The sequence below is a fragment of the Ruditapes philippinarum genome, unplaced genomic scaffold, assembly GCF_026571515.1.
Source record: "Ruditapes philippinarum isolate M1 unplaced genomic scaffold, ASM2657151v2 ctg2532_1_1_1_1, whole genome shotgun sequence".
NCBI classification, from domain to species: Eukaryota; Metazoa; Mollusca; class Bivalvia; order Venerida; family Veneridae; genus Ruditapes; species Ruditapes philippinarum.
In genome coordinates, this window is record NW_026863644.1 from 1 (window position 1) to 112,693 (window position 112,693).

A 112,693-nucleotide genomic window follows, 5' to 3' on the forward strand; every position below is an offset into this window, starting at 1 on the left:
AAAAATTGCAAAATGTTTGGTAATCCAACGTGTTTGTTGGCCAAGATTGAAATGGGAGGACAGTTGCATTGCATGTTGTTTTTTTTTTCATTTATCGGGCAACCGTTATAATTGTCTTACTGTATAATTATATCTATATACATGTACTTACAATACTTAGAAACATTAATAGAAATGATAGGAAGTGTCAACTATGCCAGTGTAATGATATTGTAGATGAATTTCATTTTGCATTAATTTCTTCAGCTTACATTAAGGACACAAGGTATTCCAAGATATTATTATTATCGCCCATGTATGTTAAAGCAGCACGCCTCAAGATTCATGTTGATTTTCAAGAAAATTTTGGAAATGCATTAAAAAGTAAAATATTGTGAAGTGGACAAATAAAGTAATTTATATATTGCGATCGGCGCTAACAATCTACGAAATTTACCAAAAAGTGGTCATCATATGCAAAAACGGACATCACTGCGTTAATAACGCAGTAGAAATATGATGATAAAATACTAAAAATCAGTCTTAAACAGCACGTACATTCTTAATATAACTTTGATCTTGAATTTTTTACCTTTCTTAAAATTTTAATACATTTATGTCAATATTTATTTTCTTGAAATATTTTGGCTCATCTGGAGGAGTGCAGCTTTAAAATTAACTGAATTTTCAAGCGTAAATATTTTTTTTTTAAATTAGCCAATTATTGTAAAAAAGCATTTGTTTTTCTAAAGAAGTCATTAAATCTTTAAAAGGGACATAAAAACTGACTGATGAAATAGAGTTTATTTGGATACAAAGCGGCCTTAATAGAGCAATAATCTTAGTATCAAGTTTTCGAAAAGAAAATTAAAGAAAGAAAAAAAACCAACAAAATAACAACAATTTACCTCTCTCTCGAAAAAACCTTATACCTCCAACCATAATCTTTATTTAACAAAAGGTATTGCTTTTCAGAGGTTGCAATCCATTTCATTATTACGAAAACATGTTTGTCTTATGTTAAATATAGTTCATATGATATTCTTTGATTAACATATTAACAGATTGCTAATCTAACATGCTGGTTCCTGGCACTGGCGCTCTGCTGTGTATGTGTGTACACCCCGTACTCCAAGGGAGACTCGCACGTCTTCACACCACGAGAATCCGCGGCCTTCTTTGCTCTACATAGAACCGGTTGGGCGGTCGCCGTGTGCTGGATTGTATTCGCATGTTCTACTGGACATGGAGGTACTCTTATAACCTTGAACAACCTATATATGTTTAAAGGCCCATTATGCCCCAGAAATGCTATCATTTTTATTTCAGAAAAACTTTTAAGTTTTTGGTATCGTGTCACAGTTTTGCAAAAAAATATTCATTTGCCATATAGATGAACTATCTTTGTTTCTTTTGTTTTCTTTGCATTTGATATAATTATAGTGAATCAGTATTTTTTGTATCGAAGTCAAAATACTTCTTATTTACTTATTGCTACCTTTATGACACATTACTGCATATTCAGAGCTAATTTCTTTAGCTGCCAAACATCTAGCATACTCTAAATCCATTATTTAAGCATTATCAAACACATGTTTGACATTTCTAAAGAATTACGGGAATCGAATCCGGGTCGGCCGATTCACAGTCCAACGCTCTACTTATTGAGCTAACCGGATGGAATTTGGTTAACCCAGGCCTCGACACTAACTTTTTTAGCAGGTGGTTAGCAGGACCACTAGATTTGAAATTAAGGTGGTCCTTCCAGGAGTCAGGTGGTCAATTATTATTATATCATTTAACTGAAAATTTAGAAAAATATATGTTTAAAATTGATGACAAAGATGTATCATTAACCTTAAGAAAACAGATATTTTAGATATATATTTTTATCTAATCAGAAATAAAGGAGAGCAAGTTAGTAGGTTTTTTATCATAAAGTTATTTGGTTTTTTATATGTCATTCAAAAATACACAACAGGGCTCTTATTTATGTTCTTTAATTATGATAATTACATGTATCTTTTATAGATTAACATTTTTAATAAAACTAATAAATTATCTTAAAAACAAGGAAATAGCTAGAGGATAAAAATAATAAAACTAATGTTATATATAACTATAGTTAAGCTTATTTTTCTCACAGATGTATAATACCTAATTTTTACCTCCCTGTTGCTTGTTGGTTGATGTTTATTTTTAACATGAGTATTTTTAACCTTTTAAAGTAATTTTAACTCTAGAGGAAATGGATCTCTATCGTTAAACAGTTAAAATAAAGATAATAAGTAGGAAAGAATTACTAGATGTATTTTTCCAGTTCCTTTTGTTTGCTGCCATTATTTAAGTATATGAACTTTTAAGTTTATCTTATATCCATACAATATCATAATTACCATCGTCGGATGCCCACGGTTAATTAACATGTAATACAACGTAAATGTTACTTGTTCCACCGTAGGTATCCGACGATACATAATCATTAGCATCATTTGAATGAATTTTGTACCTTAATTGATATCACAAAGTCTAAACTCTTTTAACTTGCATAAACCAAATTTTTAGCGACTTAAAATGAAAGTTATAGATGACTTAAGAACTTCTTTGACTAATCAGATAATTAATGAACCATATACATGTACATCGGACAAATGATTTTAAAGAAAATGTTTACAACATGTTTTTGACCAAATCACCATTCTCCCAAATGAGTCTGCACCAACCAGAAAATTCAAGTGGTCCGACGGACCAGCGGCTTTTAAAATTAGGTGGTCCTTGCCAAAATCAGGTGGTCTCGGACCAACGGACCACCGCTAATGTCGAGGCCTGGTTAACCTATACAGAAAATTTGCTTATTTATACAAAAACAGGTTGGGTAAATGAAGTGCTGTCGTGGAAAGCGTTTGTTCCACTCGGAAGATTGACTTACAGCGCCTATCTCATCCACCCACTAGTTATGATTGTATTCTATATGAGCAGGAACACACCTACATACTTCTCTATCTATGAAGTGGTCAGTATTATTATATTGCTTGTACTGTTTTTGTTGTTGTTGTTTTTATGACACTTTATTTCTATTTTTTTAACATTTTTGTTTTTATTGTAAATATAATTTATTTAAGGAACAAGATACAATTTTAATTTGAAATTTTTTACACTCATGTGTTTCATTCTTGAAAAATAATTTTATCATCATTATCATCATCATCATCGTCGTCGTCATTTATTATTTATATATGTATTTTATTATTATTATTATTATTATTATTATTATTAATTATCATTATTTTTATTATTATGATTATTATCATCATCATCATCATCATCATCATTATTATTATTATTATTATATATAATGATGATGATGATGATGATGATGATGATGATGATGATAATAATAATTATTATTATATCATTATAGAGAGGTTTAATACTCTAAGTCTTTATTTCGGCTTTTCAACGATTACAACACATACAAAATGAAATATATATACACTAACAAACGATTTAACATAAAATTATGATACATGATCATGACAAATGTGCATTTATATATCGTTCAACAGACACATATAATAATAAAGTTAAATAGTTTCACATATAAACTTCTATAATGATTATATTAACATTATATCAGAAATTATCTTATAGCAATAAGTATTTAAATGAAACAACATGAAAAATCATAATATGAGCCGCGTCATGACAAAACCAACATAGTGCGTTTGCGACCAGCATGGATCCAGACCAGCCTGCGCATCCGCGCAGTCTGATCAGGATCCATGCTGTTCGCTATCAGTTTTCTCTACTTGTAATAGAGTTTGGTAACGAACAGCATGGATCCTGATCAGACTGCGCGGATGCGCAGGCTGGTCTGGATCCATGCTGGTCGCAAACCCACTATGTTGGTTTTGTCGTAACGCGGCTCATTTAAGGTTAAGATGCCTCAGTATTTGACCTTGTATCACACATCTTACGGAAACGAAAATTAGGCTATGTAAATTAGGCAATACATAGTACATTAACTATTTTGAACAATTTTTAACTTTACATTTAAATGCCACTATAAAAATTTGTTGAAATCTGCACAAAATCCACAAAATTCACGTTAAAATATTGACAAATTGTAGTTTAAATTCTTGTGAAAATGTTCAGAGTACATAGTTGTGACATTTTAAATAAAATGCACGAAATTCACGTGGAAATTTCTATAGTTTGCAGTTTTTGACATTTTACTAAAAATGCACGAATATCACGTACAATTCATCCTGTCAAAGTCTATGTACATACATGTATATTTCGTCCATAATTAATGTGAGATAAAACATATAGCGTTATATTGGTTATATATCATGGTTATATATTATTTGTCTTCTATTGCAGATATATCTGTTTTTGGGACATTTGTGTTTATCTTATGGGATAGGATTCGTCGTGTCTCTGGTGTTCGAATCCCCGATGATGGGCCTTGAAAAGACCATTTTCAAACGAGGACGAAAATAAAATATCTACCATTGCATTACATATAGACTAAGGAACAGATTGAAACATCTGGAAAAAGGTTATCCCTCGGAAGCATCAAAAACAGCAAAATTACATGACAATCGCAGTCTAGGTTTTATTGATTCTGTACATTGGAGGGGGAAATTAAAAGTGCAAAAATCCCTCACGCCCCCTAGCACCGGCTTGAGCGGTGCACAATTTTGAACAAGCAAGTCAAACCTAAACTACTTTCATCAAAAAGTCGGTACTTTTTGTTGTTTTTGTTTTTGACCTTTTTTTACAAAAATAAGACACGTGATAAAGATTATCAAATACAAAAGCCGTTGTTTTTTGTCTTTTTTGTTGTTTTGTTTTTACAGCATTCCACAATTAACATTTTTGAGATTTATTTTTATTTTTACCACATATCTTTGTTAAGCATCTGGAAAAGTAAACTGTTGCGTGAGGGTGTACGTGTGTATGCGTTGTTTATTTAATTGCATAGAGAAGTTTTGTTTTGCTATTTTATGGAAAATATTACCCTTCTGTCTATGTAAAACATTTTATATAACCAAAAAGGAAATAAAAGCCTCTTTGTCTACATTTTTTCTCTTCATTTCTTTTGTTTTCTTTAAAAATATTTTCTTTAGAAATGAAATTAACTACATAATGTTTAACAACATTTTACAATTTGTCCTTGAAGGCAACAAACAAACAAATTTCGCTGACGTTAACTAATTATTTTTTCTTCAAGGCCCATTATACCTCAGCAATATTATAAATTGAGCCGCGTCATGACAAAACCAACATAATGGGTTTGCGACCAGCATGGATCCAGACCAGCCTGCGCATCCGCGCAGTCTGATCAGGGTCCATGCTGTTCGCTTACCAACCCTATTTTAAGTAGAGTAACTGATAGCGAACAGCATGGATCCTGATCAGACTGCGCGGATGCGCAGGCTGGTCTGGATCCATGCTGGTCGCAAACCCATTATGTTGGTTTTGTCGTGACGCGGCTCATTTTATTTCTCAAAAACTGTTTATTTTTTAATATCTTGTTACTTTTTCCAAAGAGATACTCATTTGCTGTATACATGAACTATTTTTGCATCTTTAATGAATATAAGTATTTTGTATGGAAGTCAAAATACTACTTTGTTTACATTTTGCTATCTTTGCACACATAACTGCATGTTCAGGTTGTAAAATAACATGCACTTAAACCATTATTTAAACATTATTAAGCACATGTTTGACATTTCTAAAGAATTAAACAAATATGGATTTCTGACGCATAATGTGCCTTTAAAATGGAGGATATATCTATGAATAAACACACATAAAGTTTACATTTATCTATTGCAATATTTTATAAAGCTTCAAAACAAATGTATGTAAGTGGCAAAAATAAGAAAACGTCAAAGATTAGAATATAAAAACAGACAACATGACAAATACAGCTGTAAGTCGCTGACTGTGAAACATATGGAAAGGCAACCTGGTCATAGCGGAACTTGCTTTGAAAAAGATAAGGGATATTTCGATAAAGAAATGATGTTTACAAAATTATCCATTATGCAAGTGTATGCTACATTATGCACATGTAAAATGTTATATTATAGCAATAAATGTACTACATGTGATATTTGTAACTAGGCATTTTTAAGACAAATTTAATTGTTCTTTAATTGTTCTTCCATACACAGAGTGGATCTTCATATATAAGGAGGCAGTTTCACGAGCGACATTATAAGTGACGTATAGCTGTTACATCGAAGATCTTCCTCCCCCTACTAATCAGTTGGCATGTAATTTGAAGGTGCAATTTGCATCAACATTTGAATATACATTGTCAATGTGTCTGAAAATATAAAATATAATCAATACATATACAAGATAATAAAAACGGTAAGGAGAGAAGGACCATCGTAATAATCATCGTAAACTTTAACGTCAGCTTTACAAAATAAGAAATATCATGATAGAGCGAAGTTATGATGTTTATATTCTTGTAACAAAATAAAACACTCTTTTATGTCTCTACAATGTCATTTTAATGTATCAGAGTACAAGTCGAGGAAGGTTATCTGCACGACTCATTTGGAGAATTTCGGTCAATTTATGTCTATGATTTGGAAGACAATACAGGATTCGAGAATAATCTAAAATGACAAGAGGGCCAAAATGCCCCTATATCGCTCACCTGAACCATCGAACTCATCCGAACAATTACCTAGACAAGCATTCTGACCAAGTTTCATGACAGTTGAGTCAAAAATGTGACCACTGGAGTGTTAACAAGGTTTTTCAATATTTTGGCGGTATGACCTTGTTTTTGACCCGACGTGACCCATATTCAAACTTGACCTAGAAATCATCAATACAAACTTTCAGGATATTTGGATCAAAACAGTAGCCACTAGTGTTAACAATATTTTTCTATTTTAGCTCCTGTGACCTAGTTTTTCATCCGAGATGACCCATGTTCTAATTTATCCGAGCAATTACCTAGACAAGCACCCTGACCAAGTTTGATGACATTTGAGTCAAAATGTGACATCTCGTGTGCTTAATCAAGGTTTTTCTATATTTGGGCAGTGTGACCTAGTTTTGACCCCAGTTGACCCATATGCAAATTTGATCTAGAAATCATCAAAATAATCTTTCAGACAAATTTCCAGGATATGTGGATCAAAACAGTAGCCACTACAGTGTTAACAAGGTTTTCCTATTTTTGGCTCCTGTGACCTAGTTTTTTCATCCGAGATGACCCATGTTCAAACCTATCCGAGCAATTACCTAGACAAGCATCCTTGCCAAGTTTGATGACAATTGAGTCAAAAATGTGACCACTACAGTGTTAAAAAGGTTGTTTTCATATTTAGGCGTTGTGACCTAGTTTTTGACCCCAGGTGAACCCTATTCGAACTTGACCTAAATATAATCAAAACAAACTGTCAGACCAAAACAGTTGCCACTAGAGTGTTCACATGATTTTTCTATTTTTAGCTCCTGTGATCTAGTATTTCATCCAAGATGACCCATGTTCGAACTCATCTGAGCAATTTCCTACAAGTTTATGATAATTGAGTAAAACATGTGACCACCAGAATGTTAACAAGGTTTTTCCATATTTGGGCGGTGTGACCTAGTTTCTAACCCCAGGTGACCCATATTACAATTTTACCTAGAAATCATCAAAACAAACTTTCAGACCAATTTCCAGGATATTTCAATCAAAACAGTAGCCACTATAGTGTTAACAAGATTTTTCTATTTTTAGCTCCTGTGACCTAGATTTTCATCCAAGATGACCCATGTTCGAACTCATGTTCGAACTCATCCAAGCAATCACCTAGGCAAGCATCCTGACCGAGTTTGATGACAATTGAGTAAAAAATGTGACCACTAGAGTGTTAATAAGGTTTTTCTATTTTTAGCTCCTGTGAGCTAGTTTTTCATCCGAGATGATCCCTGTTTGAACTCATTTGAGCACTTACCTAGACAAGCATGATTGAGTCAAAAAAGTAACCACTAGAGTGTTAACAAGTTTTTTTCTATTTTTTCCAATGACGTAATGACCAATGTCCGAAGTCATCCGAGCTATTACCTAGACAAGCATCTTGACAAAGTTTGATGATGATTGAGGTAAAACTGTGACCGCTAGAGTGTTAACGAACAAGTGTTGACGGACGACGGACATTCAACGATCCTAAAAGCTCAGCTGAGCTAACAAGTGAATCTAACAATGTATGAGGGTTGTACAAAAATACAACGGCTTTTCTTGTTACTTCAATATTTCTAATGTACGAGTACATACGCGAAAATATGCAATTTGGTGGTTATGTACTTTATTGTACATGAACTGCGTTGCCATAAAACACATTCTTGCAACCCGATTGGACAGCGGTAATTCGGATAAGCAAAGGGATTCTCATATATGCAAACCTTTGGTTTACTGAAGGAGAATGCCGTCTTTGTTTGTAAAGACTGAGGTCAAACATACTAAACACTTACCAATTTTGATGAGCTTAAAATAAACCAGAGGAAAATAGAAAATCAGTCCACCAACGACGAATATTGCAGCATATAAAAACTGGATCTGTGGATCTTCAACAATAGGTGCTATAACTAGGTATATCGCACATAGCAGGAACAAGATCGGGATTACAATAGGTAGCTGAAATATATATCAATATATACGGTCATATTTAAAATTTAAATACTAAAATACATCGCAAATTTTCCATTTCATTTTTTATTCAATTGTATTCTTTGGACATAAAAATATTCCATCATCAGGAACCGGAAGCATTGTCTAATCAAAGCACTGAATGTACTGATGGGGAGGCTATGACAGAATGTTTCAGACTTATAGTTTCTTTTCTTTTTGCTTAAAATGTGCTGTTATTTCAATTATTACCAAAATAAGAAGATTGCACATTGCGCCATTTATCCTTACTGTTGTGTTCAACCATTCATATATATGGTTAATATAGTTGACTATTCATTTTGTTAATATTCCAGAACATTACATTGAGGTCTACATTCGGACCGTTAATCATGCAAATTTTGAAAAACCTAAACCACTGTCAATAATAAATGACATACCAGCAAGTATGACGACTGTTCATTATAAGATAACAATACATTTTACAACTGACGGTTCCTTATCAAAATAATATAGGACTGTTCATCATAAATACTTTATGTCATTTTAATATTATTGAATGATAATAACAACTGCAAGTTATGCAACATTTTTATTGAACATAAAAATTATAAATATTTACATGTACAATAATTGAGATCAATAAGATACTGTCTTGTGATGAGTATTAATATTTATGCTCTACGGACAGAAAGTTTGTCTTCTCCGAAGCAAATTTCGAATAAAATCACGTTTCAGAAAATTATTCCCATTTCATTACTCGTCGCTGACTTTGAGGGCTTCGATAATATTAAAGCTAAATATTTCTTGAAAAAATACATATTTGCAAAGCTTATTCAAAATTGCATCAAACCTAAGTGAAAATTGATAAGGAAGTTATATCTTCTTTTTTTACCGCCAACACTCAACCAACTTATGGTAGTTAATAAATAGATTCTACATGTATTTTTAAACCTCACTAGCTTGAAATATATACTGCGGAAAATCTGTTGTTAAGAGGATGTGCGGTTATTACGTACGGTTTTCCCTGTCGACCATTTCCCGCAAATAGATGAGAACATCGAAGCGTCAGTGCTATGAAATGGTGTTATAAATAGCGTGTTTTGGAAGTTTTTGTTGAAACTTCTCCAAATCCCTCCAGAGGCGTGCACGTCGCGGAGAAGGCACACGGTAGGTCAAGGTCAAGTCATCTCAAGTACAAGAGGTGATTGGTTGGCCTGTCGTGATTTACTTTGGAGGTTTGGCGCTAATGAATGCCGTTTTTGTTGTCGTCAGGCAGGAAGTTGATGCCTTGACGGTATTGTTGTCTCCTTTACCACCAACGAACGAAGAATGGGCTACCAGGAAGATTCTGCTTGAAAAAGACGTCCCCGATGCTATAATCTCGGACATATGTTTATTCCGGCGCCGAGTATAAATAAACTTAAAACACACACACTTTTGTTGAAAACAAAACAAAAAAACAACAACACATTTTCTGTAGTAATTTTTCAAGTGTTGTAAAATGAAAACGAAATTCCTCTTATGCCGCCGATTATTTTTAGAACACAAACATATAAGTTCTTTTGATTTGATTTATTCAAATAAACATTAATCACTTCAGCGCGCGTAAATATCGTTTTCAAATTAAAGTTTCGTAAGATATGTTGTTGAATTCCCGATGCTAGACTGTAAGTCATTCGTATATATAATTATGCGTTTTTTGTTGTTTTTTTTTTAAAGCTTCTTATTCTTTAATATTTTTTATGTATCTCATAATCTGTATTGAAAATTTGAATTTTATTACACATGGACTATCAAATTATGATGCGTTGCCCTAGAATTGAATAAACTTTCTAATTACACAATATACGGGTCACGGGATCATTCATTTGATTGAAGACTGATCTTTGCGTCTTTCTATGAAATAATTATTTCCTTGTTAAAACATATTTGACCACATATTTCTGTCATTTAACTGATCACTTTACTTCCAATTTTTACTTACAGTTATATAATATAGCGGTTTATGAGCGTTTTCCGCGTACAGCCTCCTAGGGTGTACTAATAAGTTAGTTTTCCTTAGTTTTCACGCAAGCATGATCCATGTCTCTGATGTAAGCGACAGTTTACCATTATTTGTCTTTAAAAAAATATTAAGGACTATTAATGGTTTATAACAACAAAAGAACATGCATGATATTGAGACTACGGTGTTGCAACGTTCTAGTTAATGACCCGTCATAAACAGTTGGTCGCTGCGTAGTAATTGGAAAATTGTTATCAAAAATAATAAAGAATATTTGCCACCTAATTGAAGCATTTACTTATAAATTTTCATTTATGCTTTTTGTTAAAAAAATATTGATAAAGTTATTATATAGAAGGGTTTTCATACCAGAACTATTTATTACCAACGTACGTATGCCTAAACCTGATTACCGCGGCAGTATGACGTCACGGAGTAATGATTTTGAAAAAATAACAAACAAAAATCAAGAATTTTTCAGAGAATTATTATCTTTACAAATTGCAGATATGAAATTAAAGAATGAAAATATTTTCATATTGTAAATGTCTGTGATGAGTGATGAGTCAGCTTAGAAAAAATCAAGGTACTATTTTTTGACCTGATTACCGCGGCAGTAAGATTTGACGGATGGTTATTAACTTTGGGGAGGCATAGCCTCCCCAAAAACGGAACAACCAAGTCAGTTCCGTATAAAAATGACGTCATTTTAAACTTACATGGTCGGGGTTTGAAGAATGGTTAGTCGAGCATTGATGTAACAGTCTGACAGTAAGTAACTTGATAATATGATTCTTGAATAATAAATTGAATTATTTCTTCTTATTATTTTGTAAAATATTTTTATATGTTGCGATATACGAAAACCGGCAGCGGAAGTAATCTCCTCTTGACAGAAATAGCTTTAGTGATCTCCCTTATTTTGTCTTGTTAGAATAGAAATAACATCGGTCTAAGCGGTGTTTATCGTCTATTTAACATCGGTTTGGATTTTTGATGCGTAGTACAGCTTTTGAAGACCACGTGACCACGAAGGAGTCGGAAGGACGTAGGTCTGAGTGGTTCATTTATTTTTTGCATCATTGTGTTAAATAGCCGATAAACACCGCTGAGACCCATATTATTAATTGAAAATAGATTGTACAAACTGCAGTTCAACATAAAATAATTATAAAGACTTACATAGGAGTTATAAACTCCTTATTAGGCTTCTTTACCTCCTACGTAGGATAATCTTTTTTATAGAACATATTTAATTGGCACCCGGACGCTTCCGTAAGTCGATCACGTAATAATTAAGAGTTTGGAGCGAAGAGCGCATGTAGCCCCCCCTCCCCCCCCCCCCGCGCCTTATCAGGATGACGTGACATTGATGAAATTTTAAGCGGGAATTTTGTCAACGTTTAGAACTTCATAATTATAATTAATCAACTTCCGTTTTTAGTTCTTAATTGTTAAAATTTTGCCTAATAAACACTTACTAGATATACATGTCATACTAGATCAAAGCATTTTCAGTAAACTCCTTGACAAGGTGGATATTCAAAAACGAACCTTGTGACGTTCTTTTTATATACGAGTATGTATATAAATTAAGCAATAATTGTTTAATTTTGGATCGCATAGAACAGAAAAAATACAGATGCAATATTTAGCATTATCTATCTTACTCTGATTACACGTTTTTCGTGTCGTTTGGTGTACCTCATCACCAGAAGTGCTGCCACGGTGAGGCCGTAAAATAACCACGCCGTAAAACTGAAGAAATCCACAAGCGTTCCAATATTACTAATACCAATCATGACTAACGCAATACAACACTGAAAATAATGTAGGATTATCATAATAAAGTTCTGTATTTGTAAAGCCTCATGCTAAATTTACATATATGTATGTACATATTTAGGCAACTCTAGGTCAGGTTTCCTGAATGTTGAATTATTTGCTTACAATGATTTAAAACAAAGATTTTCCGTTATGTTGTTGTAGAAAGAGATGATATTTGGATACACAACAAACGGCTACAATTCTGGGCAGCAGTATTTTACCACCTCTTACTCAAAAAGCTAACAGGAGCTTCTATGTACCTATGAATAAAGGGCGTAGGGATATGTTATCTATTCGTTGTAAAAATTGGTACATAAAGTTAGGATGACAATATGAAGAAAGTACAAGTTTTTGGACATGTAATCGAGGGAGTAGTAGTTCGACTTTGGACCAATGCATACTTAGATTATAACAAAGCAATTATTGCTCACCGTAAATATAACAGATGGCATCGGTGTCAAATATTTAACATGAACATATGACAATAATTCTGGCAGATGCCCCTCTCTTCCAGCAACGTAAACAACTCTGAAACAGCCAATCATATTTGAGATAACATCGGCATTTTGTTGTTTTCGCGCATGCGTGTAATAGGTAAACCGGGCTGTGAGCATTTTTGTCTGCTTTACTCAATTACTTACATGGTTTGAGTGTAAATGATATAATCTGTTTTATCATACTTTTATATATAATTTAATGGAAACCTCCAAAAAGATCTTTCGCCATTGTGTTCTGACCAAATACCACCATGATCCGGTATAATACATGAATTGTAAAATAACGCATGCGTGTCCAGGTGATAGTGGATATTTCAACGCCCTGAACAGGCTGGGCCATGTGGTAATATACCAATTTCCAGTATGACAATATCCACTTATACCCGAAATCTATGACTTGTGTTACTTTTACATCAAGAAATACAGTACATTTAATATTTGGTAAATATTTAGTAAACGACCGAAGGCAATTGCGTATGCTGATTTTTAAAAATAAACATGAAACTTGGTTAACATTCAAGCTGTGACTTTATCATGAATAAATCAATACGAGCACAAAATTATTTTCCAAGTTCAGCTTTATGATTGTAAACAAAATAGCTTATTAACGCGTTATGTATTTCCGAAAAATCAAAATACCTTCCTCCGCTAAAGACTGTTCCATTGGCAGACCCGTATGTAGAAAATAAAACGGCAATCGGCAATATAACAGATGCACTTTGCAGAACTCTATCACCCCATGTCTGAAATAAATACAGTTTCATATATACAATTCACTAATTGAAATATCATTCTTAACATACAACGCAACGATTGATTTCCTCCATGTCTCTAATTAAGTGTTTAGAAATACCTTCATTTCAGTTCAATGATTGCCTGATAAGCATGAAATTTTGAGTATACTCGTGTAATTGTTTAATTTCACCATTTTGAAAGAAAAAAAAATGGTAGGAAAGTTTTTGCAGAAAAAATAATAAGGTCAAGGTCAGTAAAGTATTCATCAGACGATAGTTACCACGGCAACGGCACTAGAGTCCAATAGTTCAGCAGCCGACATTGCTGTCAAATAGGAGATGTTGGTGAAGATGTAAACCACTGTTACCAAGGCAACGCCTAAAATGTTTGCTCGAGGGAGATTTCTATACACAAAAAAATGAAAGAATACAGTAAATAAGACAACATTTTTTAGCTCTTTTGTTAAGTGGTTAACTGTTATATTATTGTACATATATCAATGGAGGCGGTTCAATTGCCTGTCAACTTTTGTACAAGTTGCTAAATGTCTTAAATAGACTTATCCATCTTTCAGTCTGTACAAGGCCATTCATCACTAAGGAAACTTTCTTCAGAATACATACTGAATAAATAGCATACAATGCAGACCATGGGTCTTGGTCAGCATAAGATGTAGATTATGTTGTTGTTGTAGCCGTCAGCAGACTAGGAGTTGAATGACTTCCGGTCACGGCGGTCAGCACACGAGCTTTAAAGATTCCTTAAAGGGATCAGACGGTCGGCTTGCTCTAAATTAAATATCAAATTACTTACTTTAATATAACAATGAAATTAAAAGATGATTTTTTTGGGGAGCATCAATGCAAAACAAAATCTGAATATTTCATTGGCAAAGTAAATAAAATAAAATATTTTAAGTAAATAAAATTAAAGGTTTTAGTCTATGTATCGACTTACATTTCTGGTTTTTCGATTTCTTCTGTAACGTAGTTAAGGTTATTCCTGCAAAAATAAACATTACTACACGTTAAAGAATAAAATCAACATCCCTTAATTGTGCTTATTCACAATTAGTATAAACATAATTGAGCTTAATGTTCATTCCTTGTTAAAATCCTTAGTTGACTGGGCTCCTGTTGAAACATCGTTATAACAAAACACCTTTTGATAAAATGTCATCGTTATCTCCGAATTGTAGAAATTGTACTCCCACAAATTACGTAATTTATTCAAATGATAGAGATCGTTAAGTGATCTCTCCATGATTATGAAACAAAGCAATTGTATTTCCCGATTCTAGGTCTGATCTTCTCAACCAGGACTTAACAAATTAATTATATCGAACCGGAAAATTTTATTGCTAAGGAATGTTATTGAACTTACCAGCCGTCATATGCCCAAAGTGCCTGGTAAAATGCTAGAGCAATGATAGAAGGCGACTTTGTAGTGCCTGTAAAGCTGTCATCAAACTGGGTTGTGTGACCTGTTAAATTATAAGAGTTATCGCATGATTTAGAATTTTATCTTTGTTCTTACTAACCCATTATATATTCAGTACACTTTGATTTATAAACAGTGCAGTTTATTCATTGATTCATATAAGAAACAAGAAGCGCCGCAATGCGATGAAAGCAGGTTTTCAACGACTAAGTTTTGATGTGACAGCAATCAATAGGTCAAAGTGAACTGAAGTTATTGAGTAGAAGATGAAAATTCTATTGAAAGCAAATGACATTGACCTTGCTCCCAAATATCTAAGTTGCAATCAAAAGCTGCCACACAGCAAGTTTGGTGAAGCAAACTCAAGTTATAACGTGAAAACTGAATTTCTTGTTTAAGCAGCAGTGACCTTGCTCACAGACACCTTGTTAGCAATCCCAAATTGCCTCTTGATATAAGCTACCAAATTACTAAATTAGGTGTCAATAGGTCTAAACAAACTCAAGTTATTATGCGGGGACTCATTTCTATTTTTAGCAACATTGACCTTGATCACAGACATCTGGGTAGCAATCCGAAGTTGCGTCCTGATATAAGCTACCCGCAAACCAAACTTGCTGTCAATAGGTCACAACTAATTTAAGTTATTGAGCAAAAACTGAATTTCGATTTTTAGCAATTAAGTGGCATTGACCTTAATCATAGTCACCTGGCTAGTTATCCCCAGAAGCCCCTTGATATAAGCTATCCATACACCAAGTTTGGTGTCAATAGGCCGAAGTAAACTCAAGTTATTGAGCTGAAACTGAATATTTATTTTTAGTCACAGTGACTTGACCTTGATCACAAACACCTGTGTAGCGATCCAAAGCTGTTTCTTAATATGAGCTGCCCATTGACACCAAGTTTGGTGTCAATGGGCCAAAGCAAACTCAAGTTATCGTGCAGAAACTGAATATCTATTTTAGTAACAGTGACCTTGACCTTGATCACATACACTTGGGTAGCAATCCCAAGCTGCCACGTGAAATAAGCTACTTACATACCAAGTTTGGTGTCAGTAAGCCAAAGTAAACTCAACTTATTGAGCGGAAACTGAATTTCTATATTTTGTAACAGTGACCTTGACCTTGATCACAAATACCTGGGTAGCAGTCTTAATCTGCCTCTTGATATAAACTATCCCTACACCAAGTTTTTTGTCAATAGGCCAAAGCAAACTAAAGTTATTGAGCTGAAACTGAATTTCTATTTTTAGTAACAGTGACATTGACCTTTATCACAGACACCTGGGTAGCAATCCCAAGCTGCCTCTTCATTTAAACTATCCATTCACCAAGTTTGTTGTCAATAGGCCAAAGCAAACTCAAGTTATTGAGGGGAAACTGAATTTCTATTTTTGGTTACAGTCAACTTGACCTAGATCACAGACGCCTTGGTAGCAATCCAAAGCTGCCTCTTGATATAAGCTACCCATACAACAAGTCGGTGTCGATAGGCCAAAGCCAACTCAAGTTATTGAGCGGGAACTATATTTCTATTTTTAGTAACAGTGACCTTGACCTTTATTACAGACACCTGGGTAGCAATCCAAATCCCAACTTCGGCGTTACAATATCCAGTTTTCGTTGAAAACCTGGTAAAAATGCACCTGTTTTATATCAGTGAAGTTTGTACAAAGGTTTGGAATTGGGCGGGGTGTTACACGTCTGTAGTTGCATAAAAAATATTAAAAAACAATGACTACAATGTTACGACATTTACGGCTGAGAACGAACTGATAATGTTAACTTCCGGCAGCAACTCGATGTAAAATAGTTCTATACACTTTTTGTGATTTTTCACGTTGAACAGAACAAAACAGAAAAACAATTTATTAACTCTAGTTACATGTAGCAACACTATGTAGTATATGACTTCTTAATGTTCTTTGTAACGTCATCAAAAGCTTATCAAGTGTTAAATACTTACAGTTTTGTATCGGTTAATTGTTGTTTTTTTCTATTTGAACATCGATATAACAACACTTCATCTTGGTGTTTTAAATATAGTTTATTAGTGTTTAGATCTTTATTGTGTTGATATCATTGTGCGTTATATAAATCATAAATAAGCAATATAAATTTTATTCTATTTACAAAAAGACTACAAGTACGAATAAGCCTAGTATATAGTATGCAAGTCTATGATAAATCAAATAATTTAATTTCTAAGGCATGATTGCAACAAACAAAACATACTATTTCATCTGAGACCAGTTAAGATATGGTTTTATCTTTGATTGATTGCTAAAGACATCAAATAATTTCACCTTGAGCAAGTCTGACAATGCCTCCGACCATGATGATTCCGAGGGCGATAAGTTTTGCCGCCGTGAACACGATTTGAACTTTGGCCGCCACCTTCACGCTCAAACTATTGACTATCATCAACGTCACTGTGATATATAAATAGAAATAATCCGACCAATCAAACGTTTCTAATTATATGAATCATTGTTTTTTTAAATAAATATAGTCACCAATCAAATATGTTTAAAGATTCGATTATGTTTGTGTGTGTGTGTTTTTTTGTTGTTGTTGTTGTTGTTTTGTTTTTTTAACTGGGATTTCTTTTTCAGGAACGATATATGTGCTTGTTATAAGAAAACAACATTTTCTAGTAAATTTCAACATTTTAATATATTATTGATTATGTGAGTAGATGTTAATATTTTGTAAAATAGTGGTGAAAATTACTAATTTCGAAATCAGAAACCACGATATATGGGTTAAGAGTACAAATACAATGCATATTTCAGAAAATGATAATACGTGAATATAAATGTCATTAATCGTAGCTATACGAATGTGGCTTTTATGATGACAATCACATCTTTTCGAGACAACAACCGGTGATGATGTAGAGTATATTTATTTGTTTGTGTGTTAGATGAAATTGTATTTCATCGAGTGAGCTTTAAAAACACTATTCTCACAAGTCGCGTTCCCACGAGAGAGAATACAATTTTTTTTCAGTTCACGAGATGAAATAAAATAGCATCTTACACAACAAACAAACACATTTTCTTTTTTTACTTTATGCATAAAAACAAGTTTAAATGAAATTTCCTATATTAATATAAAAGTCTGTTTTCCCCACTGGTAGCCTCAATTTAAGTCGAATTTATCATAAAAACAAGATGTCTTGAGTTGAAAAATAACAATCAACGTTAAATGGTGATGATATTATTTATTATATTAAAAAACATATGAATGATCGCTAGTTTCAATAACAAAAACAGAAGGAAAAGTCCCACCATCTAACCTTCTTTTCCGATATTTAAGGCGGATTTATATTAGACCAGGCTAGTGTAATTTAAGCGGTCGCCATTTTAAAAGTTGTGTATTTCAAGGCGGGTGGGGGTGGATAATTGTGTTTAATTCAGAGGAATATCATTTGGTTTTGTTAGTCATACATCTTTTTATAAAAATGAAAACTTATTTGAGGATTGTTACTGACAATAAATAATTGTTGACAGATGTGTAAACATTCAAAAAGCGGCTAGGAACTTGAAGAACATGGCATTTTTGAAAGGCTGTCTTACGAACGCTTGGTTATTTACTAATTCTTCGGTCTGGTGACTGGCATTGCTTTTCATATTACATTAGGCAATAATTCCTCATATGATACTTTAATAGGCCCATAAGTAATCAAGAGCAGTTTTCATGAGGAAGGAAGTTATTTTTCAGACTGTAAAAATTTAACAACAAAAAGGTGAGACGATATTAGTGGTTATTTGAATAAATTGAAGTAAGGTTATTTCTTTTCATTACTTTTGAAATTTAAGTTATTTATCAATTTCATCTTTGCTTTTCTCTAAACAGCCCTGACAATGTCAGAATTGTAAGCAAAAATAACATAAAGGTACCACATGGGGAAAATCTTTAAAAAATGAGTCTTGTCTTTGAAATTTATGAAATTATATTTTGATAATTTTCTCTGTGAAATTATCAAATATAAATTTTACGGATAAATTAGTAATCCGCACAAAAGCATGAAATAAATACAGTATCTAACTTTTTTTTCGAAAGTAGCGTAAGAATGACGTCAGCACTGAATTTTCGAGCGAGCTATGTGCAAAAGAACCTACCTATTGCGGCAGCTGCTACAATTTTCATCGGGATTGGAGGTGTGCCACAATTTGGAAAGAAAGTCGTCACGTATTCAGCAAAAGTCAGACAAATGATGGCTATTGATGAAGGTCGAATTACAATGACAGAGTTCCAGGCGTACAGGAACGCCGGTATTGGCCCAAATGCTTCCATCAGGTAGGCATACTCCCCGCCTGATTTTCTTATAAGCGTGCCAAGTTCAGAATAACAAAGGGACCCTGTTTGAAAAAAAGGTTCTCATTTCAAGTAAGAAGTACAGCTGTTCCACATATAGAATTCAATAATGTTTGTCGTGTTTTTATTTTAAATATTGACTGAAAATATTTCAATCGTTCAACACCTCTTTTATATCTTGTTGGTGTTGTTGTTTTGTTGAACGCCACAATTTATTCAAAACATTTGCCCTCATAAAACCATAAATCAGCTATACATTAAGATAAGACTTGAATGACTTGTTTGCTTTTTCTCTAACATGTTCATGCACAGATAAACATTGTGAAAATCATTAATATTTTTGTTGTTTATGCTTTAAAACCTTACCTAATAATGCCAAAACGCCACTTCCGGCCCAAACGACCAATGATAGGCCAACAGACCCGGTCATGTCGAGAACACCTTTTGGTGATATGAAAATACCGGAGCCTTAAAAAATAACAACAGGTAAAATAAGCTTAATGAATTCAAAAACAGGATAGTTCTGGCTGCCTTTAAAAATAATAGATTTGACAGGTTGTACAACTGTGGCTGGTTGTACATGGTGATAACAGCAACGTCAACAGGGAACCAGACTAGATTTTGGCTGGTTGTACCAGAAAAGCTAATGATTCTAGCAGCTAAAACCTGAAAGCAAGATAGTTTTGGTCGGCTGTTTGTACCCTTAAACATGAAAATTCTGGCAACGTTAATCAGTAAACCGGATATTTTTGGCTTGTACCCAAAACATAATATTTCTATCAGCAGTAACCTGAAAACATGATATAATATTACAGAAGTTAACTTTAAACACTTGATAGTATTACTAACTAAACTACAAAACATGATAAGATGGTTTTAGCTGACTAAACATAATCAATTTCTAGCTGACTAATATACTAATGAACCTGCCGTGGTAAAAAATGATTTTTAACTAGCCGACCATAGAAAATATCGCCAGAATCCATGGATACCTATTCCGCTCACTACATGCACGGATTTATATTGTAATATAAATCCGTGCTACATGTGAACGCGTAACGAGTACACCTAAGCTACCAAGGCTGCCTAGAAACATGATAGGTTTAGCTAATAATAATTTGGGACAAGTTCTGTCTATATCCCTGTAGTATTTGTATTGTTTTATAGATAGTGCTTTACCTATAATAGTTCCAACTATTAAAGAAATCCCGCCAATCAATCCGACCTCCTTCTTCAACTTGACTTCCTCGATGACAACCGATCCGTATTCGGAGCCTGTGTCCGTCTTCCGCTGACGTGCGCCATTTTGTAACGCCTCGTATGGCTTCTCTTCTGAAATAAGAAAATAATCCCTATTTAACGATTTGGGTCGGTATAGGGATTTGAGTGTGACCACAGACGCTTGGGTTCAGATGCCCCTACGTTTTTAAATATTAGAATATATTTTATAGTGTGTTTACAGGGCGTACTACGTTAGGGAAAGGATCTGATCCCAATCGTCTGTGAGTGTGATATCATTCTGAAAGTTTGGCTTATTTGGAAAAGTTGGTCAATATGACGGAGGACCATGGGTTTGAGCATTACTATAAAAACGACCTAAATAGTTAATAAAAAAGAGGTCTGAGATGTAAGATAAGTGTTATCATATGAGTTTCGGTTCAAATGTCTTGTAACTTACCAAAGCTTTAGTCATATGAGGAAACATGGACGTTACCCGAGTCGGCTTCAAACAAAAGATCCATTATTGTATAAGAGGCAGAGACCAAAAAACACTGCCTACATTTTATATATCAATAACGAATAAATAAAATGTTAGAATTTAATATGGGAAAGCTTTTCAGCCAGCTTACGGAAGATATGAAATTCATTGAAAGTTGGTGATTCAATGTAATTAATCTATTTTGACCTACATAGCGTAAGGTTAGTTGGATAATTTAAAGGACTGTTTGAACGTAAAATATTTGCGTTGTATGCTTACTTTATGCTAACAACTGCTTTAAGAATGTTATAAATAAATGTGTCCGCATTGACTAAAAGCTACATCATGTTCAATTTAAATATGTCAACCATTAAGATAAGAGCCGTTTACTTGCCCCGGATTTGAAATGTTTTCTTTCTTCTCGTTTTCTGTTTTGAGTTGTAACATTTGATAAGCATAGCTAAATGAAAAAAAGTACCCATAACTTGTGAATTTCTTCTCAGATATATGAGTTTATTAATTCATAAAAACCCGCATTAATTTTAGATTCCTGGTTTCATTAGCGGGAACCCGGCCGCCCACCCGTCTGCTCATGTATAAAATCATAAACAGAAGGGCACCTCAGGCACTTTTTCTTGCAATTAAGTTTGAAAACCCCTATATGACCTGAACAATCTTCAAGTCATCTAGAATAATTTTTAACTAAGAGATAATCATAGGAGCTCATCAGCGAAAAAATACCTTTGCCTTTATTGGCATTTATACATTTGATGTAAGCAATACATTTAAATCTCGTCTGTAACCGTCTCAAATTCGTACCGTTAAAATTACCTATTTTTACGATTGTCCTTGGCTCAAGGACTGTTAAAAATCGTTGATTTATGCAAAATCAATGCAATCTGAGAGCACATGTTTACAATTCACCGTAAATCACTTAAAACAATGATTTTTTTGAAGTGATAAGTTATATTATATTAGGGTGTAAATAAATCTATATCAGTTTTACGACCTATAATAGATTTACAATTCGTTTTAAATGACTTAAAGGAACATACTCCCACTTCTTAAACGTGTTGTTTTGTTGGAGATTTTGACTGCAATTTATTAGTACATTTGTTCACGTTTTAAGCTAGATTATATGCATCCGATTGTGCCTGCGTTTTATCCGTTGTTGACGATTACTGTGTACATTTATCCCAATCGGGACCTGCTTTTATATTTCATGTGTCGTTTCGGGCATACAATATTTCTTTAAAGCAGCAAATTCATGTTAATTTTCAAGAAAATTTTGGAACTATTATTAAAAAGTAAAATATTGTGAGGTGAACAAAAAAAGTAGTTTATATATTGCAATCGGCGCTTACAATCCACGAAAATTACCAAAAAGTGGTCAACATATGCAAAAACAGACATCACTGCGTTAGAAACGCAGTAGAAATATGGAAATCAGTCTTAAACCGCACATAACATGTAAAGTGTAACTTAATTGGATCTTGAATGTTTTTACCTTACTTAAAATGTTGGTACATCTTTCTCAATATTGATTTTCTTGAACTATTTGGCTTATTTGGAGGCTTGCAGCTTTTACACTTACAGCAAACGATTTCATAATTCTATTTTGATATTTTAACTGGAATTGAATCATCGCAAGGGAAGTAACTTTACCATAGCCAGCTACTTTCTGCAAAAGATGACGCGTTTCATTTCATATTAATTCTATCATTTCTAGGAAATAACATACACATTTTTCATTGCCAAAACTTTTTCAGTACTATTTCTCCTACATAAGAAACCATAAACTGAACTAGCACTGTGAGCAAGTACCTTTAAAGGATTTATAATTCAAAGGTTTAATGGCATTTTTGTCAGTTTTATTACCGATATTTAACTTATATCTATCATACTTCAAGCCACGTGAATCATATACTTCATGTTCATAAATAAATATAACATTCGATTATGTTTTATTGCAAATCTGGGACGAAATAAGTTCATCAGTAAATTTCTGAAGAAAAAAGATGCAGAAAACTATTCTTTTGCGTCCACTTTCATTTAAAAACAATAAAAATATGTTTTAAATAATGGTTCACGTCATAAGAGAAGTGCATACGAGAAGTGCCTTTTTGAAAATCCTAACTCTTTGGCCCTTTACGTCAATCTTCGAATAGATCGATCGGAACGCTTCGACGAAAGTTTATCTTATCCGAAGATTGGCGGAACGGGGCGAAAAGATGTATACCTTAAAAGGGGATTGTGTTTCCACAGTTTTCAATGGGACTTGATACATTTCATGGAGGGTTTTTTTGTGGACTTTTTGCTCTATTGCATAAACCTATAGCGTTATAGCATGATATAATTTTAATCAAAACCTCAAGTGGAATTTTTCAACCGAACATATTGCCTTATTTCATCAACGGGTTCCGCTGGGTACGTTTATGTAGGACAAAGTGTGACCATGCATAATTAAGGAGGATGATCTTGAAAACTAATTATATATTTAACTTAGGCAAATGTATTTTAAGTAACACACTTTAACTATACATTTGAATGTATGTATCCGTGTGTTTGTAATATGCAATATGCAATTTGTAGAAAATGTTGATGGTATATGATATAGCTAAACCTGGTATATATGCTGACAATGTACATGTTATAGAAAGAGCATCGAAACAAGAGGCGTAGTGCCCGAATATGAATCAGATTGCCGAGTGTTTTGATGTTCTTTCTCTTTTGTATCATAGGCAATAAAAAAAATAAAACACGTTCCCTGTTATCACAATATGAAACTCCAGAGTAACCAATGGACGAGCATCTAAATATGATATTTCTGTCGCTATCCCTTTCTCTGTCGGTACAGTAAATAAACCCCAGCACAAATGAGCCAATCAATAGGCATGCTCTGGAGTGCGGGGAACTAATGCATGCAAACCATAAAATGCACGGTGCAAGTATATGTATACGATTTAACTCTGACACATTTTCAACAGAAATGTCCCAAAACTATGATACAATATATGTTTATTTCTATTCCGTGTGACGGTTCAAAACGTACATTATTCATATCAATTTAGTAAAAAATTGAAGCCAGTGCATTAGTCAGGTACGATCAAAAATATCTGTTACAATTGTCACTGAAGTTTATATAACAGTCAGAGATATTACAGTACATGTATGTCACCGATTTGATAGTGTACTATTTTGTTAGAGCACTGGTCCTCTCGTTTTGATTTGCATATTTTATTGGTAATGCATTGTAATGCTATAGAAGTAACAATATGATGATGATGATGATGGTGATGATGATAGGATTTTATTGTTTTGCTTTTTTCGTTTATAAAGTAATAGTTAAAAAAGTAGAATAAAATAAAGTAAAAAAAAAGTAATATAAAGTAAAGTAAAACAAAAAGTAAAATAAAGTAAAGTTGTAAAAAAACTAAAGTTTAAAAAAAAAATAGTCAAGTTAATATTTCATCATAGTGACGTGTGTAAGAGAGTAGGCAAAAACATAGCATTCAACTGCACTACAAGTAATAAAAAGAGCATCGAAACACAAGGTTATCTGATTTGTACGAGGAGGCGTCCCCGAGTATCAATCAGATTGCCGAGTGTTTTGATCATAAAAACACGTTCCCTGTTGTCTCAATATGAAACCCCAGAAAAAAGTAACCAATGAACGAGCATCTGAATATGAAATTGCTGTCTCTTTCCCTTTCTCTGCAGTCACAGTAACTAAACCCCAGCAAAAATGAGCCAATCTATGGGCATATTCTGGAGTGCGGGTAACTTATACCTGCACTCCAATTAACGCACTCTGCATGTATATGTATACGATTTAACCCTGACACGTTTTCAACAGAAATGTCCCCAAACTATGATACAAAAGAGAAAGAACATCAAAACACTCGGCAATCTGATTAATTCCCGGGGGCTACGCCCCCTCGTACAAATCAGATAACCTCGTGTTTCGATGCTCTTTCTATTACTTAAACTGGATTTATGCATCTGTGAAGTTTTTGTCCGTTTCTATAAAAACATCAATATGTGTATTCTTCAGGACTTCATTTCTGGATGGAAGACTGTTCTCCTCGCCGACATACAGAACTTTATAAACTTGCGCACAAGATGAATTTCAGGCCTCATTTGACATTGATAGAGTTGATATTTAAAAGAGAGGACAGTATACCTCAATATGTTTGTGATTAATATGCTTTAACGTGCAGACGAACATTTTCAAATATGCAAACAACCTGCATAAATTCATTCTGTTTTCATTGAGATTTCAAATAAACGATATTTCATATCAGTAGTTACTAAATGAAATAAACTTTAGATAAATATATTATCTAATTAACTTGTCCATCTTTCAAATGAACTCTTATTTATTATTTGAAGTTTCAACTCAATTTTGCATCCGTAAAAATGTTTCAACAAAGCACTTTACATTCTATAGGATCTTAGGTGCGACAGAATTTTTTAATGACCTAAAAAAATGAGGAGAAAAATAAAATGTAATTAAAAAATACTTCACCGTTTTGATCCATCTTTTATCCACTTTTAGACAACAAAATTATGTGTCGATGGTTTAATTAAATCCTTTTTCACGGTATTATATCTGTCTATAAACCGGAAGTGTGAAGATAATATGAAGGTCTCTCATTTATTCAAAATGTAAATATAAACAAAATACACTGTTGATAAAACCGGCCTCTGACCGCTCTATAGTCTAGGACATCTTCATCGAGTCTTTATGTAGATGGCGTTGTTTAAATAGATAAAACGCATCGCGTTGATTAAACACAACAAAAAAAACCGAAATAATCCGATTCAAGAAATGGAAGAAGTAAGTCCGCCTGCGTTTCCAGCAGACGACACAAGGGTACATCGGACTTATGTACCGTAAATGAATATATTTACTCTTAATCTTTATCTGATAAAGGCAAGTGTTAATCAGATACTGTGACCTAATTATGTGATAATCTGTAAATGATTTAAGTGTCGTAAATTGTGTTTACTGAGATTATTTGCAAGGATCTGTTTGGAGCAAAACAGTCTTTGCCAAGAAATCTTGCAAACCCTTTCTGCAAGGAAATGACGCGGCGTTTAAAAATCCTTGCATAAATGCCTTTCAAACACCTTTATTTCAGTAACAACTTTTGCAAAAAAAGTACTTGAAAATAAAACCGGATACAAACAGAAAGTCATCTATCAAATCATGGACAAAATTCTGGTAAAGATATTCTTCGAAAGAGAAAGAGAAATAGAAATCATGGCAAAGAAAAAATTGTAAGGACAGTTTTGTAAAAGCATAATGCCGTTGAAAACATGGCAAAGACATTCATGTACAGATATTCTTGTTAAGAGATAATATTGCAGAAACCCCAGCAAATAAATTCTTGTAAGGACATTCTTGCAAAGACATGAAAGAGATAACACTGCAGAAACCACTGCAAAGAAATTCTGGTACAGATATGACAAAAAATTCTGGACATAAAATCACGGCTGTACATATCGTACGCAAATTTTACACACAAAATAAACAAGATGGAAAATATTAAACAAAGAAAACATGGCAAAAGCACACGGCATGTGAATCCAATCCTGGTTCAGACATTCTTTCAATAAAGGTCTGGGAAACAAAACGTGGCAAATGTTTCAGACATTGCTATTCAATGAGAACAGATGAAATATTGGCAAAACATCTAGAAAAGATGGTAAACAATCCATTGCAAAGAAATTCTATAATAGCATCAAATTTTATACCGTCTTATACAAATTAAATACAATATCATTTAAATTTTTGCTTCTCTTTGTTTGATTTACTAGATGAATTGTAACGATTTTAAGTTTTTAGATTTTATTCCAATAACTGTTAATTTTATTTTTTATAATATTCGGTTCAATGCTATAGCCCAATTCGCTGTTGTAAATAGTTGTCGTTCATGTCTACGAAAGTTACTTCCCGTGGCACCAAATTCAAATTTATTTAGAAGCGCCATAAAAACCCTTCAACTTCGAAAGTTTTTTTACACTGATTGTTTTGGTCATAAAAAACTGTTTACAAGATATACGAGGGGAAGTCAGAAAATATACGGACTTTTGACTTGTTCTCGAAAACCATTCAACATTTTAAAAAAAATCTTTCTACTCTTTTTCAAAATATTCTCCACCTACGTCTACGCACTTTTGCCATCTTCGTGGGAGCTTTTGTATTCCTGCTGTGAACCATGACGTAGACCTATGTTTTAAGTACTGTGTAACAGCAGATATCAAAGCCGCCCTGGTCTTATATTTCTTTACAGCAAGCATTTTTTTCAGTTCTGGAAACAAATAAAAGTCACAGGGGGCGAGGTCTGGGCTATAAGGAGGGTGAGACAACAATTGCAATTTGTAAGAGTTGATAACCTCCACTGTAGCTGCGGCGGTATGGGAGGGGGCGTTATCGTGAAGAAGGATGACATTTTTCTGTGCTAAACTGGAACGAATTTGCTTCAGCTTTTCTCTGAGATTTTTTAGAATTACTTCAGAATAGTACTTGGCGGTGACAGTTTGACCTTTTGGCATGGAATGAGTAAGTATCATTCCTCGTGAATCTCAAAAGGCAACAAGCATGACTTTGCCAGCCGAAGGAGACAGCTTAAACTTTTTAGGAGGTGGGGAACCAGCTCGTTTCCACTGCTTTGACTGATGTCTCAGGTTGGGAATAATGAACCCACATCTCATCTCCAGTGATAATGCGGTTCAAAAACTTATCTCTTTCACGATTAAAACGACTTAAATGTTCTTTTGCATTGGTTACTCTGGTTGCCTTTTGATCTGCGGACAGCTGTCTAGGCACCCACCTGGCACTTACCTTGCTCATGCCTAGGTGTTCGTGTAAAATCTTGTGTGCCGATGCCTTACCGATGCTGGCTACCACCTCCAAAGTTACTCGACGATTTTTGTTGACAAAAGCTTTAACATTTGCTACCATTGTTGGGGTCACCGCCTCAGCTGGCCGCCCAGTCCTAGGCCTGTCACAAACACTTGTTCTGCCTTCACGAAACTGAGAAGCCCAGTTGTAGAAGGTGAACGTGATACACATTTATCAGAATCTTTTTTAAGCCTCTGAAAAATGTGGCATGGCTTTTCACCTTCTGCAACCAGAAACTTTATTACAGTGCGTTGTTCCTCTAACAAAGAGTCCATGATAGATGAAACACCTATCATATATTACAGGGCAAAATACTGTGTATACACAACTATCATTGAAAATAAACTGACCACGTTATTGGCAAATGAATGTAGTTTTCACCAATATATAATGTGTGTATATAGCTGCACGTGGACAGAGAGAAACATGAAAAGTCCGGATATCTTCTGACCGTCCCTCGTATTTGACATGTCTGAAATTGCATATGAATTCGTTCCGTTCATTCAAACTCGGATAACAGGTGTGTGTTAAGATCTTTTGTGTAATTGAGTAGAATTTCAATGTCCTAATGTAAACACGCGAACAAACGTTTTAAGCCGTTTTCAGTATAAGTCTATAGGAGTATGTTTTAACAACAATGTATTCGTTAATTTGGAATAAGATCTTTGAAAATAAAAGGAAACAGAATTTAGAGACAAGTTATTTGATCATCCATGTAAAAATAATTAAAATATTATTAGGTTCTGATCCGTCTTACGATTCTGGTATAAAACAACAACAACAACAAACACAACAGCAACTATTTTACCATGCATGTGAATTTTTAACCAAAAGCTAAATTAAAGGTAGCGGAAAACTATCTGAACTATTCAACAACACATATTTAAGTTCAAGTGGCTAACAATAAAGTTAATTGAACAATGTTAAAGGTTTGTTCCCCTGCCTGGCCTCTTCAAATTGTATTAACCTATGGACAGTAAATTTCACAACATCACACTATTACTTAGAACATAAACTTTTAATAGCCCACGATTTCACATCCATACACAATAAGATCAATCAACATAAAAAGGCCAATTTTTTAACACAAAAGAACTAATGTTCCCTGCAGTCATTAAAAGCCAGTCTATCAAAACAACACCCGGGCTGTTCTGTCATTTGATTGGTCTCTTGAAACTTTGCCGGTAACAATGAGATCACTGTCTAGGTCAGGGTATATCCGGGTTAAACGTGACAAAAATTCCTATACATCTAAGGTTTATTTATTTACATACTGTCGTAGATAAGTCGAGAGGTTTAGATAAATCTTCCATTAAGACATTACACCTTTTCGCATAAGAACAACCGCTATCTATAATTAAACGATTGATCATCACGTTTTGATTGGATGTGTTATAAGATTAGGAACTTCATGACTTGCCTGTGGTTAAGTCACCGCGATAATGTGGTTTGATAAATAAGAAACCACTTGCAATTATATTTCTAATAAGGTGAAAATCTACCTATTACACCCTTCTCTACTTAATGGTGGCTGATTTGTGCCATTCGTTTTTTCGCCCTGCGACCTCGTCAAGCGGAAAGTCGCGAGAATTAACAAGTTAAAATGGCGGGGTCGTGTGGCGAAAACACGAAATTCCACAAATCAGCCACCATACCCGTCTTTTTTCTTCACTGTGCAGCAATTAATTCAAACATGATTTCGTCTTGCGAGTATGGGGAGATTTACGTATTTGTAAAGCTTGCTTAAAATAATCTTTGAATAAACAAGGACAACTTACTGTCTGTTTTATACATATTTACATAATATACTGGTTCTTTACCGAGGCGGTGTGCAAGTGGTTTCGTAAGAGAAACCTATTGTACAAAGTCTGTATTAATTCTATGTCTATTGTGTTGAAATGTTTGCAGACTGAAGACATGTTATATTATGAAGAGCTACTTTCAAAGGGTTCTCTTAAACATACAGTAATAACATGTTTTGAAATACATTAATTAGCGTACATTTTGTACCCAGTAAGCTTACCACCAGCATGCCGTATCATGCAATATTTCAGGCTTGAGCAGGCAAGAAAAATTTGTCATGCTCATCTACATTTCCCCGCAAGAGAGAGACATCAGATGTCAAATTATCCAATATTTCTCGCACGGGTTACTAGCAAGATAACTGACGGACGCCAGTTTTTTCCTGCAAGCCCATCACGAGCAAATCTGCGGAGATGCCAAGTTATCCAATATTTCTGGCACGGGTTTCCAGGTGGATAGCCGAGAACTGTATTTTGCCGTTAGCCTGTGACAATTTAACGAGCAGAAAAGTGCATCCAGTGACAATTATTGCAGTATTTCTAGCAAGAGTATCTTAGAAGATGGAAAGTTGTACCTACATTTTCTTGTCAGCCACACGTTAAGTTGTGAACTTGAATGTAAAACCTTGTAAACGAGGAAATTTGCAAATGGATTATATATATTTCAGTAAAAAAACGTGCTTGAGTTACGGGTCTTGGACAGTAACACGAAGATCCAGCCCAATATCTGCATATATGGGTCCCATATACTACTGCTAATGAATTGCATTGAAAAATGTAAAAAATGACAAATGTTACGCTAAGGAATAAAGGATACCTTTCCATCTTTTCAATAAATGCTAGTAGTCAAGTAATAGGTGGATAAACTAGTAATTATACTCAAAACCGAACACAATTATTCAGTTTTAAACAAAATTAATTGAAATCCACTTTTAAAAAAATATTATTATAATGTTTACAAGAAGGTAAAAGTAATTTTAAAAAGGCATTTTCGTTTTTGCTGAATAAGCAAATGTATACAAGAAATTCGTTCAAAGGTATATTTGGCCAATCAAAATAATTTATGATAAGTTGTGTGTATGTTTGTAGAAGTGTCATAAAGCTGGTTTTTAAAATGCAAGTTTAAAGTAATGTCGACAGACAATGCTCGCAAATTATGTAAATATTGATAACATATATATTTTACCGGAGCTCCACTGAGGTCAAAAAATCAACAACAAAAACAAAAGCAGACAATTTTCAAATTTTACATACTAAATCAACAGGGACACTTAAAACGGAAAAATATGGAGAAAAAAAGATATTAAAGAAATATGTACTCAAATAAATTGAAAATCGATATTAAATGCGATTCTTTATCTAATTTGAGTTATTAAAGCGATGAAATCATGTCTATTTAGTTTGTTTTGCAAAATAAAATGATTTCACGGGGGTGAGCACACACATGATTTGGTAAAGGCCTACATTATACGGTGAACACTAATCGGTCATTTTTCAACCAGGTCAAAATTTAATGTTACACAGGATATGTTCTGTAAAAAATCTCAATGGAGTCCCTTTATAATGTATGATAGCTTAAAGTAAACCTTAGACGTTTATACTGCATTTGAATGAATCATTTAGGTGTAAAAAAACAAATTCATATAATTATAGTTTTAGGGGAATGTGAACGTTTGCGTTAATTGTTGACTATGCATGGTCATAGATATCCGAGACAATGTTACAAAATGTTTGAGCCCTTAGACGAAGTTGCTGGAATTTGTTGAGCATCTAAAGTAAAATCACTACTTTTTACTTATGGTTTTAGTTAAGAATTAATGGAAATACAGACATGTTTATATTCGTATATCTTAGTGCACTTATACTGATGTTTATTGTGGGCTGGATAGCCTACCTTTAATTACTTATAAGATAAAGTTGAGTTGAGTTGAGTTGAGATTTGAACGAAACGTAAATTCATAAACTCTTAATCAAATAATAAAAATAGCAAAGTTGAAGCATGACAGTGATAACAACATTTGATAAAAATATTTATTTAACCAGGACAATTTGCTGACATGAATTAAGTGTGTGAAATAAGATAGTAGATTTTGAGGAGGCGTATAACAAATATTCGTCGTTTTTCAACAACGAACGATTATAAATTAGTCCAAACTTTAACATCTAATAAAAATGACATGCACAAATCATGAGATTGTCATGCGTGCATTTGCATGTTTATATTCAATATCAATCCATTACCCTCCTAACTTTACGTAATGGACGTGTCCTGTGCTTAATTTGGATCTATCCATATAGAGTTTAAGGGGAATTTTACTTCTTATTCTAGAATTAAGCAGATAAGTAAATATAAAGAGGGTGGTAATGTTGTGCAGGTGGCATTTCCCTTAATTTCCATTTGTTGTTATTGTTGTTGTTGGGTTTTAAGATCACGAAAGCCTAGGGCAAATTTTAGAGCAATATTTAAGACATTTTAGGGTACATATTGCTAAAATTTGAATGTTTTAACTATGGTCTCGAAAGCTAATGATATGGGCTTACCTTTGCATATTTGACACAAAAGTAACTCACAAATAATGCTCTAGTTTATTCATAGCAAAGGTGTCTACCAGTGTTCCACAGTCATCAGGTGTTGTTGAAATAAACATCCAGGCACAACCAAAATCAACCTGAAAGGTCAACTGGCAGCCTTAAAGTTTAATAACTGCCTACTGGCTGAAATACTACATTAAAAATAATTAGAATGAAAACATTTTCAAAGTTATGAGTATGTTTTTAATAAAAATATAAAAAACAGGAATAAGTGAAAAAATAAGGCGATTTTAGGAATTTTAGCCAAACTGAAAAAAAATTAGGATTTTTCAGGAATTTTAGGGACGCTTGACAGTGACAGTCTGCGAAGCCTTTATTCATGCTTCTTAGTAGAACCACTGACTACGAACACTGGCTGTAACTTTCAATATTAAACCAAAGGGAGGTAATTCAGAAAATCAACTTTTTACTTATACAATGTATGAGCCGGTATCGAGATATTATTTTGTTTTAGAATCTTATGATTATTTACGCTCCAAGCATACTTTAAATATTTAATGTGGCCAAATTAAAGATACATAATTAGATCAGTATGCGCATGTACTTTCCCAAAAAATTGTGCGCCATGGCTTTTTATTATATAGACAATGGTCACCCTTCTATGTAATATCAGTTTGTAAAATCGGTCAGTCTTGCAGTGGAAACATATATTGAGACTAGCACATGTACATTTGTCTTTCCAGATCTTTAAAGTCTTTTTCGTATGCATGTGCTATTTTAGTATAATCCAATCACTTAAAGAACAACATAAATTCCTCTCAATGACTAACCGACTAAAAATATCTAAACTACATGTACTATACTTCAAATGTCTTGGTGTCAATTTTAAGAGTGTTGTAAATTGTTTGAGTGGATTTGTTACAAGAGGCAGACGAGTTAAATCTTGCATGTGATCCTAATTTACAAATTCCACAAGAGTAAATTTTAATTTCTAGACAAAGTTACTCTCAAAATGACACTTTTTACGAGCATTGTATACCTCCTCGATGTTTTAACTACAACTTCAACTGTTATTATATAACTTAAGTAACGTCATTATGATATCAAATTTCGCTACCCCTGCGTGTGTAAAAAAAAAACACCAGTAAGTGCACATTTTCGTGCAATATCATTTTTCTTTCTTTTTGGGCATCGGTAAATTTTGTTAAAGTACACAATCATGCAGTTCCAGTTGTTCTGTGTGTCAAAAAATGCAATTTACAGAACACTAGCACACTATTATCTTGGTGACAAGGGGGGGCAATTTAGTAATAAATTAGAGCATATGGGCATGCTATACTTATTTTCTAGCGGAGTGTTAAAAACGGCCATTTAGCGCACATTTACGTGCTTTCTTTCTGTGACAGAAAATACACCGGCATATTGAAACTAGTTTTCACTCCGTGTCAAAAGTGACCATTGAAGGCACAGTGGCATGCTCTACCAATTTTCTCTCAAGGTCAATAAAGTCGATTTAATGCAAATTGGTATGTTATACCGGTTTTCCTTCTGAATTTTGATCACAGTGGCATGTTAACTGATGCTGTACTAATTTTCTCACTTCCTCATAATATCTCTTCATGCAATACAAGCTGTATTTCAGAAAAAAATACACACAGGTATAAATTACCTACTGTAAAAACAAATATTTTTGTGAGGACAATATTTCGAGAATCAACCTTTCGAACTGATTCGCGCATTTAACATTTTAAAAATTTTTATTCATACTTCTTGTAATTTCAAAATAAACTAGACCAATCACTGAACGTGATTAATACCCCCACCAGCAACTTTGACTTTTTGAAAAATAAGTAGTCTGAAGAAAAATTTGAACACAAACTATCAACTGTGTACAAAGAAATATTTCAATTAATTGTAATCCTAACTGGGGTCTCCCAATAAGCTTGCTTTTCACAAAGTTTGATTACAATATCTCATTCCTAACTTTAGTTATTGTCCGGAAACCATTTTTCTATTTTTAGTAACACTGTAATGGTGACCTTGACCCTAAGGGGTCCAAATGCAATACCAACTCAGGTCTTCATATAAGCTTCCTATACACCAAATTCGATTACAATATCTCTTTCCTAACTCTAGTTATTGTCCGGAAACCATTCTTCTATTTTAAGTTACAGTGACCTTGACCCCAGGGGGTCCAAATGCAATATCAACCCAGGTCTTCATATAAGCTTGCTATACACCAAGTTTGATAACAATATCTCATTCCTAACTCCAGTTATTGTCCAGAAACCATTTTTCTATTTTTAGTAATGGTGACCTTGACCTAGATCCAAGGGGGTCCAAATGCAATACCAACCCATGTCTTCATATAAGCTTGCTATACACCAAGTTTGATTACAATATCTCATTCCTAACTCAAGTTATTGTCCGGAAACCATTTTTCTATTTTTAGTAACAGTGACCTTGACCCCAGGGGGGCCCAAATGCAATACCAACCCAGGTCTACATATAAGCCTGCTATAAGCCAAGTTTGATAACAATATCTCATTCCTAACTCAAGTTATTGTCCGGAAACCATTTTTCTATTTTTAGTAACGGTGACCTTGACCCAAGGGGGTCCAAATGCAATACCAACCCAGGTCTTCATATAAGCTTGCTATACACCAAGTTTGATAACAGTATCTCATTCCTAACTAAAGTAATTGTCCGGAAACCATTTTTCTATTTTTAGTAACGGTGACCTTGACCTTGACCCCAGGGGGCACAAATGCAATACCAGCCCAGGTCTTTATATAAGCTTGCTATACACCAAGTTTGATTACAATATCTCATTCCTAACTCAAGTTATTGTCCGGAAACCATTTTTCTATTTTTAGTAACAGTGACCTTGACCTTGACCCCAGGGGGTCCAAATGCAATACCAACCAGTGTTTTCACATAAGGTTGCTATATACCAAGTTTGATTACAATACCTCATTCCAAACTCTAGTTATTGTTCGGAAACCATGATGTGGATGGACCGATGGAACGACTGACCGACAAGCTGACTCCTATATACCCCCCCTAAACTTCGTTTGTGGGGGTATAATAAACATTTTTTAAGGTAGCAAAACTTGGTGGTGATTTTTTTTTTCATTTTACAGCATTTCTATAACATAATTTCATAGAATAACCACCCTGGTGTAATCTTCACTTTAAATTCAAACAATTAATTAGGAAGCAAACAATTACAACAAATACAAAATTTAATGACAGTTTATTTCCTCATTGAAGTTAATATGTAATTATTCAATTTCAGTGTATCTTTTTTTCTTCTCAAAATAACACTTATAAAACATGAAAAAGACTGTATACTCATGTACAAAAATATTTCTTATACAATGTATATATCAGTAAAGGAATGTAACTTAGTTAAAAGAAACAATTCAACAGTTGAACAACAACAACAGCAACGATATACATGTACATTTTAAGATTAAAGCTTAATTTAACAAATTGAATATGAATGTAAAGTCTAATTGCATAGATTTCAAATAAACAAAAGTATAATATTCATAATATTACACCAAACAGTGTAACTGTAAGTATTAGTTACAATTGACCTATTCACCACTAACCAGCACGTGTGGTTGTGTTGGTATTCACTCCGAATCACGGCAGTAAGCCACGTTGAATTAACAGAGCACAGGTCAGCCACCGCATCGTTCCTGGGCAGGCTGTCAAGCAGTTTACCAGTACTAGCTGCCTTCACCAGCACGCCACACAGGCTCCTACATTTAAATAGTCTCTCACACAAAGAAGTCCCCAATCCCCTTAACCTGTATAATTTGTGCAATGGACTTGCCCAGCTTTGAATTTGGAACAGTCCATTCAAAGTTTAAGGGATTTCAATATTAAAATACATAAACTATATAGACTATATTTGGCCAATGAAAAATACATTTATTCATTGGCTAACAGGTAGTAATCTAAGGGATATATAATACATATATCCCTGGTTTACTCGTATTGAACATTTTATTGTGTCAATTATTTAAGTAACAAACCAATAAATGTGAAAATAAATGAAGATTCAGTATAAAAGGTCAAATGACATCAAAGGGAACAATCTAATTTAACTGCATCAATTCAAAATAAGAGTTATAAACAATTGCCTAATAATTTGAGGTGGACTTTCAGCAGGGGTTTGCAGTATCCTGCAATAACACAACATATTATCATGACCAAATGTAAATTCAATATTTCTAGCACTATAAAATGTACATTATACATGTGAATAGGACCATATTGTAGTTATTGTAGTTATTTTATACGATACAGTATGTTTGTTAAACTGATTTTAATTGGTCAATTTTTAAATTTCTATAATGCCGTAAATTCATGAGTGGTTTATATCTTAATAAAGTGTGTAATTCATCAAAATCAAAGGAAGTAATTTTACAGTTATTACAAATTTATAGATTATATGCCCCTGTATAAATGGTCAGCTAATGTTATATAAACTTTCATCCATTTATACTGGGTCATATAACCATTCAATATCTTTATGACTAACAATATTGCCATTGTACAGCATGAATATAAAGCTAATTGTATTATAACCTTCACAACAAGCAATGCTGTAATAATAAAGACAATTAACAGGAAAGTTAAAGCAAATTCAATAATGACCTTTGACTGACCTATATACAGTATACATGTACATGCTATATGACCTATATACAGAGTATTCCTCTCAGTAAAAATATAAATTCAAACAAAATCTTGAGATTCTTTAACAAATTGCTAATTATTGATTACTAGTATATGTCCCTGTATAAATGGTCAGCTAAGGTTATATAACCTTTCAGCCATTTATATTGGGTCATATAACCATTCAACATCTTAAAGAGGACATTGAACATGCAGATATAATCATTTATATGGAAATACAATTTCTCACATAAAAGCAATAAAAAGAATAAATGGTGTTCAAATGAACATGTACATATCACATCTATATGGATTTCTGTAAGAGAAATAAAACAATTTCTAATTTTTAGTACACCTCTTGCATAGTAATTATTTATTGAGCTTATGCAGAAATCACCCCAAAAATCCTTGTAAATAAATTGTAAATAGCACAAAACAACAATTATACACTCTGAGAACATATACAAACTTATGTCAAGGCTAATTTGTGACCCCTGACCTTTAAGTAAAGACCTTGACTTTTAATATCTACAATGTCATTTAAAATTTTACCAATGAGTTGGCTATACAAAAATGGCTGGACTCATAAATGAAAACACACAATGTATGGAGAAATGGTTTTACAAACACTTGGTGCATAAATTAGTAATCAATCATAAAAATACATGTACACAACCTATGAATACATAAACATGCTGTTGTAGAAACATTTGATGTACATCCCACACACACAATAAATTGACATACAAACTAATGAATGCATACACAAATGGATGCAAACATATAACTATTTATATATTCATTAATAAACTAAAAAAAGAGGGCCATGATGGCCCTAAAGTCGCTCACCTGTACATAGGCCCCCGGAGCGGGGCCAGTTTAAACCCCAGGGCTTTTATTTGAACAAACTTGGTTGACACCCATTAGAGGATGTTTCATGCTAAACATCTAAGGTCTAGCTTGTTGGGTTTTTTAAAAGAAGCTTTTTTCAAGTTTTTTTCTTTACACATATAGTTAAAAACAATGACACACCTGGGGCAGGGCCAGTTTTGACCCCAGGGTTTTATTGAACAATCTTTGTAGACACTCACTAGAAAGATGCTTCGTGCTTAATATCTAAACTCTAGCTATTTGAGTTTTTTCAAAGAAGATTTTTGTAAGTTTTTGTCATACACATATAAGGAAAATTAATGACCCCCGGGCGGGGTCAATTTTGACCCCAGGCTTTTATTTGAACAAACTTGGAAGACACTCACTTAGAAGATGTTTCATGCCTTAGTATCTAAACTCTAGCTATTTGCTTTTTTTTTTTTTTCAAAAAAGATCTTTAAAGTGTTTGTTATAAACATATAAGGAAAATGAATGACCCCTGGGGCGGGGCCAATTTTGACCCCAGGGCTCTTACTTGAATGAACTTGGTAGACATCCATTAGAACATGTTTCATGATAAATATCTTAGCTCTAGCTCTTTGGATTCTTTAAAAGAAGATTTTTTAAGTTTTTACTATATGCATCTAGGGAAAATCAATGACCCCCTGGGGCGGGGCCAATTTTGACCCCAGGGCTTTTATTTGAACAAACTTGGTAGACACCCATTAGAAGATGTTTCATGCTAAATATCTTAGCTCTAGCTCTTTGGATTCTTTAAAAGAAGATTTTTTAAGTTTATACTATATGCATCTAGGGAAAATCAATGACACCCTGGGGCGGGGCCAATTTTGACCCCAGGGCTTTTATTTGAGCAAACTTGGTAGACACTCACTAGAAAATGTTTCATGCCAAATATCTAAGCTCTAGCTCTTTGGGTTTTTTAGAAGAAGATATTTAAAGTTTTTTTCTTTTGGTTGCCATGGCAACCAGAGTTCTGCATGGAATGGAATTCTTTGAACAACTTTGTTAAGGCTTCACACAAGGAACATATAGATGATACCATAGACCAAATATCAAAGCTCTAGGCCATTTACTTTTAGACCAGAAGATTTTTCAAGTTTTCACTATATGTATATAATGAAAATCAATGACCTCCGAGGGCCGGGCCAATTTTGACCCGAGGGCCATTATTTGAACAATCTTGGTAGAGGTCTACCACACAATGTTTCATGCCAAATATCTTACCTGTAGCCTTTGCCAATTCAGAGAAGAAGATTTCTTTATGTTTTACTATATACATATTAGAAAAACCTATGACCCCCCGGGGTGGGGCCAATTTTGACACTAGGGACAAAATTTGTACAACTTTGGTATTGGACCTTCAGATGATACCATAGACCAAATATCAAAGCTCTAGGCCATTTACTTTCAGACCAGAAGATTTTTCAAGTTTTCACTATATGTATGTAATGAAAATCAATGACCCCCAGGGCGGGGCCAATTTTGACCCTAGGGCCATTATTTGAACAATCTTGATTGAGGTCTACTACACAATGTTACATGCCAAATATCTAATCTGTAGCCTCTGCCAAATCAGAGAAGAAGATTTTTTTAGATTTTACTATATACATATAAGGAAAAACCTATGACCCCCCGGGGCGGGGCCAATTTTGACACTATGGACAAAATTTGAACAACTTTGGTAGAGGACCCATAGATGATACCATATACCAAAAATCAAAGCTCTGGCCCATGTACTTTCAGACAAGAAGATTTTTTAATTTTGTGTTTTTTGAAATCCTTTTCTGGCCCTATGACCTACATATGCAACAGACCGGAACCATTTGAACAACTTTGAAAGGGGACCACCCAAGGATCATTTCTGTAAAGTTTGGTTGATGTGCAGTCATTGGTTTCAGAGGAGGTGTTGTTAATGTTCAAAAGTTGACGACGCATGACGACGCACGACGGACACAGGGCCATCACAATAGCTCACCCTGAGCATTGCTCAGGTGAGCTAAAAACAAATAAATGAATAAACAAACTATCTGTTTAAACTAACAAGTGCATAAATAAATAAAAGGTCACACTTCAAAATTAATTGCACATTAAAATAGATGCACACATAGCAGAATGCACAAGTTAAACATTGTACATATTGCTGGCTCATACAGAACTTGCAGCAAGCAACACCAACTTATAATTTTAAACAAAATACAATAAAATAATATTTACTATACAAAAATAAACATCAGAGAAATTTCACAACCATGTTTCAAATTCAGATCAAGTATTATTTTCAAATCACAGTCATGTTGTACAATATCATAAAAATAATGTATGTCTAGGACTTTCACACAGCTGCAGATGAATTTGCTTGGCTCTGATCATATATCAGATACCCAAATAATGCAAAATCTATCACAACTGAGTAAATGTACAAGATCTAGGTACATTTACAATGACCCTTTTATTCTAAAACCCACCACATGTTTTAAAGTATACATGCATATATATTTAACTACATTGTTTTCAACAAAGTCATATCATATTATAATTGTATATTTAACACTGGTATTCTTTTCTTCCCTATCTTGATTGGACTTTTAAGTCACACCAATACAGTGAGTGCCGTATGACAATTTTCCCGCTTTTTCTGGCTGTGACAGGAAAAGAGCAGACGACCAGTAGTGCAATAATTCAGGCATAAACTGGCACATGAGTAGATCCAATGACCTTAATTTGATAAATTATCTAATCAGCTTCCCATGTGAAAAAAAATCCTTTTTTGGGTTTTTTAAAAACCCGATGTGGTTTTTTTCATTTCTTGGTCATATTTTTTATAAATAAAAGACTATATGCAAAGAGAAATTGCAGGGAAACAATAAAATTAAAAAATCAGCACAAAAATTTATTCAAAACAAGAAAACTTTAAACGATTTTAATGATGACTTAAAATTTATAAAACAAAGAAAGGGACATTTGGTGTACACTAAAAATTTGAATATCACTTTGCGTAAATTTGCCTTTTGGGTTCCATACTGTACACTTCTCTCAGGATTCTTGGAGAGTTCTTAGGCAGTCAAATGCCCCAAAATATTTGGAATTGAATGGTTTTTCCAAAAACCCTGAAAATATTAAACAAAAATATAAAAAAAGTTGCGGCATGGCGGTGGTAAACATGCCTGAAATTAATATTGTTAGTTGAAGGGGTTAAAACCTTCGGGCAAGTCAAAAGAAACTTTCCTCTGTCGGAACTTGGTTTGCAGGAAGATTAAAGGGGTTGAAAAATTTTCGGGTGTGTTAAAAGTTTTTTTTTTTTCCCCTACAAAATCAAAAAAAAATTAAATTTTTTTTTTAAAATTTTACCACTAATATTGGCCCCCCTTTTTATTTTTTAAAGCCAGCTTTTAACATTGTTTTAAATTTGTTAAAAATTGAGAAAAAAGGGAAAACAAAAAAAGGGTGTTTTTGGGTTTTTTTCAATTTGTTGTTTTCTTAAAAAGGAAATTTTTTATTATTTTTTGGGGGGAAAAATAATTTTAAAAAAAGGAAAACTTTCAAATTTTTCCAAAATTTTTGGGGGAATTTTGGGGAATAAAAAACTGACTTTGAATTTTGGGGGAAAATTTTTCCAAAAAGGGGTAAAAACCCCATTGGAATAGACTCAGGGCCCCCTTTAGTTTTTCTCACAATCATACAGGGATAAACAGAGACTGCAATTTTAAGCCTCAGCCACAAGAGGCTTATCATTTTTGTAATAATTATCACTATTCTTCTTCTTATAATTACATGTATTATAATTATATATTCATAAAAATTATTGTTATTACCATCACTATTTCAATTATTATTCTGATAAATATTCTTATCATCATCATCATCATCACCATCATCATCACCATCATCATCATTAACAACTTTAATTACAAAATTAAAGTTTGTCATCATTAATGATGAATATCATCATCATTTTTCATAACCATCATCATCATCACTGCCATCATCATCATCATCAGTATTTTTTTTATTCAATACTCAAATTATAAGGTACAAGAAATTAATACCTGAGCCATTCCTATGAAGAACAGCTGGTCAGAGTTGTACTGCATGCCAGGTAAATTTAGAGAGTCAGCTTCACGTGACTTCCCTAACCATGATCTGTAGGCTAGATACGCCATCTTCATACCTCCATTATCAGCTATGTTCTCTCCTAGAGTTGTCTCACCATTTAACTACAAATATAGTCAAATATTAGCCCCTTAACACTTAAAAACATCTATCCTTCAAACAACATCAAAACATCAATAAAGTGTTTTCCTTGACCCAGGAATCATAGTTTGCGATCTATTTGGATCACAGTCATATTTCCTTATGTGGCATCAGTATTATAATGTTAAAGGGAGCCAACTTTTATCTGACTCACATAATTTTTATTTTTAAAGCTTTCATCACAATCCTTTCCTCACTAAATATCTTCAATAGACTTGTCCATCTTTCAAACCCGGACAAAAAAATTTATCGGGGTTTTTTTAAAAGTACCAAAAACCCAAGGTGCAGACCCTTGACAACATACGGATGTTCGGGGTCTTTGCTGCATTTGTTTCATTTTATATGGTTGCCCCCCAAAAGGCCAAAGGTTAATAAATATGTTTAAAGCTGCATTCCTCGAGATGAGCCAAAATATTTCAAGATAAACAAACTTAAGAAAAAAGTACTTTGATTCTAAGAAAAGTAACAACCCAGTTACACAAAGCCATCGGTGATTGATCGGTAGTTTTTTTAGCCAAATTATGGAGTGAACCGATGACAACGTAATTAACACCGATATCACCTATTGGTCACCTGTTTTCCACCTATCAACTGCTATTGGGGAAAGATAAGTTTCATTGGTGAAAAATTACCGATTGGGATTTTTAAACATGTTTAAAATTCTCGATCGGTGAAAATATTTTACAAATAACCGACAGCAACCTATATCAAGAGATATGCAAGCTCTTAATCATCGATATCGCCAATCGGACAAAGATAACCAAATATGAATCACCGGCCATATCTGACGGAAAGTGTTTAACCACTGATAACCACTTGTCAAACACCAATTAATCAGCGTTACGCCCGATTTTGCTCCGATTTACAAACAATAAAAGCCGATAGTATTTCAGCATTTTTATCACCGATCTAACCCCGTTTGAGTTTGCTTTCTGTCACCGATAGTCGTTTACAAAGAAAACCAGAAATAAAATCACGCATGACAACCGATCGTAACAGCGAGTAAATTTAAAATTAAATGACCAATAGGAGACCGACCGTCTGTGTAACTGGCCCCTAAAATGGTGTAAGATTTAAGCAATTACTTAGATTTTATGTGTGATTAATGACTGATTTTGTGGTATTTTCACCATATTTCTACTGTGTGACTACCACAGTGAGGGCTATTTTTGCATTATGTTGACTTCTTTTTGGTAATTTATTTGGATTGAAAGTGCTATCTGTAATGTGTAAATTACTTTCTTTGTTCACTTCATAATATTTTACTTTAAATACATTTATTTTTTTAATTTTCATGAACTTTAGCATAAATCTGGAGGCATGCTGCTTTAAAATAAACCATTAGAGCATAGTAATAGACTCACTCCAGAATTATGAATATTCGGGTTTTCCCAGCTAATCCTTAGGTACGAACGAACTTTTACAGTTACAGCTTTGAAAATAAGCGAAAATTGTTGGCTAATCTATTGTGACGGGTAGTGCACCATGAAGCTTTAAAGGTAAAAAGTTTGTACCTACAGATTAGCTGGGAAAAACCCACATTTGCCAAGTTCCGTATAACATCTATTGAGAACTTACATTTGTTCCATTTACTGTGTAGTCATGGTAAAAATCTACAAAACATTTTGTAAGTGTGTTAAAATTGTCTGTTGAAGATTTTGTCCACCAGTTTACCATGTTACCCTCCTTGTCAAAATCTTTACCTGCAAAATAAAAATATTTATCGTATTTTTGCAGTTCCATATGATACTAAGATATATCAGTGAGTCACATTACATTGTTTGAAATTGTTAGTTTATACAAATTTGTTTTAGTTTGATTATGCTGGAAGCTATAAGCTTATTGGACAACTCTTGGATCCATGTCTAGGAACCAAACAGTACATAGCAATGTGTAAAAAGTTTCTTGCTTATGGAAACAACAGCTTGAATTGCCCCAGATGGGGTTTGGATCCGCATGGCCAGCAAATTTTTTAGATTACTTAAGTCTGATGCAAAATCCATTGGGCGATGCCACCACTACTATTGTTGAAATATAGAAATTTGGTTTCCATTCTATAAACTGAAAGGCATAGTAAAGAAAAACACACAGTTTTTAAAATAGCATAGATAAATAGAACAAACAGCTCCTAAAAAAGAAGTAGGACAATAGTAAGTCCAGCCTCATATGAAAGGTAATGTTGTATATTAACCAATAATCAAGCTTATGTTGATAAAGTAAATGAATACCAGCAACTGGTTACTGCCTTTGGTACATAATTAAAATACTGTTAAATTCCCATTTAAACCCAAAAAATAATTTCGGTTGGGTTGGCTTTACGGCGCATCAACACAATTTAGGTCAAATGGCGTCAAAACAGGAAAGATGATTTTTTCTAACATGTTACTTAAGGCAACACCAGGGGTCAAAAGCACCTTACCTGCTGAATAGACTCCAGTAATTAAAACCAATTTAGTTGCCTCTTATAATCAGGCAAGGATAAAAACAAAATTATATACATGTATAATAAACCAAATTTTACCTCTATTATCAAATCCATGTGTAAGCTCATGACCACATATCATTCCAAATGAGCCAAAATTAAATGATCTGAAATTATCAAATATGAAATATTTAAGTAGAACATTCATCAATTTAGATCATAAGGGATTGAGAGGAAATTTTAACAAAATCAGGTTTAACACCAACATTTATATCTGACAAAAGAAAAATAACAAAATAGCCATAATTCCACCAAAAATGATCAAATTGTTAAATCCCGATTCTTTTTGTTACTATACACAAAGAAAAAAAATGGTGTTAAACTGCCAATAAACACTTATTAGGGACTACATATATATGCGGCTGTTTTTTTTTCTCCCTAGATAATATAGTTTACATTTTTTTAAGACAACAATAATAACACATTTTTATTGATATTTTCTGTTCTTACAATGTCTTCTTTTCATAAAATGCTAAAATAATATCTAACATACACTACTGCCACAGGTTCGATCCAGACCGATATTATTTCTTAAATAATCACTCAATAAACAACTTTGATAAATGAATCGATAAATAGTAAAAAAAGAACACTTACTTGGGAGATGTTGGGTTAAATAGAGGTGGCTGTAGAATTCCGGCGGGGAAAGCTATATGGTTGAAATCAGAGCTATAGTAACCATTCACCTCCATTGGGTACATATCCCACCTGTAAAATATAAATTCATTTGTGTAATACAGAATTTTATCAATGAGATATATAAGTTTATTCAAGTTTTTTCTATAAATATAGGATTTATTTTCATCGAGTGGTATGTAAATAAATATTTCATGAGTGGCAGTAGCAAGAAGTGAAATATAATAATTTTCATACCACAAGATGAAAATAAATCCTGTATTTATAGAATAAACTTGAATTTTCTGTTTATTATATTCATTTTTCTCTTTCTTGACCTTAAGATTTGAAAGACCTCTCTTACAGTATAAGTACTGGCCAAATTTAGAGGAAGGTAGTCCCGCAAGACACCAGTGAAAATATGGAAAATATGCTTCACTGCAGTGAAAAATAAATTTTTACAGTGAAACTGTGTAAAATGAAATTATGCATTTTATTTCATCAATATTTCTCGATATTTCATTTATAAGTATATTATATAAAGTAATATCATTAACTGAATGTTTTGGAATTATTGTTATAATAACACTGATTAAAAGTCATAGGACAGATTTCAACATCCTCATCAGGAAGAAAAACAAGAGCTGTACAGTTCAACCTGTGTATAGCAATACCCTTTGAGAGACAAACATTTTAGTTGTTGTTTAGAGGTGTTGCTCTAGAGTGGTAAAATTAATTGTCAATTCATATTTTTGAAAGATATGATACGGCTGATGTAAAGAGGTAATTGTGTAACAGAGGGTCCCTCTGCCAAGGTTGCATGGTTTTTATGTGTGTGTGACAGTTAGGCAAGGACAATGCATACACAAATGGAAATACAGCAAGGGAGGGTCCATACTAGGGTAAATGATTGTGGTCAATAATTGATCGAAAGTTAAAGTATGAAGACTTTTATTAACATTCACATGAATATTTGCTAAGTTAACAAAGGGGAATAATCAAACAAAAAACAGCAGGGAAGGTCAACCCTAGAGTAAATTATCTTAGTCAATAATTGTATTATTATCAATATCCGAATGTTCAAAAGTTCTACTCTTCGATGGCAACTGAAGACGAGTCATTGATACGTAATGTTGCTATGTATATTTATTATGCAATGAAAGAAAGGGATAATTTTCTTCAATGTTTTGAATAATTTATATTCAGATTGTATTTTATAATTGTATTAGAAATTCGTATTGCCAATTTGTATTGTATATTGTATATACTGTGTATGGGCCGGAGGCCTCTTGTACAATAAAGATATTGAATTGAATTGATCAGAAATTATACTCAAATGACTTTTATTAAAATTCAAATGAATATTTTCTAAGATAACAAAGGGGAATAATCCAACAAAAATACAGCAGTGAAAGTCTATGCTAGTGTTAATGATTTTTCGGTCAATAACTGATCAGAAGTTATACTGTAAAGACTTATGTGAACATTCAAATTAACATTTTCTAAGTTATCAAAGGGGAATAATCCAACAAAAATACAACAACAGGATATAGATCCTGGTTAGGTAACCTACAATAATGAAGATGAAAAAGAAAACTTAGACAGATAAAGGAATTCAATTACAAAGTTTAAATAAACAAGATATGTTTGTAAAACATGTATGCCCCCTATCAGCAGCCAATTAGTCATGTGATAAGGTTATTATGCATGACTTCTGACCCAGTGATCAAACAATTAATAAGGGTTATCAAGTATCTACTGGTCATGACCTTAACCTTTGACCCCTTGACCCAAAACTCAATGGGGGTCATCTGCTGGTCACGACCAATCATCATACAAAGTTTGAAGTTCCTAGGCCTAAGCGTTTTCAGTTAATTGATCGGAAACCGTTTTTACCTACAAGGTCAATGTGACCTTGACCTTTGACCCCTTGACCCCAAATCAATAAGTCATCTGCTGGTCATGACCAATCACCATACCAAGTTTGAAGTTCCTAGGCCTAAGGGTTCTTAAGTTATTGATTGGAAAGCATTTTTACCTACAAGGTCAATGTGACCTTGCCCTTTGACCCCTTAACCCCAATATCATATCTATAGGGGTCATCTGCTGGTCATGACCAATCACCATACCAAGTTTGAAGTTCCTAGGCCTAAGGGTTCTTTAGTTATTGATCGGAAACCGTTTTTACCTAAGAAGTCAATGTGACCTTGACCTTTGACCCCTTGACTCCAAAATCAATAGGGGTCATCTACTGATTATGACCAATCACCATATAAAGTTTGAAGTCCCTAGGCCTCAGGGTTCTTTCGTTATTAATCAGAAACCGTTTTTACCTACAAGGTCAATGTGACCTTGACCTTTGACCCCTTGACCCCAAAATCAATAGGTCATCTGCTGGTCATGACCAATCACCATACCAAGTTTAAAGTTCCTAGGCCTAAGGGTTCTTTAGTTATTGATCGGAAACCGTTTTTACCTAAAAGGTCAATGTGACCTTGACCTTTGACCCCTTAACCCCAAAATCAATAGGGGTCACCTGCTGGTCATAACCAATCACAATACCAAGTTTGAAGTTCCTAGGCCTAAGGGTTCTTTTGTTATTGATCCGAAACAGTTTTTACCCAAGAGGTTAATGTGACCTTGACCTTTGACCCCTTGACCCCAAAATCAATAGGGGTCATCTACTGATCATGACCAATCAACATACCAAGTTTGAAGTTCCTAGGCCTTAAGGTTCTTCAGTTATTGATCGGAAACCGTTTTTGCTTACAAGGTCAATGTGATCTTGACCTTTGACCCCTTGACCCCAAAATCAATAGGGGTCATCTACTGATCATGACCAATCACCATACCAAGTTTGAAGTTCCTAGGCCTTAAGGTTCTTTAGTTATTGATTGGAAGCCGTTTTTGCTTACAAGGTCAATGTGACCTTGACCTTTGACCCCTTGACCCCAAAATCATTAGGGGTCATCTACTGATCATGACCAATCACCATACCAAGTTTGAAGTTCCTAAGCCTAAGGGTTCTTTAGTTATCACTCGGAAACCATTTGGTCTACGGACCGACAGACCGACGGTCCGACAAGTGCAAAGCAATATACCCCCTTTTCTTCGAAATGGGGGCATAATAAATAAATTATTAAGCTCCATTTGTTGTCATAGGGAAGGATGACCTGACTTATTCTTCCAATAGTCAAAGTTAAAAACAAACTCTTGGAAATATTTTTTATAAGTCTTTTAACTTAACATACAATATTTTTAAGGCTAACCCATTTTCTTATCATTCCTTTTATCATATTGTTTTACACCTTTATAAAATTTTTAATTTCTTTTACATTACGTGTGCATTTGAAGTCCAAAACAGATTCTTCTATAAATAACATACTCATTTCTATCCGGTACGTCATCTATTTTTCCTAAGTTCTTTTTTCTTCCATGTATCATAATAGCAAGTTTACTTTCAAACAGCTTTCCCTCAACTAGAGTCACCTGAAAATATAAAGAAACATGATACATTTGTAAAATAGTTTTTCCTCGTTTTGAATTTAGAACTGCCCATTTGAAGTTGAAGGGGTTTCAATATCAAATTTTGAAATTATAAAAAAATGAACTACTAACATTATACAGATTGGTCACACTGCACAGATGTGCTGACTGGCCTGGATCTATACTGGTGACAAAAGGCTAATCAATACTGGTTCATACTGGTTCCAGTACATTAAGGATTCATCAGAATTCATTCACTTCTATAAGAATTTCTCTATAAATTATCTTATATATTCATCTTATCTTTCCAAAAATTGTTTTCTTGGGATGCGTTCAGTTTTAACAACAACAACATTTTATTTTTTAAATAATGGCCTCCGACCCAAAATACACAATATAATCAATATAATTAAATATAATATCATCAAAGCTATTATGCATATTTAGCTGTGACTATGATACAGTGTGTTATCTATGTTCATTTGAACACTGTCATATTTATATAAAGCACCATATTTCCAAATGCTTTTGAGTCAGTTATAAAAATCTCCTTACATGACTGTTAATTCATAGATATACAATGTATGTAAGGTATCTTCAAACAAAATATATAAGGTTACGGCTGGTGGACAAACCATTGACATAACTTTCAACTACACCTGACTAAAACATTTTTTTTTTTTTAACAAAAATACCATATACAGTCATCAGTCAGTGTGAAATATTTAAAAGATATTACATACAATTAAGGAAAAACTTTTCAATTAACACATTTAGCTTACATTTTCATAGTGCTCATCAAGTTCTTTTGGGTCGAGGATATAATCTGGATATCCCAACATTTTGTTCACACTAGCTGCTTTCTCTTTAGCATATGCTCTAGTTTTGTCATCCATCCATTCTATATTGTCAAGGTTCTTTAAAAATGCTGTACGGATTTCTTCGAAAAGAGACTCAACCTATGTATGAAATGTTCATTAAAAATCAATTAAAGCAGGATATAATTAAAGTAATATGATTTTGAACTTTTATATGACTCGAGTGTTTTTTTGCATACATGCCATAATTACTATGTTACTGTAGCAACATTAGTAGAACGTTATAATTAACTGATAATGAGCATATTAATATGCAAAAACTAAAGCTAGGCCGAGCATTATATGCCTGAAAGTGTTTTTTTTTTTGTAAGGATGAAGCATTTGTAAGAAATTACATAAATTAAATAAAGTATTACCTCCTTCAAATAGCAATCCTCCTATAAAGTTTGAATATTGTAGGCCAAATGGAACTTAAGTTATGCTCTGGAAACCGTTTTGAGGTAACAGTGACCTTGACCTTTGATCTTGTGACCCCAAAATCTATAGTGACCTTGACCTTTGACCTTGTGACCCCAAAATCAATAGGGGTCTTCTGCCTAATATGGACAATCATCCTATGAAGTTTGAATATTGTGGGCCAAATGGAACTTAAGTTATGCTCCGGAAACTGTTTTCAGTTTTAAAGTACTAATGACCTTGACCTTTGACCTTGTGATCCCAAAATCAATAGGGGTCTTCTACCTAATATAGACAATCATCCTATGAAGTTTGAACACTGTGGGCCAAATGGAACTTAAGATATGCTCCGGAAACTGTTTTCAGTTTTAAGGTGATAGTGACCTTGACCTTAATCCTTGTGACCCCAAAATCAATAGGGGTCTTCTACCCAATATGGACAATCATCCTATGAAGTTTGAATATTGTGGGCCAAATGGAACTTAAGTTATACTCCGGAAACCAAATTGCTAACGGACGGACGGACGCCAGGGGGTATAACATAATATGCCCTAAATTCTTTCGGGCATATAATAATGTGATAAACATGACTTTTATCATGTCATTTATTGGTTATACTTTTTCAATTAATTTATTCTAGCATTTTTCAAGAAAAGTTAAAAGATATTTATTTCAATCTACAGTGTACCTCTGTCTTGCTATTTTCAGCAAAATTTTGCTCCACATATAATGCTCCAATAGCAAAACCAAATGCAGATTTTGTCTTTGCAAGACATCTCTTCCATCTGGGAGGGTATTCTGAAATAACATGTCAGGAATCATATATAAGTCAATGTTAACCCTTAACCTTCTGAATAGGTACAATAGATTTACCCTGTTTTGAATTAGGAACAGTGCATTCGAAGTTAAAGATATAAAATTAACACAATACAAACTAGAAATGTGTCCATAGGACACAGATGCCCCCACCGCGCCACTGTTCTGTCAATCTTATGACTCTAGGTTAAATATTTTTTGAAAACTAAAAATCTTTTACTAAGTAAAGGGCAAGAACTTTACAAATACTGAATAAATCCACAAGCAAACTCCAAGGTGCATAAGTACACATGCTGACCAACATTCTTGTAAACTTTCAGGCCTACAAGTCAAATACTTTTTGAGCTATGCATGAACAAGTTGAAAATTGCAAATTTATACTACTGTAAGTCAAGGGCAATAACTCTAACAAAACTGAAAAAAATCCACATGCAAAGTCCCAGGTGGGTAGCTTCACAGTGATGTGAATCATTATGCCTGTAATTTAGTGATGTTGATCATTATTCCTGTAAAGTTCGTTGATTCTAACTCAAGCACTCAAGGAACAAATAACAACATAATGAAACGGTTTTTACTAAGTCAAGGGAAATAACTCTACAAATACTGGATAAATCCACAAGCAAAACCCCAGGTGCAAAACTAAATATGCTGAGCAACCTTCCCGTAAGGTTTAATGACTGTAGGTCAAATCCTTTTTGAATTACATGCGACACAAGTTGAAAATTGCAAAAATTTTATAAGTCAAGGGCAATAACTCTAAAAATACTAAATAAATCCAGACAAAAATACCCGGTGCACAACTACACATGCTGATCAATATTCCTGTAAAGTTTCATGACTCTATGTCAAATACTTTTTGAGTTACGTGCGACACAAAAGAGAACGGACGGATGGACGGACAAGGGTAAATCTAAATGCCCGCCACTTGACTGTAGGTCAAATCCTTTTTGAATTACATGCGACACAAGTTGAAAATTGCAAAAATTTTATAAGTCAAGGGCAATAACTCAAAAAATACTAAAAATATACAGATGAAAATACCCAGGTGCACAACTACAAATGCTGATAAACATTCCTGTAAAGTTTCATGACTCTAGGTCAAATACTTTTTGAGTTACATGCGACACAATTTGAAAATTGCAAAATTTTACTAAGTCAAGGGCAATAACTCTAAAAATACTAAAAATATCCAGACGAAAATACCCAGGTGCACAACTGCACATGCTGATCAACATTCCTGTAAAGTTTCATGACTCTAGGTCAAATACTTTTTGAGTTACGTGCGACACAAGTTGAAAATTGCAAAATTTTACTAAGTCAAGGGCAATAACTCTAAAAATACTAAAATTATCCAGACGAAAATACCCAGGTGCACAACTACACATGCTGATCAACATTCCTGTGAAGTTTCATGACTCTAGGTCAAATACTTTTTGAGTTACGTGCAACACAAGTTGAAAATTACAAAATTTTACTAAGTCAAGGGCAATAACTCTAAAAATACTAAAAATATCCAGACGAAAATACCCAGGTGCATAACTACACATGCTGATCAACATTCCTGTAAAGTTTCATGACTCTAGGTCAAATACTTTTTGAGTAACGTGCAACACAAAAGAGAGCAGACGGATGGACGAACAAGGGTAAATCTAAATGCCCGCCACTAAAATGGGGGCACAAAAATAGAGCTATCCAAAGTTTAGAGCATTGTCAGACAGCTTGGATGTGTGGCAAAGGGCAATAACTTGTGGTTCCAGCAGGTTGCAGGTTGATGACAAGAAGCTTTTGTGCAGGTTGGCCTGGTTCTATACTTATAGTATGAACACGTTAATATTGCCAATGACATTCAAACGTCTTAGTGTTGCCATTTACAAGATAAATTACAAAATCTTCAAAGTATCACATGTAGCATTTGTGCCTTGAAAACTGTCATAAATAATTTTTTTTTTCTTCAAATTTTTTATAGAATAATTTATATACATGTACAGTTTACGCCAAGCGAAAAAGTTTTCCCTATTTACTACATGTATATAGTATAGCCCATCCCACACTGAAGGATATTTCTTTCACATATAATGGTATCCAGAGGGAATAGTATTTCTTTTACATAACTATAATTGTAAAATAAGTTATTGTAAACAAACAATTTCAGTAAATAAATTAAAAATCTATACCTTTAATTCCAGACTCCACTTTATCAAGCTGTAATGCTACTTTCAGGAAGTCATCTGTTAGATATCCTACCAGGCCGTCTACAGAATGCCACACTATGTAGTTAGCTAACAAACTATAATAAACAAAACAAACAGTCAAAACTGTGTTCAAGATCAAGTTTCAATAATGTTCACCCTGTAAATAAAGGCCACTTTTCTAAATCCTTCAGAAAAAAGACCACTTGTCTATAAAGACCATGTTCAGTCTCTCTTTTGGATGGACTTAACTGACAGGTTTGACAGTACTTACTCCACATAATATAATATTATTGTCACCTTAATGCAGTAATGGGTTAACTCCTTACATAATTTAATAGGAGTTAACTAGTTACTTCTCTAAGGTGACAAATTATACCTATGTGTTATATAATCTATACCCCTTCTTGCTTGCATATATAGACAAGTGTACACCTGGAAAAATCTGACAAGATTTCTTTTACCTATGACGGAATTCAAATATTTCATAGAAAATCTTAATCCATAAAAGTAAGTGACACATCGTATTAAGTAATTGGCCTAAACGATTCTATCATGGTGGCCATCAGCAAAACTATTCCCAAAACACTTTTAAAATTTACTGGGGAATTATCAATAAACAAAACACATATCAGTAACAATTGCTGTATAACTCCTTTTTAACACACCCCACCCCCGTCAAATAAACGCCCCTCATCTGAAAAATGCGTTACTCTAGAGTGTATTGTTACAAAATTAAAATAAGCACAACAGGAAATGCCTACCTTTTATGTGTATCTTTTAATATATCCTGAAGCTTGACAAAATATTCTGGTGTATATACTATTATCTCCATATCCATGGTAATAGTTTTGATATCTCCAAATACACCCTGCATATAAGTCTTCAAGTCTAACTGAAAAATTATAAAAAAAACATCACCATTAAAACTTTAAGAGCGAGACCACATTGTCTGTAATCACCATTAAAACGTAAAGAGCGAGACCACATTGTCTGTAATTAATATGTACAGTAAAACCTCTACAGTTCAACACCCTTTGGAAGTCAACAATTTTTGGTTATTGTTTACAGGTTGCTTAAGAGAGGTTGAATAACTGTGTAATAGTATTTAAAAAAAAAAATCAAAGTGCTGCAGCACTGAATGCGACGGACATGCAACCGGAGAGACATTAAGGCTTTTTTTAGCAAACAAAAACAACAAAAAACAAAACACAAAATATATAACAGAGAAAATTTTTTCCATACAAGTTCGAGATTTGTAGAGCAATATATTTTGTGTCCCAATCTGATATAATTCAGATTTTCTACTTTCAAGCATTTAAATACAGAATGAAATTTATGCCTAAAAACTCTGGTCGAACTTGTAAATCAGTGTCCTTATCGATTTATTCCAAGAAATGATATGTAAATAGAAAAAAAACTGTCAACGAAATATTTCTAAAATAAAACCATGCAAATAAACTTCAAGCATAATACATTATACATGCTATTTAGAATTGCTTCGTGTTATATATATCATAGTGGGCATATAGACAATAAAATAGAAGTCATTTGTATTTTTATTTCTCTTGGATATGTCTCATTAAAAATATTTTTGGTTAAAATCATCAGCAATTAATAGTGTATTTTTTAGATTTTTTTTATTTACAACGTAAAGATGTAGAGGCCAGAGCACATCGTTTTTATTTTAATTTAAATGTCACTTAAGCACTACAGTGTTTAGTTGTCCTTTTCAATTTCACACTAAATTCCATTTTTAACTTGTTTGCTTCTTACAATTGTATAGAATTTCTAAAAGTATTGCATGTAATCCGCTGGTTTATTACATGTATAAATAATGTGTACTCTAATCGCCTGTCCGAAAATCAGCACAAGTGAAGCAGAATCTATTTTTAGAATAGCGAAGGTTAACTCATATCGTGACCTAGAAAAATATGTAAACAAACCACAAGAATCGGAAGTAGAACTGATATTATAACTTCCTTCAATAAAGATTACCATGAAAGACTACATGGTGGTAAAGTGCTGAAAAACGCTCTTGTTACAGGCATTTTCAAAAATAGATATTTATACTAACAATTGTACTGTATCCAATTTGTTAATAACTGCTGAATATTCAGCTAAACCCGCGGTATGAGTCACGAAAATAGTTCTTCTTTTATTAATGCGCGAGTTATTCTAAAGTCACGAAAAACTTTTGATTTGTTAATAATTATGTTTTCTATAATGTAGAAATATTTATTTCCTACTAATAATTTCTTGGAACTCAGAGTTTACACCTTTATTATAGTATAATTTGCTGTCCTACTTTTTCGACAGCGGTAAATCGTTTCGGCAGTAATTTGCATATTGCGCAATAATACTACGGGACTACGTTTTAATCAATCATATACATTCATATTTTAACTTGGATAACTTAATTTGAAATTGAAAAGGCTAAATATGGAAAATTTTAAGATATCCCGACAAAGTATGGGAGTTTTAAAGGATCAAATTCATGTACTATTTCTTGGGCTGTTAATTGGTTGAGGACACTTTGCGCGATTGTAGCAGACAAAATCCCATGTGTAGATGACTAAGCTCTGAACGCCCCTGAGGGCGCGTCTGTCGCAAAAATGACACTGTTACTGTAAGGAAGTTATTCTTCTACAGTTTGCACTATATCTTAAAAGAGCACCACATGCAGTGTCCCTGGCAGGATTCAAACTAACAGATCTGAGAGGCATGTGATACAAAGTCTGCAACCTTAACCACGTAGCCACTGCTTTTCCTTTACCTGTAACCTGCTGGAACTGAAAATGATTACGCTAAATTGTCACCAGCCTAGAGCCAGACCAGCTAGCAAATCCATGCAGTTGAACAAGACTCTATACTGTTATATAATCAACTACTAATCTTCATTTTGATATCCCTAAAATTGATAATGGACAGTTCCAAATAAATGGTAACAGGGCAAGTCCATTTAAGAAATTCAGCAAGTGACGGATTAACTCATCACTAGTATATCATTTTAGAATAGCAACAAAGAAGGTTAGAACAGACACAATATAATGTCTTGTTATATTTACCCAGTCTCCTAAATAATTATCTTGGAAATGTTGTAAAGTCATATTATGATAGTTCTGTATTGGATCCAACAATTTCTCCCTGGATACATGTATCTGAAAAGTTAAAATAAAGAAAAAATCCTGATTACAAATTTCCTTGTTTGATTTTTTTATACATACATGATCTTAAACAATCATGTTATCATTTAATTTCTTGTAGATTGCTGAGATAAGTTAAAATGTTTTAATCTATTTTTTTTTCATCACATCACCCTTTGGTTAAGTTTTTGCATGCAAGTTGGTATCTATTATACTACTAGAATGAATTGAATTGAAACTTTACACACTCATTTGAGGTCACTGTCCAAGACCCATAACTTTTACAAGGATTTTGACAGCATTACGGCCCTTTTTGAACTGAAAAAAATCCATTATCAAGGCTCTTGTTTAAATATCAAGCTTTGAGAATAGTCCAATACTTACCTGTCTTTTTCTGTACAAATACTTTCCTGTATTTTTCTGTACCAATACTTACCTGTCTTTTTCTGTACAAATACTTTCCTGTATTTTTCTGTACCAATACTTTCCTGTCTTTTTCTGTACTAATACTTTCCTGTCTTTGTCTGTACCAATACTTTCCTGTCTTTTTCTGTACCAATACTTACCTGTCTTTTTCTGTACTAATACTTTCCTGTCTTTTTCTGTACCAATACTTACCTGTCTTTTTCTATACTAATACTTTCCTGTCTTTTTCTGTACTAATACTTTCCTGTCTTTGTCTGTACCAATACTTACCTGTCTTTTTCTGTACCAATACTTTCCTGTCTTTGTCTGTACCAATACTTACCAGTCTTTTTCTGTACCAATACTTTCCTGTCTTTGTCTGTACCAATACTTACCAGTCTTTTTCTGTACCAATACTTTCCTGTCTTTGTCTGTACCAATACTTACCAGTCTTTTTCTGTACTAATACTTTCCTGTCTTTGTCTGTACCAATACTTACCTGTCTTTTTCTGTACTAATACTTTCCTGTCTTTGTCTGTACCAATACTTATCTATTTTTATTCGCCAGTAGCTGCTAGTTCCCCAATAAAGATTTAAGAGTAACTTACCAACATATTATTTTTAGCTCAGCTGTCACCATAAAAGTGACCCCTTTATGACCATATTACCCCATCGACAAAATCACCAATCACATGCATTTCTTATGGATAAATTCAATAGCAAGAGCTGTTAAGAATAATTGTTTTAGTGTTTTAGAGCTTTCAAGTCAATAAAGGTGCCTAACTAATATTCAAAAGTCCATGACCATGACCGTTATGTTCTCTTGCCTAAAAGAAGGTTTGAGTATTCTATATTTCAAACGATATTTCTGCATACATACATTTATAAACTATATACAGACAAGCTAAAAATTATACATGTACCATACTAACACAATTTACTTACCATAGCTAATTTCTGTTCGAAGTCATAAAGATCTTTGGCAGAACTTCCAACATCTTCATCTGCTCCCAGAAGTATTGAAAAGTCTGTTACATATTTGATTAATGCATTCTTAAGCTGTTTATAATTTGTGTGGTTGCTGAAATATTCCTTCTGATCACCTAATGTCAACCCAGACTGCTCAAACTGGAAAAAACAGCATCCAGTTAGAAGTCAAATTAAGCAGTTTAAAACAAAGACCATAGTATTTCATATACAGTAGAATCCCTCCTTAAGACCACCCTTCTATTAAGACCACCCTGCTATTAAGGCCATTTTTTATAAGAACAGAATGTTCTGTTCTTGATGTCAATTGTTACATGATCCAGAATTAAGACCACCTCGCTTATCCAGTTTTAAGACCACCAGATTCAGTCTCAATTCTTTGTTTTGTTCTTTATATAACCCCACTATTGAGACCACTGATTTAAAGTCAATACCTACCTAGATCCTTAATTTGTTGTTATGTTATTATCTGCTTGAATGCTCTTAGGCATGGCACTTGATTTCTCAAGGTGTCATAAACACCTTATATTTTTGGGATATTGTATGAAATAAGGTGAGAAAGTAAATTTTAGAGTGGTTTAATGTAGCTTTAAGCATATTGATTTTGTGAAGAAATATTTTCTTATTTGATGGGTAAATTATGTACATCATGTGATAATTAATATTGAATTCAGATCAAATAGAATTTGATATTAAATTTCTTCAGAAATATGTTTTCTTCCCATTAGATGTAACATTAGAACATACTTTTATATTGTATTTGCAGGTTAAGATACATATTGTTTGTTCACACAAAATGACTTAGATAAATCATGATCATAAAGTATGTAAGAAATGATATAAATATTCACAATTAAGACCACCCTGCAATTAAGACCACTTTGTCCAGTCCTGATGGTGGTCTTAATTAAGGGTTTTTACTGTATTGCTTTTTAAAAGCTAAAGGAAGTATTGATCACAGCTTCAAATCAAGAATATAACTGCACATCAGGCAAGGCTAATATACCAGTTTTTGCTATTTCAAGGGCAATACATGATGGTTCATCAGGTTGCTAAAAGATCTGTGTGATATTGGTAAAAGTCAAATCAGAAATGTTTTATTTGGTTGGGATTCAAGTTGCACCAACACTGTTAAGGTTATTTGGCAATTTTCAAGCTTTACTGTTTGGTTCTACCCAGTGCCTTTGTGTACTTGAAACAATGCATGGGAGGGCATTTGAGAAGAAACACATAATTATACCCCCGCACAACAAAGTTGTAAGGGGGATATACTGGAATCAGCTTGTCCGTCCGGCTGTCCGGCCGTCCGTCAATTTTTTTCTTGTCCTCTCTATAACTTAAGAATCCTTTGACCCACAGTCTTCAGTTTGGCATGAAGGTTAGTCATGATTAGAAGATGACCCCTATTGATTTTGAGGTCACCAGGTCAAAGGTCACAGGGGTCTTGACTTCAAAAAGCTTGTCCCTCCAATAACTTAAGAATCCTTTGACCCACAGTCTTCATTTTTGGCATGGAGGTTAGTCACGCTTAGTAGATGACCCCTATTGACTTTGAGGTCACCAGGTCAAAGGTCACAGGGGCCTTGAGTATCTATCATATTCAATAATGAAGGTTAGCCCTGATTAGTAAATAACCCCTATTGATTTTGAGGTCAAAGGTCAAGGTCACAGGGGCCTTGACTTCAAAATGCTTGTCAGCCCAATAACTTAAGAATCCTTTGACCCACAGTCTTCATATTTGGCATGGAGGTTAGTCACAATTAGTAGATGACCCCTGTTGATTTTGAGGTCATCAGGTCAAAGGTTGACTTCAAAAAGCTGTCCACCCTATAACTTAATAATCTTTTGACCCACAATCTTTATATTTGGCATGGAGGTTGGTCACGATTAGCAGATGACCCTTTTGATTTAGAGGTCACTATGTTAAAGGTCAAGGTTACAGGGGCCTTGACTTCAAAAAGCTTGTCCGCCCCATAACTTAAGAATCCTTTGACCCACAGTCTTCATATTTGGCATGGAGGTTAGTCACGATTAGTAGATGACTCCTATTGATTTTAAGGTCACCAGGTTAAAGGTCAAGGTCACAGGGCCTTGACTTCAAAAAGCTTGTCCGCCCAATAACTTAAGAATCCTTTGACCCAGTCTTCATATTTGGCATGGAGGTTTATCATGACCATTAGGTGACCCCTTTTGATTTTCAAGTCTCTGGGTCAAAGGTCAAGGTCACAGGGGCCTTGACTTCAAAAAGCTTGTCCGCTCAATTGCTTAAGAAGGCTTTGATCAACAGTCTTCATATTTGGTATTAAGGTTGTTTATGACTAGTAGATGACCCCTTTTGATTTTTAGGGGACTGTGTCAAAGGTCAAGGTCACATGGATTTTATTATAATAAGCTTGTCTGCTCAAATGCTTAAGAATGCCTGTCTGCAGTGTATTGATTTTGACATTTTCACATTTGAAGCATGTAGAATACATAACTTAGCAATGCACTGGCTTAGTCCCTAAGATTTTGCAAGGAGGTTGTCTTTGAGCTCTCAATGGTCACTGTTGATTCTGACAAAGTGGAATGCGGAGGTATTCACACCATGACAGTGGCAGTTCTAGTTATGTTTTGTAAGCTAGCTGAATAGCTTCTTAATATAAAAGAATCAAAAGTCCAAAGCCGGATTTGAACCCACAGCTGTGAAGGGTAAATGGTTTAAAGTCAAAGACATTTACCACTCAGTCACAGAAGCCCCTATAAAATGCTTCCTAGAACAGGAGAATATGTTTTGACACACATAAACACCGACATAAGGCTGTACCAACAGGTTGGCATGATTACATAAGAAGCTACATTAAAAATAAACCGGACTTACCTTTATCATATGTTTACTGCTATTTTTCTCATCTGTTGATATCCCCATCCCAAAAAATGGACCGAACCCATAAATGTGACTTGACAGTATAGCATCTGGAAGGTTCCATTTATCTGAGTCAAACGTACCTGGTGTCATATCCCAGCTGCCAAGGTCATCAATCAACTGAAAAATAAATCAATGAGATATTCAAAATCAGAATAAAAGCTATATTGCAAAGTTAAATAACCTTATAATTATATCCACGCTATTTTGTACTAGTAAGGTTAGTTTAAAGCAAAAATATCCAAATAACTCTTTATGCTAAATATCTTAAATGGACTTGTCCATCTTTAAATTTTCACAGCCATAATTCAATGTCAAAATGAGGCAGTTGTTCACAATGAATGTGATAGCTTACTGAATACAGATGCTTATATAAAGCCAAGGTAAAAATTAAGTTATCCTCAGATGAACAAATCACACAGATAAAACATAAATTAAACATTCAATATACTACAACTGCCATTCAAACATACACAAGGTGGTGTAAAAGGTGAAAGAAGTAAAGTGATACCTTTAATATAGGGTCTATACCATCTTGTTCAATTTGTTGTTGATCCATGCACATGTTGTACAGGGTCCTGGCACTGTGTATTGCCCGTGATTTTACACCTTTATACAAGATCTCTTTCTGCTCCATAATCTGCAATACACAATTTACAATACAGTTATACAAGTATTGAAAAAATATAACATGTAAATAAATATAACATGTAAATAAATCGTCACATTAAATATTTAAATACATGTATAAGATCCTTTATAATTATTTTTTTCGGGAGGGCGTTGGGGTGGGGGGAGGAACTTAAAATAGCACAAACACTTAGTCAAACTGGCACTGTAACGACCAAATGGTGACCTACAGATCAAGGAGTATTATGCAGGTGAGGGAAGACTTTATCATACCATTTGTGTGATATTTCTTTTGTATTTTATTTTGTTTAAAAAAGTCCTCAAGATCTATGTAAGAAATTCAAATTTTTGGTTTTAAGACTTTTGGACCTTGTTCAGGAGTTAGCATAAATTAACTGTGAAAAAAAGTGTACAATGTCCCTTCTACATTTAACAAAAAAAAAAAAGAGGGCCACGATGGCCCTGAAATCGCTCACCTGTATATAGGCCATTGGGGTAGGGCCAATTTTAACCCAAGGGCTTTTATTTGAACAATTTTGGTAGACACCCATTAAAAGATATTTCATGATAAAAATCTAAGCTCCAGTGCTTTGGGGATTTTAAAAGAAGATATTTTCTCCAGCGCTTTGGGGATTTCAAAAGAAGATATTTTAAGTTTTTACTATACACATATAGGGAAAAACAATGACCCCCCCTCCCGGGTGGGGCCAATTTTGACCCAAGAGATCTTATTTTAACAAACTTGTTACACGCTCACTAGAAGATATTTCATGCTTGGTGCTCTTTGAGTTATTAAAAGAAGATTTTTTTCAGTTTTTACTATACACATAAGGAAAATCAATGACCCCTGGGTCGGAGCCAATTTTAATCCCAGGGCCCTTATTTGTACAAACTTGGTAGACACCCACTAGAAGATGTTTTATGCTAAATATCTTATCTCTAGCTCTTTGTGTTTTTATAAGAAGATTTTTTAAGTTTATACTATATACATAAAGGGAAAAACAATGACCCCCCCCCCAGTGCGGGGCCATTTTGACCCTAGGGCTTTTATTTGAAAAACTTTATGGACACCCACTAGAAGATGATTCATGCTTAATAACTAAGCTCTAGATATTTAGGTTTTTTGAAAGAAGATTTTGTAAATTTTTACTATATACATAAAGGGAAAAACAATGACCCCCCCAGTGCGGGGCCAATTTTGACCCTAGGGCTTTTATTTGAAAAACTTTATGGACACCAACTAGAAGATGATTCATGCTTAATAACTAAGCTCTAGATATATAGGTTTTTTAAAAGAAGATTTTGTAAGTTTTCACTATATACATATAGGGAAAACAATGACCCCCTGGGGCGGGGCCAATTTTGACCCTAGGGCTTTTATTTGAACAAACTTGGTACTTGGTAGACACCCACCAGAAGATGTTTTATGTCAAAAATCTAAGCTATAGCTATTTGAATTTTTCAAAAGAAGATTTATTAAGTTTTCACTATATACAAATAAGGAAAATCAATGACCCCTGGGACTGGGCCAATTTTGACCCCAGGGCTATTATTTGAACAAAATTGGTAGACTCTGACTAGATGATGTTTTGTGCCAAATATTTAAGCTCCAGCTCTATAGGTTTTTTTTAAAGAAGATTTTTAAGTTTTTTCTTTTGGTTGCCATGGCAACCAGAGTTCTGCATGGAATTAAATTCTTTGAACAATTTTCAAAGTTCACTACCAAAGGAACATTCCTGTGAAGTTTGGAAGAAATTGGCTTAGCCGTTTATGAGGAGATGTTGTTTAAAGTAAAAGTTTACAAACGGACGGACGCCGAACGAAAAGCGATCACAAAAGCTCACCATGTCACTTTGTGACAGGTGAGCTAAAAATAATTCCCAACAAATTAAAAACATTTTGAAGAGGGTCCAGGACTTTAGATATGTTTCAATAAACATAATAGCGGAAATATTTGGACTTTTAAAGAAGTCCGGTTTTCAGAGGATTCCAGTTTACAGAGGGTCCAGTTTAAAGAAAGTCTGGTTTTCCGACTTTTTACTCTAAGGCTTAGGTCCTCAGATTAGAACTGTTTTGTTTTTGTTTTTTTTATGATGAAAATTTAAAAGCATCTTTAATTACAGTTATAATATATAAACAAGAAACTAAATAAGGTGAATTTAGAGAAACTTCTCAGTAGATAGGAACCTTCATATTACAAATACAGTATCTATCATATTCAATAATGAAAACTCTTCAATAGAAACAGACTGATATATGATAATTTAACACCATATAATTTCCTTTGTTATTGAATATAAAACCAATAAAATGTAGGTGTCATATTGAACTAATCTTTTATATGAATCTGTATTGTACACTTTGTATTAACCACCTGGTGTCATTTTACAACTTTATAAGGATAGAAAAGGTCTAAAAGCAAATGTTCACATTTTAATAAGCTGATTTTATTAACCAGGTGTTACGCAGGCATAAACTGGCCATTAGTTTTGTGTACAGTTGTAGTTAGTTGCGCTTAAACAATTTCTTACAAGTGCAACAACTCTTTCATTTCTATAGAAACTTCAAACCAACTTTATTTTATACAAATTTACTTTAGTTTAATTGTGTAGGAAGGTACAATGTATAAGTTTATTGAAACTGTCTCTCCAATCCTTTCCTGGAACCAACCAGTACTAAGCAACGAATGTAGAGTTTCTTGCTCAAGGAAACAACGGATTGCAATCATTCAACCAAACTTTCACAAAACTACATGTATTATCGCACACATTGTCCTTGTTTTGTGATTTGATCTTTTTTGGGGCAAAATTAAGGCCATTAATTTTGTTGTTTGGGTGTATTTTTCACATGTGTAGTATTGCAAGAAAACCTGGTTTTTGTGATGATGATCTACCACTACCATAAGGAAATATAAGTATTATTTATCTGACCTAGATTCTCACAGATTCAACAAAATAAAGTTGTAACTGGACATGTTGACCATTTATAAAAACCTTATCAACAGGAAGAGCCCCATGCATTGTTCACATCGAATATCATTACATATTGGAAAATATGTGACTATGGTATTGTAAAATACAGCAAAGGGACTAACATTCTACCAAAAATGAATTTCAAGGGGCCAATCCTTTTGTTAGTTACTTTTGTTTTGAATCAATAATGTAATACGACCCCAAAACCATTACTAAGTAATTGCTTAAACGCAAAAAACTGGCAAGTATATACCTTTAAAATTGTAATGGGGGTTTGTTTGGGGGGATGATAAGGGAACAATTATTTTATTAGATGCTGATTCCATAATTTCGTAATACTACCTACCCCTTTTAACTTCTTGGTAATCTCATCTGATATTTGGGAGAAAGAACCATACTTTGACTTTGATGGAGGAATGGCGGTCATTTTCTCCCAATTACCACAGGAGAAAGAGTAGAAATCCTTGCAGGGGTCAACACTGCTGTCCATCTTATTTACAATATATGCTGACCCCTTTACACATTCTTCTGTTGTACACACCTATTAAAATAATATAAAATTCCTCTAAATAATAAAAAAATTTCATGCATTCAAATTAAGACTTGAATATAATTTATTTTTTTTCATTTTTCTTTGTTGAAGTATGGATAAGGGTGACAATCACATGCATTTCATTAGTCATGTTCTGGTCATGGTGGTAAGGTTTAACTTGTACCTCTGTGCAATTTCCATACAGTATTGCCTAAAGAAAATATATTTATTGCATCTTGTTATAGATATATGACACGAGAGCTAGTGTTTCCAATTGATAGCATCTGTGCCAAGCAATGGAAAGCAGCCAGTAGGAATGTTAAAGATATTATGATATGGCTTGAAATCAAATCTCAGCCAAAACTTTATGGTCCCATCAACAGGTAAAAAAAAAATTTAAGTGGGTGGATAGTTCTGACATGGTAAGGTAATGCAAACAACCTTTGAGAATATATGCCATACAGTGACCTAGATAACTGTTGTTAATGTCAAACTGTCACAACAACATGAACCTTTGAAGATTTGCATTCTCATTTGAACTGATATATAATCCAAAACAGCGAAAACTTTTGTGATAAGATCAATTGAAAACAATTTAAGATGTAATTCCATTAATTTATTCAATATTTTTAATAAGAGCTGTCAGTTGAGGACAGCATGCTTGACTTGTCTCAGTGTATGACAGTAAAACAAGAGTCTGGATAATGTAGAAGTTGCAAAAAGGGCCATAATTCTGTCAAAATCCATGTGAAGAGGTATGGGCCTTGGACAGTGACCTTCTACTAAACTCTCATATAAGTGTGTGAAGTTTCAATCCATTCAGTAGATTATGAGATACAAACTGGCACGAAAAAAAAAAGTTAACCAAAATGTGTCTCTGACAGAAGCAGGGGTGAGTACAGCTATGATCCTTATCTTAAAATAGATGAGCTAAAAAAACACTATACACAAACCAGTCTGTACATGTATATAGATTTATTTATCAAAGTTCTATTATTTCCAATTTTATAATTATTTCATTAATGTAAATTTATTTTCTCACTGCCTAGTTTTCATGTGTATGTTAAATGATTTTTACCTTGTCTATTATACTCTTTGTTCTAAAATGTTGAAAGATGATCACAGTCACTAGGCAAGTGAGCAGTATTACACCAAACACTAGTAGAATCTTCAACTTGTCATTCTGTCGACGATGTCTCGAACTTTCCTTTTGTTCTATTGGATCTGTCAGAAAAAAATGACAATATATTTAGAATAAATACTACATATATGTGGTTACCTAAATGTTGGACAATTATACATGCACTTATTTAAAAAAAAAAAAAATTTTTGTTAAGTTTACAGTTAGCCCTGCCCAATCAAATCAAGTGCATTATGTAAAGAGGCGGAGTCCCATTAAATCAGCTCATTTAACATATAAATTTTAAATTTACTACATACAGTTGAGTTAGTAACAGCACTGTATGGTAAATATTTCGGCAAAATTTAAACAAAATAGAGGGATTTCATTGGCACACAAACCATAAATACCATTAAATGATAAATTATTAATTTTAGATCACAAAAACAATGAATGATTTTTCATACCATTTGTACCCAAATAGTTATCCGTATGAGAAAATATTTACAATATATCAGATCATAATGGAAAGCAAAAATTTAATTTTGCAAAAAGCATAATACAATGCTTTTATTGTACATCCATTATTAAAATCCAATCATTGCTTTGATATTGTACCACATGATCATCCAATATATATCCATATTGTCTACTGTAGCATGTAATATGATTATCTTATATCGGACAATTTTAAGTGTGTTTGGCCTTTTACATGTAACGTCTACGATAAAAGCCGTTCATGATAAAAGTATCCGAACAAATTCTACTAAGAGTGGTGCAAACATCTTGCAACTTCAATGCTGAACAATATTATGTTTCCTAATGTAATTTGGATATAGAATAAGCAGGTTATTAAACAATAAACAAGTACAATATGGGGATATATTTGGACTCGTACACAGCTTTAGAAATCATATTACACTTGTGTGGTGGCTCGTCCAATATGGTTTTTCCAGATATGTACATGTAACAGATACATTCCCATATTGTACAATTAAATGTTGAGTAACCTACAAGTATTACCCATTGTTTTACCATATGTTCTGACACTACTTTATTGACCCTCTATTGTATGCATTAACTTTATCACCAAATATACAAACTAAATTGTGCCATAACCCAATAACATATTTTAATGTTTATTATCTTAAATACATAATGTAAATACATTAGACTTGGTTATTAAACAAACAGTCGTTTTTTTAGAATATGGATGCAAAAGTTAAGTTATTCAACCAAGTTATTCAACCACAAACTATGTATCAAACAAAACATGAACTGGTATATTTAATATGAGACACAGCTGGTAAATATATAAATTGAGAAAATTAAAACGATTTACATATATTTGTGGGTATAAGATTGCTTTAAATTGTATAGAATGTCCAAGCTGCTGAAAATAGTCTTCTTTAATTACTTCTATGAAATATGAACAATTGAAGTTAGACAACACAGTTATATACATGTATAAAATATATAACAATAAATGAAACCCTCGAAATAACACAAACAACATTATCTAAAGAAAAAATCAGCCTTAATAATATTATCAAAGAAACTCCACTGAGGTCTTAAAGCCTAAACATTTGAATTTCTTACATAGATCAAAGCATGCACCTCAAACAGAAAGATGTTAAAGAAATATACTCAGAATAAAATTAAAAATCATATTTTGTGCTATTTTTAGCCCAAATTGAATTAAACACATTCAAACGCTTTTCATTTTTAGGTCATTTTTACAATTTAAATCATTATTCTGGAAAAACTGAGTGAGCACATGATATATTAGTAATTTGTCCCCATTTAAATCAAATACTACAAAAAATTCAAAGAAAAGTTTCTGGTGCATGTCAAAAAACTACATAGTCTCTGTATGAAGAACAAAAGAATAAACACTGGGAGTGGTGGTGGTGTTGGTAGTTTTCACTACGGATCGCGGCAGTAAGCTACATTGAATTTACCCGTTCTTCCACCACATCGTTCCTGGGCAGGCTGTCAAGCAGTTAACCAGTACTAGTTGCCCTCACTTTTGCAAGGAACTCAGATTACTTCTGTACATGCAAGAGCAGAGGTACAGTGCAAATGACTGTAGAAAGGATTTCATGATCAATCAAAACAAAAGTGACCTGCGCCTTCCGGGAATCGAACCACGGGTCGCCAGATTTACAGTCCAACGCTCTACCTATCGAGCTAACTGGAAGGGAGGTCCATGCTCCTTTATAAAGACCACCTGCTATCAAAAGCATTTCATTAGACAGTATCAGTAGTAGTCTTTCTGGTAGGGTTTAACTGTATTATCAAGACACGCCTAACAAGACATGTACTTAAAACAATTCTCAGTTCTTAAAATTAGACATCTTTAAAATGTGTCTTTGAAACAAGTATAAGACAGTGTGCCTGATTATTCTCAGAATTGTGTAGTTGAATCAGACAGATAAGAGATCAATAACTTTAATAATATAGTACACTTACCAGTATATTACAGTTTATCTTATTACAATTACTAATTACTTCATTACTATTTTTGTAAGATAATGCATTACCATTACTTTGCTTGAGTACTGCACTACAATTACAATTCTACAATTTTGGAAACTTGTAAAACAAACAAAGAACATATCTATTAAATTTAATGTTAAAATTTATGAAATAATTTCAAAATCTTAAAAATATTAAGAGTGTAAGATATCCTAAAACACTGACTGATAGACTGGTTATAAACTGACTGACCAATAAATGATCAACGTTGATGACAAAACTTCAATCTATGCAATGGTGGTTTAAATAACCTTAAAATGCAAGCCTCAAAGGAATCTCAGTAACTCATGCCACCAGTGCAGACCAAGATCAGCCGGCAGGTCATGTGTTGTGTGATAATGGTCTGCACTGTTCGCTATTCAGTCATTAAATATTTTGAAAAAGTCTCTATTAATGTTGAATGGTTTTGTCTGGATTGAAAGATTGACAAGTACATGTACATAATTCTAATATATATTTAGCATGGTATTAAGGGTTAAAAACAAAGATAAAATGAACTATTATCATGCTTAAAGCAGCAAGCCTTCAGATAAATAAGGTAATCAAACATATTCAGAATGTATAAATGAGCCACGTCATGACAAAACCAACATAATGGGTTTGCGACCAGCATGGATCCAGACCAGCCTGCACATCCGTGCAGTCTGATAAGGATCCATGCTGTTCGCTTACAAACCCTATAACAAGTAGAGAAACTGAAAGCGAACAGCATGGATCCTGATCAGACTGCGCGGACGCGCAGGCTGGTCTGGATCCATGCTGGTCGCAAAGACATTACGTTGGTTTTGTCGTGACGAGGCTCAAATAGCTTAAGAAATGTATACATCAAATGCAGTCCCACATAATACTGAATACTTTATACAAAATATGACAGAATTTTTTTTTTTCATATTTCTACCAAGTTTTATACTAATAGAGTTATGGCTATTGTAGGAGCCTAAGGCAAGGTAAAATCACTTAACTTGTACACTTGACAAACATTAACTTTATACTCATCAGAACAATTTTTAAAATTTTCATTAAAATCAGCATGAATGGTATGAAATATTAGCAAATATATTTAAATTTCATTTTGATCTGACGGCTTGGTACTTTGATTTTGTAACAGCTGGGTTTGGCACTGGCAGGAAAATAATCTATGGACATGAATTCTACATGTTTCATGATACCTAGTGCCATATACTGACTATAAATTGAATTGTTTATGTTAAAAGTTAAGGGTTTTACTTTAAAAACAAAAAAATTATTATGTTAAAAATTAAACAAAACATAATATTTAGGTTGTATTAATTATGAAATAGTAAATTAATCTGACGGCCAGCTGCTTTAAAATTACAACTTATAAAACAAAAGAAATAAACGAGAACTTATTATTTTTACCTAGAACACCAGGATCTTCCTTATCACCAAGGATATGATACTTGTATCCCTCCGCCACCATTCTATTCCGAGCTTTCTTTTCTATTGAACTATCAATATCTTTATATTCTGCTTTTATATTTATAACATAATCACTTTCTTCTCCACTCATTGTAGCATTAAGAAATTCAGCATTTCAAAAGTTTTAAAAATATCAAAACTTTAGTCTAGTTCATGCAAACTTAGTATCAAAGTTCTAAATTTTCTTATTGGTGCCTTTAAATTCTTTTAACTGTAAAAATAAAAATATATGGTTTCAAATTAATAACACTTGTTCACAAATTTTGAATCAATAGAAGTTATTAAGCCTAATTATGGCATATTTGTGCAAAACTTAAAGGTTTCAAACTAGGCTTAGTCTATTGCATGGTAATTTGGCATAATTGTAATCAAGCTCCTGGAAATTACCCAGTCAAACAGTTAAATCTCTGCTTTAAATGCCCTTGCCTGCATTTCAAATTTGACATATCCCCCTGCCCATTTTGCACAAAAACAAATCCACAGCATTGTACCGTAAGTGCGACAGACAGACAGACAAACTATCAATGCAGTGTCTTCCCCAAGGGTGAGGCCTGGAACCATGGCCACAAATGACTGGTGCATATGATCTGTATGAAATACTTTGTGAAATTATAAATTTGAAATTTAAGAATACAATTTACTTTTCCTAAAACTTAAAAAAACCTTGACGAATATGATTAAATTTCCATAACACATACACATTTCTGTATCATTTCTTTAAATTATAAACAGAAAAACATAGTTCAACAGTTGAGGAATAAGAAATAAAAACACGCAAATTTAAAATCCAACATAAAAAGCATGTGTACATGAATATTAAATCCACCTTTTATCTCACTTATAAAATTATTCAAACATCAAACCCGCAAGGGTGTAGTAAATATCCAAATATCTGAATACACACATTGGTGACTCCATTAAATCTATTTATACCTTCGAAAAAAAGCAATAAAATTACTGATCCATTTTAAAAATACACCTTTGAGAAAGTAAATCCACTAATTCAACTTTAAGTTTATATAACAAAACAGAACCGTTAATGCTTTCAACATGTTATTATGAATACCGGAACAAAATATATAATGATATCACCTAAGTCGCATCATAAATGCACTGTCTATTCACATATAATATAAATATCTATATATTCAACATAGGAAAGGTCACCCTACATATTAAGCTAGACACTAATATCCTACATTTAAATATAATAAATTCACTACAACTTTTACTATTTACAATCGTATATCCTATTTGCCAAATGAACTTTAAACCATCAGGGTCCTTCAACCGTTTCATGAATTATAATGACAGTATACAAACTGATTGTATATTTATATTTATATATATTATATCGCTGTACCTTAAGGCTATGTTTATATCATTAAACACTATTTGTTAATCTGTTTTCTATATCATTGAACAATATGTGCTAATCTGTTTTCTATATCTTTCTGATAAAGGACACAAACAGCCATTCTATCTATCAACATTTCTATATTCCAACTGTAATTATATTTACATGGACAGATAATCTCTAAATAACAATTACTGCTGAAAGAGAGATTCTCTGGAACTCAGTAATTGTGGTAAATGCTGGGTTTTCCCAGCTAATCCCATGGTACAAACAAACTTTTACAGTTACAATTTGGTAAATACATACCCACAATAAGCACAAAACGTTGACCACTCCTTGACCACTGGCTCTATAAAGGTAAAATTTTGTTTGTACCCAGGCTTACACACCTCCTCTATTGTTTGTGACAGGTCTATATTTTTAGGATAGACCTGTTTTAACAAAAGAAATTCCGTTATGAGGTCTATCTTTTGCACGTGCACAGGTCTGTTCTAGTCAGACAGACCCGGTCATGAAAAACACGTGAAAAAATAGACCTGCCTATGCGTAGACAAAGAAAACATGAAATGCAATCAAAAATTAAAAATAAAATGTAAATAAATGATTGTCATAATATTCCTGTCTGACAAAATCTGGATAAATTCTTTTAAACAAGATAATGTTTATAATTATTCCAACATCTCTATATTAAATCTTTGAATGAAATAAATGGATAGCAAATCAAAGTTTTTTCTAATCGCGTCATTTTTCAAAGTAATAGTAATCTAAGCGCTTCTTCTGTCATTAATTTCACAATATAACAAAAATGGGTGCTTTAAGTTCATTTCTATGAAACTTTAACAGTTATCACCGCATACATATCATGATTCTAAATCATCTAATCCATAAAAAATTCATAGTACCAAACCCCCATATCGAAAAAATATAACAAAAATATGTCTGTTTCATTTGTGATTCAAATAACGTCCATTTGATATATGCTTTGCCTAGGAAACCGCACCTACCTACAGTTCATAGCAAAGTCCCTGGTTACATTCCCATCCTCAGGATCAATCAGATTGTTAAATCCCCGTTAACCCGTCCCCACCCCCTCTTTTAGTTAGGCTTTATCCTACCTTTCTATTCAACCTGCGAAAAATCAAAACTGATTTCCCCTGAAAACCTTCGAGTTCAAAGAACGTTAAAGATATAATCCAAACCTTGCTTATAGTGACATGCAGATACAAGTACTCAAAGTGGATTGGTCTACATTAATGGACGCATCTCCCATTAGTTAAAATATCGACAAAAACGATTAAGATATTATTAAAAGAAATATTGAAAAAGAAATGTTAATATAAAGTTATAAGTGATTTAGTTTAAAAATTTATTTTCATCATTTTTATTCTAGAACACTTTATAATCTGCTATATAAAATATAATTTCGGATCATGTATCTTACACATTACTACACATGCAACAATATACATAATTATGTAAGTCTTTCATGGTGTGCTGGGTATCGGACTTTTGCCCCTCAGACAGTTGCCCCCTCGGAGTTTGCTCCTTTTTGCAGTGGCGGACATTTGCCCCCCCCCTCCCCCATATCTTTGGAAGGGTTGGACATTTGCCATTAAAAATGTTAAAAAAAAATTAATTGTTGAATTGTTTGTTACAAAAATTAAAATTCATTGCCTATTGTCGAAATTCCATTTTGGTTCATTTAACAAAAACTCTCGCGCAAATTTGTGAAAACTTAAAAATAAGCATCCATAAATAAAAAAATAAAGTACATAAAATATATACACAAGATGACCTCTGACATTATCAGTTACAAGCAAAAAACAGGGGGCAACGTCAGAGAGGGCAACTGTTCGGGGGGAGCAAATGTCCTAGAATTTGAAATGTCTGATACGAAATACGTTCAACATAATTATTCATTCTTTTACATAAATTCAATTACAGACCCATTTACTTATTTATTGACAAATTACACATTTAGCCTTTTTATTATTATTTTGAAAAACAAAGTTAAATGCAAAATATATACTATATAAAAGCAGAACATTGATAAAAGCTTACCTGTTTATGCGCTGTGTTAAAAAATTATCTTTATGCATTACATGAAATGTTTCGGATCAGCCATTGCTCAAGCCAATAGTTTGACGGTGTGTAAGTTGGATATCGGCCTCGTACATCGATCTTTCTGTTTAGGAAAGACCTCGTACTCGGTCGATATCCTATACATAATAGCTTGGAAAAATCCACTTTTGCCATGTTCCAGCCAGATAACATCTATTGAGTGTTAGACTTAATTTGTCAAGCAGAATGTATACTGTCCAGTAAATAAACAATAAATATTTTCAATTAAATGTGTTTCTATTTTTCTTTTCTTTGGTAACCGTATACAGGAATTTGAGGTCATATGGCGACTTTCCAGCTTTACTGGTAGAGGAATATGTCTGAGCCATCCTTTGCATAATGTTTTAGGTAAGAATGGACACCTTATAAGAAACACTGACATTCCGTAAGCTACCACATGAAAGAATCCAAAGTCCCTGGAAGAAATTCAAGCCAATAGCGGTGAGGGGCAAGTAAGTTTTAAAGTAAACAACCTTAATAACCACTTGGCCACAGATGCTGCACATTCCTATAATAAACTTTTCAAAACAAAATGTAAATCAGTAACTCAACACAGGATGTAAATGTAACTAATAACAAGATCTAAATTTAACTCAAAACAGGATCTCTTACAAACATTAGAAACAGGATGTGATTATAATTCAAAATGAAAAACAAGAACAAACTTGGAAGACACCTTCATGATGTTAAGTTTTTACTATACACAAATAATGAAAAACAATGACTTTTGCCCCCCCCCCTCCTCCCCCTGGCAGGGCCAATTTTAACCCAAGGGCTTTTATTTTAACAAACTTGGTAGACACCCATTAGAACATGTTTCATGCTTAATATCTTAGCTCTAGCTCTTTGGGTTCTTTAAAAGAAGATTCTTAAGTTTTTAATTACTATATGCAATATAGGGAAAATCAATGACCCCCTAGGGCGGGGCCAATTTTGACCCAAGGGCTTTTATTTGAACAAACTTGGTAAACATCCATAAGAACATGTTTCATGCTAAATATCTTAGCTCTAGCTTTAAATTGGGTTCTTTAATAGAAGATTTTTAAGTTTTTAATCTATGTATATAGGGAAAATCAATGACCCCTGGGGCGGGGCCAATTTTGACCCCAGGGCTTTTATTTGAACAAATTTGGTAGACACCCATAAGAAGATGTGTCATACTAAATATCTTAGCTCTAGCTCTTTGGGTTCTTTAAAAGAAGATTTTTAAGTTTTTACTACATGTATATAGGGAAAATCAATGACCCCCCCGGGGCTGGGCCAATTTTGACCCCAGGGCTTTTATTTGAACAAACTTTGCAGACACTCATTAGAAGATGTTTCATGCTAAATATCTTAGCTCTAGCTCTTTGGGTTCTTTAAAAGAAGATTTTTTAAAGTTTTTACTATATGCATATAGGGAAAATCAATGACCCCCTGGGGCGGGGCCAATTTTGACCCCAGAGCTTTTATTTGAATAATCTTGGTAGACACTCATTAGAAGATGTTTCATGCTTAATATCTTAGGTCTAGCTCTTTGGGTTCTTTAAATGAAGATTTTTTTTAAGTTTTTACTATATGCATATAGGGAAAATCAATGACCCCCTGGGGTGGGGCCAATTTTGACCCCAGGGCTTTTATTTGAACAAACTTGGTAGACATCCATTAGAACATGTTTCATGCCAAATATCTAAGCTCTAGCTCTTTGGGTTTTTTAGAAGAAGATTTTTTTAAGTTTTTACTATATGCATATAGGGAAAATCAATGACCCCCTGGGGCGGGGCCAATTTTGACCCCAGGGCTTTTATTTGAATAATCTTGGTAGACACTCATTAGAAGATGTTTCATGCTAAATATCTTAGGTCTAGCTCTTTGGGTTCTTTAAAAGAAGATTTTTTTAAGTTTTTACTATATGCATATAGGGAAAATCAATGACCCCCTGGGGCGGGGCCAATTTTGACCCCAGGGCTTTTATTTGAATAATCTTGGTAGACACTCATTAGAAGATGTTTCATGCTAAATATCTTAGGTCTAGCTCTTTGGGTTCTTTAAAAGAAGATTTTTTTAAGTTTTTACTATATGCATATAGGGAAAATCAATGACCCCCTGGGGCGGGGCCAATTTTGACCCCAGGGCTTTTATTTGAACAATCTTGGTAGACACTCACTAGAAGATGTTTCATGCCAAATATCTAAGCTCTAGCTCTTTGGGTTTTTTAGAAGAAGATGTTTAAAGTTTCTTCTTTTGGTTGCCATGGCAACCAGAGTTCTGCATGGAATGGAATTCTTTGAACAACTTTGTTAAGGCTTCACATAAGGAACATCCCTGTGAAGTTTCATTATGATCTGCCTTGTGGTTTCAGAGGAGATGTCGTTTGAAAAGTGTGAACGGACAACGGACAACGGACGACGTACGACAGACGATGGACGACGGACGAAGAGTGATCCTAATAGCTCACCCTGAGCATATGCTCAGGTGAGTTAAAAACAAAAACAGAAGATGAAATAACTTAAAACAAGATGTGAATGCAACTTAAAACATGAACTGATGCCAAAAATGAAAAATGTAGACAATGTATCAAGATGTCACAAGAGTGATCAGTGATCACATGGGTTGCCTCATGATAGTCAATGGACCTTTCCAGTGTTTACAGTTTTATGTTAATTGGCTAACTTGTTATCCAATTGCTACACTGGGATAATACATAGTGACTGTTTGACCTGATTTGCACAAAAGAACACGTGGTTATGTTTGTGATACTGGTTGTGAGCAGTTGACCAAGCAATAAATGGAAAAGGTGTGGCTAAATGTTCCGCTACGAAAAAACCGGAAAGGTCCATTGCATGTTGCAGCTATTGTGTAGCACAGACACAAAAATCATTAACAGGGTAAAACGATTTATATCCAAGGGCCATAACTCAGCCAAATTCATTCCACTGGAAAACCCCTGAAATATGCGCAAGCACTTGAGTTACAGATCAATCCTGTAAATTTTCACTGAAATTGCATTAGTGGTATAAGAGTCTGGACAAACTTAAAAACAATAATATTAAAGGGCAATAACTCAAAAATCACTGAACCTGAAAATGCTGATAATATGCACAACTAGGCTTGGTACTGATTATTCCTGTAAAGTTTGGATAAAATTACACCAGTAGTTTCTAAAGAGTAGTCTGGACAGGTTTTGTGACGGATGGACAGACAGACAGATGGACAGACAGATGACAGAGAAATGATCCCTGTATGTCACCACTACTCTGTAGAGGCGACACAGAAATATACATTGTTAATGTAACTTGAAACAAGAGGTGAATTAAACACTGGATCTACAGCCTTATTACATGTTTTTTATCTTCTTTTCTTCTTTATATCAAAAATGATCTAACATTGGTTGAATAAAATTTTGGAGCACAGGTTCTAAATGCCCATTAACCCCACATATGTTTTTTCTTTAATTACTCAATTTTTTGTTAAATTCTGGTGTCATGTTATGATTTTGAAAGTACATGTACTCATTAGCCATATTGCTAAACTATCATTTAAACTTCTTTGCTTTTTGGTAATTTGTGATTAAGGTATTTTGTATGGAAGTTTCTAAGGCTTCTAAGACCGGAAAAAAATAACTTCTGTTTATTTGCTTTCCTGACTTTACATTGATTTTAATAAAAAAATTTGGTCGTATTTTAGCAGCTGATTCACCTAACCAGCTCTTCAAGAATAACTAACTATTAATTACCACTTTCTCCACATGTGACCAACAACTTTTCCCACATGATTACTCAATCACCCATGAGAGACAAAATGACCTTTAGCTCAATGTTCAAGGTCAGTTGTCAAGGAGAAATCTCGCCTCCAACAAACATTGTAACCTCTGACTGATGCTTTCCTAGTTGAGCTAAGTTTGGGAACAAATATTGCAACTAATCAATCAACAACACAAAACAAAAAACAAAAATGTTTTCTCTTGCTTGCATTGTAAAATCAACATTTCAGTAAATCTTGTACATTGTATTTGTACAGTATATGTGGAATTCAGACATTTTCTTAAAGATCCTGTAACTCATTTATTTTTTTATGGTTTTATATCATAAATATAATGCTAAAATGAAAATTTATCAATTTTGTAAGTTCCAAAAAAGCATTATTTGTAAAGATATTATCGAATTTACATTTCATGTTAATAAAGGGAGGTAATTAGAAATTTATTTTAGTCAAACTTTTCAATAAGAAATGAATGCATATATTTTAATGATTACATATGATGTGGATAAACATTTGCAGTACATATTTTACATATTCTTGGTGTTTGAAAATTGTTTTAGAAGCATAATTATATACATATATAAAATTTCACTTAAATCTGGTAATATAACAAGGAACCTTAATTACAGCATACAGGATCTTTAATTAAAATAATTATTTACATTCTACTTTACAAAGTGATTATTGTTATGCCCCCATTTTGAAAAAAAGGGGGTATATTGCTTTGCACTTGTCGGTCCGTCGGTCCGTCGGTCCGTAGACCAAATGGTTTCCGAGTGATAACTAAAGAACCCTTAGGCCTAGGAACTTCAAACTTGGTATGGTGATTGGTCATGACCAGTAGATGACCCCTATTGATTTTGGGGTCAAGGGGTCAAAGGTCAAGGTCACATTGACCTTGAAAGCAAAAACGGTTTCCGATCAATAACTAAAGAACCTTAAGGCCTAGGAACTTCAAACTTGGTATGGTGATTGGTCATGACCAGTAGATGACCCCTATTGATTTTGGGGTCAAGGGGTCAAAGGTCAAGGTCACAATTGACCTTGAAAGCAAAAACGGTTTCCGATCAATAACTAAAGAACCTTAAGGCCTAGGAACTTCAAACTTGGTATGGTGATTGGTCATGACCAGTAGATGACCCCTATTGATTTTGGAGTCAAGGGGTCAAAGGTCAAGGTCACATTGACCTTGAAAGCAAAAACAGTTTCCGATCAATAACTAAAGAACCTTAAGGCCTAGGAACTTCAAACTTGGTATAGTGATTGGTCATGACCAATAGATGACCCCTATTGATTTTGGGGTCAAGGGGTCAAAGGTCAAGGTCACATTGACCTTAAAAGCAAAAACGGTTTCCAATCAATAACTAAAGAACCTTAAGGCCTAGGAACTTCAAACTTGGTATGGTCATTGGTCATGATCAGTAGATGACCCCTATTGATTTTGGGGTCAAGGGGTCAAAGGTCAAGGTCACATTGACCTTGAAAGCAAAAACGGTTTCCGATCAATAACTAAAGAACCTTAAGGCCTAGGAACTTCAAACTTGGTATGGTGATTGGTCATGACCAGTAGATGACCCCTATTGATTTTGGAGTCAAGGGGTCAAAGGTCAAGGTCACATTGACCTTGAAAGCAAAAACAGTTTCCGATCAATAACTAAAGAACCTTAAGGCCTAGGAACTTCAAACTTGGTATGGTGATTGGTCATGACCAGTAGATGACCCCTATTGATTTTGGGGTCAAGGGGTCAAAGGTCAAGGTCACATTGACCTTAAAAGCAAAAACGGTTTCCGATCAATAACTAAAGAACCTTAAGGCCTAGGAACTTCAAACTTGGTATGGTGATTGGTCATGATCAGTAGATGACCCCTATTGATTTTGGGGTCAAGGGGTCAAAGGTCAAGGTCACATTGACCTTGTAAGCAAAAACGGTTTCTGATCAATAACTAAAGAACGCTTAAGGCCTAGGAACTTCAAACTTGGCATGGTGATTGGTCATGACCAGCAGATGACCCCTATTGATTTTGGGGTCAAGGGGTCAAAGGTCAAGGTCACATTGACCTTGTAAGCAAAAACGGTTTCTGATCAATAACTAAAGAACCTTAAGGCCTAGGAACTTCAAACTTGGTATGGTGATTGGTCATGATCAGTAAATGACCCCTATTGATTTTGGGGTCAAGGGGTCAAAGGTCAAGGTCACATTGACCTTGTAGGTAAAAATGGTTTCCGATCAATTTACTAAAAACGCTTAGGCCTAGGAACTTCAAACTTTGTGTGATGATTGGTCATGACCAGCAGATGACCCCTATTGAGTTTTAGGTGAAGGGGTCAAAGGTCAAGGTCACATTGACCTTTTAAGTAAAAACGGTTTCTGATCAATAACTCAAGAACGCTTAGGCCTAGGAACTTCAAACTTGGTATGGTGATTTGTCATGACCAGCAGATTACTCCTATTGATTTTGGGATCAAGGGGTCAAAGGTCAAGGTCACAATGACCTTGTAAGTAAAAACAGTTTCTGATCAATAACTAAAGAACGCTTCGGCCTAGAAACTTCAAACTTGGCATGGTGATTGGTCATGACCAGCAGATGACCCCTATTGATTTTGGGGTCAAAGGTCAAGGTCACATTGACCTTGTATGTTAAAACGGTTTCCGATCAATAATAAGAGAACCCTTAGGCCTAAGAACTTCAAACTTGGCATGGTGATTGGTCATGACCAGCAGATGACCCCTATTGATTTTGGGGTCAAGGGGTCAAAGGTCAAGGTCACATTGACCTTATAGGTAAAAACGGTTTCTGATCAATTTACTAAAAACGCCTAGGCCTAGGAACTTCAAACTTTGTATGATGATTGGTCCTGACCAGCAGATGACCCCTATTGAGTTTTGGGTCAAGGGGTCAAAGGTCAAGGTCATGACCAGTAGATACTTTATAACCCTTATTAATTGTTTGATCACTAGGTCAGAAGTCATGCATAATAACCTTATCACATGACTAATTGGCTGCTGATAGGGGGCATACATGTTTTACAAACATATCTTGTTTGTTAATGACAAGGAAATGAACAAGGAAACAAACAAAAATAAATTACATTATAAAATTTCCACATTAAGCCTATTCTCATATTTTACAAATCAAAACATAATTTCCCTCACCATTTTCTATGATAGTACTTTTTGTGAAAATTAGAGTTAAAATTATAAAAACAATAAACATAACCCTGGGATATAAGAAAGTTCCTCATATTTTACCAATAACAAATTTTTAACTCAGACTTATCAAAAACCATGTGCAATTTGGCAAATAAAATCAAAATTTTACTGTATTATATAGATATATACTCATAAAAGCATACAAAACAAGGTATTTGGTAAAAAGAAGGTTAATGCAAATGCATATGATATCAAATATAGGTCGCTAGGGCTCTGCTAAATTAATCTGCCTAATCTTTCAAGAATATTTGGTTTCAAAGACAGTGATGCCCTTAGTTTAGAAGGTGATAGTTTTAACTCTATGAAATTTTGGACAACAAAGTTGTGAATCTGGAACCAAAAGCACAGGTAGGTTAAACTATATGCAGCCAAGTCAATCTAGATGCAAAGAGACAGTCTAAACTGGTGGAGATTTTAATGCTAGTTCTGAAAGTTAGCCATAATTATAACCTTCTGGTTTATTCAACACTTTGACTATTATCTTCACAGTATATAAATGAAATCATTGTACCCTGTCTTGCGGGCCTCTACAATTCCTGAATATGTACCCTGTCTAAGTGCCAGTACAAGCACATGTTACTTCCGATCACTGTACCCTTCTTGGGAGCCTATATATTTTAACTTGTATCTTTCATGCGGGTACAGGAAGTAGACTGGTTTATATACTGTGATCTTGTTCTATATCTCAGACAGGCTATAGGTCCAAATATATCCACCAGCAACTTAATTATAGCTTACATTTATTACAGGGGTGTCATTAAGACCTGAACTAGCTGAAAACAAAATCCTAAGCAAAATGTCATACGCCACTATTTGGTTATATTATTTTACATTATTTCTCTCTTTCACTGTACTTATATAGTTATATGTTTAAACTTCAAGCAATTACCCAGCTTATTTTCAACATAAGGAAACCCTTATATAAATGATTACATCAGTCTGTTCTTGTAAAAAAATTACTTTCTTAGAGCGACCTCCAGCTTTTATTTTCTGTTAGAAAAACAATTATGTGTTGTTTCAAACAAAGTATTTCAGTAATTTTATCTTGGAAAAGTGCATCTTATCACTGTTAAGCCTTCTTCAAGACAGCGTTCTGAGGGCTATTTATAATGCATAAGTGACATTCTGTTCTAAAAATAGAAGATAAGGAAACAAATAGTCCACTTTGCTAATTTAAATATAGAGAGCAGACCGGTAGATAAGAGAGATGGAGGTGTTTCCTTATTGTTTAAGTATTTTATCGTCAGTAAATTTCATTTTCCACCTTTATTCTTTTGACTTGACAATTATATGAAACGATTTATCAAAAAATATCATATTTAACCTTTAGAAAAGCTGAAGACCGCTTTAAAACACCTTCACCAATAATTGTATTAACATACATTTTTACCTTTTCCTAAAAATTCTATATGATCATCATCATCCGCATTATCATTATCAAGTTCTGGGTCGTAAAAATCGTGTTCCTCTGTGTCAAGTGTGTAATAACGATTGTCACCCGATGCTACACGACTGTTATATGATCGTAATGGCTGAATGGCTTCCTTGTCAACAAGGTCTAATGGCTGCCAGTCGGAATGTTTTGGCTTCATTCTAATTAAAAAAGATGAAATGTTGAAATTTAAGGTCACTTTTTGAAAGATACATTTTATGTAACTTTGATAAATGACTTGGCTTGCCTGACTTTGTTGCCTTTTTAAATAAAGTCTATAATATTATTATAAATATCATTATTATTATTATAATTGTATACTGCATATGTCTGAAAATATATTGCTACAGAAGGCACTGCAATAGTTCAACAATATGAAGCTATATGCCTGTTTTAGAAATTACATGTACTACCTACATATAATTTAAACCAGAGAATTTTCTGAAGTTGCAGCAAAATTTTAGACCAATTATTTCAATCCTTGACGTTTTTAAACAAACTTAAAGTGTTTTTTTTTTTTGCAAAAGCCAACCACTGCAGTAAGACACTAACCAATATTCTATGTGCTTAAATATTTGATTTTTAAATACTTATAGATAAAGGGAAGTAACTTATGATACTATGAAAGTTTTTCCCCAGTCTTTTGAGCATGGGTTTGGGAGTCCTTTACAAATTAGCAGTGTTATGCCATTATTGAGCTATTGAATAGAGAAAAAAAATTAAATTATGACAAACACAGAAAAAAAATAAATTATGACAAACACCTAATTAGATAAAGTTTAATAGTTTGATGACTCTGTTTCTCATGTTTTTACGTTATTGACCAATTTTTTAAATTGACTGCAATTTGAATTTGTAAATTTTCATTAAATAATTGTGAAAAGAAAGTATTTAGACCCAAAAGCTCCTTCAAAAAATAATTATATAATAATACAGTGTTTTTTTTCACCAAAATATTCGGCGAAATTCTCCCTATTCCCCCCTCAAAATAGTATGTTTTAATGTATAATGGGAAAAATATTTGGTACATTTGACATGTACAATATACAACACCTACTTCATGCTCTTTTGGCATAGTATTTTAAATTGTGCAAAATTGTTTATTCCAACCAATGCAAATATATCATTCATATTAAAATTTGACAATGAAATGTGTGGAAACATCTGTCTGATTCCATACTGGTTTGAATTCCAACAAATTTGTCAGTTTTAATATCGAAAATTTCAGTTCAGGGATTTTTTTAAAGAATGGAAAAAATAAGCATTGGAAATGGGTCTGGTAATCTGACCCGTGGTGACACTGGGAAAAGGCTGGAGTCCTATCATGTCAAAATGCCATAAATCTGTAAATTATGGTTTAGGGTGATGGGTTATCGGTTAGGCCCTAAGGTTAGCACTAACCAATATTCTATGTGCTTAAATATTTGATTTTTAAATACTTATAGATAAAGGGAAGTAACTTATGATACTATGAAAGTTTTTCCCCAGTCTTTTGAGCATGGGTTTGGGAGTCCTTTACAAATTAGCAGTGTTATGCCATTATTGAGCTATTGAATAGAGAAAAAAAATTAAATTATGACAAACACAGAAAAAAAAATAAATTATGACAAACACCTAATTAGATAAAGTTTAATAGTTTGATGACTCTGTTTCTCATTTTTACGTTATTGACCAATTTTTTAAATTGACTGCAATTTGAATTTGTAAATTTCATTAAATAATTGTGAAAAGAAAGTATTTAGACCCAAAAGCTCCTTCAAAAAATAATTATATAATAATACAGTGTTTTTTTCACCAAAATATTCGGCGAAATTCTCCCTATTCCCCCCTCAAAATAGTATGTTTTAATGTATAATGGAAAAATATTTGGTACATTTGACATGTACAATATACAACACCTACTTCATGCTCTTTTTGGCATAGTATTTTAAATTGTGCAAAATTGTTTATTCCAACCAATGCAAATATATCATTCATATTAAAATTTGACAATGAAATGTGTGGAAACATCTGTCTGATTCCATACTGGTTTGAATTCCAACAAATTTGTCAGTTTTAATATCGAAAATTTCAGTTCAGGGATTTTTTTAAAGAATGGAAAAAATAAGCATTGGAAATGGGTCTGGTAATCTGACCCGTGGTGACACTGGGAAAAGGCTGGAGTCCTATCATGTCAAAATGCCATAAATCTGTAAATTATGGTTTAGGGTGATGGGTTATCGGTTAGGCCCTAAGGTTAGAAATTTAAAAAATGGATTTAACTGCGGACAAGTCCATCAATGATAAATGTTAATTGTTCGTCCTACGATAAATTTACCATTCCAATAGCGTTTTGTGCAAATGGCGTTTTCCGATGAAAGGGAGGTAATTAAAATGTATCTAAAGAATGCTAAATTCTGTATTCCAGGCCCATATCCGGATAGTTGCTGCTGTCTGCTATTTTTTTATCTTGGCCATGGTTTTACTTTGATTTACTCTGTTTCACTTCACTTTGTTTTTAATCTTTTGTTATATTCTTGGTTTCTCACATTCCCAGTTGGCAATTCAGATATTAAATAAAACTTTTATTGTTGTTGTTGTTGTTGTTGTTTATGGTTGTATGGTAAAAATAACACCATAAACATATCTATATCAATACGCCAAAACGCTGACAATCCAGTTCAAAACAATCTTCTCGGGGCCGACCAAGCTACGCGCTTACTTATCCTTGCTTTTCCTTGTTTGTTTTTGTTTTTAATTTTGTAAAAAAAAAACAACAAAGATGCCTGAGTTAGCTTCATCTATCTTCTTAATAAAACACATGAAGAACTATTGGCCTAAAATCGTCGGAAGATAATGTTTAAAGTAATCTTTTTGAACACCAATTTATATTATATTATAATACAAGTTTTATTAATACGAACTGGGACAGAAAGATACATTATTAGTCCCAGATACGAAACAAAATAGTAACGTGCAAAAGAATGTCATACCTGTTTAAATCCGTTAATATGTGTACACGTTCGGAGCGTTTGTTTTGAGTCACATATTCGGACAAATTATTTTGTATATGGTGGAAACATTTTTGTCATTAAGAGCCGTTTTGGACATTTAGACGTATTGATTGCATGTACGAGATATACGGAAAGGCAACAGCTTTCACGGTGACAGCTGTTTGCGCCAGGAACGTTTAAAAGCAACAGACATTAACGCGAAATACAATGAAACTATAAAATGTGAAAAATGATTGATTCACCTATAAAATAAAACAATGTGATTCTTTGTAATAAAAGTCTAAAATATCAATCATTTATTCTTGTTCTCCGCCAATTGTTTTCTCGTGTAGGGTATGGTATGTTAGAGGGTATCAAATGCTAAGTACTGTTCTAACAAGTGTCATATTAAAGGCTCCGTAGTTCAAGCCGATAAAACACATCTGGGGATGTTTCGCAATTTTAATAAATGAATAACCATTTTCATGTTTAAATGTTGAATTTTCCCTTCAGACGATGCTGGGCATGGCGGATAGCATTCGTTTACCACTGCGGCTTATGAATAGACTCAAACTGAACTTGCACCTTTTTCAACTTGGCCGTGTTTTTAAGGTTTCTATTTTAACTATTCTATAGTTTTGATACTGATAATGTCAATCAATTGAAATACTAAGCTAGATTTGTTTGAAAAATAGACAAGCAACAATCATTGTTTGATGTGTACACGGACTTTAATTTAAAAAGTACAGGGATTTAAATATTAATAGGCCAGTGTTTTTTTTTAACTTTAGAAACATATACATGTAGTAAGCAGTTAATTGATTAAGAGAGACATGGGTAGCACCCGCTAATAAACATATACTTAGTAAATGCCAATAAAAAGTCATTTTGAGGCCACATGGTAAAGTTCGTCATATATACGCATTATTGAGTAGATTTTGTAGTATTTAGTTAATAATTATGCTCATGCAATATGAAATAATTCTTTGCAAATCAACCGTCATCACATGTCCTCCTACAAATCATAAATTTGATCCAGGTGTAGTACTACTTCACAAAAAAGAGCAGTCCTATCCACATAGTAGATTCTAACGAAAACTTTCAGGAATGATCATTGGTTCCTAAGTTACAAACAGAAAATGAATAAAAATGTTCCAAGTCTGTTGAAAGAGAGACCTAACAGAACTTACGAAACTAGTAGACAGTGATCTGGATGGCTTCTTCTCGTACGATGATGCTAGGCTTTGATGAAACTATATGACTTGTCAATTCAAGTTGTTTTCTTTAAAAAAAATCTCAGCTCCATTTGCATGCTACGGTTTCTATCTGAAATTACAGTCTAATCGCCCTTAGAGTTAGACCAACCTGCACATCCGTGCACATCCAAGCTAAATATTGATTGGTGACCATCTTACTAGCTTTCATCATGGTATCACTGAAATTGACCATGTACTGCATTGATACGGTATAAGAAATATTCAGCATTTGGCAAAGAGCTGACTCTGCTAAATGAGACAGTTACTCAAAAATTAAAACCTCGTTGAGTGTCAGGATACACATATCTTGATTTTAAGTATGCCCAATTATACCTCAGAAATCAGTATTCCTTAGAAATGTCAAAAATGAGTTTAATAATGTTTTAATAATGGATATAGTTAAACAACTGAAAAAAAGAAGAGCTGAACGTGAAGTAATGTGCTGTAAAGGTAGCATACCATACACTATACTAAATTACGATAATTATTCCAATTGCCAAAGTGCATAAGAAGCAAAGGATGGTTTCTTCATGATGGCTAATAAGTATGTGTTTGGAAACTGTAAATGAAACGTTTTTGAAAATAAAAATAATAGAACTTTGCGGGCTTAATGGGTCTTAATTTGACCTGGTCAACAAATTGACCAGGAAACAGACTTTGACCTAAATTCCCTTCGTGCATGGCTGACACTTAAAGATATTACCCAAATAGATTTACTCAAATCTATTTATTAAATCACACAAGTGTACTTTTAAGTGTTGTGTGAATATTTCATTTGAAATTTTCCTATAGATCTAATTTCGTAGAGGAAAATATCCCAAACCAAACTTTAAATCAATACAATTAAGAATTCTCTTGAACAATTGTCATGTACTTCGAAGATTTAAAGTTTCGTTGAAGTTTTGTTTAAGTGATAAGTAATACTTCTAATATGTGACCGCAAGGAAAGAAAAAAAAGAAAGAAAGTTATTAGTAATTTGTTTCAGATGTGTGTTTAAATTAACATTTAAGTATTTTTTCTACTAACATCATCATTATTTTTGTTGTTGTTGTTAAGTGATTCAACCTGAGAAGCTGGTTTAAGTAGAGAGTGTAACTTTTCTTTAAAAAAAAAAGACATAATTGTTACTTTCCTTAGAACATATTTTTAACAATTAACTTATTGTCAATTATTTTATAAATAGTGTATAAATTAAATGATGGATTTTTTTCTGAATCCCTCTATACACAGTTAGATTTTGTTTTCAGGCATTATTTCCGATGGATATGGAGTTTTTGTTGTATTTCAATAAATATAACGAATATAGCGCATTCGTAATAGTTTTATCTGGAGGTGAGCAAAACGTATTGCAAACAAATTTCCACTAGGTCGTCAAAGTAGTCTTTCAAACAAATTTGAAGCAATACCTGCGAAAAGCAGAATGGCTTTCAGGACTATCTGCACCTTAGAAAAAGCATTGCTAATCAGATAATGAAAAAGTATTCAAAATTTAAAGTAAATATCTTCGATACTTTTACCTTAACAAAAAGGTAAACAAAGAAATTCAAAATCAAAAATGGCATAACTGAGCAAAATAAATCAAGAGGTTATCTTCCAATTTGAATTGCATTTCAATTTTAAAATTGAAAAGGTTTTAAGTGATAAGCTTTGACAGTCTCTTAACATGAAAAATATAAAGGGACATAACTTTGCAAAAATGAATTTAATGATTAAATGCCCTTCTGGTATTACAAGTTTGAAGTAAATAATTTAGAAAGTTTCTGGGAAAATGAACCTTAACAAAAGATGAACCAGAGCAAAACAGTTGAAACAGTGGTAAAAGGGGCATAATTTTGCAACAAACCATGGCGTTCTTTTCTGATTATAAGCATGTTTACTAAGCTCAAAGGTCTATGCTTAATGAGGGTCCATCCGCCCGTGAGGGCACAAAAAGCAGCTTTCGCTGTTGAGTATGGATCCAAGTTATAAGCCAAAATAGGTCACTGTAGGACGGTAAATGAGAACCTAAATGTAAAATAATTTGAGACAATATGAAAAGGAGTTAGCACTTAAATGGCTGTTGGTGCCACGCAAACGGCCTGCCTTTTAAGCTAGCACACTTTCCATCAGGACACCGGCAGCTGGTTCGCAGGATACACGTTTCTTTTACGCCGTCCAAAATTCTTCAAATCTTCTGCCGATGCCTTGTGTATTCTCTGGGAGGTGCACACTCTGATTGGAAGAGAGAAGTATAAGTTTAAAGGGATTTCATTTGTTTACTGTCCTAGAAAATTACCTTAACGAAAAGGTCAACGCAAATGTCTACAGTATCATTGACATTATTTTTTAAATAATCACATATGATATATTGTAAATACATGTAGAAATAAAAGGATAATACATGTAAATTCTGAAATTATAAATATTATATCAATTGAACACATCAACTTATTATACATCATAACCCGAGGGTACCAGATAAGTTCTTATATGTTGGTGTGTTTTTCGATATTAGTAAACTTACAGGAAAGTGAATGTATTGGTAATCTCGTTATCTTGAACAATATTCATAATTTAATAAGTTATTGTTATCCAATAAACTTAGAAAGTTCTTATGTAAATTAAACTGTTCACCAGAAAATGTAATGAGATCTAAACTCAGTGTATCTGTTTTATGGGAGGAAGTGTGGTTTTATCTAGAAAGATAAAGAACTATCCTGTACATTTTATTTTAGAACTATCCTTTACATTTTATTTTATAATGGCAAGAAATATCCTATACGAACTATCCTTATACATTCTATTTTAGAATGGCAAGAACTGTCCTTCACATTTTACTCTAGAATGGCCGATGAGATTCCTAGATTTCAATTTGTAAATTAAAATGACCAATGAAAATTCTTCTTATGCCGGCTCGCCACGGCGAGCCGGTATTACGGTAGGATTTTACTGAGAAACAACCTAAAACTCCGAAGCTATCCAAAAATTAAATCGAAGCTTGGCTTCCAGCTTTCTACAAAATTTATCTATCAGGGCTAGGATCCAAAATTATTTAGCCAATCAAATTAAATCTTACATAGCGTCAAAAAACCTTCAATTTTCACGCCATTTTTAAAAATCAGCAAGTATTGTTTTGAGCGCAAAGATATAATGATGATTAAAATGTTTGTCTTTATGAATTCTTTTCAATAAATCATATTTACACTGACTTCTAATTTAGCGATTTCACCTGTTTTCTCTGTAGTAAGTTTTCGTTTGGTTAATTAACATAAGTGTACATCTGGTTCTGTGCATTTTTTATTTTTCCCTTTTTCCGGTCATTTTATCCTTTCCGGTATTTAGTGTATGTATTTACTGGCCGGGATCCGGGACGCCCGGGATCCGGGATCGTATAAGATATGGAGGAAAAACCTAATGAACTATATTTGTGTTGATTGTTGTCGTAATGAAAGGCCATTAAACGTTAATTTTTTATTGTATATAATGAACGTTAAATTAATTTAACTTATAATATAGATATATTTAGAGCTATTTATTAACAAACTTAAAATGCGGAAATCACAATACTTATAATTATATGCCAAATTAATTGGAAAAATCAAAGACTATTTTCTTGAATTGGTCAAATCCCGGATCCCTATATGTTTTTAAAACGATCCCAGCTTTTTCTGAAAACTATATACTTGAACTGGCCAATCCGTGAGATCTATTTACATTTTAATACGATCCCGGCTTTTCTGAAAACTATATTCTTGAACTGGGCAATTCCCGGGATCCCTATATGTTTTAATAGGATCCCGGCTTATCTGAAAAACATCTTCTTCGACTGGTCAATTTCCGGGATCCCTATATTTTTTAATAGGATCCCGGCTTTTCTGGCTGAATTGATTGACAACTTGTGTTTACTTTAGGACTTGTGCCTGTCATTCCAATACTAAATAACATACATGTATTACAACTTAATTTTGTATAAAGAGACATCTTTATGAAATCTACCTATCTAACATTTTGTGGTCAAGGTCAACAGGCCATATAGTAAATGTGCATAGACATAGGTTCTGCATTCAATCTGTTTTTATGCACCTTCATATATACTCATACTCATCTTGGTTAAACTGAGAGAACTTTATATGTCACTTTCAGTCAATGAGTTTAAGATTTTGAATTTACTGGCCCGAATTCCAGTTTTGAATTTATTCTACTAAATAATTAACAAAATTTTCTTAAATTTACACTGGCCTGAACTTATATACACTGGCCATCGGGCACCGGGCCAGTGTTGACTTCACTTTTATTTTGATGTTCGCTGAAGTCTCTTCAGCTAACAGAAGTGTCATTTTTACATTTAAACACACCCCTTGAAAAAAAAAAAACGAAGCGAGTCGCTACTAGCTTTTTTAAAAGCTAACCTTGTATTCACTTCTTACAGTAAGTCATACTGAATTCAGATGGCCTCCGGCCAAACAATACTAATATTCTTATTCTTGTAAGACAAACACTTTTTGATTCCCATTATGATATGAGCCCTTTGTTAATTTTAAGCATTTGTCTTGTCTTCCATAGGAGATAATGCTGAATTCACTACCGTTACTACAAAACAAAGTAGCGTGTTGTAGGGGATGCATGTGAGTCATTCTGGCACCGATGTAAACAGTAGCTAATCCTGCCTGATATGCAAGAAATGTATGTTATATTATGAGAGATAATTAAATAAAATAAAAAGTAAATTCATTGACTGTGTTTTTCTCGTGTTATTTTTCTTATTAAAAAGACGGGAAATTATAAACAATCAAAACGATTTAGCTTTTACATTTGTTCAAAATCAAATCAAATTTCCCTATTTCAATTGATATAATTAAGGAAACACTTACCACTTTTGGTATCGTTATAAGTGCTTCTTCATATGAACAAGCATATGCCTATGTTCTGTCATTTCTTCGTAAGAGCGGCTAACTACTGTATATCTAAGGTACGTACATTTTAAACAGGCCACTAATTTCAAATATACACATTTGATTTGTGGTTCTTTTTCAGGTTCACGTATAACAATAAGACATGAGGACGTACACTTAGCAAACCATGGCGATACGTGATGATACCGATTTATCTTTATTAATTAGTTCTACCTTAGACTGTTTTGGTTTCAGTCTTCAAATCTTGTGGCGGTCAAACATTTGTGACCATTTTGCTTTGTTAGAATATTGAGCACCAGAGATGCACGCTTTACAGTTTTAACAGTTGGTAGTTCAAGTGAAGGCGTCAATCTATCAGACAGTGATACATATACAATGAATGTATTTCCGGATGCTATGTGAGTAGATAAATGGTTTGCTTTAGAAATTTATAATTCTAGAATCTTGTTATTCTGATACAGCCCCGGGTTACACAAAGGTTGTTTCAGTTTCAATGGTACTGACCAGGTATTTAGTATATACTTTTTTACGGGGTAATTATTCGCAAATGTGGGCAAACAGGCTTAGGCAAAATACATGGTCCCTTAAAGAGAGAAGTCTCCGAAATTTCCAACATGGAAGGCTACATTGTACCGTTTGGCGACAAACAAAGTGATACTCAAAATTTTGAATGGAGAATATGCTATACTTCAGCAGAAAAACAAATTAGTTTTACATTTTACTGATACTCAATTCAAACTGTACGTTTTACTTAAGATTATGGTCAAAACTATTCTAAAAAAATGCAATTTTCTTACTTCATATCTCGTGAAAAATGTTGTTTTCTTGGTGATAGAGATGACTCATTTTCAGGTCACACCAGGTCACCGAGTCTATCTCATTCCAAATGCATTTCATTTCATAAAGCATTGTACAGAAAACAACCATTTACCTGACTACATGATACCTGAACGAAATCTGCTAAAGGGTATTGTTGGGGGTAAAGAGAAAGGAAATCTTTAAAATTCCTTGTAGAATGCCTAAAAGAAGGAGGCACAATTCTTCTAAGAATTCCCAAACTTTATCATTGTATATCACTTAAGGTTTCAAAACCAGACCATGTTCTCGTGTATGCAAGTTGGAGAGACAAAGTTGAACAGGAAACATTGATCTTCTTGAACAACTTTTATAAAAGTGTGGATTTCCAATCGTTAAATGAAAATGTATCTCTTTGTATATCAAAATATATTCAAAGAGAGCCGTTGGCTTTTTGGGATGCACTTTGCTCTATTGTTCCAGAACTTAAACAACCATTTTTGTCAGGAACTCCCATTTATGAATATATGAGACTTTATAACGAAAGGGCTAAAAACATGTATCTGAGTGTCTTTTAAACACTCAAGCTCATGTACTAGAAACTATGCATCAGCATGTAATTAAATCATGTCCCTCGATCAACTTGTAGTGTAATAAATATCTGTAAAATGGTGTTTGTTTGGTCAATGTTTAAAACCCCTGTCACACCAGGGCAGCATTCTTAAATCTAAGATCAAAATCAAAACGTCAGAGTGAGCGCCTTGCAATTGTAAGCATCGTAGCAACATTGCAAATGCATCACTTAAAATGTTTTCCGATGTCGCATACTAACAATTTTGTAATTTTCTAATGCGCTTTTACAGCGACCATCGCGCTCTACAGGCATTGATCGCTGTTTTCAGGACAAAAGAGTATCAATGAATAATTCATTCAATTAACATATGACTATTATATTGCAAGAATTAGTATAATTTAGGTTAATCATTGCGATCAGCACCTTTGGTTTTAGGTACAGCTACATCATGTACGTAATTTATAAAAAGCGCAAGGAATAATGTGCATCCTTATGATACATTGACTGCTGGTTATCAATCGCATCTTGTCGGTCTTTTCCGTCAATCGTCGGATTAAAAGTAAAAGCCGAGGAGTTACTGAACTTATATAACAATTTTAGTAATTTACTCGCATACAACTAGGATCACACTCACTTTAACCGAAGCATACTTAACACTACGGTGCTTTGTTGATTCGTATAAAGTTGACCATCATCCCAAAGCCCTCAACGCAACCCCCATCCCACCCCGCACCACCATATCTGGACAAATAATGTTTAACTTTAAAATCAGCAGATATGCGTTATTATGAAAAATTTGATAAGGAGGATTGCGATAAAAAAATCCAAACGTGAACCGCTCAAGTCACGTGATATGTACATGATATTGGTTGGCATGTCATTTTAAAGATAACGCCTTGGTTAAATAATGGTTTTCATTTCCATAATTAGATAATAATCTGTACGTATTAAGCACTATAATGACATTGGAATTTATCATCAATAAGTTGTGATAATTCGTTGCAGTGCTTGTTGCCATGGCGTGCAGAAAGTAGTAGGTATTTATAATAAAAGATATATATATATATATATATATATATATATATATATATATATATATATATATATATATATATATATATATATATATATATATATATATATATATATATATATATATATTTATAACTGTTTTCTTTTTTACAACATACTATATGGTATTCAATTTAAATGCGCTTTATATCTTTTAGGAATCCCAAGGACACATCTTTAAAGGAACCGATTTCAATATGTTGACCCTATAACTGGTGTATGCTTTTTCTAAATTGAATAATTGTATATGAGGAATGTCCGTTGTTCTTCTCAAGTACCCATTCGTGCCGAAACAATAAACTTGGGTTCCTGGACAGGCTTGCTGGGAACTATATAACTACTTGCATAAAACTATAAGAGCTCTTAATCAGAAAGGATGTTATTTAGTTATGTACTTCGTTTCTATTCTTACAAATAGTTATCTTGCGATACAATAAGGGACATTTTCTTATATGATATTGTTGAAAATCAACCAAAATAAACAATGTATTGTACAGACTCCCTTGAAAAGTCAACTGTGCTGAACCATATTGTATTTTCAAGAGAAGTCCGATTCAAACTCACAGAGCCTATGTTTTGTTTTGATCACTTAAACATGATATGATATTTCAGGACTTTTTAGATCTGCAACTCGATGGGTTTGTTCGACCTTGATATCGGAAGATATGCTGAAGACATTGTTGAAACGTTTCATCGTCTGGAAGGCAGATTTGGCGCCACGTCTGATCGTTTGGAACGAAGAATAGTAGATGCTTCTGGTAAATTGGAAAGAAGAATAGGAGAAACTTCGGATAAACTAGAAGGAAGAATAGAAAATACTTTTGATAAACTTGATATGCTTGTCGAAACAGTGCAAAATGCGGTTGTCATGTTTACTTGCACTATTATTGTTGTCTTAAGCAATACTCCTTTAGCTGCTGGTTTTCTTGGGAGAGAAATGTCCAGATATTTAGCTCCAGTGACGCTTTATATGGCGTTAGTTATTTTCTTTAATATAATATTAATTATATGTTTTGAACTCAATGTCATAAGATGGATTTCGAAAAATGTGACAAGAATGTTGTGTCGTGTCGTGAATCATGTTCTTTGGATTCTAGAATACATGGTTAAGTATTTTGTCCTCGGAATTTGTAGGGTGATATGTTTAATCATATGGATTATCAAAGGCATCTTTATGGTTGTTCTGACCACAATGTACAAATGTATTTGTAAACTGCTTTTTCTGATGAAAACCTATGCTTTGTGGATGTCAATCCTTTTTATTTTTATTTCTATTTATGAGGCCTATTATGTCCCAGAAATGTCTTCATTTTTATTTTTCAAATTTTTTTCATTTTTTTAATATTTAATAGTTTTTAAAAAAATACCTATTTACCAATATTACCTGAACTTTCCTTTTCTTCTGTTGCGTTTTGTTTGGCAATTAGTACATTTATAGTTTGGCAATTAGTACATTTATAGTGACATAGAATTTTGGATGGAAGTCAAAATACTTCATTGTTTACATTTTGCTACTTTTATGACATATTTAGCTCTATTTTCTTTAGTTAAAAACATCTTAACAACCATTATGTAAATGTTATAAAACTCACGTTTGAACTTGTTCATTTCTAAGGTATAATGTGCCATTTATCGTTTATGTTCCTCATTTGCGTTCTTATTCACTTATTTAGTTATTTGTTTTATTGTGTTTGGTAGCATGAAATCTACCTTGGCGTTCTTATCTTCGCTTTAAAAAAACACAACGAAAATAAACTGACTTATTTTCAATAAATTTTGTTATAGAAATGATACATTGTATATCTACTGGTGTAAAATATGGAGCCTCTGTGACAAAGTGGTTACGATCACTTGATTTTGAGACATTTCCCTACCTTAAATCAACATCTTCATTAACTGTGGTCCTCTGAAATTATGCACAGCAGCCATGTGTAAACTCTAGAATGTCTTCAAATGAACTTTGAAATGTCTGCTAACAAACATATATAAAATTGTCATGTCATATGTCACTGTGGCTACAAATGAAGCAGGTCCCGAAAATGTTTGCTGCGTTAAACATTTCCTGTAGAAATTGATAGAAAATGATTACATCCAGATGTTTTTAGAGAAGAAAGTTACGTATCAAATATGAATATTTCTAAAAACAACCCTACATGGAATGGCGGCTTTCGTTGAACCAAGCCCCCCCCCCCCCCCACAACAAAAATCACAATAAGTATCACAGAACCACCGATAAATACACGATGATTACTTACTCGTTTTAAATTATTTTTGATTGCATTAACATTGTGTCATCCAAAAGTGAACATTGTTTTCGGTACAAACTGACTTACACGAGTAGTACGCATCAAAAGAGAGAAATACGAACATAGAAATATGATGATATCTGGATTAATGGTGGTTTTGTCCGTGAAAGTAAACTAAATGTGTGTCATTTGATGCAAAGGAGGAATGGGGAAACTGGATAATTTCCAAGCCAATGGAATAAAATAATTGGAGGCACATTGACCTTCGACGAAAGGATCAAGACCTGATCGTGTTCCAAAATATGTGTATACTGCAAAATCAGGTTGTCATTCCCTCGACTACAAGACAAACACCCATACATTCAAATACAGTAAAAACAGCTACTCACAACTACAAACTCACTTTGCCACCACTGCCTTCCGTTAGATTGTTCGTCACCTTGTAAATGCTGATAGAACTGATCTTTGTTAGAAAATCTAAAGAGCATGTAGGTTATAAAGTTAACGCACTCGGAATAGGTTTGCATAGCATTTACATACCCACGATCTATCGGTCTTCAAATCGCCACCTAGGTCTGTAAATACTAATTAAGCAGACCTATTCCTCGTACGGTAACTATTACTTATCATATGTTGTTATCCTTTCATAACATTATATATGTATATAATATGCCTTGCTTTAAAATCTTAAGAAACGGACACTAGCCAATGTCAACCTTCTAACATTAAGTTTAACAAACTAGTATTAAACCCCCAATTAACTTAGAAAACATAATAACACAAATAAAGATGAGAAAATGTTTATTTTTTATATTGAAAAACTGATAAAAGCTCTTTATTTGCGAGAATAACGTTCTATTTTTTTATTATTAACTTACTTTTGAGTTGTCAAGCTCTTTATAAATGTCTCTGATCTTTTTGATGGTTTGAGTTCTTCTTTTGTAACAAAATGTCTGCTCGTTTATGAAGATTTATTTGTAGATCTATCTGCCGAATGAAAACAAAAATCGATACTTTACCGCTAAAGTCACGTGATATATGTCCATGATATTTATTGGGAGATAACGCCTTGGTTTCAATAATTAAACAATAATCAGTATGTATTTTAGTGCTCTTAATGAAATTGGAATTTATTTATAATTTGTGACACTGCTTGTTATCATGGCGTCCAAATATACTTGTAGGTATTTACAACTATTTTCTTTTTAAAAAATTCATGTTTAGTATTTATTTTAAATACGCTTTATAGTTTTAAAAGAATCCCAATGACGCATCGTTAAGGGAAGCGACATATTGGCCCTATAACTTGTGTATGTTTTTAATAAACTGAATTATTTTGTATAAGGAAACTGGTCAGCTGGCCTCCGGAATGTCCATGGTTCTACTCAAGTACCCGGTCGTGTCAAAACAATAAACTTTGGCTGCTGGACATAATTGCTGGGAGACCGCACTAAACTTACGCAGGCTTTTAATCAGGAAGGCTTTTATTCAGAACTGTACTTTTTTCCCATTCTTACAAATATCTTGCGATACAATAAGGGATATTTTCTTATATGACACTGTAGAAAAGCAAAATATTTAAAAAAAATAATTGCCCTGTATACTGCCGTGAAAAGTAAATTGAGTTGTACCATATTGTATATGGCATGTTAAACGTTGCAAAATTCAATAAATCTATTTTTTGGACTATATCCAATATTTATATTGTATAACTCTTAGTTCAAATTATATACATAATTTTTATTCAATCCTACTGAATATTTGTTCATAATAAAAATATTTGTGTGCGATAATTTTCTATATGTACGAGAAGGTTCTATATTTGAAAATATACTACTCAATCTCGGCCTATTCCTCTATGATTGCATGTCTTAGATCCTGAATTGTTGTTGGTTGGACGTGGCGTGAAGAAATAGCTGTTTGCATCATATCCCAAGCATGCTCAATTGGATTTTAATCCGTGGACCTCGCTGGCCAATCCATGCGGACTATAGTTACCTCCTCATGATATCGGTTTGTGATGTGCGCTTTGTGTGCACGGGCGTTGTCATCAATAAGAATGAAATCGGGGCCGACTGCGCCAGCGTACGTGCGTACATGGACGTCTAAGATTACTTTGATGTACCTTACTGCCGTCAGTGTACCGTTTTCAATGATGTGTAGGTCCGTTTTCCCCTGAGCGCTTATTCCCGCCCACACCATGACTGAACCCCAGCCAAAACGGCCGTGTTCTGCAACGCATGCTGAAGCTAAGCTTTCCTTTGGGCTTCTCCAAACCCTAGCCCGTCTGTCTGTCCGTGAAATGCATACAAAACCTTGACTCATCAGTGAAGAGGACCGGGGTCCAATCACTAACTGTCCATGTGACATGAGTATGCGCCTATTGCAAACGCTCTTGAATATGGCGTTGTGTCAAAGTAATGCAAATTGCTGGCCTCCGTGACCTCAACCCAGCATCCTGCAATCTGTTTCTAACAGTTTACGTGCTTACACGCACACCAGTTGCATTCTGGAAGTCGTAGCGTTTAAGAACCGTTGGCACCTAGCCTGAAGGACAATAAATCGGTCCTGGGATTGAGTCGAACGTTCTCGACCTCCGGTGTGACCCTGCAAGACATTTCCAGTCATTTGGAATCGGTTGCACATCCTGGAGACAACGTTCCGGGATACCACAAGGACATGGGCAACGTGCCTTTGTAAACGACCAGCCTCCAACATTCCAATACCCCTGTTCATCTCAACTTCATTAAGACGGCGTGTAACATGTCGATTTGCCATACTTTGTTCATTTCGAACACAGTTTTACAATAAAACGAGAGAAGTTTTGCTGCTGTACACGGTTAAGTAAGAGCACATGGCCATAAAACAAATTAATTTCCATGGGTATACTCATCCACGTGCTTATCGTGCAAGGTGTACATGACAAATCGATAACTTAAGTACAATGAGGTCCCCGTACAGGTTTATCGTTAGCGGAAATATGATTTTAATATGATGAATAAAGCTATAATATGCAATGTCAAAAAGGTGATCCTTAGCAAATTTTGAGTAGTGTATATATTGTATGAATAAAAATATTAATTGTATACTGAAAAATATTTATTTGATCATTTGAATCATGGCATAGAATCACAATTTTCTAACACATAGCATATTAAGCCCCGCTTATAAATTAAGCACGAATTTCTAATAAAGCGTTATCATCCTGATTAAACTAGACTATTGTGTAGTGGAAATGATCAGTGTCCCTTTGGCTGTGTGACTTGTAAATAGTACATATACTTAAGCCTCCTTATAAATATATATGCATGTCTAAAAAATGGAAATAAATTTTAAAGTCTTCAGGACATACAATCGTATAATAATGATTTTTCATTCAAATGCCTAATGATTTAACCACGACATGAACCTATTTGAGAATATCATGTAATATGACTAAAGGATCATATAAATGTGCATATACTCTTGTTCATATGAAAGATATATGTTAAATAACATATGACGACTAAGAGATCATCTTCATGACCATATACTCTAGTTTTTATGGAAGATGTAAGATTAGTAGGGGATCATCTACATGAACATATACATAAGATGGTATATGTATGAAGGGTCACCTTAGATAACCAGGAGGTCTTTTACGTATAAACATTCTAGTTCTTATATAACATATATGAGGGGATAAGGTAACATGACTAGGGGATCATCTTGATATAAATATATTCTTTTTTATTATGAAAGATTTATGAGGGGTCACGTAAAATGAACAGTGGTAAGATGAGAGGATAAGGTAGTGGGTTTTGGTTGATCACTCTGAAAAAATATTCTCCCAGATTTATTATGTTACTTAGGAACTAAGGTTATGAACAGCTATATCATCTTGCATGAACCATTCATACATATTCTAAATTAAAACCTTGGAGTCTTCCATGAACCCCTCATATATAATACTAAAATAAATAGAGCTTGTACTATAACCCCTTGCTCATCTTACCTAATTCCCTTATACTATAGAACTAGAGTATATTTTATGATCATTTGGTCAATTTAAGTAATTCCCTCATACATGTCCCACAATGAATGAGTTAATGTACATCTAGAAGGTTCCCTTGTCATCTTACTAGCAACATCTTAAGTGATCTCTTCATATATGAATATACTCTATTCAAAAAATGAAAAGAGTACATGTGCATCTAGATGATCCCCTGGTCATCTTACATAACGGCCTCATGCATGTTCCAAATAAATAGAATAAATTTACATCTAGAGGTCCCATAGCCCCCATACGTGATCCCCTAATACAAGTTCAACAATAAATAGAGTATATCTACTTGATCACCTGGCCGTCATATGTAATCCCCTTATACATGTACCATAATGAAAAGAACTAGAATATGTTTATAAAGATGAATCCTTGGACATCATTTATAATCCCTTGATATATGTTCTAGAAAAACGAGAGAAAATGTACATAAAGATGATCAAAAGGACTGGTCAAGTTTCAATATCCCCTAAAGTCATAATTATTCTTGGTATACTCATTTCCCGTGCTTTTTGTACATAGATTTACATAGACATAATCCCTTGATCCCCTGTTACATGTTTCATTATAATAAAGTATACAAACATCTAGATTCCTTGGTTATTTAACCTGACTTCGACATATCCTTTCCCGTTATATTTGCGTATATTTGAGTATATATGAGTATATTTGCATGTAATGGTCCCCTGATAGTCTTACGTGATCCCCTTATACATACTCGATAATGAATAAAGTAAATGTACATCGACATGATCCCCTGATTGTCTTACGGGATCCTCATACAAACTCCATTTTTAATAATCTATATATATATAATTCTCTGGTCGTCATACGCGATCCCCTCATACAAGTTCCGAAAAAAATTAATAGGGCTTATGTTCATCTAGATACCCTGTCGTTTAAACTTGATCCCTATCCTGCTCCTTCATAAAAATGAGTTTATTTGTATATCTAAATGATCCCCTGGACGTTGCACGTAATCAAATGATACATGTTTGATAATAAACAGAGTATATGTCATCAATATGATCCCCTTATAGTCTTACGTTATCCCTTCATACATGTTCGATATAAAACAGAGTATATATATACATCTGAAAGATCCCCTTGTCATCCTACGCGATTTACTCATACATGTTCCATACTGAATAGAGTATTTGTTCATCTAAATGATCCCCTGGTCGCTTAACGAGCATATGTACATCTAGGTAATCCCCTGGTCATCTTACGTGATCCTTTTTTATATTTTACAACAAATAAATATAGTATATGTACATAAATAATTCGTGTATATGTTATCTAGATGCTCCCCTGCTCATTATACGTGACACGTCATAAATTTTCCATAAAAAGAATATATCTACCTCTAGATGATCTCCTGGTCCCGTGTTCACTCAGAAAAGACCAGGATCAGGATCAAGTGATCCTGATTTTAATGTCATTGTTTAATGTTTACAAAATTAGTTGTTTGTTGTTGAATTAAATTGTAAGTATTCAAAATGTAAAATATTGCTGATTTGCAAAGAAACCAAACTATTTTTGGATAAAATCAACAAATAACAAAACAAATACAAAAATATTTGGACCAAAATAAGTATCAATTTGATGATCAGGATCAATATTTGGATCACTGTAAAATGCCCGTATCTTGCAAAGATAACAATAAATTTATTCTAAAATTTCATAAACTTGCTATTTCAAGCCCAGTTTTATCAAATTAATATTAGATATTTAATCTATGAGAATAAACAATGAAGAATATTAGAGTTTTTAACTTTGATCCTGATCCTTAAATTTTTGTGAACACGGGGCCAGGTCAGATTCCCTAATCCCCTCATATATTTTTTACAAGAACTAGAGTGTTTTTGCATCAAAAAGACCTTCTGGTCATCTAAGTTGACCCTTCATACCTGTTACATACCAACTAATGTATATGTACATCTAGATTATCCCCTGCTCATCTTACATTATCCTCTCATACATCTTCTATAAAAAAAAACTAGGGTACATGTATATGTTCATGTAGATGATCTCATAGTCCTCTTATATGATTTCTTATATATCATTATTCATATGAACAAGAGTATATGCACATTTAGATGATCCTTTAGTCATCTTACATGATATCCTTACATAGGTTCATATCGTGGTCAGATTATTAGGCATGTGAATTCAAAATCATTATTATACGATTGCATGTCCTGAAGACTTAAAAATCTTGTTCAATTGTTTAGGAATACATATATATTTATAAGGAGGATTGAGCATCTGTACTATTTACAAGTGACATTCACAGTGACACTGGATATCTAGTTTAATCAAAGTGATATCAATTAATCAGAAAGTCGTGCTTAATTTATAGGCGGGACTTAAAATGCTAAGTGTTCTATCCCATGATTCAAATTAGCGAACTGTATACAACAAATGTTTGTAATTATACAATATATATTTTAACCCATTACGCGATATACACGCCTTTTTCACCCCCCGCCTTTTTGTTGTCTCAAATGGTGAAAAAAATGCCTTATTTAGGCCCCAAACGCTTGTTTCTGTTTGAGAAATGTTATAATAAAAACAGTGATCACTCGCCCCCCCCCCCCCCCCCAACCAAAAGATACATCAGGGGGTTGTCAGAAGGGGGATGTGCCCCCTTCTGTTTGAGGGGTTGAAGGGGGGCGGAGTCCCCCTCATCGCCAAGAAAATTTTGGACTTGTGAGAGGCTATAAATGACCCCAGATTGATCATAAGGTTACGTGTAACCAACGCTGAAAAGCATTTGACTCTATCTCAATCCATTGAGAAGTTGCAGCACTTTGAAATCAATTTTGATGGAAAAAAAATCAACGCAAAATAGTGATTTTTGGCAATTTTGAGATGTCACCTCGTTGCAATGGTAACAGAAAGTTTAAGCCTGAGCATGTTGTTGCAAGACCAATGGTCCAGTCAACATTTGTGCCAAGTTTGATTAGTGTTGAAGCAGTTTTTATAGTATTATAGCAATTTGAACATGTAACGGGAGACTTTTCAATGAAAACAGCCATTTTTCACAAAATGCTCATGAAGTAATGGGTTAGATATAGAACATATATATAAAAAAATATCGCACACAAATAGTTTTATGATGAACAAATATTCAGTAAGATTGAATACCTACTATGGTATAGAATATAAAATTTAAAATAAAATAAGAGGTATACTATATAAATATTGGATATAGTCCAAAAAAAAAATTATTGAATTTTAACAAGCCATAATTGTATTTACACTAGAATTTCGATCCAAGCTCACAGTGCCTATTTTTTGCTTTGACCACTTAAACATGATCTGATATTTCAGGACTTATTAGATCTGCTAATCTATGGGTTGGTTCGACTTTGGTATCAGAAATCATGGTGGAGACATCGTTGAAACGATACAACGTCTGGCAGGAAGAATAGAAATAATACACTTGACATGCTTGGCCAAACAGTGCAGAATGCGATTGTCATGTTTTCATGCATTGCTGTTGTTTTCATAAGCAGTACTCCTTTAGCTGCTGATTTTCTTGGGAAAGAAACGTCCAGATATTTGACTTCAATGACGCTTTCTATGATGTTGGTTATTTTTGTTAATATGATATTCATTGTAGTTTTTGAATTCAATGCCATTAGATGGATTTCAAAAACTGTGACAGGAATGGTGTGTCTTATCCTGAATCATTTTGTTTGTATTGTAGGACACATGGTTAAGTATCTTGTCTGCGTTATTTGTAAGGTTATATGTTTGCCCATTTGGATTATCAAAGGCATCTTTATGGTTGTTCTGACCAAATTGTACAAGTGGATTTGTAAAATGTTTTTTCGGATAAGAACATATGCTTTGTGCGTGTCTATCCTTTGTATTTTTATTTTTATTTTGAAGGCCTATCATGTCCCAGAAATGCTTTCATTTTTTATTTCTCAAAAGCTCTTTTTGTTTGGTATTCTTTTATAGTTTTCCGTAACATAATGGGCAATTACCTGAACTGTCTTCTTCTTCTGTTGCTTTTTGGCAATAAGTACAGTCATAGGGATTTAATATTTTGTATGGAAGTGAAAATATTACTTTGTTTACATTTTTATGACACATTTTTCTTTTATTTAGCGCTATTTACTTTAGGTAACAAACATCTAGCATGCCCTAAAACCATTATTTAAATGTTATTAAACTCATGTTAAAACTTCTTAAAAAAGTAAATATTTATTAATTTCTGACGTATAATTTTAATTCTCGATGTTATTAATTTTCTTTCTTTTTCACTTATATGGTTAACGGTAAACTTTGAAAAGAGTTAGAAAAGCTGGCAGACTTGGTAATATGGATAAAGGCTCTTTATATTCATTGTTACAATTGTTACGCGACTACAAAGCATGTTTAATCTATTTGACGCCTATGTTTTATCGATTTTGAATAATGCCTGTGCAGTATGGGGGTTTATGAATGCAGAAGTGTTGGTACGAGTACATACAATTTGTGTAGGTTTATTTAAAATGTCAAACAGTCCACAAATACTTTGGCATTATATGCAGAAATGGGAAGATTTCCTCTACATATTGAAAGGCATGATCTTGATGCGATGAATTGTTCAACAAACTTGGCTTCGAAAGTTAGAAACATTATTCAGTCAGCAAGATTCAACGGAGTCTGTTTTTATCCCGATTCTGTAAATGTAAAGCTATTTGAATAGATAACGGGATATTTATATAAGTTGTTGGAAAGGTGATATTCATGTATATAGGGAATATAAGATCACATTTGAACAATCGTTGTATATAGAAATGTCTTAGCCAAAATAAGACATACAAACATAATATCTAGTTAAAAAGTCATAATAATATACCATGGAAAGAACGAAAGTGCATTTCATGTTATATGAATGATATAAAAGAAGAATTTCACTTTTAAATCCTTAAATGTCCGATATATTCTGAGCTAAGAAAACAGCACATTCCAAGATACTATTATTGCAACACGAGTATATTTAAATTCGTTTCATTAATGCAATATGATCGTAAGAAAGAACTTATTTAGCTGTATTCTGTGATAAAACTTTGATCATTGTCCTTATTAAATCCCCATTGTACATTTAACCATTATACAATCATCCATTAGATTTGTTAATTTATATGTAAATGATATTGTTCATGTTTTCTTTTAAAATGACATTTGTATCTCCTGGCTGTCTGTTTTCCAATACATAACAAAAATATAGATACCAAGATTAGATGTCTTGACAGAAAAAAATCTTTATAAATACGTCTAGGTTTGTTAAAATGTATTTATTATTTGTTGTTGTTGTTTTTAAGTAGTTTTTTTTAATTCAAAAATGTAGAAAATCCGTAAATTAAGCCTTCTAACACATTTCATATATCATGCAGAAATTGTTATTGATCATAAAGTATTAAAGGGAGATAAATTTTAAAATATTTTTATGTAAAGTTACATAAGTTATTCCCCTTCATTTGTCACAATCATTGACTGACATTACCGAATTTGTCAAATATAAATCAAAATGAATTGTAGCTAAATTTGATAATGTTTGGTAAAGACAGCGTTTTATATGAATTCAAATGCTTTTTAAGTAATTTCTGTCCATTAAACATTCTCACATTTCATTAACCATTATTTTACAGTTATATATATGATCAGTTCATGTGTCATTTATGTATTATTTATGTTGTATTTGTATATGTATAATATGGTGATGAGCTTTTTATGCTTAAACCAAATAATAAAATGTCTATTCTGTTCTGCTGTTTTCTATTTTGATTGGTAGCATGAAATTTACCTTGGCGTTATCATCTTCGTTTTAAAACAACAACAACAAACACTTATTTTTTTCTAAATACATTGAACCTATTATATCTACTGATGTGAAATATGGGGCGTTCGTGGCTGAGTGATTACGATAGCTGGATTTTGCATCATTTACTGGTTCCACTTTTGGCTTAAATTAAGTTACTAGTAACTGTTCTGTCTGAAATTATGCACATCAGTCATGTGTATACGCCAGGATGTCGTATGCCAGTGACAACGCAGCAACGCACAGGGACGCAGTGTTAACGCTGATGTTATCCGTTGTATTCAGATAATAAAATTTCATCATAAAATAAAAACATAAAATTTGAATTGTTTACATAGAGCAGCTGGGCACTTAAAACAGAAAGTTATGCATCAGATAAGTATTAAATGTATAAAGAAATGGATTTTGCTTGTTTATTTTGGGTTTTACGTCACATCGACACAGTATAGGTCATATCGCGACGTTCTAGCTTTACTGGTGGAGGAAGACCTCAGGTGCCCTTCCGTGCATTATTTCAGGCACGAACGGGCACCTGAGTAGAACCACCGACGTTCCGTAAGCTAGCTGGATTTAAAATCGATTTCATTTAATTTTATTATTAATATATTTTTTATTATTACTATTTTCTTACCCCTGATGGTGTGATAGGCGTTGCAACGCATTTTTGGATCATTTTCCAGTTTCGTAAAAAAGGAAGAGTTAAAAAGGTAGGGAGCAAATGATCTGAAATTTTACAAACAACTTTTTAGTATATAGACCTACATCAAATAAAACATTCATCCCGAAAAATTGCGTCCAGTTCCATCATGTCAGTGGAGTCACCTAAATTTTTTAATGCGCTTTTACAGTGACTTGCAGTGCTGTCACCACGACCATCACTCTACCCAGGCGATTGTACTTCGTTGATAGAATAAAAAAAATAGTATCAATGAATAATGTACATTTGTTTTTATAAATAGCGCAAAGAATAATTCGCACTCTTTCAAGAGATTAAATGCTGATTAATATATGCTGAAGATAAATTATTAAAAATCTTATCACTTATTAATCATTAAATACAATGCAACCCATTGGCCCTTTCCGTCAAACTTCGAATTTTAAATAATATCCGAGGTGTTCCGATTGAACTTACATATCAATTTAATAATTTTAATACACTTTCATCGAAGAACGTATAAAGTTAACCTCCATCCCCAAGCCCTCAATGCATCCCTGACCCCCGCACTACCACGACTCCATAATTATTAAAGACAACAGTAAGATTTCAACTTTTAAATCTGCTAAATCAAAGTTATTCTAGAGAAAGGCGTTATTAGGAAATTTCGATAAGGCGGTTTGTGACAAACACTTTTCGGCCCTTTATCTATTTATTTTCCACAATTGTCAACCCCCTCTCGGGAACGTTGACATTTCTGTGCGTCAAAATCACAAGAAAAAAATGGTAAAAATGTAAAAAAAAAACTGGGGCCGGAAAACTAGGGAGAGACATGTTCAACGAAAGCTATGACTGCTATGAACTTCTCTGGGGTAGATAGCCTCACAACTGCAGGGGGTAGATCGTTCCAGTGATATACTGTCCTAGGAAAGAAAGAAAATTTTTAATAGTCTGAAGTTGCTGTGAGTAACCTATAACATAGGGGATTGCCATAGCGTGATGTGTCACACATTTTTCTATAGGGATAGCAACCAGACCATGGTGAATCTTATAGAGAAGGGATAACTTAGCATCTGTACGTCTGAATTTCTGTTTACGAAGCTTATGGGAGTGAAGCATGTCCGTGACGCTAGAGGTCTGATCATAATCTAGCTTGATCCATCGAGCTGCTCTTCTTTGGACATTTTTAATTTGATCTATTTTTATTTTGGTGTGGGGAGACCATACTTTGGAACCACATTCAATCTGGGGTCTGGCTAATGTTTGGTATGCAATGGGCTTAATGAGTTGTGGTATAACCTTTATGTTTATGCGCAGGAATCCTAAGGTTTGGTTTGTTTTCTGGATGTCCTATTCATGTGGGCATCCCATGATAAAGTAAGGTTTTCTGATTATCCACGCCTAGGTATTTATCTGGGGCAATCATGGTTTCCATGAAAGTAGTACTGTGTTGGAATATGATGTTATCTTTCATTTTGGAGGGTGACTAATTGGTTTGTAGATGTCAGGGCAATGTATTTTGCAGTATCTGCCAACAAGCGGACCTGGGAATCTATGTTTGTGGGAGGTTATTTATGTAGGCGAGAAACAGGAGGGGTCCTAGAACTGAGCCTTAGAAGACAACTGAGGATACTGGAATGGGGTTAATGCAGCTGCCATGTTGCACAACAGACTGCAGCCAGTTATCTAGAAAACTTTTAACCCATCTTAAAGTTTGACATCTGATTCCATAGTCATGCATTTTCAGCAGTACTTTCTCCTGACTGACCATGTCGAAAGCCTTCCGGAAATCTAAAAGAATCAGATCTACTTTTTTCTCATATACTAAGGTTACCAGGTCATTTGCCAACATAACAAGTTCACAGTATATAAACGATTTTAACCCCAATCGGATCTTGTGAGAAGATGTCAGTGTCAAACATTTTCTGCCGCTTTAAAAAAAAACTTAATTAATATATTGGTATTTACATTGATACTTAAAGACGTTAGGTTAGTAAATCTATATTTATATCATAGAGAAGAAACTTTATTAAACGCTTTAGTTATGCAAAATATAAAAGTTTAAATAATCGAAACTCAGGAACTGCTTTCAGGTGATCAACACTGAACACGACCAAAAATCCGTCTTATTTTAAGAATAATTTAGTTAAACATTGAATTGTGATATCGAACTACTAAAGTCATTAATTAATAAACGATAATTTCGTCATCTGCAAAAAATGTTTCTGTATTTTGAACATTAGATTAAGAGTTTTACAAAGGAGGTCAATTTCGTAAACTGAACATTGTGAACCCTACTTGTGAGTTTACGAATTTTATCTGTACCCAGAGTATTTTTAAATATTTGATGGAGAAAAAGTTTATTATTTACCGTATTTATTTGATTATTGTCAGGCAAAATAGAAGTATTCAGTTGTCTACATTTCCCTTTCTCTTACAAAAATCGGAAACACTATTATTCACAATTTGGACGTAAGAACAAAGGCTTAAAATAAGAATTTCTCAGTTTGACGGCAATAACAGAAACATCAAATCATACTCCAAAGACTAGCATTATTCCAAAAGAACTGAACAAAACTTAAAAAGGACTTTAAAAGCAAACGATATCATAAAAACAGTAAAAGCTTCAAGACAAGAAGAATAATATCCAATCAAGAAATTTAAAAAAAATCAAAACGCCTGTTAAAGATGTTCACACATCGACAGAAGATATGTTTTTTTTAGTTCAGATGACAAAAAGTTTAATATTAAAGCTACATGCCTCCAGATGAGTCAAAATATGTCAATAAAATCAAACTTGAGAAAATTGTACTAAGATGTAAGGAAAAGTTAAAAGTTGCAAGATTTAAGTAATATTTTGCATATTATGTGCGATTAATGACTGATTTTTCAGTATTTACAACTATATTTATATTCCGTTACTAACGTAGTAAAGGCTATTTATTGATATTTTGACCACGTTTTGGTAATTTACGCGTTTGTAAGTGTTATTGATAATGTGTAAATTGCTTTCTTTTGGTTACTTCACAATATTACACATTCAAATACATTTTCAAAATTTTCATGAAAATTAGCATGAATCCGAAGGCGTGCTGCTTTAAACTTTGTGTCAACACTCATTCCACAGATCCCACATTTTTGTTGTGTTTTCAAGGGAATGTTTGTTACACTAAAGCTACTGTCAAGACCCTCAACTACAAATGATTCATCCAAATCCATCTGAATTACATGTACATGTATATGGCAATTTTTAGAAAGGAGCTGGATTTATATTTATCTTTTGACTTTAGATAACTATAGCCAATAGTTGTGTGAAAAGAAAACTAACAAGTTGCATTAGAAACTGGCAAAACTGCAAAGTATTTAAAAATAAGTGGAAATAAACTTGAAAGAGTGAAAACTACCTTTTAGACATTTAACAACAGTATGCAGGAAACTCCTCAAACTGATTTGTTAAGAGTGATCCTAGTCGTACATGTCAGAAATAGAAAGTCAAGGCATTTCTGAGAATATAAAACTGTGTCTTAAAAAGCATAATGAAATCAACGGTAGATATAAAGCTTTCAACATGTTGAAATAAATAATCTGCTAAAATATCCTGTAATGATCTTTCGAGGAGGATTGATACGTGATCTCACGTCAAACTCATAACAATGCAGTTGAACTAAATAGCAGAAACATTTATAGTACTTATGTTACAGCTTAGCTTTATATCTTTCCAAAGAAAAATGAATGATAAATGAAGATAAGATTTGTTAGTTGATAATTTCTGTCAAGAAATAATTTTCTTTCTAATTCGTATTACCAACTACTTCATGCTGGTATTTCCATGGAAAGTGAAAACATGATGAAGCTCCATTCAAGTGCACATAGAACTAAAAGATGTGTCATGCTCTAATGACACAATAACTTCATATTCTGCACGATAAAATTTGGAACATAGGACAAAAACAATAAAAATCATCCAAAGTAACTCGCAAATTATGGTTCAGTGAAAAGATAATTATACCCCCAAAACGATGTTTTTTTTTGTTGTTTTTTTATTGTTTTTTTTTTTTTTTGGGGGGGGGGGGGAGGGGGTTTATAGGAGTCACTCGGTGGTCGGTTGGTCGGTCGGTCGGACCAGCCGTCCGTTGCATTTTCCTTGTACGGAGCATAACTTGAAGACTAATGGTTGGAATTCAATACAACTTTATACAATGGTCAAGCACATTAAGAGGAAGTTCAGTGCAGAAGAACAATTACTTCATCTTCACTAATTACAGAGTTATTGCCCTTTGTTACTTTTCCTTGTCCGGAGCACAACTTGAAAACTGCTTGTTGGAGTTCAAAACAACTTCATTCAATGGTCAAGCACAATAAGAGAAAGTGCAGTGCACAAGAACCATAACTCTATCTAAAGTAAATACAGAGTTATTGCCCTTTGTTACTTTTCCATTGCTTTTTTGTCCAGAGCATAACTTGAAGACTAATGCAATTCAATACAACTTCATACAATGATCAAGGACATTGAGAGGTAATGCAGTGCACAAGAACCAGAACTCCATCTTAACTAATTACAGGGTTATTGCCCTATGTTACCTTTCCTTGTCCGGAGCATAACTTAAAAAATAATAGTTGGAATTCAATACAACTTCATACAATCGCCAAGCACATTAAGAGAAAGTGCAGTGCACAAGAACAATAAAACCATTTCGACAAATAACAGAGTTATTGCCCTTTAATTCTTTTCCTTGTCCGGAGCATAACTTGTAAAGTACTTGCTGGAATTCAAAACAACTTGATACAATGGCCAAGCATAATAAGAGGAAGTGCAGTGCACAAGAACCATAACTCTGTCCAGGGTAATTATAGAGTTATTGCCCTTCGTTACATTTCCATTGCTTTTTTCTTGTCCAGAGCATAACTTGAAAACTACTAGTTAGAATTCAATACAATTTCATACCAGCGTTGTCCTATGCTCCCCGAAAAATTCGGGGGAGCAAATAGTCGCCGCCTTGTCCGTCCGTCCGTCCGTCCGTCTTTCCGCACTGACAGGAGAGTAATTATGTGGCTAGAGGGACAATAGGTAACTGTTCTTTCTCTTTGATGTCATTCATTCCGTAATGCTTTTATGTGGCTATTTTCTTTTGTGTGGCTAAAAAGAACAATAGAGAGAACAATAGAGTAGCCACATAATTACTGTCCTGTGAGAACGTCCATCCGTCCGTCCGTCCGTCCGCTTTTCTTGTCCGGGACATAACTTTGAAACAACAAGAGGTATCAACATGAAACTTTGTAGGTAGATAGATCTCATTGAGTAGGTGTGTAGTGCACAAGAACAATAACTTTGCCTTGCTCAATTTTTTAATTATCCCGGGTCATAACTCTAAAACCATAAGAGGTATCAACATGAAACTTTGTAGGTAGATAGATCTCATTGAGTAGATGTGCAGTGCTGAAGAGCTGTAACTCTGCCTTGCCTAATTTTTCAATTATCCCCATATGTTTTATTTTTACACTTTGAACTTTGTCCGGGACATAACTCTAAAAGTATAAGAGGTATCAACATGAAACTTTGTAGGTAGATAGATCTCATTGAGTAGGCGAGCAGTGCACAAGAACCGTAACTCTGCCTTGCCTTATTTTTGACTTATCCCCCTTTGTTAATTTTAAACTTTGAACATTGTCCGGGACATAACTCTAAAAGTATAATAGTTATAAACATGAAACTTTGTAGGTAGATAGATCTCATTGAGTAGGTGTGCAGTGCACAAGAACCGTAACTCTGCCTTGCCTAATTTTTGAATCATTCCCCTTTGTTTATTTTTCACTTTGAACATTGTCCGGGTCATAACTCTTAAAGTATAAGAGTTATCAACATGAAACTATGTAGGTAGATAGATCTCATTGAGTAGGTGTGCAGTGCACAAGAACCGTAACTCTGCCTTGCCTTATTTTTGAATTATCCCCCTTTGTTTATTTTACACTTTGAACATTGTCCGGGTCATAACTCTTAAACTATAAGAGGTATCAACATGAAACTTTGTAGGTAGATAGATCTCATTGAGTAGGTTTGCAGTGCACAAGAACCGTAACTCTGCCCTGCCTATGTTTTTAATTATTCCCCTTTGTTTATTTTCACACTTTGAACTTTGTCAGGGACATAACTCTAAAACTATAAGAGGTATCAACATGAACCTTTGTAGGTAGATAGATATCATTGAGTAGGTTTGCAGAACACAAGACTGTTACACTGTCTTGCCTACTTTTGGAGTTATTGTCCTTTGTTCATTTTGACACTTTGAACTTTGTCCGGGACATTACTCTTAAATTATAAGAGATATCAACAAGAAACTTTGTAGATAGATAGGTCTCATTGGGTAGAAGTGCAGTGCTAACGAATCATTACTCTGCCTTGCCTTATTTTGAGGTTATTGCCCTTTGTTTATTTTTACTTTTTGATGTTTGTCTATGTAGGTAGCTAGATATCATTGGATAGAACTGCAATGCTTAAAGAACCTAAACAAAGCCTTGTCTAATTTTGGAGTTAATACCCTTTGTTCATTTTTATACCCCCAAAAACGAAGTTCGGGGAGTATACAATGTATAGTGTTACGAGCCAGGCGTAACGAGAAAGAAAAGCCAGCAACAAACTTGTAACAATAACAAATTTATTACAGAAAAATTATTAAAGAAAAATAAAATAACAAATTACGTTTACAAATACCTGAAATCCAAATAAAAT

At 33.6% G+C, this 112,693-nt stretch overlaps 3 protein-coding genes across 3 annotated transcripts; 1 reads left to right on the forward strand and 2 right to left on the reverse strand.

Moving 5' to 3' along the window:
* Positions 1-1,044: 1,044 nt before the first annotated feature.
* Positions 1,045-5,264, forward strand: LOC132722780 (nose resistant to fluoxetine protein 6-like; the record flags this gene model as incomplete). Its single annotated transcript, XM_060707343.1, is given in 3 exon segments — positions 1,045-1,230; positions 2,850-2,992; positions 4,363-5,264. Coding segments are annotated over 3 exon segments (449 nt in total), but the record flags the coding sequence as incomplete, so codon positions are not given.
* A 7,037-nt stretch (positions 5,265-12,301) lies between these two features.
* Positions 12,302-25,964, reverse strand: LOC132722782 (b(0,+)-type amino acid transporter 1-like). The gene is made up of 11 exons (XM_060707345.1): positions 25,695-25,964; positions 20,647-20,799; positions 19,834-19,935; positions 19,272-19,511; positions 17,451-17,576; positions 15,083-15,182; positions 14,657-14,701; positions 13,980-14,103; positions 13,604-13,707; positions 12,899-12,995; positions 12,302-12,460 (listed from the first exon to the last, which is right to left on the reverse strand). Exons 1-11 carry the CDS (start codon positions 25,705-25,707, stop codon positions 12,302-12,304), a joined length of 1,263 nt encoding a protein of 420 aa, XP_060563328.1. The 5' UTR covers positions 25,708-25,964.
* Positions 25,965-36,585: 10,621 nt separating this feature from the next.
* On the reverse strand, positions 36,586-84,650 carry LOC132722781 (endothelin-converting enzyme homolog). The gene is made up of 18 exons (XM_060707344.1): positions 84,614-84,650; positions 81,600-81,802; positions 65,759-65,904; positions 64,495-64,689; positions 61,058-61,186; positions 60,502-60,666; positions 57,603-57,785; positions 56,175-56,267; positions 53,871-54,001; positions 53,092-53,204; positions 50,790-50,899; positions 49,610-49,786; positions 48,727-48,830; positions 45,324-45,434; positions 44,766-44,833; positions 43,823-43,947; positions 42,040-42,207; positions 36,586-36,606 (listed from the first exon to the last, which is right to left on the reverse strand). The coding sequence occupies exons 2-18, from the start codon at positions 81,799-81,801 to the stop codon at positions 36,586-36,588; spliced, it is 2,241 nt and encodes a 746-aa protein (XP_060563327.1). The 5' UTR covers position 81,802; positions 84,614-84,650.
* Between the last annotated feature and the right edge of the window lie 28,043 nt (positions 84,651-112,693).

Excerpts from the sequence above, each read along its gene's own strand:
- LOC132722781 (XM_060707344.1), bottom strand. The coding sequence starts at position 81,801 with ATGAAGCCAAAACATTCCGACTGGCAGCCATTAGACCTTGTTGACAAG. Across the intron at positions 45,435-48,726 it reads GACGTACCGGATAGAAATGA|GTGGGATATGTACCCAATGG; the intron begins GTATGTTATTTA and ends TATATTTTACAG. Across the intron at positions 44,834-45,323 it reads TTTAACCCAACATCTCCCAA|ATCATTTAATTTTGGCTCAT; the intron begins GTAAGTGTTCTT and ends TGATAATTTCAG.
- LOC132722782 (XM_060707345.1), bottom strand. Across the intron at positions 14,104-14,656 it reads GAAATCGAAAAACCAGAAAT|AAATCTCCCTCGAGCAAACA; the intron begins GTAAGTCGATAC and ends TTTTGTGTATAG. Across the intron at positions 12,996-13,603 it reads ACAGTCTTTAGCGGAGGAAG|AGTTGTTTACGTTGCTGGAA; the intron begins GTATTTTGATTT and ends TGGCTGTTTCAG.